Source organism: Carassius carassius, chromosome 30 (genome assembly GCF_963082965.1).
Source record: "Carassius carassius chromosome 30, fCarCar2.1, whole genome shotgun sequence".
NCBI classification, from domain to species: Eukaryota; Metazoa; Chordata; class Actinopteri; order Cypriniformes; family Cyprinidae; genus Carassius; species Carassius carassius.
In genome coordinates, this window is record NC_081784.1 from 30,931,152 (window position 1) to 31,075,330 (window position 144,179).

At 38.2% G+C, this 144,179-nt stretch overlaps 3 protein-coding genes, 2 long non-coding RNA genes and 1 pseudogene across 5 annotated transcripts; 4 read left to right on the forward strand and 2 right to left on the reverse strand.

Annotated features, from left to right (window-relative positions):
* Nucleotides 1–28,683: 28,683 nt before the first annotated feature.
* LOC132111054 (phospholipid scramblase 1-like) lies at nt 28,684–43,350 on the reverse strand (annotated as a pseudogene).
* A 2,578-nt stretch (nt 43,351–45,928) lies between these two features.
* LOC132111236 (uncharacterized) lies at nt 45,929–46,930 on the reverse strand. Its single transcript, XR_009424772.1, has 3 exons — nt 46,755–46,930; nt 46,085–46,142; nt 45,929–45,968 (listed from the first exon to the last, which is right to left on the reverse strand). It is a non-coding gene; the product is annotated as an uncharacterized LOC132111236 (long non-coding RNA).
* A 16,525-nt stretch (nt 46,931–63,455) lies between these two features.
* On the forward strand, nt 63,456–66,024 carry LOC132111237 (G2/M phase-specific E3 ubiquitin-protein ligase-like). The gene is made up of 5 exons (XM_059518389.1): nt 63,456–63,577; nt 63,790–64,100; nt 64,263–64,441; nt 64,523–64,695; nt 65,830–66,024. The coding sequence occupies exons 1-5, from the start codon at nt 63,489–63,491 to the stop codon at nt 65,993–65,995; spliced, it is 918 nt and encodes a 305-aa protein (XP_059374372.1). The 5' UTR covers nt 63,456–63,488; the 3' UTR covers nt 65,996–66,024.
* Nucleotides 66,025–68,961: 2,937 nt separating this feature from the next.
* Nucleotides 68,962–71,434, forward strand: LOC132111238 (uncharacterized). Its single transcript, XR_009424773.1, has 3 exons — nt 68,962–69,127; nt 70,701–70,831; nt 71,418–71,434. It is a non-coding gene; the product is annotated as an uncharacterized LOC132111238 (long non-coding RNA).
* A 78-nt stretch (nt 71,435–71,512) lies between these two features.
* On the forward strand, nt 71,513–73,027 carry LOC132111239 (uncharacterized). Its single transcript, XM_059518391.1, has 2 exons — nt 71,513–71,822; nt 72,255–73,027. Exons 1-2 carry the CDS (start codon nt 71,551–71,553, stop codon nt 72,979–72,981), a joined length of 999 nt encoding a protein of 332 aa, XP_059374374.1. The 5' UTR covers nt 71,513–71,550; the 3' UTR covers nt 72,982–73,027.
* A 42,773-nt stretch (nt 73,028–115,800) lies between these two features.
* On the forward strand, nt 115,801–119,208 carry LOC132111055 (serine protease 30-like). The gene is made up of 4 exons (XM_059518224.1): nt 115,801–116,030; nt 117,700–117,968; nt 118,068–118,210; nt 118,702–119,208. Exons 1-4 carry the CDS (start codon nt 115,801–115,803, stop codon nt 119,206–119,208), a joined length of 1,149 nt encoding a protein of 382 aa, XP_059374207.1.
* Nucleotides 119,209–144,179: the final 24,971 nt, after the last annotated feature.

The window sequence follows — 144,179 nt, forward strand, 5'->3', positions numbered from 1 at the left end:
CATGCCTCTTGGTCATTTTCTGAGAAATCGAACCTGTGCCCTTTGGGCTTTCTTTTCCCAGAGTTTGTTCTGGGTGGCATAGCCTTTTTTTTTTTTGAAGTAGTAATAATTTAGAAAGTTAAGAGCTGCCGTGATACCGCTAATTGCTGCACAGATTAAAGCTTGTTTTATGTGGTTTATTTTAATGGAGTGTCCTCTCCATCACAAGGCACAGCATTTCCTTTATTCTGTTTAAGGTGGAGCTGAATCTCACTCTCAGCTGATCTGGTTTTCTGTTTTATTGCATCACTCCAGTCTCATCTCTTCCTCAGTTGTTCTGGACAGCAGAAGTTTAACCGAAACTGAACCAGTGTTGAAGTATTTATACAGATTCTGGCACCCCTGGAGAGACTTTTAATTATGACTGTCCAGAATTTCTCAGGGTCACACTCTGACAGAACAGAAACATTATTAGATAATAATAATAATAATAATTGCTTACATTTTATATAGCGATTTTCTAGGCATAGTCAGGGGGTATCTCCTCATCCACCACCAGTGTGCAGGATCCACCTGGATGATGCAACGGCAGCCATAGTGCGCCAGAACGCCCACCACACACCAGCTTACTGGTGGAGAGGAGACAGAGTGATGAAGCCTATCAGCAGATATGGGGATTGTTAGGAGGCCATGATGCTCAGAGGCCAATGGGAGAATTTAGCCAGGATGCCGAGGTCAAACTTCTACTCTTTTCGAAAGACATCCTGGGATTTTTACTGACCACAGAGAGTCAGGACCTCGGTTTAACATCTCATCTGAAGGACGGTGCTTGTTGACAGTATAGTGTCCCCATCACTACACTGGGTCACTAGGACCCACACAGACCACAGGGTGAGCGCCCCCTGCTGGCCTCACTAGCACCTCTTCCAGCAGCAACCTAGTTTTCCCAGGAGTCTTCATCCAGGTACTGACCAGGCTCAGCCCTGCTTAGCTTCAGTGGGAAACTGGTCTTGGGCTCCAGGGTGATATGGCTGCCGGCCAATAGCGTGACCGAAAGTTCCTGCTTCATTTACTTAATAAAATGTGAGGTAGTGTTAGAAAAAGGTATTAAAATACTTTTCACAATACATTTTTGAATCATGAATTCTTACAATGTTTTGTTGGGGTTACGGATGTGTCTGAAGACAAAAAAATTATTTGGAAAAGCACAGATAATGGTTTAAAAATGAATGAGAACAAAACGTCAAAGTAGGCACACCACAGTTCCAGAGATTTTTAATTATTTAATATCTAATATCTATATTCAAATATTTAATTGTGTTGTCACTGCAGGTGACGTTTCGAGCTTAAACGCTCTTCAACAGACAATTAAAAATGAATGAGAAATTCTTCAGAATAATAAGGAAAACATTTGACACAGTCACTCCTTCTGTTTGCTGGACAACAGCACGATATTATACATAAACCTCTAAAACCACAATGCACCAGAGAAATATCAAGTAAAACACTGAAACATACATACTTTTCATTTGAAAGGCTAGGCCTGGGGAACTATCATTCATTATTTAGATATTATTTTTGTTTCTCTGATAGCGTGTCTGTGTTAATTTTGTGAAACAGCAAGGATAAACTACAACAGGTAAACATGGTCACTGTGTGGACGCTACTGCTGGATTAACAACATTGATTTATCGTTTTTTAATTGATACTGATATGGATTCTTAAATCTGAAAATCTTTTCATAAACTCTGTTTTCTGTTGATATTTATATTTAAATGTATTAATTTGGCAGAGGCTTTTATCCAGAGTGACTTAGAGTTGAGGAATATAACAAGTGATTGGGGCCCAAGGCGTACAGTAAGTAAACTACGCGGCTGCTTACGGCCCTGTGTCCACCAGGGCCCCCAAGAGGACATGAAACTTATTTTTGCTGATATATTAAGTCAATAAACAATGTTAATTATACAAAAGTATTAAAACATCTATATGTATCATCTTATTATTTACATAGCGATGCATCACGCTGAAAAATAATTATCACTATTATTAAGTTCTTCCTAGTTCTATTTAAAATATCCACAAACTTGTTAACTATATCAGGAACTACACCCTATTCTGATGGTCAGATACGTGTAAATTAATTTGTTTTGTTATTTAAACAATCTTGATGACCATGTTAGTTAATCTATAATACTCCCTGGATGCTGCCATGTGGATCAGTCAGATTAACTTCATGGAAATTCACCCATTTCTCCCAAAATACAGTGCCAGTGGCCAGTGAATTGGGAGAAAAGTAGAGTAGATTTTATAGTCACCTACACAATGTGTATTTGATAGGAATAAAGCACGTCATCAGATTTGAAAGGATTATTATTGCTGCTTTCCATAGAAATCTGTGTGATTTTCACAAACTATAAATGTCTTTTTTGCTAGTACTTCATTCAAAAATGTATGTTTAAATTCATTTTTATTTTTAAAAGTCATTTAGATGTCTGAATCCAAAAATAAATAACGTGGTTGAAAACACTGAACGGTTGTGTTATTTAAAATGCACTGAGTGCATCTTTCTTTGTTAGTAGCTAGTTTTCGATTAAATATACTGAAAACAGTTAAATCAACTACAACACAACATAATTTCCATCAAAATGTTTATTTTAATTCTCTCTTGCAGTGCAATTTAAAGAAAGGAGGAATGATATACAAATTATGTCTACATCATCTTTTCAAAGTCATATAAATACTGATGAAGACACTTTTTTACATAACTTGGCTATGTTTTACCAAAAAATGCAAGGCAATTTGTTGTTACCTGCCAGTACAATTCAATCAATTACAGTGTCAAGTCAAGTCAAGTCACCTTTATTTATATAGCGCTTTAAACAAAATACATTGCGTCAAAGCAACTGAACAACATTCATTAGGAAAACAGTGTCAATAATGCAAAATGATAGTTAAAGGCAGTTCATCATTGGATTCAGTTATGTCATCTCTGTTCAGTTTAAATAGTGTCTGTGCATTTATTTGCAATCAAGTCAACGATATCGCTGTAGATGAAGTGTCCCCAACTAAGCAAGCCAGAGGCGACAGCGGCAAGGAACCGAAACTCCATCTGTGACAGAATGGAGAAAAAAACCTTGGGAGAAACCAGGCTCAGTTGGGGGGCCAGTTCTCCTCTGACCAGACGAAACCAGTAGTTCAATTCCAGGCTGCAGCAAAGTCAGATTGTGCAGAAGAATCATCTGTTTCCTGTGGTCTTGTCCTGGTGCTCCTCTGAGACAAGGTCTTTACAGGGGATCTGTATCTGGGGCTCTAGTTGTCCTGGTCTCCGCTGTCTTTCAGGGATGTAGAGGTCCTTTCTAGGTGCTGATCCAGCATCTGGTCTGGATACGTACTGGATCCGGGTGACTGCAGTGACCCTCTGATCTGGACACAGACTGGATCTGGTGGCCACGGTGACCTCGGAATAAGAGAGAAACAGACTAATATTAGCGTAGATGCCATTCTTCTAATGATGTAGCAAGTACATCGGGTGTTATGGGAAGTGTTTCCGGTTCCAGTTTACCTAATTAATGCAGCCTAAAAATCCTTTAACGGATTTGGATAATAAAAGCATATTAGTATGTTATGTGTATGCCAGGTTAAAGAGATGGGTCTTTAATCTAGATTTAAACTGCAAGAGTGTGTCTGCCTCCCGAACAATGTTAGGTAGGTAATTCCAGAGTTTAGGCGCCAAATAGGAAAAGGATCTGCCCCCAGCAGTTGATTTTGATATTCTAGGTATTAACAAATTGCCTGAGTTTTGAGAACGTAGCGGACGTAGAGGATTATAATGTAAAAGGAGCTCATTCAAATACTGAGGTGCTAAACCATTCAGGGCTTTATAAGTAATAAGCAATATTTTAAAATCTATGCGATGCTTGATAGGGAGCCAGTGCAGTGTTGACAGGACCGGGCTAATATGGTCATACTTCCTGGTTCTAGTAAGAACTCTAGCTGCTGCATTTTGGACTAGCTGTAGTTTGTTTACTAAGCATGCAGAACAACCACCCAATAAAGCATTACAATAATCTAACCTTGAGGTCATAAATGCATGGATTAACATTTCTGCATTTGACATTGAGAGCATAGGCCGTAATTTAGATATATTTTTGAGATGTAAAAATGCAGTTTTACAAATGCTAGAAACGTGGCTTTCTAAGGAAAGATCACGATCAAATAGCACACCTAGGTTCCTAACTGGTGACAAAGAATGGTGTCAAAAGTATTCACATTCATTACTCAAGTAGAAGTATAGATACTAGGGTTTAAAAAGACTTTTGTAGAAGTTGAAGTATCAACTCAAGCTTTTTACTCAAGTAAAAGTGTAAAAGTACTGGTTTAAAAAACTACTTAAAGTATAAAAGTAAAAGTAATTTAAGGGAAAAAAATGCCATTAAGAACAAAAGTTTAGTCCGCGCCACAGGGGCCTATTGTGCACTACCCCACCTCAAAAAACATTTTTCTAAAGGCCATAGGCCATAATGACTATAATGTTATATTAAAATGTTCATGTTGAAAAATTTGGGCTGCACTACCTGTTTCAGCCGCATATATGCCCATTGAAAATGAACGCACTTTAGTACAATGCAGATACATTAAAGAACTAGAGATATGATGACTAGTTGCCTATAAGTATTGTTATGGTGCAAAAAGTCAAACTTCAGAGGCATGTCATCAATAAGCTTTAATGGAATGTAAATGTACATCCAAGCTTAGCTGCAGGAATCTGTGAGGGCAATGGACAAGAACTGGTGCAGGCTTAATAACAATTACCCTTGTATGGTTGTCTATTTACAATAAACATTATAGTGCTGTCAAAATGAATGATTAATCCAAGTGAATAAACAAAAACTAAAAATATAAAAAATAACTCATAATCCTGATACCTTCTTGATTGATAGCTTACTATATTCAGTACATACGTCTGCTATGTCCAGTGTTCGGGGAGTAACGAGTAACAAAGTTGGTATAGCCTACTTATCTCAACATTGTTAATCGCGTCATCAATCGCAAACGCTAATATATTAAAACGTCTCGCTACCGAACTACCTACAGTAGCTTAATTTGTGGAGGATGAAGAGAAAGCACCCATTTGGTAAATGAGCCAGTGAGAAATAATAACTTTTAAGTAGAGTCCAGTGCCCTTACGATACTTTTAAAACGGTACCGGCTCCTAAACGGTGCCTGAACCGATACTTAAAAAAAAGAACCAAAAAAAAAAATATATATGGATAACATTAAAGAACATTACAAATATTTTAAATAAATCCATAGCTTTCACCTTGGATGCTCTCATTTCCCAAGTCGTGCTTAATCTAAGGCTAATAAATGTATTTCACAATCTGGGTTATTATTTAATACAAAACCACACATAATGTTTCTACTGTATCCCTGTCAATCTCTCTGACATTTAGTTAAGATGAGTGCTGTCTGTCACTGTCTTTAATCAGTTCTGTGAATTACCGTATGCTCATTCTTTATAAAGTAGCAACAATGTCGTTTGTAAAGTACAGTACTGTGCAAAAGTCTTAGGCACATTAGTATTTTCACCCCAAAAAAAGGGTTTTAAGCCAGTTATTTATATCTTTTGCTGTAGTGTGTCAGTAGGAAATATCAGTTTGCCATTCATTTTAACAATAATCTAGTGCGATTTTGAATGCACAAGCAGTCTGACAATGGCAAAATGAATGTTTGGAAATGTAAACTGATATTTTATACTGACACACTACAGCAAAATATATAAATAACTGGCCGAACACCATTCTTTTCAGTGAAAATATTAACGTGCCTAAGACTTTTGCATAGTAGTGTATGTATAAAGTACGTATGATTAAATTAAGTATATTTAAATAAGTGTAATTAAAGTATGTGTTAAGGGCTAGATTTTCGCTGAAGGAAACAGCTGTGGTGTGACAAGCGAAAACTTTACAGTAGATGAGAAACAGACTCGTGACCTTTTGTAAACTGTGTTTATGACAAAGAACTGCACAGACACAGATATTCTAACAATCTATTGATAAACACACACCTTGTGTCCTCTGTTTGTGTACATATTGAAGAGTGCGCTGAAAGACGGACAGGAGACCGGTCTGACGCCGGTTTCATATGAAATTTAAGCGGACTGACTGTGAGGCGATTGGATACTGGTTCCATACCCAACCCTACTTTTAAGAAATATCTTTTTTGATAAACGAACCCAAAACTGGCTATGTCCTTGCTGGAGTGTGATGTGATTTGGTTCATGTGCAGGTGCGATGGATCGCGTTCAAACCAATAGGGTGTCGGAATGGTATATATGTTTATACTTCTCATCCAACCCCAATCAAATTCACTCCATCTGGAGGGTGCGATTTATGGATAGTTTTTTATTTTTTTTTAAATGATGACAAGCCGAAATGAAAACAAGCCAAAATGAAATAGCAGTAACAAAGCTATTTTTAAAATGTAAGGAGTAGAAAGTACAGATACTTGCATGAAAATGTAACGAGTAGAAGTAAAAAGATAGATGTCTATTTGACATCTAAAAGGAAACATCCTATAGACGTAAACATAAAATCCTGGCAGTGTGCATGACCCTAGGTGAGATTCTGCCACAGTACCGCTCATTAGTTGACCCAATGCAGCTTGTTTTACTGTCTAGAGATGAGGACTTCAAACAGTTTGGTCAGCAGAAGGTCTTTTCCAGCCTTGTTACTGATCTAAAATATTAAGAGGATTCTGGATTTCAGTCTGTAGATGGCACTGTTCTTAAAGCAGGGCTAATTGTCATTTGTGGGGATAATCTTGGGTGTCATTGTATAGGTGGCTTTTCTGAAAATCTCAGTACCAACAAGTATTTCTGTCGGTACTGTCTAATCGATAGAGACACTTTTCGCCAGCAACCTTTACATCTTGGCCTAAAAAGAATAAACAGAAATGATGTGCATAGTGTTGATCAGCTCACAACTACTGATCAATGTAGGGTAGATGGCATCAAATTCAATTCAGTTTTCAATTCCCTTAAATATTTTCATGTGTGTGGTGGACTACCTCCATGCGTACGACATGATTATTTGAAGGTGTTGTGGCTCATGATTTGGCAGTTTACATAAAAATTTGGTTGAAAAGCACTTCACCTACAATGAGCTGAATAGAGCCATTACACAATTCAGGCATTTATGAAGTGACTCTCACAACTGACTCTTATGTAGGAAGTAAAATCCCAATCGATAGTGATGTTTGGCAATTGTGCCTTAAACTGAAAGAAATGGTTGAGCTGATTTGTGCTCCAAAATTAGTCATAATGAGATTGGCTACCTCAAGTTTTTAACAAAAGAATATGTCTCTGTAAGAAGCTCCTCGTTTCCTTATGATAGTCTGAAAGCAAAGCATCATTACTTGTTGCACTATGCTGACCTTATACTTCATTTTGGACCATTGATTCGCCTGTGGATCCTTAGGTTAGAAAGTAAACATTTATATTTTAAGAACTGTGCAAGAAAACTGCACAATTTTTTTGCAAATTTGAAACCCTTGGCAGAAAGGCACCAGATGTTGTAGTCCTATCTAGCTTGTGGCCAGTTATTTCCTCATAAAATTCAATCTGTCAGTGAAACACATATACACAATACCCAGTTATATAATACAAAAATACAGACTGCAATAAGGGCAGCTAACTGTGTCACTCAAAGTACTTCAGAGGTATCAGGAGTTGTTTATGAAGGAACCAAATATACCAATGGCCTTGTTGTTGTTGTAGACCACAACAGCTGAGGGTATATCTTTGGAAAAATATCATTAGTCCAACCAATGTCCACTTTGTTGCTGAATTGTATGAGTCTGTGCTTTTGTCTGACCTTGGAGTTCACTCTCTGCAAAAATATGATCCGAAGTATGTGTGTGTTAATCTGTTGGATTACTATCCCCTTCCAGTGTATAAAGTGGCAGGTCTTTCTGTGGTGTCACTCATTGTGAACTTTTTAACTTCAGACACAGAGCAGATACAACAAGAAATCAAAAGAGTTCTCCCAGAATTAGATGTCAACAAACTTCAAGATGTGGTCAATCATCTTTGTTTTGCGGTGGGTGTTCAGAAGACACAGGATCTTGTGCTAGTACCATACCATACCATACCATACCAACTTTATTTGTTAAGCACTTTACAAAAACCAAAGTTGACCAAAGTGCTGTACAGAAAAATAAATAAATAAATAAAAATAAAATAGATAAAATAAACATAAGTACCATTTATAACCACACAATAAAAGCATTCAAAGTAACAAATTGAATCAAGTAAATAAAGTCGACTTCTTACTAGGTGTCAAAAGCCAAAGAGAAAAGATGGATTTTAAGAAGGGTTTTAAAAAACAGATAAAGAAGAGTCCTGCTTAACATGCAAAGGCAGATCATTCCATAGTTTAGGGGCAGACACAGCAAAGGCACGGTCCCCTCTGAGCTTACGCTTAGTTTTAGGCACAGTCAGGAGCAGCTGATCATCTGATCTGAGAGAGCGGACGGGTTTATAAGAGTGTAGAAGCTCAGAGAGGTATGGCGGAGCAAGACCATTTAGTGATTTAAAAGCAAATAACAGAATTTTAAAATGGATCCTAAATTGAATAGGCAGCCAGTGTAATGAAGCTAAAATAGGGGAAATGTGCTCATGTTTACGTGTGCCCGTTAAAAGACGTGCTGCTGCATTTTGTATCATCTGGAGACGGGTGATGGAGGACCCACTAACCCCCGCATATAGTGAATTACAGTAGTCCAGCCGTGTAGTTACAAAGGCGTGGATAACAGTTTCAAAATGTTGTCTTGACAGAATTGGCTTTATTTTGGCCAGCTGCCTTAAATGAAAGAAGCTTGATTTGACAACAGCTTTGATCTGACTGTCAAATTTAAGCTCAGGGTCCACTTTAACTCCTAGGTTTGTGATAGTAGGTTTAATATAGGGTGCTAAGGAGCCCAGATCTACAGGTGGGGTCCCAGTGGTGCCTCCAAAAACCATCACTTCTGTTTTTTTATCATTAAAATTTAAAAAGTTTAGAGCCATCCAGGCCTTTATGTCGTCGAGACAATTGAGTAGTTGTCCAACAGAGTTATAATTTTTATTTTTAAGAGGTACATAAATCTGACTGTCATCTGCATAACAGTGGAATGAAATGCCATACTTTCTAAGTATGGAACCAAGTGGAAGCAAATACAGAGAGAAAAGTAGAGGGCCGAGGACTGAGCCCTGTGGGACCCCACACAAGAGAGGAGCAGAGGAGGATACAGAGTCACCTAAGCTAACACAAAAAGTTCGATCCGCTAAGTATGACCTAAACCAATCCAGTGCTATGCCACTGATGCCAACCCACTGCCTTAAACGTGAAATCAATATTTCATGATCCACTGTGTCAAATGCAGCAGTTAGATCTAAAAGCACAATGATAACACAGTCACCAGAGTCAGTAGCTAAAAAGATATCATTAAAAACTCTTAAAAGAGCAGTTTCAGTGCTGTGCAAGGTCTTAAAACCGGACTGGAAAACCTCTAGTATATTATGTTCTTCCAAAAAGGCCAATAGTTGACTGTACACAATCTTCTCCAAGATTTTTGAAAGGAAAGGCAATTTGGAAATAGGCCTGAAATTAGCAAGAACTGACGGATCTAGAGCAGGTTTTTTAATCAGAGGTTGAACTACTGCATGTTTTAAAATTTCAGGGTCCACACCCGAGGTCAGACTACTATTTATAACTGCTACTACAGATAATTCTACAGTGGGGAAAACCTCCTTAAATAGTCGAGGGGGGACAGCATCATATGGAGAACCTGAGGGCTTCAAATGACCAACAACCTCCTCTAAAGAGGAAAAAGTCACCAGCTCAAAATGATCAAAGACAGCCGAGCAGGGGACAGAGATTGAAGGGTCTGAAGCTGAAGGGACAATTTGAGACCTAATAGAAGTGACCTTATCAATAAAAAAGCAAAGGAAGTTTTCACACATAACAGGGGATGCTTCCATACAAGCATTCTGCGGGGCATTTAAAAGTGAGTCAATGGTGTTAAACAAAACACGAGGCTTGTGACAATTTGCCAGAATAATATCTGAGAAATGTTTTCTTTTGGCATCTTTCACAGTTTTCTGGTAATGACGCCAGCAATCCCTTAACATTTGAAGAGACACCTGCAGTTTGTCCTTCTTCCACTTGCGCTCAGCTCTATGGCACTCACGTCTGGCGGCACGAGTCATGTCATTTAACCAGGGCTCAGATTTAGTTTTAGGCTGCCTGGATTTTAATGGAGCCACAGTGTCTAAAACAGTTTGGCAGGTGGAGTGAAACCATGAGCAAAGCTCATCTGTGTGCAATACAGACTCGGGAGTGATGGAGTTCTGTTTGAACGCAACCGAGAACTGAACAGCAGTGGAAGGGTTAATCATACGACAGCGCCGTGCAGCAACGCGAGGTTTAACTGTATGACAGGCAAGAGCAGTCTCAAATAAAACAGGCATATGGTCAGAAAACACTGCGTCACATATCTCTAGATTAAGAACAGGCAAGCCATATGATAAAACAAGATCAAGTGTGTGTCCATGTTCTTGTGTGGGTCCAGACACAGATTGCACAAGATTAAAAGAATCAATGAGGTTTAAAAACCCCTTTGCCATTGGCTTATCAGGACAACACACATGAACATTAAAATCCCCAACAATAAGAACACGATCATATTTAGTCATGATTTCAGCCAAAAAATCTGAAAAATCATTTAAAAAGTCCTTATTGTACTTAGGGGGCCGATAGACCACAGCACACAACACTGTGTGGGGGTGACCCATCTCAAATAAATTCAGCTCAAAGCTGCTGAAAGCGGAGGACAACAAAATCTGTTTACATTTATAATGACTCTTATATACAGTCGCTATTCCTCCTCCTCGGCTAGATGTTCGCGGGGAGTTAAAGTAGCGGCAATCTTGGTGTACAAATTCAGTGAAAGCGCTAGACTCACCATCGCTCAGCCATGTCTCAGTTACACAGAGGAAATCCAATCCTCGGGACGTGAAAAAATCCTTTAATACAAAAGTCTTATTTGCTAGAGATCTAGCATTTACCAGCCCAAACCTGACAGGAACCGGGGGGTCCGCGGCAATGGATGTTCGTGAAACCCGACACAGGGAGCGCAAGTTGCTGTGATTCACTCCGCGCCAGCGGAGACGAGGAGAGCAGGGGCTGGAACACCTCTTCCGGGGCGACGACAGGTACCAGCCAGGCGTCGACAGGGTCCAGCGAGCGTCGAGGTATAGGCACGACTCCAAACTCAGTCCAAAAAGGCGTAGAACAACATGCAAGACGGGCCTTCAACCTCACCAGCCGGCTGCTGCGTTTTCCCCGGCGGCGGGTGCGCTTTCTTCGGCGCTTCCTTCGAGAAGGTGGAGCCGGGGCACACCAAAGGTGAGCCGGGAGTCTCGCCAGGAGGGGGGGCAAAGTTTCACGTCCACCATCATCCAATTTTACTATATTTCCAGCAGAAAATCGCAGATCCAGCAGTGTTTGACGATCGTACACCAGTAGAGAGTCGACATCCCAGGCAAAAAATAAAACAAACAGCAAAAACACACACAGCAATGACAGTGACAGACGGCAAGCCACGCACAATGGCGCCATCTTGTTTTCTGATTGTTAGTAGAGGTAACAGATCTTCAGGACTCTACTAATGGACTTCAAACAAAGAGGTAAGACAAAAAATGCTGCTAAACCATGTTTTTCCTCATTATTTTCACCATTATGATCTTTTACATTTTTAAGCTGTTTTTTTGTAGAACACTCATAAGAGAGAAATAATTTAAATACAACTGTTCCATGAATAGTTAAAAGGTATTATAAAAGTCCTACAGAATTGTTTAAAAATGTAAAAATGTTTTCCCAGACAAGGCTTAAGCTAGTCCCAGACTAACAGGCATGTTTGAGCTGTTTTAACTGAAATCAACTTGCACTGACGTACAGTATCTTAAAATATGCCAATTTTTGTCTTGTTGTTTCTAAGGCATGTTTTTCCAGACAAGAACCAACAGTGACCAATTCTCCACACCGCAAACTGAGGACAACTTCACAATGACCGACGCACACTCTTTCTCCTCCTTCTCCCCACTCTCAGAGATGGACGTCTCCAAACTTCTCCTGTCCAATCATCCTACTACTTGTCCACTTGATCCGATCCCCACTCACCTCCTTCAAGCGATCTCTTCTTCAGTCATACCTTCGCTTACTCACATTATCAACTCCTCTCTTCACTCTGGAACATTTCCCTCAGCATTCAAGCAGGCTCGGGTAAGCCCACTGCTCAAGAAACCATCTCTAAATCCAGCGCTTCTTGAAAACTACAGACCAGTATCCCTTCTTCCATTCATTGCAAAGACACTTGAGCGAGCTGTGTTCAACCAGTTTTCTATGTTCCTTGTACAGAACAACCTCCTGGACAGCAACCAATCTGGCTTCAGAAGTGACCATTTAACTGAGACTGCTCTGCTCTCGGTTACTGAAGCCCTGCGACTAGCAAGAGCAGCTTCAAAATCCTCGTTACTCATCTTACTGGACCTATCTGCTGCTTTTGACACTGTTAATCACCAGATTCTCCTGTCCACCCTCAGAAAGATGGGCATCTCTGGAACAGCACTCCTGTGGGTTAAGTCCTACCTCTCTGACAGATCCTTCAGTGTGTCTTGGAGGGGTGATGTTTCTAAGTCACAACACCTTACTACTGGGTTCCTCAAGGCTCAGTACTTGGACCACTTCTCTTCTCCATCTACATGACGTCATTAGGATCTGTCATTCAGAAGCATGGCTTTTCTTATCACTGTTACGCTGATGACACCCAACTCTACCTCTCATTCCAACCAGATGACCCGACGGTAGCTACTCGCATTTCAGCCTGTCTGAGTGACATTTCTAGCTGGATGAATGACCATCACCTTCAGCTCAACCTTACTAAGACAGAACTGCTGGTGGTTCCAGCTAACCCATTGCTTCATCACAACTTCTCTATACAGCTGGGTTCGTCAACCATTACTTCTTCGAGGACAGCCAGAAACCTAGGAGTTGTGATGGATCATCAGTTAAGCTTCACAGACCACATTGCTACAACGACCCGGTCCTGCAGGTTTGCCTTATACAACATTAGGAAGATTAGACCCTTCCTGTCAGAGCAAGCCACCCAACTTCTTGTCCAAGCTCTTGTTCTCTTCAGACTGGACTATTGTAATGCTCTCCTGGCTCTTCCTGCATGTACTTTCAAGCCTCTGCAGTTGATCCAGAATGCAGCAGCGAGGGTTGTCTTCAATGAGCCAAAAAAAGCTCACGTTACTCCTCTCCTCATCAGGTTACACTGGCTACCAGTAGCTGCTCGCATCAAATTCAAGGTACAGTTGTTTGCCTACAAGACGACCACTGGCACGGCACCAACTTACCTAAACTCACTGGTTAAATCTTATGTGCCCTCCAGAAGTTTGCGCTCTGTAAGTGAACGACGCCTTGTGGTGCCATCCCAAAGAAGTTCAAAATCACTCTCACGGACCGTTTCCTGGACTGTGCCCAGCTGGTGGAATGACCTCCCAATTTCAATTCGAAAAGCTGAATCTTTACTCATTTTCAAGAAACATCTAAAGACTCATCTTTTTCGACAGCACTTAACCAACTAATACTATCACTTTTCCTTTTCTTGTCTTTTCATTTATAAAAAAAAAAAAAAAAAAAAAAAAAACCTGGCTATGCGTTCTGTACTACACTAACTGAGACTTGTCATGGCACTTGTATACTGTTGTTGTTCTCTTGTTGACCTGACTGCTTCTATTGTTCTCATTTGTAAGTCGCTTTGGATAAAAGCGTCTGCTAAATGATTAAATGTAAATGATGTAAATGTTTATAAAATCTGGCTAAGCCCTGTCTGTGAAACCAGGACGTATAGTCTATTAAGTGTATACATCTTTTCACTTTGTTTCTCTGTATTTTTCAAAGCATCTAGAGGCCAAGTGGATGAAACGCCAATTGAGATCACATTCACCCCATTAACCACCACGCAACTCACTATCTGAAAAGCCATCCACTTCTTACACTCCTTCAAATTTTGACTGGCTCAGTATGTTCCAGATTCCTTGGGAACGCATGCCTGCAGCCCTCCTACATGCAGCATCCAATAAGGAGAAGGCTCCACTTGGACCGAAGAGAGAGTTTGTAAGAAATGTTGTGACAGCCATGAGAGAACTTTGACCAAACCCAAACTTAGCTGACTGTGGGGAAGTAGCAAAAAAAAATTCTAAACATTCTTTAACATTTTAAGACTTTTCAGAGGAAGGGGAACAAATGCGAAAAGACTATAGTTCACTTCAAAGACAGTTGAAAACCGAAGTAGAACACGTAGAGACAATGTAGCACACAGGATACGTCAACCCAAAAAAAACACAGCAGAACAAGAACTGAACTGCTGCACAGTCAAAAAAAATAGATGTAAAGTTATGAATCAGAAGAATCGGTTCACTCCCACACCGAGCATGCATCTCACTCATCCCTGAACCAGAAGTTTTCAAGTTTTAAATCTGACAAAGCATCTGCATGGTTTGCTGGTTTGTTATAAATAGCACATAAAGCAAACTGGGTTCAACTAATATATGTTTCTGTTGATGGATGCGCATTCTGGATTCCCAGACATTACAACAATAGCGATGAGAAAAAAGAAAAAAAACCTGGACAAAAAATTCACTCTTGATCAATGTGAATTACTGCTGGAATATGAGCGTCATTTATTCTGTCATCACCCGGGTGCTGATAGCACGCGCTCACAGATGAGACCTGAACAGCACACGTTAATATGTGTTTAAACTAAACTCAGCTTTGTCAGTTTAAACATTTAAGAGCCAGAGAAGAGAGAGATTTGTGCATGCGCTCATCCGAAGCGTGCAAACCCGCGCCTCAGAACACACGCAAATATAAGCTCTCTCTGAAGTATTGTGTTTAAATGGACAAATTCACACAATAATTAGGTCAAAATGACCATCTTGGTAAGTATCCTACAGCAGACACAGCCGGCTGAACGTTTGCCTACTGTATCGGTGTATTATCTTAAAGTGACAGTCTTAATCTCATTAATCGAACAGCAACAACAAAGAAATCACTCACTGCTCTTGATTAAAAAGCTTTTGTAACTTTAATAAAGAATAATCTTTAATTTATACAGTCCAATATGCGATGCTGTTTTACATTTGATTACTTTATTCAATTTCTGTACCTAAAAACTTATGCTAGACCTGCCTAAACAAAAATTGAAAATCACTGTTTATTGTTTGTATCTTTACTCTGTTATATTTATGTATGCTGTTGCTTGTAGTTAGATAGAATATTATTATTCTTTTTTTATTAGAAAGTATAGTATTTCCATAAACATAGCACATACCGAACTGTACCGAAAACCGTGACTCTAAAACCGTGAAATAAACTGAACCGTGAAAAAGTTGAACCACCTAAAAAGTGCCACCCCTAATGACAACCTGATGTATTCTCATTGCTGATGGGACTTGGGGGATGCTGTCTGGCATGTCCTTCATTGCCTTGTCAGTGGATTATTTACTTACGTAGAACAGTTTAAGAGTGATGCCTGTGTGCACCAAGGCCTCAAACAGATCCATTGCATTGTGGATATCGCGGCTGTGGCTCACCAAGCGATCCGCACTCCTCTTTATCACACCTTCAACCCCATCTGGCGCCCCTTTACGCCCCTTTACCATGACTGGCCTCAAAGAAATTCCAAGTCCCAGCTTGGAATCCCTTTTTGTGGAGGAGGGAGGTGAAGAGGTAGAAGTTCCCCTTCTGGAGGTGCACTGCCTGGATCTCAGATGCATATTTGCATATATAATTTTCAGAGAAGTCCACATTTGATGATACATTCATTCATTCTCAGCCATGTTCTTTTTCAGTTCCCTGTTGTATCTGTACTGTTGTCGGATGTTGAATGCATGGCATTTGAATTTCAGAAGCATGTTGTTGAAAAGCTCGATGAGGTCATCAAGCGTCTCGACCTTCTTTTTGACTGTCTTCTTGAAGGTTGTTTCAGTGTTGTCCTTTGTTTGTCCTTTTGTGTCCTCTGTGACCCACTGTATGTATGCCACTTCATACTCCCTGAGCAAGGTGAACTCCTTCTCTTTGCATTTCCCACAGTCATTGTACATGCACTCTTTGTTGGTTTGGTCACAACAGATTTCTGCCATCAGCGTTTTCAGTTCAGGGGTATTAAGCAACTTCATTCTGAAAAGATTTTGAGCTGCAAAGCCCAAGTTCTCATGCAATTTACACAAGCATGTTTCCGTATCAGAAAGAGCTGGGTACACTACCCAGTAGGGCTGAAACAGGGAGTAGCAAACTGATTTCCTTGGACTCTCTGATCTCATCAGCAGCCGTTGGAACCTTTTTTTATATCGCTCTTTTAAACTTTTTCCAGCTGCTAAGGCCTCTTGTAGCTCTTTCACTTTTGTCCTGGAGCTTCTTCCTCTCTTTCTTTGAACGCTTTCGCCCCTCTCTCTTTAGCCTGCAACAAATATCACACATACTGTCCCACAACCATTTAACAGTCATTAAAAGGTTACACTACTGTGTTCAGTTACTGTGTATTAATATAATGTCATAATATATAAAGTACATTTTACTGTAATACAGCAAATGTATAGACATTTAACTGAAAAGCCCAAAGCAAAGTAACTGGTACCACATTGTATTGCGGCTCAGTAATAACAGGTTAATACTATGGTAATATCTTCATTATTACTTAGGAAATTACATGGTAATAACGAAAACTGCATGTCATTTCCTAGGTAATAATGTAGATATTACCATGGTATCACCCTGTTATTACCAAGATGTAATGTGAAGTGGTACTGTGATGGTAGCCCTTTCTAACCTTGAAATCCCTGGAACAGCTGCATTTCTCTTGAGCCTAGAGTTTTTCTGTTGCTCTCTCAGTAATTTCTGCCTATGTCTTTGGTCTCGCTCATTCTACTCATGAATACTTTTCCTCCTTTTCTTTTTCTGCCTCCATCTCTCCCTTTCTTTCTGAAGATGTTTCTCCTTTCTATCAGGTTCTGCATTTAGTCGTGCCCGACATTGCCTTCGTCTCTCAGCTGCACTCACAGTAATCAATTCTCAAAGCTTTTATAGATGGCAATTATATCTGTATATGTACTGAAATATCAAGATTATACAAAGTGTAGTGCTACATAGGCCTAGGTGAAAGAGGAACAAAATGTAAAAAATAAATGGTTGATGATCATAAAAAGCTTCAGATTTACAGTGTAATGTCTATTTATTCAAATAATGTGTAGCAGTGGCAGGCGCTAAGAAACTTTTCTCTCAGATTAAGGAGGTAATGTTAAATAAGAAAAAAATAATAATATGATTGGATTATGTTGGGGCGCCAGACAAGCTCAGTCTTGTCAAATATAACCATTTTACCCAGAATAGCTCATCAATTTGAATGAAGTAATGACTGGATTCAGGTGACCTGCATCTCTTGCTAATTACTGCTGCGCTCCTGCAGCTCCACCTTAAATACACATTTCCCTAATTCCAGATAATTGATTTCCCTCCTCCACTCTGCCGTAACATTTAAATTACTCATACGTTTTTTCATACAGCCACAAATGTTTTACTATGCAATGTGTTAAATACATATTATATGCAATAAAGGTAATAAAAAACAACAGTGCCATTTATGTGTAAGGCAGTGTCACAGGACTGAATGTGACAGGACCTGACGGTCAGATACCATTACTCAGCCTGCTAGCATGCTAGCATAAAAATGGTTCACATGCAAACAAGGAATTATTTTTTAGACATGTTTTGTATTTAAAACATTTTCATTATTTTCTGTTCTTTTTGTTTGTGGACACTAATTTATGAATATTTACCCCCCCAGTTAATCTTATATATATAAATGGACACGGTAATATGTATCACTGTAATGTTGTAATGTTATCTTGTATATTTAGTTTGTCATCAGAGACAGAAGTGTAGTAGTATTAATACAACATGAGCATCATTTCTTAATAATTTACATTTGTAAATTATTTATTATTAGTATTAATTATTATTATTATATGTTAAATATATATCCATTCATGCTTTTGTATTGTTGGGGGGGGGGGGTAAATATTCATAAATTAGTGTCCACAAAGAACCTCATTGTTCACTTTATAGACGTTACTGTTGTGATTAGTAATGAATTAGTTATTCTTTATTAATTGGTCAAAGATACAAGTAGATCTCAATATTTTTCTTTAGTAATGATCAAATACGTCATAAGAAACTCCCTTGTCCTGGATTAGCTCTTACTCCTGCTCAATTCATCTTGCTTCTATATTAGTTAACAGTATTAAGTGTTAATCTAGTAATATGTGTAAAGTCCCTGCAGACTTACTTGTTACCAACATTTTATACAGTTACACTTTGATTCAGTGCAGGCTCATTCTACGGAAACGTCCACTTTTGGTATGGCAAAATCTCTTAAAATGTATTTATTTTTCTAACATTTTCTAACATAAACTTAGACCACATTATTACATTACCTTTTGAGTTTATGAATACATATAAATTACAGCTTAATTATTTTTCTCTTTAGCTTTTATGTGCAATTAGAGCCACATGAACCATTTTTTGTCACTGGTGTTACCCATCAGTAACACCAGGGACCATTTAGAAAAAAGCATTTTACAAAATGTCTTCTGTAAGGTCTCAAACCATATGTTGTCAGTCATTGTATATTCACTTAATTAAGTAGTTTAATCCATTTTTATTATAGTTTTTTTTACTATTTCCTAACAATAAATAGATCATTCCAGTGACGTCAACTAAAAGCTTCATATGAAATCGTGAAATAAATGAGAAAATTTCTGATAATTGAAAAGAAACAGTGGACTTAACATGGGCTTTTCTCATAGATCTTTAGAAAACAGGAAGGAGGAAGTCAAGTGATGTCATCAGTCTGATGTTTCTTACAAAACAACCAGTGACACAAATCCTGGGGACCACTGGCTTCACTATATATATATATATATATATATATATATTATTATTATTATTATTATTATATCTATTGAGCATTTTATTATGCCATTTATATAATATATTTGATAGTTATGAATACATGTTTTTGTAATTTAAATGGTAGAAAACCTTGATTTTGACTAAGATAAAGCACTTTCCCTCTGTACATGGCTGTGGGGACAAGCAGTTGTGGTTCTTGGAATTCTTTATAATTAATTAAAAACAAATATTGCCACATGTATGGTGCAAGAATGTCTAATTGTTCAAATAACACATTGTTTTATGTTAAAATAGAAAAAAATGTTTCTGTAGAATGACCCTGCAGCTTATAAACAGGAAGATAACAGCGTGAATGACACACAGTTCTTAAAATAGGAACCGATTCAGTTTTATTTGGAGAGATAAAGCTCACCTGCAGAAGACAGTATATAGTCATTATTCAGATCTGTTTAAAGGTTCAGATGAAGCCGAAGTGAACTGTTAAATCAGATGACTTCAGGGCAGCTTTGCTGAAATCTAGTGCTGAAAACCTCAAAGACAGGATATGCTCATAAACAGCTGAAATAAAAGACTGGAAAGACTAGGAGTCATATAAACTGAGCTACTGTACCTATGTGTAGTTACACAATGTATTTAACACAGTGTTTGGAGTAGTGAACTGCTGAATGTACTACTATTATTTGTAATACTCAGTGTACTGGTTTGTTATTGAGAATAGTTGTTGAGGGTGTTGTTCTTCAGCGGGAGCTGACAGTCTGCAGACAAACACCAGAGCTGTGTTCATGAACATCAACACAGAGTATGAGATCGACTCAAACATGATACTCTGTGCTAATCAATACAATTGTGTCAACAGATTGAATATTATTAATTAAATTTAACACGTTAGAATTAATCAAATGAGATGATTACAAGCAACCATTCAAAGTGAGTAAAATAACGAAAAATTTAAGTCAAATCTACACAAAAATATTGGTTTCGTTGGACAAAAAACGAGAAGCACCCGGCTGCAGCCAGCAGAGAGGCGGGGTTACACATGTAGCCCCGCCCCATACTTCTCTGATTGGTCAACCGTCTTTCATAGACACATGATTGGACATGTGTTTGTAGTTGGTGTAGGACGGAGTATGTTGATTAAAAAGATAAAAACACTGTGCAGTTTTACAAAGCCTTCATCATAATGCACAGAAGAAGAAAGAAAACACTAGCCTGTAACTCACCATGTCCCTGAAATGATTGTTTAGCTAAATTAAGCTGACCTTTCAGATAACAGACAAAAAAAAACATTATATTTAATAAATAAATTGGGTTGATTATCCACAGGAGGATCAGGTGTCAGATAGAAGAATTAATTATGAATTAAATCATTTATGAGAAAGGAAATGAAAGTATTGTTTAATTTACTTAGCATGACGAGACAATTATTGTTACATATAATTATCTGTCATGCATTTGATAAATGATACCACAATATATATATGATGTAGGTATGTTTGTTTTCACTGTAAGAACGTACAGGACAAAAAAGTGTGCCATCTTTTCTTGTGTATTTAGAAAATCCTCTAGTAAAAATCTGTATAAATAACATGACATTAATAACATCAATTAGAATATGTGTGTGTACATACAGCCGTCATTCACGATTGATTCCCAGGATGTAAACCAGCGCTGGGTCCACACAGGTGACCCTACCAGATGTGTGGGTTTATTACACTTCAAAGCTGGTGTGTGTCACAGCCTTTAGAGAAGAGACAAAACCATGAGGATGATGAAAGTGTGTTCATCTGAGTAAAGCCTTTAACTGCTGCTCCTCACTGAATATGTCAAAGTCAAAGTCACCTTTATTTATATAGCGCTTTAAACAAAATATATTGCGTCAAAGCAACTGAACAACATTTATTAGGAAAACAGTATCAATAATGCAAAAATGATAGTTAAAGGCAGTTCATCATTGGATTCAGTTATGTCATCTCTGTTCAGTTAAATAGTGTCTGTGCATTTATTTGCAATCAAGTCAACGATATCGCTGTAGATGAAGTGACCCCAACTAAGCAAGCCAGAGGCGACAGCGGCAAGGAACCGAAACTCCATCGGTGACAGAATGGAGAAAAAAACCTTGGGAGAAACCAGGCTCAGTTGGGGGGCCAGTTCTCCTCTGACCAGACGAAACCAGTAGTTCAATTCCAGACTGCAGCAAAGTCAGATTGTGCAGAAGAATCATCTGTTTCCTGTGGTCTTGTCCTGGTGCTCCTCTGAGACAGGTCTTTACAGGGGATCTGTATCTGGGGCTCTAGTTGTCCTGGTCTCCGCTGTCTTTCAGGGATGTAGAGGTCCTTTCTAGGTGCTGATCCAGCATCTGGTCTGGATACGTACTGGATCCGGGTGAATGCAGTGACCCTCTGATCTGGACACAGACTGGATCTGGTGGCCACGGTGACCTCGGAACAAGAGAGAAACAGACAAATATTAGCGTAGATGCCATTCTTCTAATGATGTAGCAAGTACATCGGATGTTATGGGAAGTTTTCCCGGTTCCGGTTTACCTAATTAATGCAGCCTAAAAATCCTTTAACGGATTTGGATATTAAAAGCATATTAGTATGTTATGTGTAAGCCAGGTTAAAGAGATGGGTCTTTAATCTAGATTTAAACTGCAAGAGTGTGTCTGCCTCCCGAACAATGTTAGGTAGGTTATTCCAGAGTTTAGGCGCCAAATAGGAAAAGGATCTGCCGCCCGCAGTTGATTTTGATATTCTAGGTATTATCAAATTGCCTGAGTTTTGAGAACGTAGCGGACGTAGAGGATTATAATGTAAAAGGAGCTCATTCAAATACTGAGGTGCTAAACCATTCAGGGCTTTATAAGTAATAAGCAATATTTTAAAATCTATGCGATGCTTGATAGGGAGCCAGTGCAGTGTTGACAGGACCGGGCTAATATGGTCATACTTCCTGGTTCTAGTAAGAACTCTTGCTGAGGTCATAAATGCATGGATTAACATTTCTGCATTTGACATTGAGAGCATAGGCCGTAATTAGATATATTTTTGAGATGGAAAAATGCAGTTTTACAAATGCTAGAAACGTGGCTTTCTAAGGAAAGATTCGATCAAATAGCACACCTAGGTTCCTAACTGATGACGAAGAATTGACAGAGCAACCATCAAGTCTTAGACAGTGTTCTAGGTTATTACAAGCAGAGTTTTTAGGTCCTATAATTAACACCTCTGTTTTTTCAGAATTTAGCAGTAAGATATTACTCGTCATCCAGTTTTTTATATCGACTATGCAATCCATTAGTTTTTCAAATTGGTGTGTTTCACCGGGCTGCGAAGAAATATAGAGCTGAGTATCATCAGCATAACAATGAAAGCTAACACCATGTTTCCTGATGATATCTCCCAAGGGTAACATATAAAGCGTGAAGAGTAGCGGCCCTAGTACTGAGCCTTGAGGTACTCCGTACTGCACTTATGATCGATAGGATACATCTTCATTCACTGCTACGAACTGATGGCGGTCATATAAGTACGATTTAAACCATGCTAATGCACTTCCACTGATGCCAACAAAGTGTTCAAGTCTATGCAAAAGAATGTTGTGGTCAATTGTGTCAAACGCAGCACTAAGATCCAATAAAACTAATAGAGAGATACACCCACGATCAGATGATAAGAGCAGATCATTTGTAACTCTAAGAAGAGCAGTCTCAGTACTATGATATGGTCTAAATCCTGACTGGAAATCCTCACATATACCATTTTTCTCTAAGAAGGAATATAATTGTGTGGGACAGGCCAAGGGTGTCAAACTCAGTTCCTGGAGGGCCACAGTCCTGCACAGTTTAGATATAACCCTAATTAAACACACCTGATCCAGCTAATCTAATCATTTAGGTTTATTTGAAAACTACATGATATGTGTGCTGGAGCAGGGTTAGGGCTATGGCCCTCCAGGAACTGAGTTTGACACCCCTGGGATAGGTCTATTAATCTCAAACTAGTTGTTTTTAATTAAAGGAATCAGTTATTTAGAATAATAAAACATTTGGGCTGTTACCAGGCAAATCAGTATCAACAAACTCTTTAAAATCTTTTAATGCAGAAGATTCATTGGAAGTGGCATTTAGATGTATTACACTGTTTAGTACAGGACAAGAATGCATTTAACCTGCAGTTACCAATGCATGAATAATGTTTTGATATACAAGACATAAAATGTTGAATACTCATTTGAAATGATAAGAAATTAATTATTTAAAAAATCAAAAGATACTTTAAATGTGAAATTAAAATGGCCGGTATGTGTCAGCAAGTCACTGTTAATAAGTGAGTCATTGCGATTGAACCGAATCATTTAAACGGTTGATTCATTCAGGAACGAAACACTGTCACGTTGCTCAGAGACGCAAAACTGTGCTTTGGTGGCTGTGTTTGGAATTATTTTCTGTTGTAGAAATAGAGCTAAAAAAGGCAATATAATGTCTAAAACGCAAGTCTCTTAATTAACTTGTTTACTGAACTGTTATATATATGTATGCATGTATATATTCATGATGATTTTTGGAGGAAAAGATGGCATTCTTTGTGTGATTTTGATTTAATATATGAAATTATATAAATATGTGAATTTCCTGCCCCTATATCTTGAATTTTGTGATCATTCTAAATGCATTTTAGGAGACTGAATCACACAGTGAGAACGCACTATAAGCGCGCACATCATTAAAACAAAAATAGCACACTCCTCACCACTGTCTTTTTGGCTAATTTGTGCAAAACCTCTTGCTAAAATGTCAAAGCTTCATTTTAACCACCAATGCAACGATGCAATTATTTAGCTTACCTCTACATTCTTGCGAAGGGTTGATGTCTTGTCGAGATTTTATAAGCTGCTAGTTTGGTCTTCCTAAGCAAGCACAGCATACACAGCATAATAGAGCATACATATGACCAGGGGTTCACTTCATTTCCTTCGAGTTTAACTTCAGAATATGACGGGGTTTCGTTTTCAGCGGTGTCTGCACCACTAACGCCTGTTTTGACCGTCTGCATCTTTCTTGTGATTTTAGCGCCAGTTTGCCCTCCTGCCCATTATTTACTGACGTAGTTTCCAGGGAGCGATTTTTTTTTTTTTTTTTACTCAGTAATTAACAGAGGTGGAAAGTAACGAATTACATTTACTCGCGTTACTGTAATTGAGTAGCTTTTTTGTGTACTTCTACTTTTTTAAGTATTTTTTTTAATCTGTAATTTTACTTTTACTTAAGTATATTTTGTTTGAAGTATTGTACTTCGTTACATTTTAAAACACATTAATTACAGAGTAAAAAAAAAATCGCTCCCTGGAAGGTATGGCAAACTGGCGCTAAAATCACAAGAAAGATGCAGACGGACAAAACAGGCGTTAGTGGTGCAGACACCGCTGAAAAACGAAACCCAGTCATATTCTGAAGTTGAACTCAAGGAAATGAAGTGAACCCCTGGCCATATGTATGCTCTATTATGCTGTGTATGCTGTGCTTGCCTAGGAAGACCAAACTAGCAGTTTATAAAATCTCGACAAGACATCAACCCCACGTAAGCATATATAGGTGAGCTAAATAATTGCGTCATTGCATTGGTGGTTAAAATGGTGCTTTGACATTTTAGCAAGAGGTTTTGCACAAATTAGCCAAAAAGACTGGTGCGGAGTGTGCGATATATATTGTCTGCGATAATATCATAATTGTTGTTTTAATGATGTACGCGCGCATTTAGAGTGTTCTTTCACTGTGTGATTCAGTCTGTTGAAATGCATTTAGAATGAAATCAATCAAAATCATTTAGAATCAAAATCACACAAAGAATACTGTCTTTTCCTCTAAAAATCATAATCACACACACATATATATATATATATATATATATATATATATATATATATATATATATATATATATATAATATATATATATAATATATATATATATAGATCAGTGGGGATTTCTTTAAGACTGCAAGGGAAGCTCAGCTTCCCCTCTAATGTAAAAAAAACCCAACGGTCAAATATGTACTATTGTGTATTATGTATTGTGTTAATCAGCTACATGTCGGCTGACTCGATTTTCTTCTCATACATTCCCGTAGCGTCACAGTGCATTTCCCTGTTGAAGCAGAGCGTCCATTGACTTCAATGGGGCTGCTTTGAACAGTTTTTTTCAGTGCTCCGAAGCTAGACGGTCATTGGATAAATGCTGCGATTATGTCCCGCCCACGGACGCTCAGCGTCTCTGGAGGTGAATGAAGACTGGGCTTCCGCGTGATGATTGGAGGATCTGTCGATCTCCTTTTGACTGACAGCGGTCTGCACCATAAGAAGTCGGCGAAGCTGTTTCACGCTCAGTCCCATGATCGCGGATTTCTCAAGTGTATTCGAAAGACAAACTGTGGCAATATTTCTTGATATTTGTAAAATGCAGAACCACCACAAAATTAAATTGGTAACTAAGACAGATTGAAAATGTGCGCGCACACACACACACACACACACACACACACTATAGCCATCTAGTGGTTAAAGTGATTTATTACAATTTTTAAACTGAATTTCCCCAAAAATGGGCAAAAATCTTACATTAAACCTTATAAAATTATCCATGGTATCCCCATGTATGAAAGTTAGAAATCTGGGTCTTTTATGAAGTGAATTTTACCTGAAATGCTTTTCTTTTTTTGTAAAAAAAAAAAAAGCCTATTTAAATAAATATTTATTTATTTATAGAAATGTAAAAGATTTAAATCCTCCAAAAACTGTACAAAGTTTAGTAAAAACATAAATGAACAGAGTAAAATTATATTTGTAAAAAATTTAAATATTTTACTATTACAAAATGAAATGTTATTGTCTGGGGTCAAAAAGACCCCGCGTGTCACTACAAATGAAGACCATCAGAGGGTTATAAATGTAGGCCGAAAATGAGCTTCCCCTCTTTGAAAGACCAGCAGCCGCCACTGATATATATATATATATATTTTTTTTTTTTTTTTTTTTACAACAGGACAGTAAACTAAGAGACTTGCGTTTTAGACACCATATTGCCATTGTTTTTGCTCTATTTCTACAACAAAAATTTATTCCAAACACAGCCACCAAAGCAAAATTTTGCATCTCTGAGCAACATGACAGTGTTTCGTTTCTGAATGAATCAACCGTTTAAATGATTTGGTTCAATCGCAATGACTCACTTATTAACAGTGACTTGCTGACACATACTGGCCATTTTAATTTCACATTTAAATTATCTTTTGATTTTTTTTTTTTTTATAATTAAGTTTTTATAATTTCAAATGAGTATTCAACATTTTATGTCTGGCATATCAAAACATTATTCATGCATTTGTAACTGCAGGTTAAATGCATTCTTGTCCTGCACTAAACAGTGTAATACATCTAAATGCCACGTCCGATGAAGCTTTTGCATTTCCTCTGTATTGAAAAGATGAGTTTGTTGATACTGATTAGCCTGGTAACAGCCCAAATGTTTTATTATTCTAAATAACTGATTCCTTTAATTAAAAACAACTAGTTTGAGATTAATAGACCTATCCCAGGGGTGTCAAACTCAGTTCCTGGAGGGCCATAGCCCTAACCCTGCTCCAGCACACATATCATGTAGTTTTCAAATAAACCTAAATGATTAGATTAGCTGGATCAGGTGTGTTTAATTAGGGTTATATCTAAACTGTGCAGGACTGTGGCCCTCCAGGAACTGAGTTTGACACCCTTGGTCTGTCCCATTTTTGACTCCCTCCCACTGGTTAAAATGTAACTAAGTAATTTTTACTCTGAGTAAATTTTAAATGAGCTACTTTTTACTTTTACTTGAGTGGATTTTTTAGACTGGTACTTTTACTTGTACTTAAGTAAAATTTCATTAATGTAATGGTACTTTTACTTGAGTAGAATATTTTTGTACTCTTTCCACCTCTGGTAATTAATGTGTTTTAAAATGTAGCGAAGTACAATACTTCAAACAAAATATACTTAAGTAAAAGTAAAATTACAGATTTAAAAAATTACTTTAAAAAGTATTAGTACACAAAAAAGCTACCCAATTACAGTAACGCGAGTAAATGTAATTCGTTACTTTCCACCTCTGGTTAGAAGTGATGGTTCTTCCATACTTGTAACAAGAAGTAGAATTTACAATTTTGGCTATATGAAGTTTGCACAGAACTAAATAATGATCTGAGATATCATCACTTGGCTGCATAATTTCAACACCATCAACATCAATTCCATGTGACAGTATTAAATCTAGAGTATGATTTCGACAATGAGTAGGTCCTGAAACGTGTTGTCTAACCCCAATAGAGTTCAGAATGTCTATAAATGCTGATCCCAATGCATCTTTTTCATTATCAACATGGATATTAAAATCACCAACTATTAAGACTTTATCTGCAGCCAGAACTAACTCGGATGTAAAATCACCAAACTCTTTAATAAAGTCTGTATGGTGCCCTGGTGGCCTGTATACAGTAGCCAGTACAAACATAACAGGGTATTTATCATTAACATTTGTTTCTTTGGATAATTTTATATGAAGCACCATTACTTCAAACGAGTTATACTTGTAGCCTGCCCTCTGAGAAATCCTGAAAACGTTGTTATAAATTGAAGCAACACCTCCCCCTTTGCCTTTTAGACGTGGCTCATGTTTATAACAGTAATCTTGGGGGGTGGACTCATTTAAAATAATGTAATCATCAGGTTTTAGCCAGGTTTCTGTCAAACAGAGTACATCTATATTATGATCAGTGATCATATTATTTACAAAGAGTGTTTTCCTAGAAAGGGATCTGATATTCAATAAGCCAAGCTTTATCATTTGTTTATCCATATTGCTTCTGTTTTTTATTTGTTGAACCTCAATTAAATTGTTACTCTTAACTTGGTTTGGACGTTTTTTGTATTTTCTAGTTCGGGGAACAGACACAGTCTCTATAGTGTGATATCTAGATGAAAAAGTCTCTATGTGCTGAGAATTGACTGAATATGTGTACTTTCTCATGTGGTAACATCTCATTTATTGGATTGATCCAACCCTCAAATATGAACCTAATCAACCGAGATCACATGAAATGTAAGGCTTAGATCAGGTAGAAACAGCTCCCTAAGTTAACTCTTCTTAATAGAGTCCCGTAGATTCTACAATGGGTTTGTTTTTCTTATCATGCTCATTTTGTTTACTGATTGTTAACAGCAAAGGTCAATAGCTAGATCAAGAGAAGAAGGGTTACCATTAGACACGTCGAGATCCTGGTCCCTTTCATCAGTTCACAGGAGGAGTTTCATTCCGGAGTTTCATTCCGACTTTACAGTTCTCTTTAATATTTATACTAAAATCACTTAGAGTAGGTGCTGTGTTAATCCTGAGAGCATTAAACTGATTTTAAAGGGAACTGCTGTCTCCTACTGTGTGTGATATAACTCTTAGCTGAGTGGTCATCATTTGAGTCCATGTTTTGAATCCATCCAGGTCAATATTCAACCTGAAAGACTAATTAAAGACACTGATTAGAACTATGTGTTTACCCATCATGCTGTGGACACTTTAAAATCTCCTCGAGCAATATTAGTGTACTTACAGGACATCCAGCAAGTTTTGTTCAAAGAACATGAAGTCCTGCAAGAGAAGAGTAATATCAGATAATTTAGAGCTCACAGAGCCAGGTTCTTCAGTAGGAGGACCATTCACACACAGCATCAGAAAGTAACATTAACTTAGATTGTGTCTCCACACGAGTGACATGATGTGACGTGACACAACACAGAACAACAGAACTTATTATAATCAGTGATGATGTACTGCGAGAAACAAATCCCGACAGAAAACTGCTGACACCCGCTGACACACAGTTCAAATGAAGTGGAGATATACGATGTGACAGCAAAAACACGACGAGCTTGAAGAAAAGAAAAGGTGTCACTGAGAATAGATGCTTCAGATGTGAATGGACTGAACAGTTTTGAGAGTGAGACCATCTTTGTGATGGATGCTGGTTCACATGGAGTTCACAGTTTTAACGTAAGTTTGCTTTTAAATTATTGAGATATGAAGTAAAATATCTATTGTTGCTTTCACTGTGGCTATAAAGATCACACAGAATAATATTCAAACTCACATTAGGCACTTTTAACACTGAATAAAGCACATAATCATTACCTGAGATGATCATATTGTCTGTTGTTCCTGTCGCGACGTCACAGAAAATAAAAACCATTTCTAAAACAGAATTCCTCGTCACTGATTGTCACGTGTTGCTGTCGCGGGTGTTAGGACAAAAACTACACGGAAAAGATACTGTTTATCACGTCTCGTCACACCTCGTTTGGACACATGGTGTTCGGCTGATGATACACTGGACAACTTTTTTTGAGTAATGTTGCTTGTGCAGTTTCTAATTGAGAACGGGTAACAAATGTCTATCTGTATACTTTAGATTGGACGTGGGCCCTGTGTCTCACCTGGTTGCCTGCTGACGGCAACATTTACCAAAACGTTTTCCCGTGTATCATCAGCCTTACAGTTTGATCCCCCAAAATCTAAGTATAAAAATATTAATGCTGACAGATCTAATAATTGAATCTGTCAGGGAAAGTGGAGAGAAGAGATCCAGTCTGGAGATGAGCAGTTGATTTGTACGGCAGACATGGAGAAACAGATCATTTGTTCGTTTGTTTTTAATATTCAACAGGCAAAGTTCTTCTTATCTAACTGCAAACATCTTCTGAATTGTTTGAATAAACAGACTACTGGGGAAAAATCTGAATATTTATCTTGTGACCATCTTTTGATAATTGTAACAAAAGCAACAATATAATAATAATAATGATATATATATATGTGTATAGACCACCAGGGCCGTATACAGAATTCTTAAAAGAATTTGCAGATTTCCTCTCAGACCTTCTAGTTACAGTTGATAAGGCGCTAATCATGGGAGATTTTAATATTCACGTTGATAATGCAAATGATACATTAGGACTTGCGTTTACTGACCTAATAAACAAGTGAAATGTCACCGTGCCCACTCATCGTTTTAATCATACATTAGATTTAATTATATCGCATGGAATCGATCTTACTGCTATAGATATTGTACCTCAAAGTGATGATATTACAGACCATTTCCTTGTATCGTGCATGCTGCGTATAACTGATATTAACTATATGTCTCAGCGTTACCGTCTGGGCAGAACTATTGTTCCAGCCACCAAAGACAGATTCGCAAATAACCTGCCTGATCTATCTCAACTGCTATTTGTACCCAAAAATACACATGAATTAGACGAAATTACTGACAACATGGGCACTATTTTCTCTAATACATTAGAAGCTGTTGCCCCCATCAAATTGAAAAAGGTTAGAGAAAAACGTACTGTGCCATGGTATAACAGTAATACTCACTCTCTCAAGAAAGTAACTCATAGTCTTGAACGCAAATGGAGAAAAACTAACTTGGAAGTTTTTAGAATTGCATGGAAAAACAGTATGTCCAGCTATAGACAGGCTCTAAAAACTGCTAGGGCAGAGCATATCCACAAACTCATTGAAAATAACCAAAACAATCCAAGGTTTTTATTTAGCACAGTGGCTAAATTAACAAATTACCAGACGCCACCTGATTCAAATATTCCACCAAAGTTTAATAGTAATGACTTTATGAATTTCTTCACTGATAAAATAGATAACATTAGAAATACAATAGCGAATGTAGATTCTACAGCGTCTAACACTTCAGTTTCATCCATCGCACCCAAAGATAAACTGCAGTGCTTTACAAATATAGGACAGGAAGAACTAAATAAACGTATCACTGTATCTAAGTCAACAACATGTTTATTAGATCCTGTACCCACTAAATTACTAAAAGAGCTGTTACCTGTAGCCGAAGAACCGCTTCTCAATATCATTAACTCGTCATTATCTTTAGGTCACGTCCCAAAACCATTCAAGCTGGCGGTTATCAAGCCTCTTATTAAGAAACCAAAACTAGATCTTGCTGAACTGGCAAATTATAGGCCTATTTCAAATCTTCCATTCATGTCTAAAATTTTAGAAAAAGTTGTGTCTGCTCAATTGAGCACCTTCCTGCATAAAAATGATCTGTATGAAGAATTTCAGTCAGGTTTTAGGCCCCACCATAGCACAGAAACTGCACTTGTTAAAATTACAAATGACCTGCTTCTTGCGTCAGATCAAGGCTGCATCTCATTTCTAGTCTTACTTGATCTTAGTGCTGCATTCGACACCATAGATCATGACATACTCCTAGATCGATTACAAAACTATACAGGTATTCAAGGGCAGGCTCTAAGATGGTTTAGATCCTACCTGTCCGATCGCTAGGGTTGGGAATCGTTAGAAATTTTCCGGTTCCGATTCCGGTTCTGGTTCCACCTAACGGTTCCGGTTCTGATTCTGATTCCATTAAAATCATTAAACAATTATTAAGAAATAGTGGTAAGGAAAAATGCACAATACTCAACTACACAATGCTCAATACTGTTTATTACTTACTGTCAACTTTATTTAAAGGTTGGCAGTGTCAAAATGCAACATATATTACAGTGTACAGATCTTCATAAGTAGGGTGGGGTATTTTTAGAAATGTTCTGGTTCAGCTTCTGGTTTCATTTAAATGAACTATGTTTTTTACTATTTTACCTTCACTGAATGTAGCGTTGCTGGAAGGTAGTAAGTAATGCTGAGTAATGCTAGTCCATCAATCAGCGTTTGTTTTAAAGTTTATGTTTTTTACACTATCAATAATGTTTTGCTTTTCAAGCAGGAATAAGCTTGTTGGCCAAATAGTCCCTTGAGGGCTGAGACACATGTTAATATCCCTTAATTAATGAAATATAAACGGTTAAACTTAAACATGTATACACACTCTCCATAAAGTCCCTATTTTACAAATAATAATGGAGTCAGGAGATGGTGTGATGCAATGAGTGGTTTCCACATTTTTAAACATTTAAAATGCATTAAAATAAATATGTTCTATCACTTTGTTTATCACTCTTGAAATGACCTATACACTAAATAATCTATCCCTCATACTTGCAAAACAATAGCAGTCTATATTAATGACAATATGGAACAAATATAATGCAATTTAGTGGCGGCAGTTGCAGCGCGCTGCCATTAGATGTACAGTCAGACAAAACGATGTGCAGTTATCAAAGCCGCGAGTACAGTCGTGACAGCACAACGAGTTTGTGGATGCACGTCATTGGAATCAATCTGCTCAGTAATTAAAGAGGCAGGGAGGTGTGGGAGTTGTGTGTTATTCGGTTCGTGACATCCTTTACGTTTACGGGAAATGCCGAATATTCAGAACACCGGCGCAAGGCTGCTCACAGCACTTGGTCACGTGTTGCACCAGAACCGTTTTCGGAACCGAAACTTAGAAATTGCTCACGGTTCCGGTTCTTTTCCAATAACAAAACCGGTTCTGAATGAGAACCGGTTTTCGGTTCCCATCCTTACCGATCGCTATTATTTTGTTTATTTAAATGGGGAGTCATCTCATTTATCATCAGTAAAATATGGAGTGCCACAAGGATCCGTCCTAGGTCCCCTTCTATTTTCAATATACATGTTGCCCCTTGGTAATATCATTAGAAAATACGGGATTAGCTTCCACTGTTATGCTGATGATATTCAGCTATATATCTCAACGAGACCAGAGGAAATCTCTAAATTATCTAAGCTAACAGAGTGTGTTAAAAATTTAAAAGATTGGATGACAAATAATTTTCTCCAATTAAATTTGGATAAGACAGAGATATTAATTATTGGACCAAAAAACACCACACAGAATCTTGTAGATTACAATCTGCAACTAGACGGATGTACTGTTACTTCCTCTACAGTCAGAAATCTGGGTGTTATATTAGACAGCAATTTGTCTTTTGAAAATCATATTTCCAATGTTACAAAAACTGCATTCTTCCATCTTAGAAACATTGCCAAGCTACGAAACATGTTATCTGTTTCTGATGCAGAAAAGCTAGTTCATGCATTCATGACCTCTAGACTGGACTATTGTAATGCACTTCTAGGTGGTTGTCCTGCTTCTTCAATAAACAAGCTACAGGTAGTCCAAAATGCAGCAGCTAGAGTCCTTACGAGGTCAAGAAAATATGATCATATTACCCCAATTTTACAGTCTCTGCACTGGCTACCTATTAAGTTCCGTATCAGTTACAAATTATCATTACTTACCTATAAGGCCCTAAATGGTTTAGCTCCTGCTTACCTAACTAGCCTTCTACCACGCTACAATCCATCACGCTCCCTAAGGTCACAAAACGCTGGACTTTTGGTAGTTCCTAGGATAGCAAAGTCAACTAAAGGAGGTAGAGCTTTCTCACATTTGGCTCCCAAACTCTGGAATAGCCTTCCTGATAATGTTCGGGGTTCAGACACACTCTCTCTGTTTAAATCTAGATTAAAAACGCATCTCTTTCGCCAAGCATTCAAATAATGTATCTCTTAAATAGTGAGTGCAGTTGCATCTGATCAAATGCACATTCTTATTCTTTAGCTTGGGTTAAACTAATTAATTTTACTCTGTTGGATTAGCAGCTATGCTAATGATGTCTCTATTTGTTTCTCTGTTTCTGCTGGATCTTCATCCCGTGGTAACTAGGATTTACACAAGCTCCAGTCTGGATCCAGAACACCTGAGAAGAGATGATGCTGACCCTCAGAGGACCCCAGATGATGCTGACCCTGAATCAACAACAGAACTAACAATTATTGCTACAAGTGTGACTGCATCATATAATAATTATTAATTATTAATAATATTAATAGTGTTCATCATCTGGCTGACTACATCTTGTATTAATTTTTCTACAAATCCTGTCAAACGTGCACAAACTGACATTCACCACTTATAAGCTATTACTAAATATTGTAGAAACATAATTTTCTGTAAAGTTGCTTTGTAACGATTTGTATTGTAAAAAGCGCTATTCAAATAATAAACTTGAAACTTGATATATATGTAAACTAATTGAGGAACCTGTCACAGAGCAAGACCTGACAGATACAGACTGGTCTAAGCAGAAGCGTGCTGGTGTATGATAATGTCTTGTTTTAGCTTACTATGAGAAAGCAGGCTCCAAAAAGAGCAGCTTTGGTCTTCACGTCCAGATCCACAGGAAAGGAGATTTGAAAGTGGTCTGCATCAGTGAACACTTCTCTCAGCAGACCTGACCACGGTTTAGTGATTCTGCCCACCTTAGCTGATCCATCCATGGACAAAACCTGAGCAGATGCACAATAACAGTGAAACATGTTTTGTGGAGTGTATTATACAAGGATCACATGCTCTTATAGTTTAAGATCAGAGATGAACTGACTCAGATTAAAGAGCAGTTCAAACTATGTCTTGAATGTGTCGTACATCAAAGCTGACATCCGTGCAGCAGCTGCATGAGCAGAGCGGCCCCACGATCTTCAGAACGGCTTCTCTCCTCTCGTTCTGAACGGTGAACTCAGGAAGGAAGGGATGCCAGTTCTGGAGCACGTATCCAGTCGGCCTGCACGGTGGAGCCTGGACCTCCAGCTGACCGGAAGAAGATCTCCTTAATCATTCACAACTTATACATCGCACTGAAGCTGTTGATGCAGTCACAAGCATGACCGATGGTGAGTACCCATCATGCAATGCACCATTCCTAACAGTACATTGGTGAAGTCAAATCTGGACACATGACATGCATATCCTAGATGTTTAAAGTATTAGCAGAGTCAAAGACATCTAAGAGGTTTCATCTATTTATTTCCCTGAATGTTAGTGACACTTTCATTTTGTGAACACAATTATATTACTAAGCAATTAAGCTATTTTCTATAAGGAAACTATTTAATAAAGTTTTATTTCCAATAACTTCCTTATTTTAATGAGGCTTTCTTTCTTCACCTGTATGTACCTTTTATGCATGCCAAAAAGTAATGCATTTGAACTTAATTCAGAAATGAAAAGCATGCTCAATACAGAAGATATGTATTCAGGTCAATGCACACTACTGTTGAAAGGACTGGGGAAACGAATAATTGAAAGAGTTTAATGAAAAGGTAAGATCCATTTGGAGAATTAAAAATCTTTCCAAGCCCAGTCTTGTACAGTAGTGTAGGTATGGACTGTAAAAGGGTTGGACGGATGAATCTGGTTTAAGCAGCTTGTATCTATCTGTACCCAAGGCTGTGAGAAGTGAACAGAAGTGAGAGTTGTGTGTTACCTCCTGCAGGAAGCAGGGGAAGCAGCAGCTCCCACACCTCAGAGGACGTGTGAGCCTCATCACTTCCTGTCCCGTGTTGTCCTGGACGTGGAGCATGAATGAGTGCCGGGTTCCACAGAGCTGTCTGCTCCTCACACACCCAGAACACCTGCTGCCCCGTGCTGCTCTTCACTCTGTACTTGTTATTGCCCTCCCAGTCCAACACCACTGATACACACAACACTGCACTGGTCAAGCATCAGCTGACCATCCACCCCGGGTTCTGCCCGATCCGGCCTGACATCATCAGTCCAACTCCACACAAGAGTGCTTGGACAGTTTAATATTACAGACGTTACAGACATATTGTGCCTGAGGTGCTTACACAGTAATAGTGGCTCAAAGTATCCAGAGAGAATATATTTGTGACCAAAAATGATTTTACTTTTTACTTCATCTGAACCGTACGAATTGTGGTTTGGCACATGCTATGAACATCATGGACATGATCCAAATAGGTTAAAGATCCAGAGTAGTCACACTTTCACTCTTCATGGTCTAACATGACTTTATTCATATGAAATGAAAGCGAAGTGAATCTCAACTAGTGGAAATGTTTGGCTCTGCGCCCAAATTAACTCTGACTGAAGCTTAAGTTCCTTAAGGAAACTGATTTTCACACAGTTGTAGAGTAAAGCCTTATATATACATACATACATATATATGTATATTCCGGTATGTATGTATATATATATATATATATATATATATTCGTATTTTGCATGTTTTTCATAATAATAAACTTCTAGATACTTTTTCACATTTAAAACTTTTTCCAGCAAATATCTGCCAGTCGTTCTTTAAGAAGAGACCACACTTCAATATTTGGATGGATTATAACAATGGATCATAACTACAGTATTCTATATATATTAGGGGTGTAACGGTACGCAAAAATCACGGTTCAGTACGTACCTCGGTTTTAAAGTCACGGTTCGGTTCATTTTCGGTACAGTAAGGGAAAGAAATGCAAACATTAAACTGCAGGTTGTTTATTACTATAAACCTTTTTTTAACAATTTGTTTACACTTTTTTTAAATACTTTATTAAAAAGTATATATAAAATAAAAAAAGAATAAGAAATAAAATACTGCTGCAAAGTTCTCCACTAAATAAAATACTCTCAGTCTCAAACCAATATCATATAATAAAATATAATGAAAAATATAAATAAATAACTATGATTACAGTGCAGCATTACCAATCCCAGCTTGTAGGCCTGCTCATATTTAAAACATATATATAACTTTTCCAAAGTGTAAAGTGCAGCATGAACAGTTTCAGTTTTTAGACCTGCTCAGATTTCGTTATTGCGTTGGACGGATCTGAATTAAGAGCAAAGGTCTGTTTAAATGCCGATGGGAGCTGCGTTTGAATTACAATCGTTTTTTTCCTAGTCGTAGTGATGTTCACACTCGCGTGATCCTTTTGAAAACCTTAGGCCGGTGACACACTGGCGTATTGCACCTGTCAAACATAGTCTATTTTGCCATCAATACTGTTGACGGTGTCGTTTATCAGTAGGCTTTATATTTATGCTCAACATGAAGTATAGATATTGTTGCCGTGAAGACAAGATCCTGGTCTGTCGGGGGTCTCTCTCTATGTCACCTACAGTAGCAGCAGTGCCGTGTCAGGCACGATTCTGGTGTGTAAAGACACAGAAAACGCGAAGCAGCCATCACGCAAGTGACACGCAGCAGAAACACCACGCTCACGCCACACAGCCAGTGTGTCACCGGCCTCAGAATCAGCTGCAGGGCGGGATTTGTGCTGAACGCGGAGACTTCCGCCACTTAATATGTTCGTTTGGAAACACGAAAATGTACCTATGTTCCGCAAAACAAAATATTGCATTCGGTCATTCGGTACACACGTGCACCGTACCGAAACGGTCCGGTACGAATACACGTACCTTTACACCCCTAATATGTATAAATTAGTACCATAAAAAAATACAAAAATATTGAATGAAAAACATTATCAAACTAAAATCTAGTGTATTAATTTATTGAATTTTGGAATTATTGAGTTTTTCCTGCCATGCAGACACCACCAGAGGATTTTAAAAATTAAACTAAAAATATTATTTTTAATTATTATACAGCACTAAATGTCAGATTTAAAAATGACTTATTAATTATTGAAAATCACATTGTTCACAAGTTAAGCTTGAATGGGGCGGGGGGTCAGTTGATTTATATTATAATAGTCATTACATTTAAAACCTTGGAAATATTCAGATAATATCAGTGAAAGGAACACTAGAACAAGCTTCACAACATTACCTTCAGCCAGCTCAACTTTCTGCTGCACAAGAAGCCCATCGATCTGTGAAGAAGAGAATAGATGAAGAAAACCGTCTTTAGGACTTTGGATGGCATGATAATCATTTTTAAGGGTTTTCTAAAGAAGCTGGAAATTTGTTTTATCATTTATCATTTATCAAGTAGGGCTGGGCGATATGGCCTAAATACAAAATACAACATTTTTTCACAAAAGTCAGATTTACGATTTAAACCGATTTTTTTCCTCCCTACTTAAAATCAATATTCAGATGACAATTTTTTTTTTTTAAAAATTGCTCAAAACAAGTTTTAACTTTATTTTGTTTTGATCTGGATTACCCCCTTGAGGTTAAAGTTCAATCAGAAACAACAACCCAAAAAGTCAAGATGGCAGGCCCTGTCATTGTAAACACTGAAAACATTATACAGTTTGTACATGTTTGTAAGACTGTCAGAGGTCTTCCCTGTTTTTCACTTTTCTTCATGAGAGCCGCACTGATAGGGCAGAGGCAGAGAGACACTTTTACCACAAAGTATCAAAAGTTCATCTAGTCACAAATATCATGTCTTTTTATCAATCTGTCATCCCTGATATGCAATGCAAAAGGGGATATCATTTTTTCATCATTTACCAGTCAAATTAATAACTGAGACAAGATGATTTAAAAAAAAAAATCGCAGTATTACCTTAATCCTGGAAAGACCTTAAGTTTGTTAATACTAGCCCATCATCCATCTAGTGTTAAGAGCTGTTCAGATTGAAACACAGCTCCGCAGTGAGTCAGTGTCATGGACGGAGGACAGAGCAAGTGGAAATATATTTTCTAGTCTAGTGTGACTGTGCCCCACAGCGAAAAGTGTGTCTAAACTTGATGACATCACACTATAGTGTCAAAACATCTGAACGCAGTGTCAGAACATTTCATCATAAACAGAACGAGCATCAGTTCACTGATGGGGATCGTGTCCAGTGTATCCATCACTGGGTTCTGTTGTCTTTTGTTCGATCGCTCCACTTGTGTCCGGTGTAGACCTGGCGTCAGGGTTCGAAATGACTTGGGACTCTTGGGGGGGTCCCCTAAAATTTTATTAATTAGCAAACAAATGTATGATAAAAAAAAAGAGAGAGGTAATCGAAGCCCTTGCCCCGCTGCAAATATCTAGATACTTACATCCCCGGCCCACACATATAGACACAGAGTAAAATGAAATTCTGAAAAACTATCTATCATCTTGCTTTACTACTCCTTCCAATACTTCCCGAAAACAATTTCACCTGATGATTTGAGTAGCTCTTTTTGTAAAGTTCTAGGATGATTGGGGTAATTTTGTAGGGCCGGCCTAGTGCGTCTGCATAGAAAATAATAAACGAAGTACAAGCATATATAAATGCAATAGAGCAAAAATACATGTGAAATAAAGCAGTGCTTTAGGTTTTTCAGGTAAATTAAATGTATTAAGTTACAGAAATCGAATAATCAAATGTAAAATAACACTGCATTCAATGTATACATTAAATATGATTCACAAAAGTGAATTTTTCTCTTTCTCTTTTGTTGTTTGATTAAGTTTGGTGACACAAACAGCTGCAGGTATATTGGGTTGCTGTCCCTTTAAGACGAATGCATGTATCTTATACCGGTAATGACACGCATCCGTTTTCTTTCTCTGACTGCGTTTATGGGGAAACTCGTTGAGACGGGCACTTTGACTTTTTCCGAACACATCGTTATTTTTTTCCCCGTTCAAACACCGATAAGAAAGACAAGGGAATTCGGTGTTCACGAACTTCTGTCTGCGACTTTTACATTTGGATGTTTAAGATAAATATATAGCCTACAGATACAGCAAAGACAACGTCGGCAGAATTGATGGCAAAATAGGCTACAGCATATTTCGTTCTGTATTAACAGGAAATTTTTTAAAGCAGAATTTGATGCAGTTGCAGATACCATAGAGAGTAAAAGAAACACTAGGCGGGAGGCGCCGAAAAGCGCGCTGTTTTTGCATCGCTGATATCTGCAATTTCCCCCAACAGCCATGTTATCACATAAGCACAATTTACCCTTGAAAAAAGTCGGTGATCTTTCCTTTTCCTCTTTTTCTCTCCATGTGCAGGATGGTAAATTAAGAAAAATAATATTAGCTTCCTAGATTGCTTACCAAGCTCTCATGTGCAGTCATGCTCAAATCACATTCACTTTAATCAACTCACAGACTTGAATTAAGTCCTGGTTATCTTTCGTAATCACTGACTGGACAAGTAACGTTAGGTTGTTAAGCTAGCTTTGAATAACTAGTCTAGCTGCTAGGTCTGCTGTTAGCTGGCAGATCATTTGGCTTCATACACATAAGTTACAGCGAGCAAGAAACGTTGTCAAACGTACTCTTCTACATTACACTGGGTATCTCTAGTTAATGCAACTTTTGATATACGAACTCAAACTTTTATTTTATATTTTACTATAAACAATTATTGAGATATAAACACAATCGAAGCACTTACGGGATTTTCATTCAGGATTTCACTCTTTATGATGTCTCTTTTTGCCGCGTTCATCTAGTACGTGTGTGCGGGAGAACCACAGCAATCTGTGACGCTGTATAGGAACTCACTCGGCTAATAGCTGCCCTGATTGCTGCCTCGCACTAGGAAATCAAGTAATTACCGTTATAAATACAAAACGTCACTAAAACCTATAATTTTCACAATCATTCTTAATGTTAAAATATATTTGTCGGGGACCCCCCAAAATCCAAAAGTTAATTCTTATGGGGGGTCCCTAATGACTTATGGAGGGTCCGGGACCCCCCCAGACCCCCCTCATTTCGAACCCTGCCTGGCGTGCGTTTTTAATGAGTTATGTTACAGCCCTGTCTGTTTTAAATGTCTTTATTAAATATCTGTATTGACTGCATGGTCATATCATCGTATTATTTACTGCCATGCGACCTACAAAAGGTAAGCTTGGCGAGCTGCTCATCGAGTAACACTGCAGTAGGCTGATTTTGGAGGCTGTGCTTGTGCTGCTGCAGTCGTCTTCATTTCACCGGGTGAAGCATCTCTCACTCAGCAGCATGTCTCTGTCTCAGACGCACGGGGCGAGGGTTGAGCCCAATCTGAACTACAGGAGCCCTGAGTGGAGCATCAGTGGATGTTAAAAAGAAAACCGATTTTCATTCAAACAAATCGAAGTAAACTACACATTCAAGTTAATCGAGTTATCGCCCAGCACTATCTCAAAGCCCAAAAACCCAATGCAAACGGAGACACCATTTCTGGAGGAGACAGTATCAGATCTCCAAGAATAGATGAATCCACGAGAGCTCTACCTGGGTCAGGTGCTCCAGTCCTGATGGGTGGATCTGACCTCACTGAGAGAAGAACATGAACATGAGCTGTTAATCAGGAGCACAGAGTAAAGCTACAGGTCCTCAGAGCCTCACCGTGACTCTTCTGTGTCCCGAGGTCTGCTCAATCAAACAAAGCAAAACTCTCACAAACTGGCAAATATAGTACCTTTCGTTGAATAAATGCTTTGAAATGTGAATTTTAAACTTCAAACTAAACACACACACACAATGTAAATAGTGCACACAGAAATGAACACACTAATTTCTAGTTGTGGTATTTTTAATAAGTTTAGTGTCAAATGTAAATAGTTGTAAACGCACACATCCTCATCATTTATGTTATGAAGTTTTCACAATGCTTGCTCGTTTTTTTAAATCAGTGCAAACTGTTTGTTCTTCGTGTCTTCAGAAAGATATGGATATGATATTCACTAATGTTTCACATGGTTCATGTTTAACTTACATGGACCTTCATTAAAGCAGCAATTAACTTGCATTTTAACCAAATAAAAAGGTACTCATCTTTCTTATTCATTGAAATAACATTCAGCTCACAGTTGATCAGTTAAATGTCCATTTTTGCAGATGAAATGAAGTTATGTACAACGGTCAGTCCTAAAGACATCAGTTAAAGTGTTTTATTAACATTATTCCCCTAAAGTTATTCCCCAGAGAACGATCACAGAAACACGCCTGTCCGTCTCTCAGCATGTGAAGGGAACATGATTAGTCTACTGTATACCATTATATTATACATTATAACATTATACTATACATTATAACTTTATATTATACATTATAACATTATATTATACATTATATCATTATACTATACATTATAACATTATACTATACATTATAACTTTATATTATACATTATAACATTATATTATACATTATAACATTATACTATACATTATAACTTTATATTATACATTATAACATTATATTATACATTATAACTTTATATTATACATTATAACATTATATTATACATTATAACTTTATATTATACATTATAACTTTATATTATACATTATAACATTATATTATACATTATAACATTATACTATACATTATAACTTTATATTATACATTATAACATTATATTATACATTATATCATTATACTATACATTATAACTTTATATTATACATTATAACATTATACTATACATTATAACATTATATTATACATTATAACATTATATTATACATTATAACATTATATTATACATTATATCATTATACTATACATTATAACTTTATATTATACATTATAACATTATATTATACATTATAACATTATACTATACATTATAACTTTATATTATACATTATAACATTATATTATACATTATATCATTATACTATACATTATAACTTTATATTATACATTATAACTTTATATTATACATTATAACATTATATTATACATTATAACATTATACTATACATTATAACTTTATATTATACATTATAACATTATATTATACATTATATCATTATACTATACATTATAACTTTATATTATACATTATAACATTATATTATACATTATAACATTATACTATACATTATAACATTATATTATACATTATAACATTATATTATACATTATAACATTATATTATACATTATATCATTATACTATACATTATAACTTTATATTATACATTATAACATTATATTATACATTATAACATTATACTATACATTATATCATTATACTATACATTATAACTTTATATTATACATTATAACTTTATATTATACATTATAACATTATATTATACATTATAACATTATACTATACATTATAACTTTATATTATACATTATAACATTATATTATACATTATATCATTATACTATACATTATAACTTTATATTATACATTATAACTTTATATTATACATTATAACTTTATACTATACATTATAACATTATATTATACATTATATCATTATACTATACATTATAACTTTATATTATACATTATAACTTTATATTATACATTATAACATTATATTATACATTATAACATTATACTTTACATTATAACATTATATTATACATTATAACATTATACTATACATTATAACTTTATATTATACATTATATCATTATACTATACATTATAACATTATACTATACATTATAACTTTATATTATACATTATAGCATTATATTATACATTATATCATTATATTATACATTATAACTTTATATTATACATTATAACATTATATTATACATTATAACATTATATTCAGTGAGTCGGGATCACTCACCTTGATTTGTTGCCATGGTGAAAGACTGAAAACTACACTCTGCAAACTAAAACGTTAAGCAAGTTAAGGAACATTTTACCAAATAAACAATCACTCGATTAAATGACAACCTGATGAGTGAGACACAGTTAATTTTAGACTATAGTTTAACAGCCGTAAACACGCACGTGTTAACTGAAGGATGTATTTCTCGTTAAATATAGTTCTTCGGTGAAGTATAACGGACTCAGTCTCAGTTACCGGACTGACGTTACTCTGGTCACGTGTTCGCCGCAGTGACGTCTCCCGCTTAAAGTGACGTGCTGCGAGTTTGAAACCGGTAAATCACCGCGGTTTGAAAATACTATGGAAGGCCAAAAGGGTCAAATTCACGTGACTTTTAACGTGTCAACAACACGTTAAATACGTGTATTTCACGCGTAAACAACACGTATTTAAAGCGTTAAATACGTGTTGTTTACGCATGAAAAATCAGCGCGTATTTCACATGTTAAATACACGTGAAGTACACGTGAAGTACGCGTTAAAAATCAGTTTGAACGGGTCAATGTCATTGGCTGCTGAGGACTTGGGTCAAACCACTTCTGTGTGCTTAGGGGGGTGTACCATTCATAGATAGGCAACCACCATTTAACATGCTATAGATCAGCTTATTCATCCCTTTTATATTGTCCTTTTTTGTATAGCCTATAGAAATAACAGCTTTATGAAAATTAGATATTATATTATAAATAAATTTGCCTTGTTTTTCTCCACATATGCCTTTTCTTAGTAAATAAACCTATTAGTGAACATTATAGTTTTAACAGTGATCAAACTTAAGTTAGCATCAGAGATTTTACATTTATGTGGGTAAATCACTTACAGTGGAGGTAAGCAATCAATGCGGGTTTAAGACGGACCATTGTAATCAATATATGTCTTTGGAAAAAGTGAGCTTTTCTTGTGCTTACATTTACAGCTCTCACCAGCAGGTGGCGCTCATTATGCAGTATTTAAGACTTTCAGTTCAGGCAGAGTCATAGAGAGAGAGAGTTGCGACAACGGAAGTTCGAAATGTTTGGTTGTCACGTGATTCATGTAGACTTCAGATAGTTCCAGGAAGTGCGTTGGCGGCCATTCAAACTGATAGAGTAGAGTGACAAAACTGCGATTTCTGGTAATAAGGAGTCAATAAATGCATTTATTTTATATATTTATACAACACACCGACATATGTATGTAGCATGAATATGTTGTTATAGCGATGTTGTTTTTAAAATATCAAATTAGGTAATTTTTGAGGATTAGGGTTCAATTACCGTTATTTTAAAAACTTATTTCAGGCTAACGTTAAGTTGTATAAACACGGGTTGCGGTTGCCTTTTTACGTTACATATTGTTCTTTTTTTCACTGATCTCATGTTAACTAATGTCATATTGATGACTTTCAGATAGTACAGAGACAGGCTGGTGACAGTTGATTTTCAGCTTGCACTGCACTATACTGTTAGCAGCAGTAATTAGCATGTTAAGTAAATGTAAAATGAAGCTTATTGTTTACAATTCTTACAATTACATATATTAATATAATTATGTACTTATTCATATACACAATATATTCAGGCATACTCGTATACAAACATGTACACTGCCATTCAAAAGTAATGATGCTGAAAATTCAGCTTGGCATCACATGAGTAGATTACATTTTAAAATAGAAAACAGTTATTTTAAATTGTAATTATATATTACGAGAGACTTTTTCTTTGTATTTGTATTGAAATAAATGCAATTAACTATTTACAGCAATTCATGAATTCCTTTTTTATTAAATGTAATAGCATTCCAAGCATTTTGTATGTGTCCTTTCTTTCATGTTGTCCTTGCATAGTCTCCACCATGGTTTGCTGTGCTGCATGGGGATGCTCCACTCGGTCAGAGGAAGGTGTGCAGATGTATGGCTTCCCCGCTGACATGGAGAGGAGAAAATAATGGTTGGATCAAGTCAACAGGAGCAATCTAAATATAAATAAAAAATTACAACAACAACAAAAAATTGTTAGGTAATTATACTTAAATGTATTTAAACCCAGGGAGCTGAGACATTGCAGGGAGTCATCAGTGTTACCTATAACTGTGCATTTAATATGTGGGTAGACAAAAAAAAAAAAAAAAGTTGTGTGTGGAAACTAAACTCAAGTCACTCTGCAGGCACATTTTGAGGAAAACCAATTTGTCATGACCAAAAAATTAAAGAGTAGGCTGAGACCAGGTGCTATTCCGACAATCTTTGTGGTCAAAAAGAGGAGTGCCCTGCTCCACGATGCACCCCTAGACCTGTAAACATACAGCAAATCGCTGCTGATTACAGCTATATTATTTCAGGTGATACATATATAATAAGTACAAACTCGTACTAGTTGAAGTAATATTTCTAATTTTGAAGTGATGTGATATTTTCAATATTTAAAATTAGCAATTCCATGTATTCTGCTTCTATCAGTTTCAAAGGTTGTGGAAAAAATGAATGAGGACACTTAGAGAAGGGAAAGTGACAGTGAAGAAATAGAGGACATGGCTAGAGAGGAGAGACAGGGACAGCTGACACTACTCAGTCAGCATTCCAGTGAACCATCAGCCAGTTACCTGGGTCTATTAAAAAAATTAAAGAGACAAGAAAAAATATTTAAAAATGCAAAGGCAGCACTAAGAAAAATAAAGAATGAAGATGCAGCTTTAAAATAAAAGGTCCCCTCAGCACTCCTGACCTGCATCCTCACTGATGCTCCATCACAGAACAGTCCAGTGGCACCACTAATCCTCCACCTACCAGCACCCACAGAATGTTACAGCATGTTACTTTTATACACTAACAAGTTTAAGTATATAATACAGTAGTATTATAATATAGATAGGTTATATAATATAGACAGGTAATAGTCAATGAAACACAATGACTAAAAACACTCCACCCATGTTTTTGCAAACTCAATTCACTCTAAATTTACATCAATAGGGTGCATTTTATTATTAAGAAATTTAATTATGTAATATGTGTAATAAGGAACAAACTTTATAACCTCATTTTACCACTTCCACTCACCGCTGTCACACGCGGTCAAACGTTAATATTGAACTAATAGGCTATGTAACGTTAGCTAACTTTCCCCACCCAGCAAAAAAAAATGTTTAGACTCCTTTTCTCTAATTCCAAACACGATGGATGAAACTGAATTAAGAGAACAGATTTTACAATTAATAGGGTGTTCGTTACTAACTTTATTCAGCTACAATCCTAGCCTAATCTGTTAGTTATCTGATAACATCCCTTAAATCTACTCATTTAATGAGTTATAATCTACTAGAAGGTTTTAACTTACAGTTTATTGTTATTAAGATGTACTAATAATTTACAATCGTATTATTTAAACGTCTTACCTTTTAAAAGTGCGTCGCAAACGGTTTGTTCTGCTGCATCTCTCCTGCGCGGCATCGGTTTGCTGCTACTTCCGGGAACTATTGAGAGGCTCCACGAGCCGCCATTGCTGTAAAAAAAGCGTTCCATTGGAGTCAATGGAGTTGTCGCAACTCTCTCTCTATATGGCTCTGAGTTCAGGTATGAGAACTTGATTTGGCTTTCCTGACAGCAGAAATATTCTACTTTACTAAAGTCCTAGCACCATGAAAATTGATATTAAAGCAATTTATCTGTGAAATTATGTGATTTGTTAAATGACCTTTTTTTCCAACCACGAACATAGATTGTATCTGCAAGTAATATGGCTTGTGAATGAGATGCCTAATGTACACTTCATAACAGCTAGAATTAATTTTATGTCTTTGTTTTATGTTTTTGTGATAGTTTAAAATTAATGTTTTTAAAAAAGACTAGGACAGAAGACTATTTGTACTGCCAAATGCTCAAGCACCTGTAACATGAGGGTATTTTTACCTCAACTGGTGTTGAGATATTCTTGATAGGCTACCATATAGAATAAATTAAGCTGTTTACTCTTTAACTTAATCTATATGACATAGCAAATTTTTTATCTGTTTAGTTTTATATTTTATATTCATCATGTGTATATCTGTTTAGAATTTCATGTTATTATTGTGTATGTATATATTTACTGTGCATTTTTGGTTTCTATAGAAAACTACACACTAAATACACCCAAACAAAGGATTATACTCAGTCTTTGTTAATAACTAATAACTGAGTTTTTGTGACAAATAAACGGGCCTGTACTATGAAGCTGGATTAGCTGACTAGCCAGGTAAGTTTCATGTTAGTTTGCACCAATCCTGGGTTTTAGGTACCATATAAGTGGCTTGGCTTTTAGCGGCATTCATTGGCATAGTAACTTACACTCCACGGCTAACCTGCTCCGGGACAGGATCTGGGTTAGAGATCTCAAACCTTAAGTTGGACCAATCAGATGTGAGAAAAGTGACACGTGTCTGACACAAAGTCACTCCCCAGTTTATCTGGCTCCAAATTAACAGTCACTAATGCTAAAAAAAAAGGAATATGTCTGGCTTTAATGATAATTACGGAGTCATTTTATGATTTATACACTGAAAACCCTAATAAGTTGACTGAACTAAATTGATTGAGTAAACTCGTTGCCTCAATTTAATTGAGTAATGGAGTCTCCCAAAACTTGCATATTTAGGTTTATTTAACTTGACTGTTTTGTAGACTCTACCTAAATCACTCAGAGGTTTTAAATGTTGATACTTGATTCATTTGAAGTCACCATTGTGGTGGAAAGTGTTTGGTTTAGTTGGGATCTTGGTCCAGTTGCTGCTGGGTTGGGGTATTTTAGAACGCTGTTTTTGTGGTGAAAAAAGACAAATTTAAATGAGCTCAGGTGTTATCAGATGTTTTTTGTTGATGAGAAAGTCATCACATAATACGTATTTGAGATCATAAAATAAGTTTTGTTTGATATTTTTAACAGGCACCAAGAGCAAAATACTTATTTTGAAGATGGACAAAATGAATGCATTTGAAATATTTTGAGTAAAAGGATCAAGTACTCACACACACAGACTTCTAGATTTAGCATATGCATCACAACAACGGTGACAAACAAAAGAGCTTCATAGCACAAACTCATCCTTATTTTACAGCCTTTTTTGTTCTGATTGTCACCATTGATGTGATGCATATCCAAAATCTTGATGTCTGTTTGTGACGACGTGATCTGTTTTCAAAAAGTAAGTACATTATTTTATCTACTAGGTTTCTATCCATAAAAGTGAATCCACAGTTGCAGCAATACATTTTATTTTAACTTGTCACCATTACAAGCAAGATGTGCATGTCTGATCTCAACTCTCATTGCCACAATAACAGTGTTTTACAACACACAAGTTACAGCAGCAAGAGACAAGCTAACACCAACAAAGAGCTGATGACTCCTGAGCTCATTTAAGTTTGTCTTTCTTCGCCACAAAAACAGTGTTTTAAAATACACTGTTACAGCAGCAAAAGACAAGCTAACACAAGAAGTAACTGGACCAAGATCCCAACTAAACCAAACACTTTCCACCACAATGGTGACTTCAAATGTATAAAGTATCAACATTTAAACCTCTGTTAATTCTCAATAAGAGCTTCTCTAGATGTCTGACAGAAATAAAGTCACAAAACCTTGTAAGGAGGATCTGTGAACGGCTATATCGGACGTACAGAAGACATAAAAAACATTTTAAAAAAGACCTCATAAAACATTCTGCCTCCTCAGTGGACATCTTTTCAACGTCTGCAAAGACATAAAAAGATGTCCACTGGACGTAACTTTGCCCAGTGGATTAGATGATGTTAAAATACGCAAACATAGTAATTTTTTGTTAAGTTTACTCAAAAAAGCGCTAGCGATAAGTTGCCTTATTTTTTTTAAGTTGACACAACTTTTTTTTTTACAGTGCAGTATAGGGTTTACTGTATTTTCATAAATATTGTGACATTTTGTCAAAAGGTCAAAGTTTAAATATGCTGTTATTTGTTTTACTTCAGTGTGCAAAAAGTGTGCGGTCAAAAATAAGAACATAATTTTCTGTTAAATTTACATGTTGAGTTAACTTAAATATATAAGTACACTTGAAATTAATACCAAGTTAAGTAAACATAATCGTTTAAGTACATTAAATAAGCACCAAGTTTGGTGAACTGAGTGATTTAAGTACAATCTACAAAACAGTCAAGTTAAATAAACTTAAATATGTAAGTTTTGGGAAACTCCATTACTCAATTAAATTGAGGCAACGAGTTTACTCAATCAATTTAGTTCAGTCAACTTATAAGGGTTTCCAGTGTATTGGTCTAACGAGTTAAGCAGTAACGTTAGCTGCCATGTTCTTTCTCTCAAAGGAAAACGATTGGGCCACTTCATCAAATACTATAAGTTGTCGTTTCAATAATCATACCATATCAAAATCACGTACCACAAGGATAACATATTTCACTAGTAGAAATCATGCAAAACAACTTTATATATACATAACTTTACTCACCTAACATAATACACTAAAAAAAAAACGTCATCTTGAAATGTAGTTCAGCAAACCAAACAGACCAAAAGGACGAATTTTGTAATCCACCAATCAGTGCTTTTGTTCTCTTGTTGCTAGGCAGAATTCCTCCCATGGCCAATCACATTAAAGGAAGAACAGAGTGACGTTGAGTTTTTCCAAAGGATTACTCATGATTTTGAGCTCACAACACTTGAAATCTTAAGTTTATGCATTTTGAAGGTAAATTAGTTAAATGAACTCATATTTTTAAGTGGCAGGGCCAAAACGCAAAATTTTAAGTAATGTTTAGTCAACATTACTTGATTTTTTAAGTCAAGACAACATTAGGGTTTACAGTGTATAATTATTGTTATTCTTATTATTATCATTATTAATCTTTTACACTCAAGCAATTTTAGTTTAACGGTTATTATAAATCATTTATTTTAAATAAATATTAATGAATACAGATCATGTAATATAAATAAGCTGTAGTATCAAAAGATTGCACTATTTAAAAAAAAAAAAATCTGACCTTACATGTTCGAGTCTCTATCACTATATATTTTCAAATGTATAAACTAAGTTAACAAGTTTCACCTGTCACTGCACTGATAGAGCAAGATTATTTATTTTATTTGTCATATTCTTCCATCTCTTAACCTCTAACAAAACCTTTAGTTTTGAATCTCGCTGGGTCTCTCACAAGAAGTAAATCAAACTTGATTTGTGTTGCAAGGTTCGTTATTATCTGTTCGCCAGTGATGTCACACATTCATGTACACGAGCTCCACAAACTCAGGATCAAAGCCTGTAAATGTCATTTGTAAATGAAAACACAACAGCTGATTTATAATTTATCTGACAATTATGGCAATAAACCTTTGAAAGATTTTCCTCTACATTACACCATAGTATTTATAATTATGGTCTATTATTTAGCCGAAATAAAATGAAATATGTAAAAAATTAAACTGCATTCCAGCAAAGAATCCAGTCAGCATAATGAAAGCTTGATTTGCCAGTGAGCATTTAAAGTACACTATAATTTACTAAAGTATTCAGAACTTTAAGTAAAGAGATCTAAATAAAGAGAAAAGACTCACAAGACTGTAGGATGGATAAAAATGTTTACTATATGCACTATTTACATTATGCACTTTATGTAACATTTATTCATGATTCATGAACTTAATTTGAATGCTGACAATGGCATGTAATACAGTCCGGTAGCTATGTCCTGTGGTAAATATAATAATTTATTAATTAAATATTTTGTATAGGCTAATAATTAATATAATAATTTCTTAATTCAAAATAAATTATTAATTAATAAATATCTGAAAAACCTGGGTTGCTATGGTCATGCAGGTTTGTTTATACATTAAACTCTTGGCCACGAGAAACACGTCGTTCCCTCAACATAAGAAGTAATGGACACGAATAATGGATGTCGTTCCCTCAACATAAAATCGAGATAAAACTGTGTCAATGCAGCCATCAGCTACAGTATGAACTATAGATCCCCTGAGGAACAGTTCCACTTATTCTCTACTATAGGACAGGAGGCCCTATACGGCCTATGCTCTCAATGTCAAATGCAGAAATGTTAATCCATGCATTTATGACCTCAAGGTTAGATTATTGTAATGCTTTATTGGGTGGTTGTTCTGCACGCTTAGTAAACAAACTACAGCTAGTCCAAAATGCAGCAGCAAGAGTTCTTACTAGAACCAGGAAGTATGACCATATTAGCCCGGTCCTGTCAACACTGCACTGGCTCCCTATCAAGCATCGCATAGATTTTAAAATATTGCTTATTACTTATAAAGCCCTGAATGGTTTAGCACCTCAGTATTTGAATGAGCTCCTTTTACATTATAATCCTCTACGTCCGCTACGTTCTCAAAACTCAGGCAATTTGACAATACCTAGAATATCAAAATCAACTGCAGGCGGCAGATCCTTTTCCTATTTGGCGCCTAAACTCTGGAATAACCTACCTAACATTGTTCGGGAGGCAGACACACTCTTGCAGTTTAAATCTAGATTAAAGACCCATCTCTTTAACCTGGCATACACATAACATACTAATATGCTTTTATTATCCAAATCCGTTAAAGGATTTTTAGGCTGCATTAATTAGGTAAACCGGAACCGGAAACACTTCCCATAACACCCTATGTACTTGCTACATCATTAGAAGAATGGCATCTACGCTAATATTTGTCTGTTTCTCTCTTGTTCCGAGGTCACCGTGGCCACCAGATCCAGTCTGTGTCCAGATCAGAGGGTCACTGCAGTCACCCGGATCCAGTACGTATCCAGACCAGATGCTGGATCAGCACCTAGAAAGGACCTCTACATCCCTGAAAGACAGCGGAGACCAGGACAACTAGAGCCCCAGATACAGATCCCCTGTAAAGACCTTGTCTCAGAGGAGCACCAGGACAAGACCACAGGAAACAGATGATTCTTCTGCACAATCTGACTTTGCTGCAGCCTGGAATTGAACTACTGGTTTCGTCTGGTCAGAGGAGAACTGGCCCCCCAACTGAGCCTGGTTTCTCCCAAGGTTTTTTTCTCCATTCTGTCACCGATGGAGTTTCGGTTCCTTGCCGCTGTCGCCTCTGGCTTGCTTAGTTGGGGACACTTCATCTACAGCGATATCGTTGACTTGATTGCAAATAAATGCACAGACACTATTTAACTGAACAGAGATGACATAACTGAATCCAATGATGAACTGCCTTTAACTATCATTTTGCATTATTGACACTGTTTTCCTAATTAGTTGCTTTGACACAATCTTTTTTGTTTAAAGCGCTATATAAATAAAGGTGACTTGACTTGATGTAGCAGGAAATCCCTAATATGGACAAAAGCATCCAGCTTTCACTGTGTTATCTGAATAAAAGGCAGAAATATTTGGAAACGTGAAGACATTAAACACACGATTGCGACAATATATGGTTTATTTGTGTTTTTTTTTATCATCTCAACCAGGTAATAAATTAAATAAACAATTCAGTGCTACTTGACATAGCATTTATTACAGTACATAAACTACAGGCTACAGAAACTATTTCTGCCTTATTATGTGATTTAAAAAAAGTGTTTGAAGTACATCAACAAAACATTTATTGGTTATTGTCCAACAGTGTATCTGATTTCTTAGCAAATTAAAATAAAGAAATAAGAGAAAATAAAGTTTCCTCCTATAATCATATTCAGGTTGCATCTGCTTGCTGGTACTGTATATAATACCTGTCATCAAATATTTTATGTAAAAGAATTGTAGTTTACAGCAGAAATGGTGACAAAGGATCGTGACTCCTGGCACAAATTCTGGCAGCTGATACATACAAATATATAATAATAATAACAATAATAATAAACAACACCAACTTTTGGTGCTTTTGGCAGTGAGGGTAGATCCCAAATCCTGCTGGAAAATGAAATCAGCATCTTCAAAAAGCTGGTCAGAAGAAAGAAGGGAGCATGAAGTGCTCCAAAATGTATTGGTAAATGGGTGCAGTGACTTTTGTTTTTTAAATAAACAATGGACCAACACCAGCAGATGACATTGCACCCCAAATCTTGGGCTATGAGCTTCTCCACCCTTCCTCCAGACTCTAGGACCTTAGTTTCCAAATGAAATACAAAACTTGTTCTCATCTGAAAAGAGGACTTTGGACAACTGGAAGACAGTCCAGTTCTTCTTATCCTAAGCCCAGGTAAGACGCCTCAGGAGTGGCTTAACAAGAGGAATATGACAACTACAGCCAAATTCCTTGACAAAACTGTGTGTGGTGGCTCTTGATGCCTTGACCCCAGCCTCAGTCCATTCCTTGTGAAGTTCACTCAGATTCTTGAATTGATTTTGCTTGACAATCCTCATAAGACTGTGGTTCTCTCGGTTGGTTGAGCATCTTTTTCTTCCACACTTTTCACTCAACTTTCTGTTAACATGCTTGGATACAGCACTCTGTGAACAGACAGCTTCTTTGGCAATTAATGTTTGTGGCTTACCCTCCTTGTGAAGGGTGTCAATGGTTGTCTTCTGAACAACTGTCAGATCAACAGTCTTCCCCATGATTTTGAAGCATATTGAACCGAACTGAAAAACAAGTTTGAAAGCTCAGGAAACCTTTGCAGGTGTTTTGAGTTGATTAGCTGATTGGCATGTCACCATATTGTAATTTGTTGAGATAGTGAATTGGTGGGTTTTTGTTAAATGCGAGCCAAAATCATCACAATTAAAAGAACCAAATACTTAAACTACTTCAGTCTGTGTGCATTGAATTTATTTAAGAATTTGAGATGAATTACTGAAATAAATTAACTTTTCCATGACATTGTAATTTATTGAGAAACACCTGTATATTTATTTGTAAGATTTCATTGTGGTATGGAAAGGATTGTAAAGCCCTGCAAAGCGTAATGCTCTCAGCTAAGCACATCTCCAGAACATCTCTACCCTCTCTGCAAGTCATCCACACCAGGAGATGTAAGTCTAGGGCTTTAAAGAACCTCAAGGACTCCACCAACCCTGGAAACCCATTGTTTAATCTGCTACAGTCAGGCAGACGCTTCCACAATCTGCAAAAATGGAGTGGACCAGGAGGCGTTTCTAACCTCATGCTATCAGACTACTAAACATGGAAATTAAGTACACTGCACTTTAGAGACTCTGCTAGTGTAGGGTTATCCAATACCTCCCTGCACACTGCACTTTTTTGTGATAAGCTAGCTATGCAACTCATCTTCACTGCACATTGTTTTCATCTCTGCACAATTAGCTGTGTTGTAGTTTAATATATTGTGTATATTTCATTATTTGTATTTACATTACTCTTTTTTTTTTTTGCAAAGTCTAAAAAGATCATTCCAGGCCTATATTTCACTGCTTGTTGTGTCATAACTGGTACATGACAAATAAAATCTTGAATAATGAAGCACTAATATAAATAAGGTAATATATTATAGGTAATATATTATTCTAACATGGTTATTATATTTTTATATAATTTATATTACATTTTATATAACAGTTATCTGTATAAATTATAAAACACTATGCTAGGGTGATGTTTATTATATATGTATGTATGTGTGTATATATATATATATATATATATATTGCATTTTATATTATCATCTCAAACATGGATTGGCATTTTCTATAATGTCTAAATTGTACATCAAATTAAATATTAGATATTAATTAATATATAATTAGCATTAAACCAACAATATTATTCATATTCTCAAGGATTAAATATTAAGAAGGGGAAAAAATATTGCACATAGCTGACGGTAAATTAACTGTGCTTTCTTCTGCTGCTTCGCGCTCGCTATCAAATTGCTTGTTAAGCGACAGCCAATCAGGGGGCTGTACCCTCCCCCACTCGTCTGCAGCCACCTAGATTTGCTTTGGCATAAGGTTTGACTTTGTAGCGAAGGGATGTCGTCGAATAGAGATTACATTAATGATATGAGTGAAAGATTTAATACAATAATTGAAAGAATTCGAAACACCCAGCAGCTTCCTGAACAGACGTCTTCAAATAGTCTTGTTGAAAGGTATTTATTTCAAATAATCTGGAAAATATCTGCAAAGTACAAAATGCAAAGCGTAGTTGTTCAAATTCACTAACCTTTCGTTATGTTCAGGGTGAAATCATCCACTAAATTAAACTGCTGTAAGAGTGTATCAGATAAATATTTTTTTTTTTCAAAACGTTTTGTATAAATCTATTAATCAACCTCAGTCCTCATCAAAACTATCAAATGTTTAAGAAAAAAATCCAAGATTTTAACTCTTTAATTGCTAAGTTTAAAAATTATGTCACTGATTTGGGGGAAAACACACAAAATGACTTATTTACGATATGAAACTGTATCGGCTGGATTATTATTATTATTTTATTTTTTTTACCTTTTATCACAGTCTTGGGCATGTCAAAGATTAGTAACAACATTGGCTTTGATGCATTGTTAGTTTTGTGCAGCATTAGATTTAAAAATTTTCTCCCTCATTTACTGTTTTAGGCTGTTTTTCCCCGCATTGACTTCCATTATAACGACAGTTTTTGATTGCAAAGCCATGACACCATTAAATCATGCATTCTTGGTGGTTGGTGGTTTTCCCTTTTGGGAAGAGGTAAAATTTTTTACGTGGGACCATTAACCCTTTAGATTGTTCTGTGCAAAAACAAAAGCTTAGTTTCTTACTTGTATATGAAGCTATATAGAGTATAACAGCATATTATAGAGAGTGTGTGTGAGAGAGACCTTTGTGCACTTACCCTGATGTATTTGAGAAAATCTAAATGTACACCTCAGCTCTTAGAACTACATGGAGTAAACAAAAACAAAGTAAGTGTATTCATACACCTGCTGCCTTTTAATGGTGGTGAGCAGCACAGACGTGGATGTGCATTTAAACACTTGCATGCCCTCCTGCTGGTCATTTGATGGCGAGAAGAGCAGCAAGCAACACGAGAATGGGCTTGACTTGTACGGACGTTTTAGAAATGATTATGCAGCCGGACCCCTCGAGTGAGCTGCAGTTTATTTGAAGTTGTTGTTGCATTTTGGTTCATAATAAATTATGTTCATAAATCTGATGCAAAGTAGTTTTCTTTTTTTTTTTTACAGAAAAATCAAAGTGTATCACTGAAGTATTTTAAGGTTTTAAACTGAAGAAAAGTCAAGCATTTCACACACAGGCTGTCCGTACTTCTCACCATCAAAAGGCAGCAGGTGCACAAATACACTTACTTTGTTTTTTGTTTACTCCATGTAGTTCTGAAAGCTGAGGTGCATATTTAGATTTTCAGATGCATCAAGTTAAGTGCACAAAGGTCTCTCTTTCACTCTCTCACACACACTTCTGGACCCTTACGATGGAATAACACATCGTCCCTGGAGTCACTCCTCTGGCAGGCTGAAGGAAGTGAGTTGTCTCCACGCTGGTGGAAAACCACACTTTACCGTTTCTCCCAATCCACCCTGATACAGGATCCTCTGAATCCTCCTCGCCTTCAGTTGAAGCTGGAGAGGATGATGAGGGTGCCACAACAAAATCAGGATCTGACTCTCCTGAGTCTGTGGGGTCAGAGGGAGCAGACAATACATCCTGCAACTCTCTGGAGGGGTCAGGCTCACTGATCTAAATATGACTGGATCGTACTTATTACTACCGGCAGAGAGCACCATTGAAACGCATGCAAACTGCTGACCTAAAATCACCTGATTTTAAGCAAATCAGTCAAACGGGACTCATTTTTATGTTTATGTGTGTGTAAATTAATGTTTACGGTCTTTTGGGGCAGTATAAGCAATATATTTTAACTGTTTAGGTGGGTGTGTCTGCTGAGCACTGACGACACCGGTAACGATCCAACACAAGCCTATTTCTTTAAGAATATAATTATTCTGGAATTAATAAACATGAACGTATAAGTATCAGAAATGGATTTGAATATATGACAATGAAAAATACAATTATGTTGTTAATATTGCTCTATAATGAAATGGAAAATTTACTTACTATCTGGGAAATAAAGCTTTATGTCTTTAAATCAGTACTGTATATAGTCAGTTATTTCTGAATTAATTCAGATTTCAGAATGAGCAGTTTGTCGTTTGTTTTATATGTTGAGATCGTGTCCGTCTGATGTTTATCATGTTCATGGTGTTCGGTACTCTAATAGACATAGGTTTTTAATAAGTAGGGGAAATTCCAGACATTAAAAAAAAAAACATTTACATGACTAGGGTATTTGCATTGTAACAATGTACAGAGATACTTCAGATTTATAACTGCTGACTTGTTAGGTGACTTGTTTTCTCATTAAAATCATAAAATGTTCTATTAATTCAATAGAACGTTAACAAACACTAGGGATTACCAATATGGCGGTGCGGCGGCTTCACTGTCATGACGTCATGAGCAATCCAGTTATATATTATAGATCAGTGGTCAGGCTGCATAATCATTTCTAAAACGTCGGTACAAGTCAAGCCCATTCTCGTGTTGCTTGCTGCTCTTCTTACCATCAAATGACCAGCAGGATGGCATGCAAGTGTTTAAATCTACTTGTTTTGAGAGCTGAGATGCATTTTGATCTTTTCAGATACATAAAGGTAAGTGCGCAAATGTTTTTCTCTCTCTCTCTCTCTCTCTCACACACACACAAACACTATAATTTGCAGTTATAATCCATATAACTCCATATTCAAGCCAGAAACGAAGCTTTTTTGCACAGGCCTATTTAAAGGGTTAATGGTCCCACCTAGTGAATGGCTTTGCAATCAAAAATGCCATCATAATGGAAGTCAATAGGGCAAAAACAGCCACGAACAGTAAATGAGGGAGAAAAAATTTAAATCTAATGCTGCACAAAAACTAACAATGCATCAAAGCCAATGTTGTTCAAATCTTTGACATGCCCAAGACTGTGATAAAAGGTAAAAAAAAAAAGCCACAATCACTTTTTATATTGAAACCAAGTCCCCCCCCCCCCCCCCAATCAGTGACATCATTTATGAATTTGGTAGTTAAAGAGTTAAAATATTGGATTTTTTTAAAAAAACATTTGGTTTTCGTCAGGACAGAGGGGATTAATAGATTCATGCAAAAAACAAAAACATTCTAAAATGCTTAATGTGGCTTAACCTACGTAAACAAGATTCAGGGAAACCCAATTTTTTTGTCAAACCTTACCTGTAATTAGGGATGTCCAGATCTTATCACGTTCTGGAAATTGGGCCCGATCACGTGGTTTCAGACTCTATCGGAATCTGACGTTACCTCCCGATCAGGACTCGGATGGATATATATATATTTCTTTCTTTTTTTTAACACATCTACAGTTAAGGTGATAACTATTAGTTAATTTTTTAACCCTATTCACCTGCAGTGTCTCGCTCGGTATGTTAAACCACGTTAAGCTGTTTCATTATAATGTACTTTAATGGGGGAGAAAATTCTTCAGGTCATATTTTTCACTTTATCTGTGAAGGGCTCCTTCATTTGATAGTAGTTAGTGTTTATAACAAGTAAGGTTTGAAAAAAAATTGGGTTTTCCTGGTTCTTGTTTACATACGTTAAGCCACTTTAAGCATTTTTCACGCTAAGCATTTTAGAATGTCCACCATTACAGCACCATTTGACAAAATACATCTAGAACAGGGCTGGGCAGACAAAGGCACTGTTTGGTCCAAAATCACTAATTTAATGCAATACAAGCAAAATCTTACAGATTTCGCAAGCGGCTTTTATCCATTATTTTCAATGTTTATATTGGGGCTTAGAGGTTGTAATTATCTAGCAATGCACTTGAAGTGATTTGATTAATATGTCTCACTATAGAAATGAGCATTCTTATTATACAAAATGTTTTAATTTCCAGAAACATTTTATTATAGGCTATCCGTTTTCATATTTGTATTTATATCCATTTATATGCACAATGGTTGAGATAAACTGTGGAGGTGTTTGCTGGATTTGTCTGCTGCTTTTGACACTGATAATCACCAGATCCTCCTGTCAACCCTATTAACAAAGGTTATCTCAGAAACCGCAATCCAGTGGTTTGAGTCTTACCTATCAGATAGGTCCGTCAAAGTATCTTGGAGAGGTGAGGTGTCCCAGTTGCAACATCTAACTACTGGGGTGCCTCAGGGCTCAGTTCTTGGACCACTTCTCTTCTCTGTCTACATGTCATCATCATCATTGCTCTTTTGTTGATTTTGATTGCTTCCATCGTCCACATTTGTAATTTGATTTGGAAAAAAGTGGAAAGAAATTACTAAATGTAATAAACCTGACGTTAACTAGCATTATTGACCACTTGCCATTGTATATCTACTCCATTTTGATAAAAATAAATAAATTAGATTTGGGAGCATGGGCTAATGCACTTGGCTTTGCAGTTTCAGTCTGCACTTTTTCTCTAATTTCTTTCAGGCTGAGGATGTTTAGACAGAATTCTGACCCTGTTAGAGGGCCGAGGCGAAGGAGAGTGCAAACACGGCATGTCACATTTAGAGTTGGTCTCATTCTCCTTCCTGATTTGGAAACATTCCATGCCCAAAAAGGTATGATACTAGATTATGCATAAATCCTCATTGTAGAAGAACACTGCAAAATAATAAGATAGTTGTGATTTTATTTATGCACATTTTATTGTAGTGGCAGCTATAAAAAAAATACAGGTGCCGTTGTCTCTATCAGCCGAGGAGTTCCTTGATGTTCTGAAAACTGCATTTCCAAGACTGGGCAGCACTGATTTTGACTTGGCCAGGGTTGATTGTAACAAAAAAATTAGAAGACTTAATGTTTCTCCACTTTCACCATCTGTGCTGAAAGCCAGCAAAGAGCTAAATCGGTCTGCTCTATATCTACTCCCAAAGGTACATCAACCATACCTTGAGCTTAATGTTGTTTAATCAAAGGCGTTTTTATGCACAACCTACACATTCTGATTTTAACATTTCCTTATTTTAATATTATTGTTAATTTCTCTGTTCTTGACCATTTTTTTTGTTACAATGTTGGCTATAACTTTTGATTCTGGTTATGAGTGATCTTGATGTTTTGATATTGAACTTGACTTATGATTTTTATAAAACAATCTTATTTAGTTTAAAAGTCTATCAAAATGTTGTTTTCCAATAAAATAGTTTACTTAAAAAAAAAAAACATTCTAGTAATTGAATTACCCCTTAACAATTTCTAACTCATACAATTGAACTTCTGTTTATTCTCTACTACTTTAAGGAGCGTTTGGAAGGGCAAGCTGAAGAACAGCAAGAAGAGTGTCATGTAAGTTTTTTTTTTTTTTTTACCAACTTACAGATTTGCAATAAACATTTAGCAGTTTACTGAGGGTTTAAATATCCAGATGCCGAAATGTTAAATGTTGTTTTGGTTTGTCAGGATGAAGGCAGCGACTCGGGCCAACGCCTGGACCAAGATGTATTCAAAACCTGTTTCTAGATTTGTGTGCTTCATACTAGTGGTGTAACGGATCACAAAGCCCACAGTTCAGATCATATTGTGGTTTTTGAGTCACGGATCAGATAATTTTTCAGATCAGAAGAATAAATAAAATACAAATAAAACAAAACATTAAGTACGCCTACTTTGATAACACTGCAAAAACTCCTCAGATAAAGTAAAAACATCATTAAAGACAAGTGAACAGACAGTAAAAATAAGAATACACAAATTAAAATAGATAAATAGAATAGAACAGTTACAAATAAAGTTAGGTCTTACAGTACTCGTGTACATAAATGTAGTGATATACTGCATGCATGGTGTACACTATATATTAAATATAGAATAATCAGTAAAATTTTTGTTTTACAGCAGTGAAAGTTATTTTTAGGCTGCTAAAAATAAAAAGGCATGCAATCAATGTACGAATACATGACATTATAATAGACTGTACAAGAATACTTTTCGAGACCGGGATTTTACGATCATTTTGTTTATTTGTCTATTCAAGCTCAAGGAGTCGCAAAACAGAGCTCGGTTATGTGGTTACACGCCATCTGAAAGGTGGCTCTGTGAGTGTCGATCTTTGACTGTGTGTGGCTGAGCGCAGAGAGAAAACTGATTTGTGAAATTTGCTGCTTGCATTTGATTTATAAAAAAAAAAGCGAGTTTTTTTTAATTTTTATTACAAACACGTGCAAATAATAATCTTTTACTATTTAATGGCTAAATGCAGTTAATCCACAAGTCACATGTGTTCCGAACCATGGGTGCTGGTTTATATGGATCACGGATCAACCACCATCTGTTACACCCCTAATTCTTACATCATACCATATTCTGTCATTTAACAATAACTTGTGTATTGTAATGGTATTTTGAAGGATGTACAGGTGGTCGACACCTCAGATTCTCTGAGGCCGCATACAATGGAGAGGGATGTAAGTTTATCCACATGGGATATAGATTAATAAGTTATTATCTATGGAAATTACTCAACATCAAAAGCAGTTTTACTTTGAAAGATAATGAGGTGTTGCAATGCAGCTACACAGGATAATTTTACAGGTTGCACATGAATCTCATGCTACAAAAACGGAAATAGAAAATTATGCTTATGATGTAATCTCCAATAGTTTAATACTAGGGGCTTTTAAAATGTAAAAAATATTAAAGATTAATGTTAATCATAAGTAGACTGAATGGTCTTGCATTCTTAATGTTGCTTATAGGAACTGCGTGAGTGGCGTGCACTTCGTGAAAGTCAAGACGAGGAATACCTTTCGAGTCTGCGAGCTGACCAAGACCGAGTAAGCAATTACAGTTTATATTTATAACTTTTTTTCTGTTTTATACATGTCTTCATGTGTTTGCATGTGAATTTGTCATTTTTTTTTATTTACCCACAGGACCATCACAACGCAGAGAAGCTGATTTAGAGAAAAGACGCAAAGAGGTACGTGACTCATTTGTTGTTTAATTTAAAGGGTTAGATCTTCCAATTATGAAAATTCGGTCATTACTCACCCTCATGTCGTAAGAACCCGTAAGAACTTTGTTCGTCTTCAAACATAAATCAAGATATTTTTGATTAAATCTGGGAGGTTTATGACTAGTCCATAGACAGAAATGTAATTGCTACTGTCAAAGCCAAGAAAGACATTGTTGAAATAGTCTATGTGACTGCAGTGGTTCAACCTTAATTTTATGTAGTGAAAAACAAACTCAGTATTGGGCAACGCTGTGCATGTGAGCACCACATGTGATGCTGACGCTGGAGCCGCCCAATAGCGAGTCGGCATTCTGAACATAGTTATATAAAAGTTGTTTTGTTTTTGTGCACAAAAAGTATTCTCGTCTATGGACCAGTCATAAATCACTCAGATTTCATCAAAAATATCTTTATTTTGTGTTCTGAAAATGAAGGTCTTACTGGTTTGGAGCAACATGAGGGTGAGTTATTTATGACAGAATTTTCATTTTTGGGTGAACTTACCCTTTAACCAATCATAAACTGATTCAATTCAAGATTATTTGTATAGCGCTTTTTACGGTACAAATCATTGCAAAGCAACTTTACAGAAAATGAAGTTTCTACAATATTTAGTATTGATGTGTTTAACTGTGCTTTCTTGACAGGCTTTGGAAAGAAGGCGCCTCAGTTTGAGCAGACTGGCTGAGCCACAGGATGGCATCCCACTTCAATTAAAGTATCCTGATGGCCATATCATTAGGAGAAGATTTTACCTCACACACCCAATTCAGGTATTCAAGCTACTAACATCAATACATAATTTGATTTCCTTTAAAATTTATAATTTTACAAGGCAATGTTGTATTTTAATATCTCAGTATATTTCTTTTTTTTTTTAAGCACCTGTTTGACTTTGTTGGCTCGGATGAGATGGCAACAGAGGAGTTCTTCATCCAGAGGGCCATGGCGCCACGAATCAGGAGTACTACTACATCAATGAGTCCTGCACCGTTTTTGTAACCTGGGATGATGTAATGGACAACACAGACATTGATGTGAGACTCATAACTATGAAATTCAAAACCTTATTAAATTCTATTTAGGAGTTTACTTTGGCTTTTTAATTTTGTTCTGTCAGCACACCCTGGTTCCTATAGAGAACATGCATGAGAACGACTCATCTGGGTACTTGGATAGAACTGTCGGCTCACCAGATTTTACTCATGTTAATGACACTAATGGCACTAATGAGTAAGTGGAAGTTTCCTACTTTATTATTAATGTATTGTTCATTGATTTGCTGGCAGGCCGGGTGCTGCATATAGATTCAAGATAATATGCTAGCCCATCTGTTTTGGATATTGCAAAGCCTCACCTGCAATATGTTTTATTAACTGCTACTGCTTAAGAATATAACTGTCCATGTATTGGTTTTAATTTACTGTTATGCTTTATTTTTCTAGACCAGATCTGAAAACATTACTGGCCACCCTAGTATCGAATGTATGTATTGAAGAGACGCCTAGCAGTAACATGATAAATATATGCAGACAAAACGTAACGGATGGTGCTGTGCGAGCCTTTGCAAGGAGAACCTTTACCCCAGAGGCCAAATTAAGTGTTGTCTTTATGGATGACTTCAATCAAGCGGAGGGTGCAGTGGATGAGGGTGGGCCTAAACGGGAGTTTTTCAGACTCCTTATGGTAGCTCTCAAGGAACGCTCTCTTTTTACAGGGCCACAGAATAATAAGAATCTGTCTCTGGATAGCCGTGGTTAGTATTCACATATGATCTGCTCTTTTTACAAACTTAAATTATATTTATGCCTTTTCAAATGTAGATTTCAATTTATAATTGTTTTATGCAATTATTTCCCACACTCTTACTGATAGAAAAATAATAATTTTCCGTTTTTCAACACTTTTATTTTTGCAGCATTACAGAGAGGTCTGTACCGAATATATGGAATAATGATTGCGGTGGCACTCGTGCATGGAGGGTTGTTTCCTTCCTTCTTTTCTGAGAGGCTTTACCAAAACCTGTGCTCTATTCCATCATCATTACCCACTCTTGAAGAAATCACTGATCTGGATTTGCAGTGGAAATTAAAAAAGGTATGACAATCTTAATTATTCAAGACAATAATGTAGGTATCACAAACTCCAACTTCTACTAATAAACTGTACATGACAAAGATCAGTGAGGCAGAAGATATTACAGCAGCTAGGGATGCCATTATGGAAGCTGCAGATAGCCTATCCTTGTCGGGGTCCCTGGGGCATATCACCACCATGGAGGAACGGGACCAGTTAGTTCAGGCAGCCATTACTTTCTATGTGGAAGGAAGGACTGAAGAAGCCTTACTACAGTAAGTGTGTATATTTTATGTAGTTGTGTGTGTGTGTGTGTGTGTGTATAATGTAATATAATATTTTTTTATATGTAATTTGTGTACTTCCGCAGTTCATCTTTAATGACCAACACAAATTGTAACCTTGTTTTAAAGCCTTCGTTTTGTTTCACGACAGTACCAGAGTGGTTGGAGCAGATATTCCCCCCCCCCCCCCACTTATTGTAAGGAAAAGTACTTGGTGAGCCAGTTTTTATTTGATTTATTTACAAACCTCTGGCTAGTGCTAAACACTGTTACCTTCATTGGTGAACTTGCTCCTATTTGAAAAAATGTGGGGCCAGGGGTTGACCGACACTGTTCGGCCAGAATTGCTTCACTGTATTATGATGGCGAATTGAGGATTTTACTTCTGATTCACTTAACCCAGTGGTTCTCAAAATGTGAGGCGGGACCAAGGGTACGTAAACTGTGGGGGCCGGGTGGGGGGAAGTATTGGAAAAAAAGTGAAAATCAAGGAAAGGCCATCATGGGCATGAATAGCAGTTGGCACGCTGCCTTTATAAAGCTGCACTGAATGGCAATTACACTGAATCGTTCTTCAGATCTTGCCTTGTCACTGTGTGAACAAACCCAACATGTTGCTTGCCAGTTGCCATAGAAAAGCAAGCTTCAGCAGATGAAATGGAATCACAAGCTGCTATTTTGAATGACGCTCACTCCATTGCTGTACGGGTTCTGGTGGGAAGACATAACTTGCAAGAAGCTGAACTTGTGAGGCTCTGTAACAACTACTCATTGGTTGATTGCTGATTGCAGACCACTGTTATCGGAACTTTTATATATTGTTCATACAAAGCATCTCTGAAATATACTTTAAAAAAAACAATGAAAATAATGCAGTTGTGTTACATTGCATGTTGTTTTTTTAGATTTGTAGTGAAATTATTTGGTAGTCAGAGGTGTTTGTGGGTTTTCTGGGGGGAGGGGCTCCAGATTTTATTATAGGTTTACAGGGGGGCAAGACGAAAAAAGTTTGAGAACCACTGACTTATATGATCACTGGGTGTACTGGGGTAACATGATTTTCTGTGAACATGTTTTTAAATGTACAGATAGTCTCTGTATAACGGCATACCTTCTTTTTTACAGATTTGCTGAAGGGCTAAGCACACTTGGCCTTCTGGACATGATGAAAATTCATCACAGCGCCTTCAAGACAGCATTCTGTTCATCTGATAAGCCTCTAAAAGCTACAGACTTGATGATCTTGTTCCCCTCCTGGAAGCAATCGGTGGCGACTGGAAACAAAAGTTGAAGGATTCTGGAGAGACTTCCTTTTAGATATTGAAGCTAAATCTATGATTTGCTGAGTAATTGTCACGGGTGACAGAATGCTTGGGAAAGCGGAACCTTTCTTTTTCCATGTTCCCCGAGGGGATTATTTTGGTGTAACGCCTCACTCCGGTTCCTGGTGTAGCAGAGGCATTGTCCTACCTAATTACAGTGTTGGGGAGTAACTAGTTACATGTAACGGCGTTACGTAATTTAATTACAAAATAAATGTAACAGTAATCAGTTACAGTTACTGAGAAAAAATGAGTAATTAAATTACAGTTACTTATGAAAATTGTAACGATTACAAAGAGGATTACATTTGAATATTTACACACATCCACATACAGCTTATTTCTTTCCCAAATTGCACTAAGACATATGGCCCATAATCTCAGAGACGCGGAAAACACATTCATAGAATCCAGTCATAAAAATGGAATTCAGCCTATAACGCGGACGCAATATGCCACATTTTGGACGAATAAATCAAAAGTAGGTCAGTACACTTGAATCAAAACCCCATATGGACTGATGTCTGTGAATATTAAGCCGCAAAAAGACTGAATATGAATCCTGCACGTTCTGCGTGTCTGTGGAAATCAGGCGCTGACTGGACATCGGGAGAACCGGGACTATTCCCTACCTAATTACCGCTGATACACGGCAGGTGTGAGAGAGAGAGGAGCGGCGTTTGCACAGGCTTTCCGTTTCACAAGAGGAGGATAAAAGAGTCGTTCAGAAGAGAAGAGGAGGGTTGGAGTTGGTAAAAGGCAGTCGGTGTCCAGTTGATCAGTGGTTCGGCTGGGTCTCTGTCGTCGTGTTTTGGGGTAGAAGATCTCCTGTTTGAGCCCTCACATTGGACGTTGTAATCCTGGAAATTCGTGTTAATGAAGAACTGCCATTGGAGTCTGTCGTTTAGAGCCGCTTGTGGAATATTACTGGATTGAACTGCTGCTTGGATCTGTGCTGGAAGAGGAAGAGAGAAAGATAAGTGAATTAATTACATCGTTGAATCAAATGTAGAGCTTGAAGAAAAGACTGTGAATGTGAAATGTACTGTTGAGGAGGACATCTGTTTCAGATACACTGGAGAGGAATTGAGAGTTGAATATTCCCATTGAAATGCATGGATGAAGCGAGGCTTCTGATCAGCCCTACTGTGTGAGTGATTTGCAGTTGTTTGCCTTACCTGATGCACGCTGAATTAATGCTGTGGATTTGTAGTGAACACGAGTGCTGTGTGCTATGCTGAGAAGAGTCTCCCAACACCTGCTTTCATTCTTGTGAAATGATCTACTGGTCCCCATCTAAATTCCAGAACGATACAACTGAACTTGTGAAGTAATGCTTTGTATTATCCTCTCTTCCACGGAGTATTGTCGTGAAGTAATTCCTCATTGAAGGCTCCTGTTAACTCTCTCTCTTTCTCTGAAAATTACAAGTCTCGAAGAAACATTACCTGTTCCTTACTGTCTGAGTCCTACAGATGTGCAGCAACGCTGTGAAGTGAGTTTTAAAGTCACAATTTCCCCCTCACGTCCTGATAAGAGAATCTGCTGTTGAGAGAAGCATTACCTGTTCCTTACCGTCTGAGTCCTACAGATGTGCAACAACGCCGTGGAGTAAGCCTTCCTAGCCACTATCACACCATTGTGTCCCGAAGACAGTGAAGAATCGTCCCAGCGGCGTCTCCGGTCAAATAGCCCGAGAAGACGAGTTGCTCACTCTTTCCTTAAGTTGATTATTATTCAATAAAGATTGTTACTTTTGAACTCCATTACTTGCCTCCTCCTTTGTCCGTCTGTTGCGTTCCTGTGGTATCGGCTCCTCACGGTGGCGTCTGGAGTCAGGGGCGGCTGGTCATCCGAGTCCGCCCCGGCCTGCACCGGTGACACAATCGTATTTTGATTTCATATAAACCACTCTTAATTTTGCACAATCCTGCATCTCACAAATGTTATTGATTTTATTCCATTACTATTTAATAGATGGTGTGTTTGAGATAACACTAGATCAACTGCTGGTGTTCGCCTCTGGAGCTGACAGAATTCCAGCTCTGGGGTTTTCTCCGCAACCAACGCTGAATTTCATTCATGAGACAGGGCGAAAGTACCCTGAGGCCAATACTTGTCTTGTAAAACTAAAACTTCCCATCCATAACCCCTATGAAGTGTTCACCAAGTACATGTGTGAGGGCATTATTCAAGCTCCCACTTTTGGACTGGCTTAAAGTAACTGTAATCAATAATGGATAGTTGAATGTTCTCACAAAACAAAATCAGAAAGTTCAGAACCAGTTCTGTGTTTTTCTTCTTTGATGTCTGTTATTACAAATAACCCAAGAGTCTTAAGGGGAATTTATCAAATGACATAGTGCTTTTCAAAGTTTAGCTGATAGGCCAAGCCTAAAAATTGAGGATTCATATAATGTAATATAACGTTTTGAGGTCTTGTCAAAGCTGTGTTGCACACAATACTTTATGTATTATGAGTTAACAATTGAAATTTGAATGGGTGTTTGGAAATACATCTACCCTAATAAACAGCTAAGTTTGTGCTACTTCAGTTGGATAGGCTGCATTTAAGAACACTTTAAGTCTATAAAAAAGTTTTCTTTGAGCTGGTTTATTATAAACGTTGTAGTTGTGTTCTATGCAAATTAACCCTGTGGGAATCACGCAACAGTGAACAAATAGTTACAAGTATTTATATAACTCCTCTAAATTGCTTAACTGACCTAAATAACTGACAGCTTTAAAATACTTCTACATGCAAATTACACATGCTAAAATCGAGGGGAGATTCTGTCCAAATAAACTTCCTCCGCCCATTTTAGAGTTAATTTTATTCTCCTTCTTGCAATCTGCTGCTCCACACTACCGTCTGGAAGGTTGCAGTAATGCACCTTTTAACTAGGTTGCCAATCAAATCATAAGGAGGTGGCAGTGTGATTGCTTGGTGATTGTTTTTTGGTTGAAGGAAGTGGGATAGAAAAAAAGACGATGGCTTTCGCAAGATTTCTGGATCATTGTAAAGTTACGTACACACAAAGTGCTAGAATTTTCCTCACGGATAATGTATCCAGTGATGTCCTGAGACCAGTGCTTGTAAGGTAAGTACTATAGAGTAGCAATTACTTTACGTTCGATTACGAAATAAGTAATGGACAACACGAGCATGTTTGGCCTGGTATGCTGTTCATGAGGTCCAGGGGGTTTATAGAATTGTGTTATAATAACCCCTATAAATAAAACTAATTATATACTCTAACACTTGAAAAGATGCATCTGCTAGTGGTGCAGAAGGTAAAACGTGTGATATGCATGTATTGACGTGGTCAATCCGCCTTTTGGCGATTTCTTTTTTCCCTTTTCAAATTTTTTAAATCACATCAGAAAAGCATTTATTTTCAGTGAAAAGTAAATAATCAAAGAGTTAAGGGTAGGGAGGGCTTTATTGTCCCAATAAGGTGGCATCCATTAAATTGGACTCAATAAGTTATAATTTTTGCATACTGTTTTATAATATACTACAATACTGAGGTGCAGGTAATTTCCACTATTTGCAGTAAGTGGTATACACAGGAGAAAATCCTGCTATTTTTATCATAGTATAAATCGAATCTATAGATATTTCCGTCTAGTGTAAATAGCATAGACATATCACTAAAAAATGCTGCTATTTGCACTTAGTCTAAATAGCTGCTGCCTTTGACAAGATGTCACTTAAAATAAACAAAAACCTATAAATAAATAAAATAAACCGAAATTATTTAAAATATTTTGGAAATTAGATAAGACTGTCGCTGACCCTAAACAGCAACTTCCTAATTTATTAACTTTCTAAAGTGTTAAATTTAGTGCAAAAACAAGTAAAAAAACAAACAAAAAAAAAAACGGCTTATAGTAGCTGGATCTGGCAACTAGATATGAAAAGACGGTTCACTCGCTATGAACTGGAGAAACTACAAAGCGCAATATGATGGAATACATCTAACGTTAGCCTCAATAAAAGAGCCAATTACTGATTGATAATCGTTATGTCTTGCAGCTTCCTTTAGGGATCCGGTTCCCATAAAAACTGAACATGCACCTTCTTCGAAATAAAAAATATATATATATTTTATGTTTGAGCAAAAGAAACAACATTTGTGTTGTATTTTATGTCAGATTTGGTTACTGATTTGAAATGCGTTATTTAATTATGAGTTCGAGTCCAGCAGTTTCCGATTTCAGGACTTATTTTATGGATGCCTTGCAAATATGACCTCCGAGAAAATCCTCAAATTGGGACTTTGAGCATACCCTAATTTTTTCTTTCATACCGGTGTCGTGATGAATTTCGACTCCCTGCCAAATTATTACCAAAGTCCTTTTAAGGGTATTCTATAGTCTTTGTTATTACACTCCTCATTTATCCTAACACCACCTCTAATCCTAACCCCTCGTCCACACCTAATCCTAAATAATTTGGTGTAATAATTTGGCGGGGTCAGAATTTTGAACTTGTTCAACCTAATTGCTTGTAATAAAAATTCAATTTAGAGTTATAAACGGTCTTCTTGTTCTCAGATGTGCTTGAATGGGTATAGAGATTGTAATCGTTACATTCCCATTAAAAATGTTGATATTAGATGTTGTAATTTAGATTTGTTTGTGTCCCATTTTGTTGTGCCAATTCCCTAGACTGGAAACCCTTGAAAGGAGCATAAGATGGGCAAGAGGGAGGATTCTCCATCTTAATGATGCTGATGAACTTCTCCCATTAGTTAGCGAATTTATTCAACTTGTGAAAACCGCTTTGTCAACTGAAGAAGGTAATGACTTTTATTAATACTGTGGGCCATTTCTCACCAGTGAGTAAAACTTTAAGGGTATAGTTCAGCCAAAAAATGTAAATAGTTTTCTTTTATTTTCATCATTTATTCACCAAGTCATTCAACATGACTTTGCCTCAAAATAAGATTTAAAACGGCTTTTTCCCCACAGGTAATACTTTTACTACACATGCGCAAGGGTTCCTCAACTGAACCAGGAGATAGGCTTAAAATGTTATTTTAAATTAAAAATAACGGAAACATGTTGGGACTTTTCAAGTGTAAATTATAGAGGATCAAGTTATTAAATTGTTGTATTAAATAAGTACCTTATTTTGTCAGTTGTTAATTAGTCATTGGTCAAGGAGCATACAGTTCACATGACAAAAGAAAACATGGCGAATGTAATGCGTCTGAAATGTATTCATACTGCACAAACACATACTATATAGATTACTACTATATTTTAACAGTTAATTAGTCTAAATTAGTTCATTCTGTAACAGTATGCGGGAATCTCAGATACAGGGATAGAGCTTAATTCAGATCTTTGGATAATGGCTGAAATGTGTTTTGCTGACATTAGGTACCTTTGGATATCAACTGTTTTATTATTATTATTTTATAATGTCAAACTTTTTCTTTTTCCAGGTGTAGTTATCATGGTCATGTTCAGTGAAATGAAGTTATCTTCTAGGCGGTCCCACTTATCTGATAGCATGAGGTATGCACACCTTTCGGAGGCCGAACTTGACAAAGTCGTTCGTCAGTTGGTTGGAGAAAATGAACAAATTGGATCTAATGCTGTTCGGGCCAGAATGGCTACTATGGGAGTACGAGTTCAGCGGAGGAGAGTGAGGGAGAGTTTGATCCGAGTGAACCCAGCCGGAGCTGCACACAGAGCACTATCTCATCGACTGCACTGGAGAACCTACAATGTTGCAGGTCCTAACTCTCTGTGGCACATAGATGGGAACCACAAGCTGATCAGGTAGATGTGGATGATACATCAGTTACATAACTTACATGCATCATTTCCAGGGCTCTACAGTGCACATATATCACTCACATTTGTCCTCCTGTTATGGCACTTGTAATTGAGATGTTTCTGTTGTTTTAGTATTAATAATAATATTGATTCAGTGACATTACATTATATAGAAAATACTATTTTACTGTGACCCTAGACACTCAGAAATAAAGGTACAAAAGCTGTCACTGGGGCAGTACCTTTTTAAAAGGTACATGTTAGAACCTAATAGGAACCAAAGCATATCTTTTGAACGGGTACCAACACAGTGACAGTTTTTGTATCTTTATTTCTGAGAGTTTACCTTCCTGCCATGTGTAAACATAGAAGCCTGAATTAATTTATTTAATCATAACACAGAAGACAAATAACAGCTTTTTATTTCATCTTTAGGTGGAGAATAGTGATCCATGGGGGGATCTGTGGCTTCAGCAGACTGGTTGTATTTTTGCAAGTTTCTGACAACAACAGGGCTGGCACAGTGTTTGACCAGTTTGTTCAAGCCACAGCTAGGTATGGTGTTCCATCTCGAGTTAGATGTGACCACGGAGGAGAAAACAATACAGTTGGTTTGTTTATGAATATCTATCATGGATCTGAGAGAGGAAGTGCCATCCGTGGTAGAAGTGTGCACAACCAGAGGATCGAGAGACTTTGGGGAGATCTTTGGCGGGGTATGACTAATGTGTACCACCAGCTTTTCTCCTTTCTCGAGAGTGATGGAGTCATTGACTGTACCAACGAGCGACACATGTGGGCACTGCATCATGTGTACATTCCCCGGATTAACCGGGACTTGGAGGTTTTCAGGGAACAGTGGAACAATCATGGATTGCGCACTGCTGGCTACCACACACCATATCAGATGTTTGTCAGAGGATGTCTTCAGAGGCAAACATCATCGCTCACTGCCATGGCAGAGATTTTTGGACACAGACCTGCTCAAGAAGTTGCAATTCCTGCTGTGGATTGGCAGGAAGTTGTTACAGTTCCTGCTAACCAATTCAGTCCAACCCAGGCACAGATGCAACAATTGCAGGATGTAGACAATCTTGCAGGACCTGTTGGTAGTCTAGCTATTGATGCACTGCAAACCGTAATTAATATTCTGCATCAGTAGCTTCTTGTCGATTGTTTCTATTGTAATAAGGATGTTCAACTATTAATTGTTGTTATATATATATATATATATATATATATATATATATATATATATATATATATATATATATCTGCACACACAACACAAGCATATTATGTCAACACAGACTTTTTAATTTGGACACGATTAATCATTGAACAGCCCTGTGTAATTTGAAAAGTTTTTTTGTTTCGTTTTGTTTATGGTGTCACTGTAATGTTCAGTTTAGTTCAGTGTGCATTAAGGTCACTGAGGTTTACCGTTTTTAAGATCCTTGTGTAGCATCTTGGTGGAATGCTTGCTGTACCGATAAATAAAAAAATAAAAAACAAGGTAATATTGTTTATCAAATAAAGATATTCATTACAATTGCATTAATCAAGAACCACATCTGTACACTTTTCCACCCCCTCAAATGTTACTGTTTAATGTAAGAAAACTTGAGGTGTGGTTAATGCCAACTAATGTGCATAAAAAGGGGTAATCTTATCTTGATTCTTGATAAAAGTATTTTTTCATATAACAGCAACCTAGATATTGTCTTTGGACTACACAAGGAAAGGGGGAAAAATACAAAAGGAGGATATAATAGGAGGATCTTAAATGGTGGAAGTGGTAGAATATTTCTGCTGTCAGGAAAGCCAAATCAAGTTCTCATTCCTGAACTGAAAGTCTTAAATACTGCATAATGAGCGCCACCTGCTGGTGAGAGCTGTAAATGTAAGCACAAGAAAAGCTCACTTTTTCCAAAGACATATATTGATTACAATGGTCCGTCTTAAACCCGCATTGATTGCTTACCTCCACTGTAAGTGATTTACCCACATAAATGTAAAATCTCTGATGCTAACTTAAGTTTGATCACTGTTAAAACTATAATGTTCACTAATAGGTTTATTTACTAGGCATATGTGGAGAAAAACAAGGCAAATTTATTTATAATATAATATCTAATTTTCATAAAACTGTTATTTCTATAGGCTATACAAAAAAGGACAATATAAAAGGGATGAATAAGCTGATCTATAGCATGTTAAATGGTGGTTGCCTATCTATGAATGGTACACCCCCCTAAGCACACAGAAGTGGTTTGACCCAAGTCCTCAGCAGCCAATGACATTGACCCGTTCAAACTGATTTTTAACGCGTACTTCACATGTATTTAACACGTGAAATACACGTTAAATACGCGCTGATTTTTCACTTTTTCACGCGTAAACAACACGTATTTAACGCGTTAAATACATGTTGTTTACGCGTGAAATACACGTATTTAACGTGTTGTTGATGCGTTAAAATTCACGTGTATTTGGCCCTTTTGGCCTTCCATAAAATACACACCGCGTCACGCTCCTGCCGCGCATCTAATTGCGCGCTTTCGGTAAAGGCGGGCGTACACGGTGCGATTTTTGCTGTCGTATGAGTTCGCATGCGATTTTTTTCAATCGTGTGGAAATGCAAGCGTATGCTCGTATGTTCGCGGCTCGTATCATTTGCGATGAATTACGAGCCGAGCAGAGTGGCTTACGAGCACTTCCCGACCTCCCGATCATTTTTAAACAGGTCTAAAAAGTTCGTGAGCTATCGGTTTGAATTCGTGACATGTGTGCGGTTGAACGAGCCGATTTGTTGATTTATCTGAAGTTGACCAATCACGAACTAGGAAAACCACAGAAGAAGAAACACGAACAGGTCAGCGCCACGGCGAATGTGGACTATTGACCAGGAGGATAAACTCGCTGAAGTCTGACAGGAACAGCGAGCGCTGTATGATGTTTCTAGCAACGTGTACCATGCTTTTTAGTTCTCTCTCTCTCTCTCTCTCTCTCTCTCTCACACACACGCATTATGTAGTTTACATGGACTCTCCATAGACGTAACGGTATTCTATACTGTATATCCCCATACACTACCTCTATCCATTACGGAAAATGCATGTTTAAAATTTCTATTAAACACCGTATAGTATTTTTTTAAAGCCATTTGGTTTACGAGGGCACAGGAATTGTCCTCACAAACCATGATTACATTGTAATACCTATTTTTATAAACCTACAAGAACACACACACACAGGGTGACCAAACGTCCCTGTTTCCTATTGCTGAAAAATAACATGTACGTGTAGGAAACAGTCACGGCTTGTATCAATATTGTATATGCAGTTATGGGAGAGGGAGAGCAGTTATATTAGGCGCGTTCGACTTGAAGCAGCGCTGCACAGAATGACATCACCTGTATGACATTGAAGTACCGCGAGAGCGATTCGAATGCATTGGATATGTGTGCTTTCTTAGCGCTCTCGCGGTACTTTAATGTCATACCTTCTGTGCGTGCAGCGGTGCTTCAAGTCGAACGCGTCTATCAACTTCGTGCGATTGCTTCTGGAATTCGCAGGTTGTAAAATCGTGTCGTATATCATCTCGTCCGTACGATTTTCAGATAAACTCACTCGTGCCGTGTGCGTGGACATACGATCTTCCGACCATCCGAATTCGCACCGTGTACGCCCGCCTTAAGGGTGCAGCGAGCGGTCAAAACGGATGCTGTCATTAACGCGTTTCCTGTCCTTTATACTTCTGTTAATATTTCACGCAGACCCAGACTATTACTGAATAATATTTCATTTAACCCATAGACACCAGAAAATTAATTTATTGATATTTTTCATCAGGACACAAATAATAACATTTAATGACTTAAATGTTAAATGTTTAATGACTTTTTTCATGAGTTTTATTTTTTCTTAAATTTATCTGAATTTTTTTGTAAATAGTTTTTTGTACATTAACATTTACATTAATCATGATTCATCATTAATTAATGTTAATTAATACTAACATTGTTTTTTATTATTTTAATGTGTGTGTGTGTGTGTGTGTGTGTGTGTATGCACATTAATTATTATAAAACAATTATTATTATACAACTACATTTACATTTACACTTAGTTATTTAGTAGACATTTTTTTTTATCCAGAGCGACTTACAACTGAGGACTAAAGAAGCAATCAAAAACAACAAAAGAGCAATGATATACAAGTGCTATAACAAGTGAACTAATTTTTATTATATTTATTAACTAACGTTAACAAATGAAATCTCATTGCCATCTTGCTGAGTCGATGGTATTTGCACCTTGTGTTTGCAGCATGTGAGGTGCACAGCTAAATAAAAGAAATGCAGTGAATCCTGAGCAGATGTGATGTGCTAAATGAGCTGACTGAATCTACATTACTCTGCAAACATTTGTTGCATACATAAATGGTTTGAATAATAAGTATTCACCCTCACACTCATGTTTAAGCACATTGCTGTAGGCATGAACAATGATGCGTTATACAGCTGGCTCAGAAGATTAAACTGCAGAGCTGAAGTTACAGTATCTGAATGATGTACAGTGTGCTGACACACTTGCTGCAGTGTAGTCTGACACATAGACACTGTACTGTTTCTCATCTTACTTCTGCTGCTCTTCCAGACTCATTGCTTTCTCTCTGTTTAATAGACAAAACAATAACATCTTTTAATCAGTCAGGACCCACATCTAACTACTGTTCCTTGTTTGTACACATTTCATTAAAATACTTTTAGATAACAGTTAGATGATGGCAATCGCAGTACATGGAGAAGTTCTCCACTAAAGCTGTTCATCTCACCTCTGATCACATCACTCTCACATCTGACCTCAGATCAGTTTCCTCTCTCAGATCAGATCAGTCAGAGTCACTGTGTTTCGACCCATCAGCACAAATGTAGACGTACTGACTCTGTTCTGCGGGGCTTTATACAGTAATCTGAGCTCCACTGCAGCAGGACATGATGGAGGAAGCTACACAAGCACACTCTGACCTTTGACCCTTTGAAGACTGGACAGGCTGGTGTGGCCAGAGGACTAAAGCTTCATCACATTCCCTTTCATACTGTCGTAGAATCTAATGATTCGTTTGCTATGAAGTTCCTCATTCACAATCGATTCTCATGCGCTAACTGTGATAATGATCCAGGTCAATTAAAAACTGACTTTGATGATCTTCTTGTAGAAGGGATTCAGAGGAACTGGAACAAAGAAGTCAAAAGACAAAAGAAGAAGGAGATACGTCGAGGAAAACAGGAGACAATGTCAACTGATGGAACAACAGGAGACTGTTTTTAGGATAAGAAGAACAATTCAACTTATGTGAAAACAAAAGGATTTGATTAAGAAAATGATGAGAATGCTGAAAGAAATGATTGAGTTGGTTAACTTTAATTATGAGTTGCAATCTCTCACAAATGATATCAGAGCTTTAAGATTGCAAACATCTGCCACAAAACCTGAAAAGCCTTTAAAGGCAGTAATGAGATATACATTCTGCTAGAATTTACTCAGCAGTTAAGACTGCCACGTATGTATGCTTTTTGCTAACTGTGATGATTGCAACATCGTTGCAGAATGGACCTTCTTTCTTAAAGTGTTGTATTATGATATGTTTTATCTTATCATAAAAGAAATGATGCTATGCAGTTTAGAAATAGTTATTCGCTTAGCCTACGCCTTTAAGATGTTGTAATTGTTAAGATTAAAACTGGGGATAGATTAATTTGCTTTAATGAAAAAGATGCAGCAATTACTTTGCTGCAGGTTGCTAGGTGAAGGGTCAAGCTCCCTGTATCCATAGCAACCTGTGTATGTGTGTGTGTGTGTGGGTGAGTGTGTCCACCGAAAAAAGGCATCTGGACAGAAAAGACGCATCGCTTTTGTGACTATAAAATATTGTGGTTGGAAAACATTTACTGAGTAATTTATAAAGAGTAAAGTTATTAATTTATTTTATTCCTGAACTTACATTACAAAGTTCCACAGCGGCATGGACTCCACTGAGCTGAACTGGACTCTGGTGTGAAGAAGTACTGAAGTCTCTACTGCATCAGAGAAATAACAGAGGTAAGAGCGATATTTATAGATTGCCTTTGCTTGTGGGAAACATCGATGTGAATAGAGCTTTTATGTATATTCTTTAGTCAGAATACTTTTACAACATGGCTCCCAAACATGTGGGGCTCGAATATAGGAGAAGGATAATTTAAAATTAACAGTAAGCATAAAGAACTTAACCTAAGAAACTAGGACTATACCTAGGACTTTAGTCTTTGAAACCCGTGCGCAGGCTTAAGAAAGACCTGAAATAGAAAGACAAAGTGCTCGGTGAGCTAGAAGCAAGAGAAGAGATCTTGCTAAGAAATAAATAGATATCCAGGGAAAATTCAGAGTGGGTCAGATGAGAATGGTCAGGCTCGTTTGATCCCACACAGTGCAGGTGTGGATCAGATCAGATTCCATGGCATGAGATAACAATGCTAGCTTCAGTGGTGAATCTTAGGATCTGTGAAGGAGCAGAAATCCCAACCTTTATTTATTCAAACAGAGGGGAAAGAGATGGTTCTCCCAAAGTTAGAGTGTTTGATGAATATGGGGAAGGAGTTGGGATGATCTGGATGATATAGATACTAGGGAAGGGTCTGAACGCGGATCGGTAGCCCCAGTTTTATGCCCCGCAGAGAGGGGATTAGAAATACTCTAGATTCAAGTGCTCCACAGCTGGAAAATCCTCTAAGCCCAGATGATGAGTCAGAGTCAGAGAGCAAAGAACCGCTTAAGACTTAGTTTGGGAAAGGTATTTAATTATTCTTAAGAAAGGATATTTGGAATTAGACGAGGAGGTTTTGTTTTGATTAACGCGGCCAATAAAGATCTCCAGCATGGAGATGTTGTAGCAGGTGCCTTCAGAAGAAGGGCAGGCCAGTGACGTCAGGCTTAATCAGACAAATACTAGAGAATCACAATTAGAATGAAAAATTGAAATCATAATTAGAGCTGTACTTGGGCCTTAAAAGTTAGGCTCGACAGGACCCGAGTCAGACAGGTACATTTTGATTGACAGCTTTTTAAAATCCCGAACCCGTTTACAACCCGACATTATCCAAATCTGCGCACACAGCTCTTTTTCCTTGTGTCAAGAATGAGTCATTTATACATGTTTTAACAATGTATTCATAACTAACGTAGACTACACCACTTGGATGTTGGAGCAAAGAAATAAAATAAGTCCTCTGTAACATCTTAACATCTCAGCACTTTAAACAGAAACAGACTCATTTAACCTATAAATAGACCAAAACACATTTTTTTTAACCAATTAAATTAAAATAGATTTTAAATTAAGATGGGTATTTGGCAATAACGAAATTAAGATAAAGGCTCCGCCGGATTTGCTTCGCCACTAGCAGCTGACATTTAATAAAAGAATAATGCCAACATTAGCATAAATACTCTGTCTACATTATGCATTTAAGACTCAATTAATATTTAGTTATCATTTGAAAAACCTTTACTCACAGAGATTAGGCTAGGTCTACATGTTTTTGTGGAGGAACATGATTGAATCCACTGTAGATGGCTTCAGCGCGTTCCTGCGCTCACTGATAGTGCGTCATTATTCACTCATTCTCATTATAAACATGGTTAAAACCTTTCCAAACCTCAGACTTTGCTTTAGTTGCTGGTGACACCAAAACATGTTCGCCAGAGGCAAGCCTCCGTTACACCTTCCCAGCATACATTTTCGCATCTTTCTCGTGTTAATCGAAACACATCACATGACCGCTCATTTACCTCGCAAACCGGAGCGCAAGCCCGAGCCCGGCCGAGCCCGCGGGAGATGATATAAATTAATCCCAAACCCGCCGGGTCCCATCGGGTTCGGGCAAAGATCTTCAGCTCTAATCACAATGGGGGCAGCCATTGTGAGTGCATTTAATAAGAAAAACAGATAGAACTAATTTGCCCAAATTATGGAAGATCTGTCACCCGGACCCTACAGTTATAGAAAGAGTAACTCAGAGAGTGAATGAGGATCAGGCTGCAGGAGAGGGGAGATCAGGTCTGGGATCTAATAATACACCGAGACCAGTAAACACCACGGCCAAGTTTTCAGAGGAAAGATTCAGACCTGGAATGGTCAGTGGTAAAACAGACAAGAGCCGCCAGAGGAAGGAAAGATAGGGCAGAAAACCCATTTCCTAAATTGAAGCTTGGAAAAACTTTTGAAACATTCTGATTAGGAGAGAGATATTATAGACCCACACATGCTCGAGGTAGAAAAAGAGAAGCTACTTTAGACAGATTACATAAGTGGGATGAAGAATGTGTTCCAGGTATAACATGTGGGCCGTTGTGGGGTTTGCTGAATGGAAGAAATGCCAATAACTCCCATAAATCAGTTGCATACTCCCGAGACGAACTGAAATGAATTTGATGGAATCCAGAGTAACTCTGGAAGAATTAATGAGAAAAGATCAGGAGATGAAACTAATTTAAAACAAAGGCCAAATTTAAAAATACCATAGTTAAAGGAAAGTGAGGGAATAAGTCCGATATGGTGAACAGTTGAAGATGTCTGGTGAGTCAGTAGATTTGCATTTGGGCTGAATTTGGGCTGCATAGAGGCAGAAAATTATCTCGGACTCTTGAAGGGTTAATTCCTACTAATAAAGAAGAAACTGAACAGGGACACTTTGAAGAAAAGTAGTGTATGGTAGGAGCATTGACAGCCTGTCAAGAGATCACAGAAAAAGGTGTAGAAGGGATTTTGAAACACATTTTTCAAGGTGTAAAAAGAAACACTCTAATTGGAGCAAAATAATTCCTTGTTTATGGCCCAGATACATCTCCTGAAAAATGTGAAAAATTTCTAATTCAATATCACAGAAAACAAATAATTCAGACTGACAGAGAAAAATCGGATTATAAAACACAGAGGTCTAAAGACCAAATGAGACGGTCAAGCCGTGAAAAGAAGCCCTATAACCACTATGAGATGGAGAGTAGATGCTTATATCGCCCTGAGCCAAAAGCAGATAAAAATTGTAGAAAAGGGGAGAAAGATTTAGCCCTAAAGATAAATCCCATAGAGGGAAAAAATATAGGGAGCAATCAAAACCTAAGGAAAACCGAAATGAGAACAGTAGAGAGAAATACAGTTACATAAGTCCAGAAATTTTATAAATTGAGCTTAAAACAAAAAAAAAAAACAGACAAAGACAGAGAGACGAAACAATTAGGAATAGTGGATCAGATTCGAGAGATTGAACGAACAGTAAGAGAGTCAGAATTACGTGATAAAGGGGAGCTGGAGAGTTCAGATGAAGTATGATCATGTGATTCAGGGAGTAATTCCTCCACCACAGAGACAATACAAAATTAATAGTGCAGCTGAGAAGGAAATAGGTGAAACTATTAAAGAACTGACAGAACAGGGTGTTATCAGGAAACTGCCAAACGAGGAACTGGAATGTACTAATGTACCCCTGAAGGCATTCTTGAAACCTGATGGATGTTGAAGTTAAATGAATGATGTTAAATGAAGTAACAATCCCAGATACTAGATACCTGATTAACTGCCGTGAAGTGAGTGGAAATATAGGCAGAGCGAAAAACTGGCTGTCAAAAATTGACTTCGCAAATGGTTTTTGGAGTATTCCTTTGGCAAAAGAAAGTCAATTAAAAACTGCTTTTACTTTCGGAAGTGACCATAACGTATGGAAACCGCAAGGTTATCAGAATGCACCTAATTACTTTCACAGCACAATTTTGGAAATGTTATAAGGAATACTGGTTGCATTTATATTGATGATATTTTGCTATTCACAAAGGAGAAGCGAGAGCACTTGAAACTGCTAGAACAGACACTGGACAGGTTAAAAAAGGCTGTCTTAAAACCTTGTTTAAAGAGAATGGAAATTGGAAAACATGAAGTAGATTTTCTAAGATTTAAATTTGGCAAATATACAAAAGCTCTGTCAACAAATACAAGAACTAAGTTAGAGGAAATGGAATGGTCTGTGCCTCCTAGAAACAGGAAACGGCTGCAGTCACTGCTAGGGACCCTGAACTATATTAGAGAGTTGATCCCTAAATATTCTAGGGAGGCATAAAATATTATATCAGGGAACCAAGGAGGGAAAATGACAATGGACCGAGCAAATGGACCAGGCTAGATTAAAATTAATCCGAATGGCTCTATATAGTGGTGCATTAGAAAGACGAGATGTGACACTTCTTCTAAACATTCAAGTCTCTAAAGAAGAAGAGGAATTACTCTAACACTGTGGAATGCAGAGGGGGAATGACCCATTGCCTTTCTGACATCAGCAGGAAGCAGGAAATGTTTTGATGAAAACAGTGCTGGAATAAATACTAGCTGCTGTGAGTAAAATATAATTACAGTTAAAAGCTGTAGCTAAAGAGCAACCAATAGTTATTTTTTCTATGGCTGGAGAACTGGCTAGGTTAAATAGAAACCTAGTGATGAACCAGGCTCATATCAGTAGTATTAGATGGGATCAATGGAGTTTAATTCTGGGGGACAATCAATTAGATTGGAGAAGAATTAAACAAAAAAGGAAAGAGAAAATTACTGCTATTGAGAGGGCACGTCAGCGAGCTGTTGAAATAGGGCTCAAAGAAATCGTTCTATCCAGTGATTCTGAATATGTGACTGATGGAATTAATTTAGAACTGGATAGGTGGAAATCTAATGACTTCCATACAGCTAGAGGTAAACCAATGGCACACAGAGAACAGTGGGAAAAGATCATATTTATCATTAAGTTAGTCATACGCAGCAGAATAATGACTCTGCTGAGGGGAATCGACAAATAGATAAACAGATAGGTAAAGAAAAATCCAAGAAATAAGAGTTATTTAAAAAACTGCATAATGAGCTAATCCTTCCCAGTGTAAAAATGATTCAAGTGGAACTTAGATTAAGAAATCTAAACATCCCTAACTGGAGAAATAATTATAGGGAGGTGAGAAAGGAATGCCAGATATGCAGGAAGTTTATGACAGCTAAAGGTTGTAAGGAAAGCAAACTGCTGAAAGACTATCAAGGACAACAGGTTAGCATAGATTTTGCAGGACTGTTATGACCAAAAACTCAAAAATGAAACTGTTATTTTTCTACTTGTTATTGTTAATTATACACAATCATGAGGAAGACTGTTGATCTGACAGTTGTCCAGAAGACAATCATTGACACCCTTCATAAGGAGGGTAAGCCACAAACATTCATTGCCAAAGAAGCTGGCTGTTCACAGAGTGCTGTATCTAAGCATGTTAACAGAAAGTTGAGTGAAAAGAAAAAGTGTGGAACAAAAAGATGCACAACCAACCGAGAGAACCACAGTCTTATGAGGATTGTCAAGCAAAATCAATTCAAGAATCTGAGTGAACTTCACAAGGAATGGACTGAGGCTGGGGTCAAGGCATCAAGAGTAACCACACACACAAGTGTCAAGAGATTTCCTGAACCACAGACAACATCAGAGGCGTCTTACCTGGTCTAAGGATAAGAAGAACTGGACTGTTGTCCATGATCCAAAATCCTCTTTTCAGATTAGAGCAAGTTTTGTATTTTATTTGGAAACCAAGGTCCTAGAGTCTGGAGGAAGGGTGCAGAAGCTCATAGCCCAAGTTGGTTTAAGACCAGTATTAAGTTTCCACAGTCTGTGATGATTTGGGGTGCAATGTCAACTGCTGGTGTAGGTCCATTGTGTTTTTTGGAAACCAAAGTCACTGCACCCGTTTACCAAGAACTCTTGGAGCACTTCATGCTTCCTTCTGCTGACCAGCTTTTTGAAGATGCTGATTTCATTTTCCAGCAGGATTTGGCTCCTGCCCACACTGCCAAAAGCACCAAAAGTTGGTTAAATGACCATGGTGTTGGTGTGCTTGACTGGCCAGCAAACTCACCAGACCTGAACCCCAGAGAGAATCTATTGGGTATGGGCTCAGAGCACAAGATGGTGCCCGGTGAGCTTTGGCGACACGAGTGTGTGCATATTTACTTCCAGTCTTGCAATGCTCACATTTACTGTAAAGGAAAATTACATACGAAACTTGGCTAGATGGATATAATACGTTTTTAAATTAAACAGCAAATAGTGGTATATCAAATACATGATAAAACATCCTCCCTACTTTGTTGCGTACCTCTGTGTGGAAATTCATCAAGATACAATGCAGAGACTGCTTTATTTTTTCTTCTGTTGATTACGCAGTTCAGCGTCAGCAGTTAATCAGTCCACAGGGATTTTTTCTTTCAAACACAAACCACTCAAATGCGCAATACTAGATTAAACAAACTGATGTATGTGCACAATTGAGAAGTGGACATTTATGAAGATAAATTGCAGCCCACGTTAGCTTCCACTGTTATGCTGATGATACTCAGCTATATATCTCAACGAGACCAGATGAAACTTCCCAATTATCTAAGCTAACAGAGTGTGTTAAAAATGTAAAAGATTGGATGACCAATAATTTTCTCCTATTAAATTCAGATAAGACAGAGATATTACTTATTGGACCAAAAAACGGTACACAGAATCTTGTAGATTACAATCTGCAGCTAGACGGATGTACTGTTACTTCCTCTACAGTCAGAAATCTGGGTGTTATATTAGACAGCAAATTGTGTTTTGAAAATCATATTTCCCATGTTACAAAAACTGCATTCTTCCATCTTAGAAACATTGCCAACAAACATTATTTTAACTTGGATTTACACAAGCTCCAGTCTGGATCCAGAACACCTGAGAAGAGATGATGCTGACCCTCAGAGGACCCCAGATGATGCTAACCTTGAATCAACAAACAGAACTAACAAATATTGCTACATGTGTGACTACATCATATAATAATTGCTGTAAATAATGTTCATCATATGGCTGTCACCACTGATAAGCTACTACTAAATATTGTAGAAACTTAATTTTCTGTAAAATTGCTTTGCAATGATTTGTATCGTAAAAAGCGCTATACAAATAAACTTGAATTGAAACGAGACCAAACAATGCAGATGAGCTGAAGGCCAGTGTCAAAGAAACCTGGGCTTCCAGACCACCTAAGTAGTGCCACAAACTGATCACCTCCACGCCACGCCAAATTGAGGCAGTAATTAAAGCAAAAGGAGCCCCTACCAAGTATTGAGTACATTTATTTTATTTATTTGACCTTTATTTAACCAGGAAAATCTCACTGAGATTAAAAACTCTTTCACAGGAGAGTCCTGGCCAAGACTGGACAGCAGTTACAGTCACAACTTACAAATTGAAACAACAAATGTACATTTTAAAACACTTAAAAACAATTACAAATCAATGAGTCTTCTTCGAGTGACCAAATAATAGATTTAAAATGTTCCATAGGCAACAGAGTTTGTCATTTCAATTTTGTTTGGAGTAAATTCCATTCAAATGGAGCTGCGTACATAAAAGCCCTTTTTCCCAGTTCAGTTCTCACAAATGTGACAAATGTGAGTAAAACAATTATCAGACCGGACGGAATATTTCCCAACATTTTTCTTTTGAATTAGACAATCATTTATAAAACTATTCTGGGGTTGTTGCCTTCATATCTAGGTTAAGTAAAAATGAATTATCCTTCTAATAGACAAAGATTGCCAGGATACTCTATTATACAATATACAATGATGAGTTAAAGGTTTACTATCTGATATAAATCTTAAAGCGCTGTGATAAACAGCATCCAAAGAAGAAAGAAGTTGAGAAGAAGCAAATTGATAAACCACATCACCATAATCGAGTACAGGCAAGAAAGTAGCAGAAACTAACCTCTTTCTTACATTAAATGAAAAACAGAACTTATTTCTAAAATAAAACCCAAGCTTTATTTTTAATTGTTTCATTAAATTAGTTATATGTGACCCAAAAGATAATTTATCATCGATAGTGATACCAAGATATTTATATTCTTTCACTAACTCAATCACATTACCTTGCAAAGTCTGAAGAGGAATAAGATTGTCTACCGCCTTTTTCGAGCTTGAGAATAACATGATTTTAGTTTTATCAGCATTCAGAACAAGTTTTAGTGTATGAAGCCGAGACTGAAAAACATCAAATGCCGCTTGAAGTTTAATCAAGGCATGCTGTTTTGAAGGTGCACCACAATACATAACAGTGTCATCTGCGTAAAAATGAAAATTAACGTCTTGATTACCATGGTCAATACTGTTTATGTAGATAGTAAATAAAAGAGGCCCTAACACGGATCCTTGAGGAACTCCTTTAACAATCTCCAATAGTCCTGAATTTTTGCCCTCAGCCTTAACACAATGGGTTCTATTAATTAAATAATTTTTAAACCAAAAAATAACATGTTTTGATAAGCCAAGACTCCTTAATCTAGGCAGCAATATCTCATGATCCACTGTGTCAAAAGCCTTTGATAAATTGATAAAAAGAGAAGCACAGTAATCACCTTTATCAACTAATCCAATGATGACATTTAAAACTTTCATAACGGCTGTAGTGGTACTGTGTTTTTTGCGAAACCCAGATTGATTACTAGATAGAACTTTGTGAGCATTCAAAAAACAAGTCACTTGATCACTAATAAAACTTTCTAAAATTTTTGATAGAACACAAAGCTTAGAGATTGGCCTATAATTATCTAGTATAGTAGAGTCTCCCCCTTTTAATAAGGGGATAACAAAAGCTGATTTCCAGATTTCAGGAATAACACCAGTATCTAATGAAAGATTAAAAAGATAAGTTAAAGGGGTCGAAATGATATCAGCTGCCAGTTTCAAATAGATAGTTTCCACACAGTCAGGGCCTGGAGATTTATTTATATCAAGCGATTTAAGTGCTAGTTTAAAAACTAGTTTCTGCACTAACAAAGTCATTATTTGAGGGCCAAAGATTGTATGACTCAAAGACCCAGAATCAATAAAATGCTTATTAAAATGGTTAAGTATTTGCTCTTTATCAGAAATGATAGTGGAATCCATATTTATACGTGAAGGAAAATCGGATGATTTTTTTGTTCCCTGCTATATATTTTATATTCTGCCAAAATGTTTAGGATTATTTAAATTAGTCGTAGTTTTAGCAATAAAGTAGTCGGCTTTAGCATTCCTGATGGCGACTGTACATTTATTTCGAAGCTGTCTGAATCAAATCCAATCAGAATCTACATCAGATTGCAGAATCTACATCAGATTGCCTAGCTTTTGACCAAGCAATATCCCGCTCACGTATAAGAGTAGACAATGCTGTAGAAAACCAGGGGTTATTCCTGCCTTTAACTCTAAATTTCTTAATTAATGGATGCCTATTAAGAACCGAAGTAAGTCCATCATAAAAATATTTCCAAGCAGACTCGACATCGGGGATGAGGGAAATCCTTTCCCAGTCATAAGTAGCAAGGTCATGGAGAAAACATTGCTCATTAAAATATTTCAAACACCTTTTTGTAATGATACGTGATTTCGGTTTAGGTAGTTTTGTATCTCTAACTATGGCGACAACACATTGATCACTAACATCATTTGCAAATACAGAAGCCAATGAATATTTGTGTGGAACATTTGTAAAAATAAGATCAATTAATTTTGACTTTTTATAGTCCTTCAAATTTGGTCTAGTGGGCGTCTCAACTAGCTGAGAGAAGTTAACAGTATCACAAATTAATTTAAGACCATCAGAAGCTGCAACCAATTGCATTAAAATCACCCAGTATAAGAAGCTTCTTATAATCCAATGATGTCACTGTGTGCATCAGAGATGAAATGGCGTCATTATTAGCTGAAGGAGGTCTATAGCATCCAACTACTGTAAGATGTACAGTTTTAGAAACGATAAGTGTTAAAGCTAATAATTCATATTGTTTAGCCACTGATTCAGAAAGTAATACAGTGGCTTCAAATCTATCTTTGATATAAATTGCTACCCCACCTCCTCTTTTTGGCCTATCGGTCCTATGGACAATATAGCCATCGAAACCAATAGCTTTATCCGGAACGGATTTATTAAGCCATGTTTCAGATAATACTATAACGTCAGCATTGGTATTTTTTACCCAGATACGCACCATGTCCAACTTAGGAAGCAAGCTTCTCACATTAATATGAATAAAACCCAAACCTGATCTAGATTTGAGATCAGTAGGAACATTAAAAACTGAGGTACTGTCATTATAAGGTCCGGGATTTGGTAAAACATTGCCAGATATCAACAAAAGAATTATAAAACTCCGTCGTCTAACTGTTTAACTTTCATTTCTAACAGATGGTGTCAAACATGTAGAGTGGTTGACGATACTGATTTCTTTCTTTTCCTGCATGTCTAGTAAATTTACATAACATTTTTAATGAATTGTTGGCCTAGTGGAAGTTTTTTTTTTATTGGTCTTATGAAGTATTCTAATTTGTTGAGATTTTTTTTTAAATGTGAGACAAAATCATCACAATTAAAAGAACCAAAGACTTAAACTACTTCAATCTGTGTGCACTGAATTTATTTAATAAAGTTTCACAGTTTGAGTTGAATTACTGAAACAAATGAACTTTTCCAAGACATTCTAATTTATTGAGATGCACCTGTAGATTGTTTGAAAGAATGTATAAAGTGGCATGGACCGATGTAAAGTTTGAGAGCAGATAGTGCGCATAATATAAGCAGTTAACTAGTAGAGAAATTCTGTAAAGAAAATAGAATAATACTAATGAAATCTATTTTGACAAATTGAATTTTGGAATGCACAATTAGATCTGTTAAGGAATGGTTTGCTAATAATTAAAACTGGATAGGTGGGACACGCTTATTGATAAGTGTTTATTGGATCTCAACAAGTGTAATATGGTGAACCGGAAATAAAGGAAGGATAAGATAAATTTGTGGTTTGAAGTTGGTGACAAAGTCATTATAAGAAGAATGCATAAAGTAGGTAAGTTCTCTGAAGGTTTGGGCACGATTGATAAAGTGAAAGCTATAACAGGGTCCAAAACAGTAGAACTAACACTGTAAAAACATTGTAACTGTAATGCTCAATAAGATCTTCTGTAGACATCTGACAGAAATAAATCACTAAGAGAAATAAGAGGGAAGTGTCACGGTGAAATTAGCTACTGGAAAGCATGTTAATACCAAGACGAAAAAGGCCTAATATATAATCTCATTCTACTTTTTTTTTTTCTCTCTCTTCTCAGACAGATTTCAAACATCTCTCTGTGTCACACTTTCAAGCAGTTTCTAAAGATATTTACTTTGAGTGCTTTCGTATTACAGTCCTGAAAAGACAACAGAAATTTTACTCACCCTTGCTGTCCTGTGGCAAAACACGAGGGTAGTTGTGTTTTAGATCAATTCTGAGTGATCACGCAAGTAAATGGTGAATTATGTCCCTTAATAAATAGCAGATATGTTCACTGAATATGAACCTAACAGACAACTCAGATCACTAGGATCGAGTCAGTATGAAATACCAAAGGTTCACGCAAACAAGGGGAGTCGGCTTTTAACATTTAAGTTACTATGCCGCCCGCAGTTGGAATCAGCTTCCAGAAGAGATCAGATGTGCTAATACACTAGTCACATTTAAATCTAGACTTAAAACTCATCTGTTTAGCTGTGCATTTATTGAATGAGCACTTGTGCAATGTCCGAACTGGTTGCACTTTTTTTTTTTTTGGCAAAATCATTTTCTGATTTAAACGGTTTTTAAATTCATTTTAAATAAGTACATTTTTTTAATATAATTTTTGAAAAAGTAAAAAAATTGCTTGTTTTACTTATTATTTCCCTTCATAATTTGACTTTGTTTTATGTAAAGCACTTTGAATTACCATTTTGTACGAAATGTGCTATATAAATAAACTTGCCTTACCTAAATAATTAAGTTGCATGCAATCATTCTGGCAGGACCTATGTCTGTATCATCTCAGTGAGGTTTAAACATGCACGGTAGGGCAAATGTAATGTCTTCAGACATTTCGGTGTGGATGGCTTGCCTTGAAAAAATGCCTTGGCTTCGTGGTTAAAGGGCATCATCCAACAGAATTACTTCATGACGTCGTTTAACAACTATAGCCGCAAAACCTGCATTAGCGTCTTCACCTGAAGAATGTATTGATTTACGACCGGCGGTCTGCGCTGCTAGAGGAGGCAGCCTCAAACTGCGCTGCGGCCGGACAAGCTGCGGTGAAAAGGTTGAGCCGCGACGGGAAGCGAGAGAGACTTGCTGCGGTGAGAACTGGGGTGCGGCCCAGGCTGGTTGAATGTCTGCTGCGATTCAGTGCTCGAGGAGAGCCCAGTCTTGAGCGGGAGCGAGACGAGCTCGGGCTCGGGGCTTTGCACGGTCTATTGGCCACAACGTGTGGCTTTGCGAGAAGAGCAGCTGTCGCGACTACGCTTAATGGTGCTCGGCAGCCGAGTTTGGCAAGTATCTGACGCGCTCCTCCCGAACCTTGTTAACGAGAACATCATTTAAACACATTTTCAATCCATGCGCTCAGAGAGTTGAATCCGTACCTACGAATTTATTATCCGTGCGCACGCTTTCGCAATCCCTCAAATCTGTAAACTCACGGCTTTGTGGCTCTGCCCCCACTATTTTTTCATAGTATGTATATGAGGCCATGATCAGCTTTTTAGTGTTTAATTTACATTAAATCACCAATAGGATAAGACATCGCCACCTGTGTTTTATAACCTAATATAAACGCTAAAAAGAAGAAGAAAAATAGGCAAAAAGCAATACATAATGTGCCGGTTATGTTGTCATTTCTTTTCTAACTGAATGTAATGTTATAATAGGCCTAATTATTTAATAATAACATTAACAGTGAAGCATGCATCTAACTCTGTTTGGAGCTTAGTATAATACAATCAACAAAATAAGTCTTAATGTTAAGAAAAAATAGTACACAAACATTTCCAAAACTGTAAAAGGTTATTTAAAAATAAGGCATTCATGAATTATTTAATGACAAACATTTTTACTTTCTTAAGTGCACTCATTGATTAAGCCTATAAATTAAAATACTAATAAAAGTAACTTATTTTTATCATTATTATATATTATTATACAGTTTATGCATAAGAAACTTTTATCCAAAACAACTTACAAAAGAGGAACAAATTACTTCAGAGTCAGTCACAATGCCAGGTCTATTTGATAATAATAATCAAGATGATCACAAATTAAACAAGATTTTGATGCACATCTTTCTTATTAAATCATTGTATTCCACCTCGTACTGCACTTGAAAGAGAATCACTTAAAACACTTTGCTGTAGACCTATTCCACATAATAATATTCATTAAAACTGTATGTTAACACGTAGGAGCTTGCAGCATGAATCCATGAGTACAGTTTACAAATCCGAGGGAACGGATTGCGAAAGCGTGCGCACGGATAATGAATTCGTAGGTACAGATTCTAAAACCGAGGGTACGGTTTGTTAATCCGTGGGCACGATTTGTTAAACCGAGGGAACAGTTTATGAATTCGTGAGTATGGTTTATGAACTGACAGGACAGATTGCAAAACCGTCGCCACGGAATTATTTTTTTTCTCCAACAGGTGACGTGCGGGGCTCCGTACATTCGAACCAGAAAGACACAGCTCACATTTGACTAAAATGTTTTTGTCTTTATGCTCAACTAAAGTAAAATAATGAGCATATTTCCACTCATCTTGCGCTCGCCTTGACTAGTCGCCATGACTGCCGCACATACTTGAATAAATGGAAACACGCCCACAGTGCGTCTTCGTGTTTACAGTGGTTGGCATCCACCAATCCTATAATGCGTCGCTGCTTCAAACAGGTTAGGCTGTAGGCAATACTTCAGCCAAAATTAATTAATTAAAAAAAGTAACGGACAATGCACCATGTGGTAACGGTAACGGAGTTAATTTATTTAAAAAGTAATGCGTTACAGTATTAGTTACTGTCAAAAGTAACTGCACTGAAAAAAATTATACTTTGGATTAACTTAAAAAAAAATTATGTAATTTGTTACATCTAATTTTTTTAGATTTTCTCAAGTTGTATTTATGATTTAGTTAAAACCGTAAATTTTGATTTAACGTTAAACCAAAATTTTAATTTTTTCCAACACAACATTTTACTTTAAACCCAAAGTAATAATATTGTTTGTTACAAAGAACATGTCATTTTTTTGCTTTGATACAACCTAGTGTTTTTATTTTAGAAAAACGTAACATTTACAATTACATCCAAGTTTTTACTTTGAAATAAACTAATTAAATAGATTAGTTTCTCTCAAATAATTTTTTTGATTTTGTTGAAACTATAAATTTTTACTTGATGTAAATCAAAGTTTTGCTTTGAAAATATTAGTTTTTCCAAAATTAAAAAAATAATTTGAACCAGTTTCAATAAAATAAATTGAATTTTTACTTTGGAAAAAACTAATAAGATTGATGTAAATTTGTTACAAGTTATTAGATTAGGTTTTCTCCAGTTGAATTTTTTACTCAGAACAAACTATCAATTTTAATTATAACAAAGTCAATAAATGTTGGTCAATATTATAATGCCTCAATAAAAAAGCCAAAGTTGCTCCCTTATTCAAGTTTTGTTGTACAAAATACCTTGTTTCGGTCTGTAGCTCATTTTCCTTAAATAAAGACACAAAAATTTACTTCAAAAGGACAGGAAATTTTATTCTGCAAGCATTACATCTCTTTTAAAACATGTTCGCAGACCATGTAACATCCACAGCTGTGACAGTAAATATGGTATGCAATTAAATGCAATACAGTTTCTACACTGTACAAACTTGGCTAGATTAACAAAAAAATAAAATTAAAAACAAGTGCTTAAGTCCCACATCAATATTGAGCACATTACCAATCAATGAAACAGTAAAATATGTAAAACCTGAGTAATGTAATGCAATAGCCTTTAATAACTGTAAAACCGTTTAAAAGTTAAAGGGATCGTTCACCCAAATAGAAAAATTATGTAACTAATAACTCACCCTCATGTCGTTCCAAACCCGTGAGACCTCCGTTCATCTTCTGAGCACAGTTTAAGATATTTTAGATTTAGTCCGAGAGCTCTCAGTCCCTCCATTGAAGCTGTGTGTACGGTCTACTGTCCATGTCCAGAAAGGTAAGGATGTTGATAAAACATCATCAAAGTAGTCCATGTGACATCAGAGGGTCAGGTAGAATATTTTGAAGCATCGAAAATACATTTTGGTCCAAAAATAGCAAAAACTACGACTTTATAGCATTGTCTTCTCTTCCGTGTCTGTTGTGAGAGAGAGTTCAAAACAAAGCAGTTTGTGATATCCGGTTCACGAACGAATCATTCGATGTAACCGGATCTTCTTGAACCAGTTCAGTTCGATTTGGTGAACAGGTTCAAGAAGATCCAGTTACATCAAGTGATTCGTTCTTCATTCTTTGATGATTTTTTTCTTCCCTTTCTGGACATGGACAGTAGACCGTACACACAGCTTCAATGGAGGGACTGAGAGCTCTCGGACTAAATCTAAAATATCTTAAACTGTGTTCAGAAGATGAACGGAGGTCTCACGGGTTTGGAACAACATGAGGGTGAGTTATCAATGACATAATTTTGCTATTTGGGTGAACGATCCCTTTAATGTTAACTATGTGCCCAAATATCTATACCACAAAACAACTTGACAATAAATTGAGTTTAACATCAGTTTAAAGTTTTTTCATTGAACAGTAATTCATTAACCTGCAATGTATTTTGAGTACCAGCTCTAAAACAGTACCAAATACAACGTATTCAAATGTATTTCTCTTTGCTACTTCACTTTCACAGCTTAACACTGAGGCTGAGTGTCATTTTCTTTGGTTCAATCTCCATTAATAACTTTTGTAGTGCATCAAAGGTGTGTTCCAGCTCACCTGGCTAGCTCAAGTTCAGCACATAAATTAGGCCAAATAACATGGCACATGCATGTGCGAATGATGGCAACCTGTTCAGGACTTTCACACCTTCAATGACTATACTAATCTCATGTGGTGGTTGGAGAGAATCACCCTCTTCCCTGAGGACGAACTGGAACTTGCAAGCTCTGTTTCAGCTTCATCCCTCTGGACAACCTGACAAGAGACGAGCTACAAGTTATTCTGATGAAACCAGTTTCCAATTGTACAGACATAAAGGACACAGACAGTTCCCAAAATCAAATAAAAAAATGTTGATGATGAGATTAAGCTGGTTTATATTATATACACAAGACTCAGGATTCACAGTCATCTGGTTCCCAGAGACAAGCAAGTTTTCAAGTAGGATGATTATAAATTGTAAGTAAAATGCCTTGCTGACGACTTGGTTTTGGTCTCTAGCAAATTCAAAATGTAATGAAATAATGCAAAAAAAAAACAAAAATCAGCATTTTCTCATCAAAATATGACCAAATTAGCACTTTCCCAGCAACTCTTTCTTTTGCTTCCACATGGGCAAGGGTGGCAATGTGCCAGATGCATCCTTTATCATTATAAAAGCTTATGGATTCATGCAAAACTACTCACCAGATACTCCTTAATGAGTTGGTCCAGGTCTTCCCCGAAGTAGAGAATTAGACACTCTCTTTTCATATTGACTTCAAGGCTCTAGATGAGTACACACACACACAAATATATATTTTTACATTTTAAATCGGAAACATGGACAAGACTAAGATGCGGACAGAGTTACAGTAATTGTGATCATATTTAGGTCTTTACCTACAAGAATTCAGCTTGCTGACAAGGTAACGATCTAACAATACTAATAGGAAAATATCTTTAAAAAATATTTTGAAGTTTGACATAGAAAGATACTGTTTAATGCAGAGCCCAGTGCAGTGTTTTTGGATGTTAATATTCCTGTTTAGTGTAATAATGTAGAATTATGTTCAGTAGAATGATGTCCTGATAAAGACAGATGCCCTTCCCTGTGTTGTTAGGACTCCAGCATTACCACTGGATCTCTTCTTTGACATTTCTGTCCCTCTTCTTAAATTACTTAAAATAAGAATCCAGCTAATCAGCCACTCACAAAATGTCCGCCACATTTGCCACGTTAACGGTTATCATGTCCCATCTAGTTTTCTTAAGTATATTTGGAGGGGCTGCTGCTCAGCAAGCAGGATCCACGAAGATTACTCAAACACACATGAATCAAGTTAAAAAAAGAGTTTGCGTGATATAGCTCCTTTAAGTGACCAAATTGCACACAAACATTTGATAACTTTTACGAGGGAAATAAAACCATGAGAGTGTCACTCGATTAGAGTGCATTTACCATATCCAGTAAAATGGCACTTCATTTTAATTTTTAAAACTAATTTCAACCCACAATTGTAACTTTCTAATTCAGAATACAAGTTACAAGGCAAATCTATTTATACACAATACCCGAGTAAATACCAGATCAAGAACTTTAAATATCTTCTGGGTCTTCTCTCTGATAACTCCTCCCTTCCTTCTGAAGAGCTCGATCAGCTTGCTGTGGGGGTTGTCCAAAGAAGCCAGGAATCTTGTCTGAAGTGGAACAGTTGTAATCCTGAGAAATTCAGCGTTGATCTTAATATGAAATGAAACAAAACACAGAAGAACGATTACATGACATCTACATGTGAGATACATTCTGAAACACAAAATTACAAAAAAAATGTTTTAAATGCATGTCATTTTGAACAAAATGTTAATATTTCATAGCAGATTTCTTATACTAGGCCATTAGTATCCTCTACTTTACAGGCCATTACTTATAGTTCAAAATATTACATGCCTCATCCTCTGTGAACAACGCCAGGCCATCTTTCGATCAACTCCCAATTCCTTTTCCACAATTTCTTGTCTTCGCAGTGAAAAGGTTTTGGCCATTTTGTCCTTTACCACTGCACGATTGTCTCGTTTCTTTACTTCTGTTAAAAGTGAGTGTCTCTCATTTTCCAGTTTTTCTCGAGTCTCTCCAGTTGGAATGTCGGGTATATGGTTAGCTTCTCTCTTTGGTCTCTTTACTAAAGAGGGCACCTGTAAATACAAAGGAAATGGCATGAATTTATAGGGGACAGTGATTATTATTTTCATTAACGTTAGTCACTTTAAATTATAACTTATGTAGTGTTTCTCTTTAATCAGTCATTGCTCTCACCATTGCTACAAATACAATGTGATAAATACATACAAGTAGTAAATAGTAAGTTAACATTAGGAAGGTTTTTAAGAGAAAATATAGCCATTGTGGCAAAACGGACATTGAATTTATAAATGTGTATGGCAACACTGTCGTTATGGGGTTAGAATTGTTGCTTTATTCCAAATAAATAGATTATGATCCACAAATAAATGTAACAAGATTCACAAAAATATATCAAATTCACAAATAAATGTAAAGAGTTTCACAAAAAAACATAAAACTCACAAATAAATAAAATCAGATTTGCAAATAAAAATATATATATTTACAAATGTGTTTAATGTCACAAACACAACTCTACCTGGTATTTATTTGTGAACCGCTGTCTGTGCATTTGTAAATCACTGCACGCATTTGTGGATCGGTTCCTGTGCATTTGTGGATTTGAAACACTTCTAGCGTCGACATGCAGATAAATCCACAAATAAGTGGACTCCACCCACCGTTTACTCAAGCCAATCAAATAACGGCCACATTGAGCTGACCAATCGTAGCACGTTATCGCTTCAACCAATCACGTTTTGGCTTAAATCCAGGGGGGGGGGCGTCTTGCCTGATCGGCCATGTTATGCGTACTTGTCTGTAACGTTACTTGTGGACTTGTGAAATGTCATCAGTCGCTGCCCAAGTACTGTTTCCCTTTTCAAAGTTCACATCTAGCCAAGTCCAGTTCAAATCCCCTCCATGCACCCCTTTTACCGAGGATGCATGGAGAGGTGACTTGTGCGGACTTGATACGGGCCATAACCCAGAATTCAGCTCGAACCAGGTTAGCATCAATGGCGGAGGAGAAAACTCACAACTGTAAGTTATACATTTCGAAATACTATTGTTGTTTTATCACAAAATGTAACGTAGTTCTAAGAGTTTTGATGCCAGAATGTTGTTTAAACTTCAAAGCTACCGTCGAATTTTAAGGAACTATTTGAAAATTTGCTCAGACGATTTCGTTACGAGTTGAAAAGTAGCCTAACCCTCGGCAAGTCCTCCAAAAAAGTAGCTAGGCCCTGTAACATTTTGTAAAATATGGGGCTGCCTGTGTTGATTCTGTAGTGGATAAACATTTGATATATTTTGCTTTGGGTATATCTAATGGGCAATTGTTTTGCCTGAGGGAAAAGTTTCCTAACTAACGTTTGCCTAACGATACTTATATCAAATGCAAACCTTATTTTAGAGTGCTCTTGTCATTTTAACCAAATAGTTTGCTTGTCTTTATTTAAATTTTTTTTACAAATTCTTTTATAATTGTATTATTTTTCATCAACTTAAATTAAGCATTATTTTTTATCAAGGGACTGCTGAGGAAACTCGGGCCTTGATAGAGTGGCGGGCGGCCAACGAAAGGCTTTTCACCGGGAGGCGCAATTCCTCCAAAAGTTGATGGGAGTGAGTATTCATTTTGAGTGCTTGTATAATTCCCTGTATGTCTGAAGGTTTGGAGCTAGATTTGGACAGTCTTCATCCATAAAAATGAATACGTTATTGAAGTGGAATCATGTAAATCTTTATGGTTTTGTTTTGCCTATAGGCATTTTGTTCCACTTCTGGTTTGGCCATAACTGCCAAACAGGCAAAGAAAAAATTGAATAACCTAAAAGATAAATACAAGGTAATCTGCCTGTTTCTCTACTTTCTGTTACTGAAAGAGACTTACCAAGATGTGTGTAAAGACTTTCCGGTCATATTTGAAACCTAACATAGATGCATTGGCCCTTACATTTTATTTTGTAAAATGTAGTTTACTCCGTTTACATTGTTTACTCTGAGACTGTAAAAAGAATAGTTCACCCCAAAATGAACATTCTGCCATTCACCTACAATTTTAAGTTGTTTCACACCTGTATACACTATTTATTTATTCTTTTTTTTTTTTTTTTTTGCTTTACACAAAGGAAGAATATTTGTAACCTAAGAGTTCTGGGGCACCACTGACATGTGTAATTTTTTGGTGCCTCAAACTGTTAGGTTACAAAAATACTTAAGAATATCTTCCTCTGTGTAGAGCAAAAATAAAAAATGTCTAAAAGTGTGGAACAACGTGAGGTGAGAACATGACAGCATTTTGCTTTATTTCAGGAGCTTAGGGACCCACCCACAGGAAAAGGGGTAGAGGCCGGTAGTGTGACTGCTGCCACCTGGCAGTGGTACACTGCAATGGATGCTGCACTCCAAGGGCAGCACTCAGTTACTATGCCCGTAGTTGTTGCATCAAACCCACTGCCACTACAGGTGGCTCAGTCAGCACACCAGGTTCTACCCCTTCTGTGGAAGCCAGGAGTAGCCAGCAGTCAAGAAAGAGGCGACGGGACAGCCAGGCTCTTCTTGAGTTTCTAAAAGAACAGGCAGAGAGGGAAGAGGAGAGGGAGAGAGAAGCATTGGCGAGAGAAGAGGAGAGAGAGAGGGCAGCAACAGCCAGAGCAGAGACATATCTGTCTCTGTTTGAAAAACTTAATAAATTCTAAATTAATGTTGTATTTAATGATAAATGATTTTATATAGATTATTTGAATAAAAAAAATAAAAAAATGAATGTTTCAATTTCAACCCTGGCAAATCATTGTTATAGCAACAGTGTATTCTTTATATTTACAACAAAAACACAAATAATATAAAATAATGTAATATCCAATGTCTATAGTGGTATACAATTATTTACAATCATGCAGTTGAATCTCAAGAAGAACATACCAAAATTAAGAAAACGTATAAATGTATCTATACCCATCTACTTGCACATTTATTCATACCTATCTTTCTAATTAATGTCATAGCTATTTCAACTGTTTATGTTGCTCTTTTAATGAACATGACAACATCTGGAAAGGTTTACTGTCTAGATGTAGTACTGTTCAGTTAGACACCCAGGCAGTTCCACGGGAGAAGAAAGCTGCGCAGCCAGACGTCCTCGGAGATGGTTCCCTGATAGGTCCCTCTCACCCACTGCTGCATTCTCACCATCCTCGCTGTCTTTTTGTCCTTGGCTTTCCTCCTCCTCCTCCAAGAGATCACCTCCCATCACACAGATGTTGTGGAGGATACAACAGGCACCAATCACCTTTGGGGCGAACAGTGGCCTGATCTCCAGGGCCCGCAAGAAAATTGCACGCCAGTGAGTTTTTAACATCCCAATCATCGAGTATATATATCCCATCATCGAGTGCGCTCGATGATGTTCCGTGCTTGTGCATAATGCCTGTTGTATCGGGCTTCAACTTGGCCTGTTAATCAAAAATCGTGTAGAAAATGTGTAGTGTATTGCAAATTCATAACAGTAAAAATTTGGTTTATCGTGTGTGTGTGTCTGTCTGTCTGACATAAAAAAGTGTTCTTACTTGCGACAGGCTGGCGGTATGGGGTCATGATTGCAATAGGATGCTGCAAGCAAGGGTATCCCCCATCTCCCAAAAGATAGTATCCAGCTGGTGAATACAAAGCCTGCTGGTACATTGGTGATCTGCGCAGCACAAGGGCATCCTGTACAGAGCCTGGATTGCCAATATACACATCTATAAATATGCCTTTAGCATCACAGGTGCCCTGTAGAATGATGGAAGGGAAGATCTTTCTATTTATGTAGCATCTTTTTTGTGGCATTGCAGGAGGAACAATCCTGATGTGGCACCAGCAGCACAGCGGAATGCCTCATGGCCAGCAAGGTGAGCAAGCCACCCCCCACCTCATCCATTTCCTCTGCTTTTGGAAAATGAATAATTTTGTGGAGGATGGTCATCATCTCCTCCACAACATTGTGAACAGTCCTACAAACTGTTGAAAGTGGCATGCTGAAGTCATCTGATGTGACCCTGTAGGATGCTCCACAGGCAAGCCAATAAACCGTAACAAGTACTTCAATTTCACGGCTCCATCCATGGGCTTTTTGACGGGGAAGCATCTGTACCAGCATGTTGATGCTGTTCCTGGAGAGCCTGAAAGCTGGCTTTAAATCCTCTCCAGAAAAAAACATGACCAGGATTGGTACCTGGTCATTGATCTGTGAATACCTGCGAGTGGGACTTTGTTCCTGTTAAAATATATAGATAATATATTAAGAATGTTTTTACTTTTGTTGTATTATGTATTTGTTATATGTATTGCTTTTAAAAAGTTGTTACTATATGTACTGTCGTTGCATTGTATTTATTATATTTTTGGATTTAATATAAGCTATATACTCAGTTGTTTTAAGGATTTTGTCTAAAATTTACTAAAATCTGCCATAATTAAATCTCCCTCTAACATTTGCTCTTTTCGTGAAGTATTTCTTTATACTCTATTTCGGTTTCATTCATTTATTGATAAGCAACATTCATCCCAGAGTCTAAAAGTTGTAGCCTATATGATTATTATAGATATTAAATTGTCCTGTTTGTGTTAATGCAGTAATATGATGTGCACCTAGCTATATAAAGATGATAAACTATAAACTTATTTGAGCACCACAAAGACAAATAAAAGGTGTGTGAAGTGTAAGCTAGTTAATTTAAATGTTATCAACTGTCAAACCTATTGTACTTGTCAGTTTATTTGGTATACTGAAAAATCTAATGTAGTCTCATTACATCCCTGCAATAGTTTACATAACTTTTTGTGAGATAGTACTTTGTAGTCTGTTGATAGGGTGCCTATATGATACATTATAATACATTTTTATTATGACTTTTCATTTGGATATACCTAACTAAGTCCACATAAGTATATGGGCAGTTTATGAAGAAAGAATAATTAGAAAAACGTACAATGCTAGAGAGACATGCTAATATGGCACGTCTCTTCGCCATCCTCTGCTGCATCCTGGCTTTTCTTTGAAGGATTCGTCTCCTCCGTTCGGCAGCCTCCTCTTCAGCATCTTGATAAATAGCAATTGCAATGGCAATCCTAAGCTGTTCCATTTTGATTTACACTTATTTACAATTGATTTACACCTTTCAACCGTTTTTCCCGCTTTTTTATTTAAATTGTAGCTGAGTGGGTTTATTGCTAGATTGTTCTTAATGAAAAGAGGCAGTTGTTTCCACATATTTTATTTATTTTGAACGACGTAAATATAATCACAGTATTAATGTTACCTGAACCACATATTAATGTTTAATAGTTTTTAAAATAAAAAAGAGACAGTCGTTTAATATTATATTCAATTTCATTATAAATATAAAGTGAAAATAATCAGAGTAGGTACATATTAGTTTTTTAATACTAATATATTTAATATATTGAAAATAAAAAAGAAGTTAATTCAAGTAAAACATGCATGCTGAGTGATGCTATCAAGTACGCTTCCGTTCCATTTGTAGAATGACTGGACTCGCGTCCTCCCGTCCTCGAGAGTTCGTTCTTCTGAGTCCAACTTGGCATGTCCAAACTCGGAAGGACGGAAGTCCAGACTCTGCGAACTTGGTATTGAGAAATGCCCTGACTGTCTGTTGTTGGTCTCAAGTTCGGTGTCTATTCCCGCAGTTCCCCTGGCTGTAAGCCAAAATGTGATTGGTTGAAGCGATAACGTGCTACGATTGGTCAGCTCAATGTGGCCGTTATTTGATTGGCTTGAGTAAACGGTGGGTGGAGTCCACTTATTTGTGGATTTATCTGCATGTCGACGCTAGAAGTGTTTCAAATCCACAAATGCACAGGAACCGATCCACAAATGCGTGCAGTGATTTACAAATGCACAGACAGCGGTTCACAAATAAATACCAGGTAGAGTTGTGTTTGTGACATTAAACACATTTGTAAATATATATATTTTTATTTGCAAATCTGATTTTATTTATTTGTGAGTTTTAAAATTTTTTGTGAAACTCTTTATATTAATTTGTGAATTTGATATATTTTTGTGAATCTCGTTACATTTATTTGTGGATCATAATCTATTTATTTGGAATAATGCAACAATTCTAACCCCATATGTCGTCCTCTTCTATCTCTAATCTGAGCAGGTTCACAGGGTGGACGAGTTTACAATGGGCCCAAAAAAAATCCAACATGACCTTACCCGAGGTCGTTCAAGGTCTGTCCGATCCCGACCCAGACTATAAACTGCACGGAGCTGGAGAAGGGTCTGACTGCAGAGCCACGGTTTCACCCCGCGCATGCGCAGTTTCACTACAGCAGTTTTACCCATGCATTTTGGTTTATTTTATTCTAACATTTAAATATATTTAAAAAGACCTATATTTTTGTGCATTGGTGAATATTCAGGCGAATATTGTTTCGTGGCACGAATTAATAAAACCTCAGCAGATTAGGTCAATATTGTTTCGTGGCACGAATTAATAAAACCTCAGCAGATTATACTGTTCCCTCGTTTTACTATATTGTGGCCACGTTGTAATTTGTTAAATCAAAATGAGGGAGGGAAATAGTTCAACGTGTCCTCGATTTATTAAAATGAGGGAACAAATAAGTTGTCGTAACAACTAATTATTTAGATCAGTGGACAGGGCGCATAAAAAACCAGCAGAGAGAGAGAGAGCGCCCTGGCCGCGCGCGCACTAACCACCTTCAAACAGCACGAGCGCTCTATTGCTTTCTCTCCCTTGCGCATATCAATATCAATTAACAATAGTAAAGGGTCGGAAGACCGATTGTGTTTTAAAGATTAGTAGTTTGTTCATATAAAGTGTTTGATTAGCAAGTACATGTTAAACGTAAATGTATATAATATACATTACACACCCCCATAAACGTACATGTATATAAAAATGTCAATCGTTTGAGCTACAATTGTGCTGTTTTCGTTTGAGATATTTTTTTTGCACGCAGTGTGTGTTGCCGTGCGCCACACAGACACGTGCGCGCGCCTCAGAGGACTGTAGACGCCTCAAGGCTCTAAAGTTTTTAATAATTTAAAAACCAAACCAGCACAGACGGAAATCTTTACAGCACAAAACAGCACAGATGTAGATAAAAAGCATGTGCTCCTTCCCCCGTCTCAACAAGCTCACGAGTACGGAGTCAACACAGTTAATGTTAGGCTATTGGTGAAAAGCACGCGTAGAGTCTGTCCCTGGAGCACCCTACCCTCATCCCGCCGAAACTTTGGCTCGGCTGCAGCTCTAAGTCTGAGGGGCTAGCAGTGACCCCGCTACCGATTAAACATGTCCAGACACTGGCGGGGCTCTTCAGTTGAATTAAGCGCGATCTAGACACGATTATTATAAGTTTAGTAATTTAACTACGCGACCACATAATGCGATTAGCAAAAATTCGAGATGACAAATTTAACCAATTCATATTTCGGTAACACTTTAGAATACTGTTTCTTGCTTACTATATAACTAATAAGGAATTATTAAAGAACTAACAGGTGATTATTCATTAACACTTAACTCACTACTGTTAACTACTAAGAAAGATGTGTTAATTAATCAGTATGTAATATAATTTTATGATTGTGTTAAGTAACAGTTAGCTAATCAATAACTAATGTATTCTGTGATACCTCCTGAAGAACTACTATTAATTATCTTCTAGTTAAGGTTCAAGAAAAATAACTATGAAATAACTACTAACGAACAGTTATACACAAAAAATCACTATAATAATCAGGCTGTGTCCCACAAGTACTTGAGTAAAAGTACAGATACCCCAATAAAATATTACTCCAGTAAAATTATAAGTAGACCTGTTCATTTTCACCAAACCAACTGCACTGCGACCGGAAAAGCCGCGGTGAAAAGGCTGAGCCGCTTAATGGTGTTCGGCGGCCGTGTTTGGCGAGGTAGGAGTGATCATGGGTCCGGCAAAAAGTGGCAGATCTGAAAAAATTCCCCAGTACAGATCTCTTCATTGTAAGGAAAATCGGGTCTGTGATAAGATGACAGACAGGGCGAACCAAATGCTGATAAACCGTCAATGGATAGAGGTAAGTCAGCGATATTTATACTGTGGGATTGATTACTAGATTGTGGTCCACCTGTGTTGATTAGGCTAAGTATCTGACGCGCTCCTCCCGAATCTTGTTACGACAACATCATTACATTCTAAAGACAATGCACATTAGAGAAGAAACAGATCAGTGAGTTTATCCTACGTTTAGCTGCACATACTAAAAGCTGTTGATGTGTGCGGGAATATAATATGGATAGTGGTAATGTCTCTGTAATTTCAATACCCTTTAAATGGATCATATATGTCATATGTAGAGATTATGGTTTATTTTATTTGGCTGTGTTCTGTGTGCGTGTGTATTTTGCACTGTTGTTTTTCCTTTGATTTTCTTTGATTATTTTCTATGCACATATTATTGTTTGATTGTGATTTAGAATGTTGGGCAACACCCCCTGTACTCTCTTAGCTGTTCATATGACGGCTGATTAGCAGATGAACAGCTGTTGGTAATCGACGTTAAATCAAAGACTGGGATTGCTGTCGTCCTCTGCTGTGCTAATCTTGCTGTCATCCTCTGATTTGCTGGAATTTCTGCCGTCTTCTGTTGCGCTGGGATTGCTGCTGCCCTCCGCTGTGCTGTCCGAGCCCCGCCTCGTTCGTTCTGGTCCTGTGGTTGAGGAGCGCTGTTCAACGAGACTGGGAGTTAGATTCGTCTGCTCCCAGTTTATGGGTGAGTGACGTTCTATTCCAAGTTATGCTGTCTTGCCTCGTCCGAAGTTAAGATCCACGCCACGGTCTCATCTAAATTAGAGAGCGTCAGTCTGATCCACTGTAGTCATACCATTATAACTTATATTCACGGATTGTAGTGTTGTAATTGGTTAGTGCACGATTGATAGCTTTCTAGTGGGGTGCTGTGCCTATGCTGTGTTTGTTTTCTGTGGAGATACTGGCGGTTTTCTTCCTGTTGTGTGAGTGTTGTGCTGGTGCGTGCGGTGATTGACAGGTGGACTGCTGCGTATACGTCACTGCCTGGCGTGAGACGGACTTGTGTGAGAGCCGAGGGACTGCTTATGGACTGTGCTCTTATGGACTTCCAGTGGACTTGAACGTGTTTGTCTGATGTCCAGCTTTTACCTTGATGATTAGTTTTAAAGCCCGAGTGTGTGTGTGCGCATGGGCACTTTTTCTATTGAATTAGAGATTATAATAAATATATCTTTTTTACTAAATTTGTTGTCTTGGTGAATCTGTTGTGTTGCTCCCACCAAACTAAAAGAACTTGCAGTTATTTAATTAATCGAGTCCCAGCTCTTCAATTGGGTGGCGTTGTCGAGCTACATTGCCTGCATGACATTTTTGGCGTAGTCGGCAGGGTTTGGTTTGGAGCTTCACATACAGGTTAGCCAAACTACATAACTTGTTATAACTTTTATATATATATATATATAGTTGTTGTTTATTATTTATTATTATTATTCTTATTATATATATATTTTTTTTATCTGTTTTGAACATGATGATGATGCCAATTTATGCGGGTGCACCCTGGATTCCTAAGTTTAAAGGGGTGGGGGGTGATTTAAAATTCAGTGAGTGGAAAGAACAAATTCAGAGTTTATTGCAGACACGAGAGTTTAATGAGCAGCAAAAAGTCAGTATAGTGTTGGGGGCATTAACAGATGAAGCTAAGCGGGAGGTTTGTGTTTTAGGGGATACAGACCGTGATACTGTGGTAAAAATTTTGAAACATCTAGACACCCTGTATGGAGATCAGGTTCCTGTGGCAAATTTGAGATTACAATTTTTTAGCTGCACACAAAATGCCAGTGAGAGTTTAAGAGCTTATGTTCTCAGGTTGCGGGAACTGTTCTGTAGGTTAAAGAAGCGAGACCCAGATGGCCCCCTTGATGAAAGTCACTTGCTGGACCAGCTCTTGATGGGACTCCGTAATGCAGAACTGAGGAGCACAATTAGGACCTATGCACGTCGTAATCCGGACGCCACTTTTAACACCGTATTGGAAGAAACCTTTTTGCTGGAATGTGAACAGGGGCCTGGGGCTGGACATGAAATTGTGGCGCAAGCTGTAGGTGAGTCCTCTGCTTCTAAATCCGTAACAAGGAAGGAGGACTGGGCTGAGACCTTTCGACGGGAGCTCCTTCAAGAAGTGAGGGGGCAGATGAATGCATTAAGGCAAGAAATTACCCAGCAGTTACAACCCGCTGCAGACGAGCCGCCGCGGTACCCACCGCAACCTAATCAGCCGCCACGTAGGGGGAGGTTCCAGTCCTACACGCCTAACACCTGGGCTGCAGACGGTAAGCCTATATGCCGCCGGTGTGGCCGTACCGGACCCATTGCCAGGTTCTGTAGACCCCCATCCGAGTCCAATGCAGATTTAAACTAATTTGTCCTGCTACTGAGGTCCAAGTAGCAGGGAATTTGGGGGAAGCAGGTCAAAGGACCATATTTGTAGGTGACTATCCCAAGGTTGAGGTTAAAGTAAACGGTGTGTCCCTTATTGGACTAATTGACACTGGCTCGCAAGTTACGCTAATGCAACAGAGTGTATTTGACCAGCATTATCCAGCAGATGCCCTATCACATGGTGTGGCCCCCAACAAATTGACACTTCGAGCGGCCAATGGGTTATCCATCCCTTATCAAGGCTATGCGGTGATAGATTTTGAAGTAGGAGGTGCTAATATTTCAGGGAGGGGGGTTGTTATTGTAGCCGATCATTGTCTAACTGCTCCTTTACTGATTGGTATGAATGTTATTACAACCTGCTGGCATGACTTACTTAATCGACCAGATGGCCTAAAGACTGTGTTTCAGGATCAAGGGACAAGGAAAGCCTGGACTGGTGCATTTGCTGTGTGCCAACGGACAGCTGTCGTCGGGGGGGAAGATGGATAGATGGGGTTTGTACGTCCAGCAAGCCGCAGGGGCCTAACCGTTCCAGCCAGAAGCGAGGTGGTGGTCTGGGGGCGTGCGCGGATGGGTACGAGGGGGCAGGACTACTGTGGCCTGATTGAAGCGCTGCCTGAGCTAGGGGCTTTTTCGGTGGCAAAGTTTGTTGCATTCGTCAAACATGGCCGACTTCCTATTCGTATCCAGAATGTGACTTCTTATCCTGTCGTTATAGGCCGCTATCAGAAGCTGGCGAAAGTGTTCCATGTTGACCGCGCTGATGTTCATGGCCAGACAGATCTATGCCTGATTGTGCAAGATGATGGAACTGTCGCAGTGGATATTGTGGAGGCTGGAGATGGAGGATCAGTGGAATCACCTGTCGAGGTATTAGGAGATTTACAAGGCAGGGATGACTTGACTGAACAACAGAAGCAAGACTTTAAAGTGCTCCTACAAAGGTGGGTCAGGGTGTTTGCCCTCCATGAGGAGGACTTTGGGCATACCGATGTGGTGCAGCACCAAATCCACACTAGCGATGCGCCCCCAGTAAGAGAAAAATATCGCCCTCTACCACCTATGATGTACCAAGAAATGCGTGCCCTGTTAGCCGATATGTTGGAGAAGAACGTTATTCAGCCAAGCTCCAGCCCTTGGGCTGCACCCATCGTGATGGTCCGCAAGAAAGACGGCAGTTGGCGCTTTTGCGTTGACTATCGTAAATTGAACGCCCTGACTCATAAAGATGCCTTCCCGCTCCCCCGTATAGAGGAGACCCTAACCTTCCTGACTCAAGCCTCCTGGTTCACCACACTTGACTTAGCCAGTGGTTATTGGCAGGTCGGAGTCGACCCCCAAGACAGACCCAAGACTGCCTTCACCACCCCACTAGGTCTATACGAGTTTCAGAGGATGCCATTTGGCCTTTGCAATGCCCCAGCGACGTTCCAGCGGCTTATGCAGCAATGCTTGAGTGGCCAAATCACTGACTCTGTACTCGTTTATTTGGATGATATCATTGTCTATTCTCCAGATTTTTCCTCCCATTTACGTCACCTGGAGGCTGTCTTTGAGCGACTGCAACACCATGGGCTCAAGCTGAAGGTAGAGAAGTGCCAGCTGCTACGGAGGGAAGTAAGGTTCCTGGGCCACGTGGTCACTGGAGAGGGAGTGAAACCAGACCCTACCAAGGTTACTGCTGTGACTGAATGGCTGTTTCCAACGACAATCAAAGAGGTACGTGCTTTCTTGGGCCTAGCAGGCTATTATCGCCGCTTTATTGCCAACTTCGCAAAGATAGCACTCCCCTTGAATGCCCTCTTAATTGGAGCCCCTGCAGATAAGAGAACAGGATCTCGTCAGATCTCTTGGTCCGGTGAGTGTCAACAAGCTTTTGACAGTCTAAAAACTGCTTTAACCGAGGCCCCTATCTTAGCCTATGCGAACTATGCAGAACCCTTTGTGTTATACACTGATGCGAGCCATGCTGGTTTGGGGGCTGTTTTAGCCCAGCTACAGGATGGGCGTGAGCGAGTTGTGGCCTATGCCAGTAGGAGCCTGCATCCTAGTGAGAAGAATGATGCTAACTACAGCTCCTTCAAATTGGAATTGCTAGCTTTAAAGTGGGCCATAGTAGAAAAATTTAAAGATTACCTGATGGGGGCCAAAGTGATTGTTTACACCGATAATAATCCTGTAGCCCACTTGCAGACTGCCCGCCTGGGGGCCACGGAACAAAGGTGGGTAGCCCAACTCGCTGCCTTTGATTACCATGTGAAGTATCGTTCGGGTAGAGAAAATGCTAATGCAGATGCCCTTTCCAGAGTACCTGTAGAAGCCCCCCTAGGTGCTGATGTGACTAACGTGGCAGCAATGGCAGATGTACAATCAACAGAAGGGCTGTCGATGGATGACTTGCGAGCCAAACAGTCTGAGGACAAGGACTTGAACCAAGTGCGGAGGTATGTGGAAAGTGGGAAGTTTCCAATGGGGCAAGAGTGCGAGCTGCTCCGCTTGGGGTGAAGCAGCTGCTGCAACAGAGGGTAAGGCTGGTGATGCGGGATGGAGTTTTGTGTCGTCGAGTTACTGACTATAACACTCATGAAGTTCGTCTCCAGATTGTCTGCCCTACTCAACAACGCAAAGAGGTGTGGGAGAAACATCATAATGCTATTGGACACTTGGGCGTGGAGAGAACCATAAGTTGCCTACGTCGACATTTCTTTTGGCCAGGTATGCAGACTCAGGTCCAACAATACCACTCCCTGTGTCCTCGTTGCCAGGTGAAAATAATGGATGCTGTGTCTAAAGCACCCCTAAAGCCCATTACTGTGTCCTTCCCCCTTGAGGGCATTGGGCTAGACTTCCTTTCTTTAGGGAGGCCCCATGACCAATATCAAAACATTTTAGTAATGACAGATATGTTCAGCCGCTATGCCTGGGCTATCCCCACAAGAGATCAGACGGCGAGGACTACCGCTAGGGTCCTGTGGCAAGCGGTTATACAGACCTTTGGGTGTCCGATGAGATTCCATTCGGACCAAGGCCCAAATTTCGAATCCCAGCTGGTGGCCGAACTATGTAGCCTTTATGGCATCTCTAAGAGCAGGACCACCCCGTACCACCCCCAGGGAAACGGCATGTGTGAGCGACTTAACCAGACCCTCTTGAGCATGCTGCGGACCTTGGAGGATCAAAAGCAAGGGCGCTGGCCTGAACCTCTCCCTGCCCTTGTCCAAGCTTACAATGCCACCTTACACAGCTCAACAGGGTACGCCCCTTCATACCTGATGTTTGGACGGCATGTCCGATTGCCTGTGGATGTAGCCCTGGGCGTAGAGAACCAGCATGCCCGATATAGCTGGGACAGTTGTGTGGGGGAACATCACCAACACCTGTTGTATGCATACTCTTCAGCAGCTAAGTCTATGGGCCAGGCTGCAGAGCAGTATAAAAGACAATATGACCGTAAGGCCAAGTCACTCCCTTTAGCTCTTGGGGAATGGGTATGGCGAAGGAATAGGCGAGATGGGGGAAGGGAGAAGCTTTGTGGCAAGTGGGAACCAGAGCCTTATGTAGTGGTAGAACAGTTGAATAAAGAGGGTTTAACCTATCGTGTTAAATCTGAGCACACAGGGAAAGAGAGGGTCCTGCATAGAAATTCTCTTAAACCTTGTATTAATCCACCCCAAGGTGCCCTTGCATTGCATCCTGAGCTGCCAGTATCTCCTGTTTGTGAACCCCAACCTCTATATGTACCATGGGTAGACCTGCCTGTTTTAGATGACCCAGGTACTTGTGTGGCCCCTAGGAGGTCTGTCCGTTCAAATATGGGACAGCCCCCAGTGAGATTTAGAGACACGTAGATACTTGATCTCTGTGGTTGTCAGGGACTGCCAACATTAAAGAGTGGTGGGATGTCATATGTAGAGATTATGGTTTATTTTATTTGGCTGTGTTCTGTGTGCATGTGTATTTTGCACTGTTGTTTTTCCTTTGATTTTCTTTGATTATTTTCTATGCACATATTATTGTTTGATTGTGATTTAGAATGTTGGGCAACACCCCCTGTACTCTCTTAGCTGTTCATATGACGGCTGATTAGCAGATGAACAGCTGTTGGTAATCGACGTTAAATCAAAGACTGCTCAAAAGAGCGAAGGAACTGAAACGGTGCGTCTGCTGCCCCGCGAACTCTGTTGTTGCAACTCTGTCCCCACGTTATTGCTGGATTGTTATATTTGTTGCCGCGATCATCGCGCAGATAATTGTCTGCTTGTATGGAAGCCTGAAGTTCTGTTGATGTGCCGGTTCTGCTGTCGACCTGGTGGCTGCCGTGTGTTTCGTCTCCTCTGTTGCGCTGGGATTGCTGTCGTCCTCTGCTGTGCTAATCTTGCTGTCATCCTCTGATTTGCTGGAATTTCTGCCGTCTTCTGTTGCGCTGGGATTGCTGCTGCCCTCCGCTGTGCTGTCCGAGCCCCGCCTCGTTCGTTCTGGTCCTGTGGTTGAGGAGCGCTGTTCAACGAGACTGGGAGTTAGATTCGTCTGCTCCCAGTTTATGGGTGAGTGACGTTCTATTCCAAGTTATGCTGTCTTGCCTCGTCCGAAGTTAAGATCCACGCCACGGTCTCATCTAAATTAGAGAGCGTCATTCTGATCCACTGTAGTCATACCATTATAACTTATATTCACGGATTGTAGTGTTGTAATTGGTTAGTGCACGATTGATAGCTTTCTAGTGGGGTGCTGTGCCTATGCTGTGTTTGTTTTCTGTGGAGATACTGGCGGTTTTCTTCCTGTTGTGTGAGTGTTGTGCTGGTGCGTGCGGTGATTGACAGGTGGACTGCTGCGTATACGTCACTGCCTGGCGTGAGACGGACTTGCGTGAGAGCCGAGGGACTGCTTATGGACTGTGCTCTTATGGACTTCCAGTGGACTTGAACGTGTTTGTCTGATGTCCAGCTTTTACCTTGATGAATAGTTTTAAAGCCCGAGTGCGAGTGTGTGTGTGCGCATCGGCACTTTTTCTATTGAATTGGAGATTATAATAAATATATCTTTTTTACTAAATTTGTTGTCTTGGTGAATCTGTTGTGTTGCTCCCACCAAACTAAAAGAACTTGCAGTTATTTAATTAATCGAGTCCCAGCTCTTCAATTGGGCGGCGTAGTCGAGCTACATTGCCTGCATGACATATACACCCCTTTGGAGATATGGTTCCTTGCTGCTGCTATTTGAACTGAACTGAGGCTGAACTGGATGATAAAATCAGTGAATCAATGATGAACTGACTTTAACTGAATAATTTACTCTGTGTCCTCTTGCATTATCGACACTATTTGAGACTGTGAGGGCCTTTTCACAGAGAGTGCAAAAATTTAGCACGATTGTGTTGGGCATGATGATGCTTTTGAATCGAAACAATAAATCCCTATGGGGCTACTCACACCTGGCGAGATCATTCACGGCACGAAAAAATATTAATTGTTTTTCTGTCGTATGTGTCTATTGTGACACGTGTCCCGAGCTCTCGTCAGTGTCGCCCTGGAAACTGAGCAGGCACACCTGCACCTGCTCATCACGGGCTGAGCGGCCACACCTGCGCCCCATCACGCTCTGGTTATTTTAACCCAGCAAACGAACGAAGAGGTGAGAGATGTCTCCACAAGACTGGGCTAACACCTTACACTATTTGTTTCTACAGAGAGCAGTGTATGACCGCAAGCCCCACCGCACACGGGAGAGCACGGACCCACACCGCACCTGTGCACCAATTGAAGAGGAAGCCGAGTGCCTCACACCAATGCCTTTTCACCACCCTTTCCTAAATAAAATCCACCCTTCGGGGAACTGACCTGCATCTTCGAGTAGTGTCCTTCACCTCGCCACACTATCTTTTCCCCCCATCGCTCCACAATGAAACGGTTGTCCAATAAAGACAGAGCAAAAAGTGACAACAAACACCCACTCACCTCCATTGAAATAATTGAAAGAGCAAGGATAATTTTTAATATAACTTCAATTGGATTTGTCTGAAAGAAGGAAGTCACATACTCCTAGGATGCTTCGAGGATGAGTAGAAGAAAGACAAATTTTCATTTTTGGGTGAACTAACCCTTTATGCAATATTAGTGGACTTAAATGTAATGTGTTCACAGTATTACTAAAATAACGTACTGTTAAACAGTATTTTGCTGTACAGTGTAAGCATATTAATGTAGTTTATGGTCAGCTTCTCTTTCCTGTTGCAGTCTAATGTTATCACAGTTGATGGTCTCTGACTGTTTCCTCAAAACTGTCAGGTTTATCATAAGATGGTAAACAAGTACCTCCGCATTTATCAAGAGTTCTCTGCTTCCATACCACCACAACATTCATCTCTAACACATGGTTGTTTTTGAGCTTTTCATAGGTGTCTTTTGTGGATGGCACCCAGCACTTCATATTCAACACTTTTTGAAAGCCTTTGAAAAATAGCATGCAGAAAGCAAAAAAATCCCATCCCATCCATCATTCTTCATAATTTAATTCAGACATGTATCATGAACACATTCTTTTACTGCTGTGATTGAACTTCCTACCAAATCTACACTAACACACGTGTGCATTTAATCAACTAAACAATTGTTATAAAGTCATATTTCCATTATATAAAGCTCTTCATACTTATAATAATAGAGCAGATGGTCATTTGAAAAAAATTAAAAGTATGAAAGTGGAATTTTTACAAGATGTGGAAGATCTCTGATTTCTCCACAGTTACACGACAGGTAAGACCAGACGACGTTCTGCTGAAACAGCCGTTTCCTGTAAGTCACATTATATCTGGGGATTTAAACCCTCAGGGTGACATCAATGAGGATCTTTTTAGAAAAGTCTGTGGCGTGTGATGAGCACAATTTGTTTACCCTTACCATCATTCCTGATAGTAGGAACATTTTACTGCTCTTTACTTGCCCTCATCCATCGCCTTTTATTCATTTATTAAAGTGCACAAATAAAGTGTGCTGAATCTACATGATTTCCATTGGTGTACTGAATCACTTAAATTGCATATTACATTTAGCAGACACTTTTATCCAAAGCAACTTACAGTGCATTCAGAATATACATTTTTTATACCAGTATGTGTGTTCCCTGGGTATCGAACCCACAACATTTTGCACTGCAAACGCAATTCTTACAGGAACACAGTCACATTATTTGTTCACCTGACTTCAACATCTCAAAGTGACTTGGTATGGTTCCCTGAGAGGTTTAATTCACTCAGTTTCATATACATTCATGTCACATCACTGAGCTAACAAGCAATAACACCTTCTAGCATTGAATGCGTTGCTAACTAACCAGTGTACCTGAAGTAGATGGAAATCCCAGTTGAGCATTAATCACAGTCTGGTCTTCCATGTTTTGTTGGGATTTACAGTAATATAATAAACTGATGTAGGGAATAGTGAATGAGTGTAAAGGGTTTAACAGTTAGTTTGTTTATTTAAACTGTTCCTGAAACAGAATCTTCTTGTTAGTCACAGTTACTGTTTTGTCGTGTTATTTTACATTAGACATGATAATTGTCTGTTTATGTGGCTTTATTAATCTTTTCTGTATTTCAAAGATATAGAGAAAACATGGCAAATAGATCTGTAAAAGAGTAAAACTACTGTAAAACTACATATATATTTTTTCAGTGCTGTTTAAGTGTTATGTGCAAGTATTGCCCTACAAATATATATATTTTTAATTTGTCCTCACATCCCATGACTTGGGACATATTAACATGTTGAAACTTTCACTTTCTTCGCACAATGTTCTAAAATAAATAAAACATCATACAATTGTGTTATAAACACAGAGACCAGATGCTACCTGGATAGAGAAAAGATCTGCGTGTACTTGCATAATTCTCACCTGCTTACTGTACATATGTAGCAATGCATGGATGAAATGTGAGAACACCAGAATGTACAGTAACAGTATGCATACTTCTAGAACGATTAATCATTTTTAAAATTCTTGTGTTATGAGGTTTCTGGGTCTGACAGGTAAAAACAGACCACTTTATACAGTAACAGCAGTTATCAGTAAGTGATTATGATTCATGAACTAATGAAGAAGCTTCACCTGAAACCCATGAATTGTCTTAAAGTGACCGCACCTGCAGCTGCTGTAAGTGACCTTAACGAGAATCCAAGAAAACACTAATTAATCACTCACTGCTCAGGACTGAATTACTTTTGTAGTTTTAACAAGAGTTAATTTAGTTTTCACATGACTGATTTGTTAAAAAAATATTGAACATGATGTTTAAAGATAGATATTATATTAGTCCGTGTTCTTTTATCAGAAAATCCCAATTAAGTGAACACGGGTGAATTATAAACATTTCAAGCATTAAGCAGTTGCTACTATTTATGAAAAATGTATTATTGACCGAATCTAACATTCACAGACATTTAATAACACAATAAATACATGGACTCAGAGACAGAAGGACAAACACTGATCACTGGATATGATTCATTCCAGCTCTCTGAGAGATGATTCATTCCCACTATACAGAGAGCTTGAGTGTGGATTGATTCCTAATGATGACTGTGATGGGGTGGAGACAGAGCTCCTGATAAATGCTGTGCTATTCCTTTCCTCTCATGATAAAGTGAGCAGAGCAGGAGGATGAAGCTCAACAGCGCTCTGATTGTTGCTGCAATCACACTTCTCTACGCAGCAGGTAACCTCTCTAACATCACCTTACATGATCATTTAACTATGTTTCTTCCAGTTGTTTAATAACTGACAAGTCTTTTCATTCCTAAGAACTCTTTGTAAAAAGACAATTTATGTCCTCATTTCTGTAAAACATTGATTTCTTTACAAATGCATAACTTAAGAGGTTTCTGGTCACTACATAAATCCCACACTTTTATTTATGAGTGTTTCTTTTCAAAAGAGACCAAATCCATGCATATACTGTCCTCCAAATGGTTGAAGAACAGCATGCAGTCTCCTTTGGGTGTGCCTTTTTTTAAGTGTTTTAGGCTAATTTTTCTAGAATGCTGACGGGTTAATATTACTTTAAAATGTAGAAAATATTTATGATAATAGTATAGTATCCAAACTTTTATGATGCAATTAAAAATACATGAGTAAACTACTCACACATTGTTTGAGAAATCAGGCACACATTTATTTTATATTCTGTAATTCTCACTAAATTCAAATCAAGTTGTTTAGATATATTCCTGTTCCATCCATTCTCCAAATCACTTAGTTATCAGTAATGTGTAGCAGAAACAGTGTCAGTGTGGACGCCCAATGTAAGACTGCTGCTAAATCACACCAGATTTAGGTTAGTTTCTTTATTCACATCATGACTGTGCTGATGTAAGAAGAGAGCGAGTGATTGTGAGCCACACCAAGCATTGATCAGCTCTGTCCGGATGATAGTGTGCTCACTGTGTCTGTGTTTGTCTGTCACACAGGTTTCCTCTGCCAGTTAGAAGGTAAGGATGTGCACAGAAGTGAACTTGGTGTGTGTGAGGAAGTCTCTCATCTTGTCTCTCTCCTCAGTGTGTGGTCGAGCCCCCCTCAGTCACAGGATTGTTGGAGGGGAGAATGCGACAGAAGGTGATTGGCCGTGGCAGGTCAGCATTCATTTGATCGGCGTGGGTCATATCTGTGGCGGGACTCTCATCACCAAAGACTGGGTGTTATCTGCAGCGCACTGCTTCTTCCAGAGGTATCCAGTTTAAGGACTTTATTACTGTATTTAAGCACATTTTCAAGTATCTGTACTTTTACTCAGTGTTGGAGAGCAGCTAGTTACAATTAAATCAATTACAGTCACTGAGAAAAATGTGTAATTAAATTACAGTTACTTATGAAAATGTTGAAGGGGTCATATGTATTTTTTCTTTCTCATTGGAGTGTTACAAGCTCTTGGTGCATGAAGAAGCTCAGTGAAGTTACAAAGACTGAAGTCTCAAACCCAAAGAGATATTCTTTATCAAAGTCAAGACTCGTCCACGCCCTCCTAAAACACCTCGTTTAGACACACCCCCACATCTCTACATCACTGTGTGGAAATATCTGCGTATCGTCGCCCAAATGTTGACGCAAAGAAAGGCAGCGTGGTTTCAGTAACACAGTGTTGAAGCAGTCGTTTCAGGGAGATGTGAGTGTATCTAGGAGAAAGAACAAGCACTTTATTTGTTCTTCTGAAAGTAGATGCATTTAGGAATCTTTAAGATTACTTACAACAGAACAGCAACACATTTTATGGACGACTGTTTCGTGAACCCAGGAGAGGAGGACATTCTGACTTCACTACGACAATCTGGTGCTTCTGAATCAGATACTGGAAGTGTGTTATTAGTTTAAGTGTTTGCTATTGAATTAGCAAACATGTGTGGAGTTTAGCGCATCATGTATGTGTGTGTATGTGTGTGTGTGTGTGTGTGTGTGTGTGTGTGAGAGAGAGAGTTTTGTGATGAAGGTGAAGTGATGAAGGATTGTGAAAGTCTGACAGTAATCAGTGTTGAGTATTACTGTAAGGTTAACCCTGCCTGCTTTACATGTTTCAAAATGATTAACAGAAATGAGAAATTTAGAAAAGTAATCCAAAGTAATCAGCTAGATTAATAAAGCAATTGAAATAGTTACACTACTTGTTTCATTTTAAATAGAGTAACTTCTAATCTGTAACCTATAACATTTACCTTCCCAGCACTGCTGTTACTTCACTACATTCTGAAGCACCATACTTTTTACTCTTCTACACTTCCTAAAACATGTCGTTCCACATTATTTTGAACTGAAGAAATCATTGATTTGTGAACAAGCTGATCTTAAGCAACACACTGATTCAAATGATCCCGTCAGAGCGAATTTTAGGATTGATTACTGTAAAGGAAAATCATATTTAAGCCACAAACCCATTTGGCTTTTTCTTCATTTAAATACTGTTATAGTTTGTGTTTTCACTTGTTTGCACACATGAAGTATCAGTAACGTAAACTGATATTTAAATACATTGAATGTTTTAATAGTCTTTGACAATCCCCCTCCCCCAGAGAGCAGTGATTATATGAATTATATAATATAAACATGTTCAATAAAAAATGTGTATGTAATTGTTAAAATTATAAACATTCATTAATCAGTAATTTTAATACTTAAGTACATTAAAAATCCAATACTTTTGTACTTTTCCATAAGTAAAATTGGAGTACTTTTACTGGAGTACTATTTTATCAGGGTATTAGTACATTTACTCTTTTACTTTGTGTGCTTCGCCCACCACTCAGTTTAAGATACATTGGGAATTTGTACTAGTGTACCGTATTAATAATCTAAAGTGTGTAATAATGTTTAATAATAGTGAGATTTCTCTATTACAGTTATAACAGTTATAATGAGTCTGACATTGAGATGTACTTCGGTCGTCTGAGCCAATTCGACTCAAACCCTCATGAGACGAACAGGACAGCGAGTCGAATCATCAGCCATCCTGACTATAACGATTCCACTTATGACAACGACATAGCACTGATTGAGCTGTCCTTCTCTGTGGATTTCTCTGACTACATCAGGCCAGTGTGTCTGGCGGCAGCTGCTAGTGTGTTTACTGCAGGGACAGAGAGCTGGGTCACTGGATGGGGACAACTACAATCTGAAGGTGAGTGAACAGCCCTATACAATCAATGCTGTAAACCTCAACAGTTTGCCTAGAAATGGTTTTAAAGCCATAAAATCTGTCCTCTGGTCTGTGTCACAGACACCCAGGGTTCTGATATTCTGCAGGAGTTGATGATACCAGTCGTGAGCAACAGTGACTGTGATAATGCTTATGGAGGGAGCATCACAAGCAATATGATTTGTGCTGGATTCTTAAATCAGGGAGGGAAAAGTATATGTCTGGTAAGTAACCAGTCATTCATTTGAACCATTTTTAATTCAAAGCAATTTGCAGAACACTACTAACCAGTTTTTGGTCACTTGCAAACATTACACTGACATACTCCACTCATACACCACTTCCTTCCACTGTGGAAAAAAACCAAAATGTCCCAGAAATGGCCGCTGTCATTTTGTGCTGATGATGTCAATTGGAGCCTTGGACATTTTAATGGTACAAAGACCTCTTATAGACCAAACGATAAAGGCTACTTTGATTTAAAAAATCCATGATAAATAATAAAAAAGCAAGATGCTCTGTTGAAATGAGGAAGCACCCATTTGAGAGAAGCATAAAAATGCTCAGTGCTCCCACTGCAAACAGTTGAGAAGAGTACACTTGCCCACTTTGGTGGACACACAGGCTTCGAACTTTATCACTGGGCTACACTATTGCATACTTGAGTCTGTAATGGTTATTGAGAAATATAAATGCTGAATGTCTGTCAATATAGGAAGACTCTGGAGGTCCAATGGTCAGCAGGAACAGTCCTCTGTGGATTCAGTCTGGCATTTCAAGTTTTACTGGAGAAAAATGTGATGATCCCAAATTTCCCAGTGTATTTGCCAGAGTTTCTCAGTATGAGGACTGGATTAAGTCTTACATGGGCAGCAACCCACCTGGATTTGTTTTAACTCCAACTCCACCTACAACTCCAAATATAACTTCAACTCCACCTACAACTCCAAATATAACTTCAACTCCACCTACAACTCCAAATATAACTTCAACTCCACCTACAACTCCAAATATAACTTCAACTCCACCTACAACTCCAAATATAACTTCAACTCCACCTACAACTCCAAATATAACTTCAACTCCACCTACAACTCCAAATATAACTACAAATGCAACATCCAACTCACACTTCGGAAGTGCACCCAACCTCCTCTTATTCCCCCTTTCTCTCACAGTCTCGTTCATTCCATTCACCTTCTCCCTCTTTCTCTCTTCCTAAAGACTGTTTGAACAGTTATTCAGAGGGTGAAGAGTTCTGCTGTACATGCTCTAATAAAAAGATGAAAAGAGACGTTCAATTTTTGTAATTTATTCTTTATCTTTATCTATAAATGAACTATTCCTGAACGGCTCTCTTGTTGACATTACAAGAGCAAACAGTAATGACATTTAGTTCATCATGCTTCTGTCCTCTGTGATTTAGTACATTTGCATAAATAGTGAAGATGGACTGAAATTGATTTTGTTTAAGTGATATTGATTATTTATATGATTATACGTCTGATATCCAATATGCATAACCCATATAGGCTCTGGAGCTCTGTGATGTAATCAGGGAAAATAAATTGTAATTAAATCTTTAATAATTGTTAATTATTTGTTGTAGTCACACGGTCTAAACAGAATAAACACAAAAGAACTGAGTTGAAGAATGTTTCGTCTCTGTCTTTCCTGCTCTCTTCATACAGTCTTAATATTTTTGTAGAAAGCCTAAAACATTTTCTCAAGATTCTTTGAATACAAGGTTCAAAATGGTTTTAAAAGTGGCTTGAAACTTCAAAAATCTTTGGAAACATTATAAAAGTCTTTACTGTAACTGTTGGTTAATTTAATGCATCATTGCTTAAACATATTAATGTCTAAAAAAAACTAAATTAAAATATTCCTGACATCTTTTGAACTATAGTGTACACAAATACATGTAAAAAAAAATATGTATATATAATATATATAACTGTTTTGTTACACTCATGTGCATTCAAAACACTCACAAAGATGGGTAAAATCTTTAATAATTCCCACAGAAGGTAAATCCACAAGAGGAAGGCTTAGCACATGTGAAAACGAACGTGTCCATGATGGCTGCTATTGCCTGAGTGCCTACATGTCTATGCTAGGTTTCTCATATTCATTCTGCTTAAACGGGCCTTAATATTCACTACTTCATTCGATTATCTTAAAATTAGAGTTTATAAGTTTGGACTTTTCATCATTGCTGTTTCCATACTTTATCAGAGCACATTTTTAACGTTATATGTGCCATCTCCATCTCAAAATGGACAAACCCGAAGTCTTTCTTCAATCAATATGATACGCCATTCAACAGATAAAATCTGATAGGATTGTTCATTTCAATACAAAAATTTAAAATTTACAAAATGGTCTGTGCACAATTCAAGGCTCCCACACTTCTCTTTCTGAGCAAGTTTCTGACAATCTAACAAAGCTTGTCCAAAATCTTGAAAAAGTCCAGTCTTAGTCACCTTTATTTAAAGAAAATTTATAGACCGTAACAAAGCAACTGAACAGCATTAAATAGGGAAATAGTGTCAATAATACAAAAAGGCCGTTCATCATTTAATTCAGTGATGTCATCTTCCAGCTCATTTCAGTTTAAATAGCATCTGTGCAATCGAGGCAACAAAATGTTGGTAATTAATTGTCCCCAACTAGGCAACAGCAGCAAGGAACCGAAACTCCATCGGTGACAGAATGGAGAAAAAAACCTTGGGAGAAACCAGGCTCAGTTGGGGGGCCAGTTCTCCTCTGACCAGACGAAACCAGTAGTTCAATTCCAGGCTGCTGCAAAGTCAGATTGTGCAGAAGAATCAACTGTTTCCTGTGGTCTTGTCCTGGTGCTCCTCTGAGACAAGGTCTTTACAGGGGATCTGTATCTGGGGCTCTAGTTGTCCTGGTCTCCGCTGTCTTTCAGGGATGTAGAGGTCCTTTCTAGGTGCTGATCCAGCATCTGGTCTGGATACGTACTGGATCCGGGTGACTGCAGTGACCCTCTGATCTGGACACAGACTGGATCTGGTGGCCACGGTGACCTCGGAACAAGAGAGAAACAGACAAATATTAGCGTAGATGCCATTCTTCTAATGATGTAGCAAGTACATCGGGTGTTATGGGAAGTGTTCCCGGTTCCGGTTTACCTAATTAATGCAGCCTAAAAATCCTTTTAACGGATTTGGATATTAAAAGCATATTAGTATGTTATGTGTATGCCAGGTTAAAGAGATGGGTCTTTAATCTAGATTTAAACTGCAAGAGTGTGTCTGCCTCCCGAACAATGTTAGGTAGGTTATTCCAGAGTTTAGGCGGCAAATAGGAAAAGGATCTGCCGCCTGCAGTTGATTTTGATATTCTAGGTATTATCAAATTGCCTGAGTTTTGAGAACGTAGCGGATTATAATGTAAAAGGAGCTCATTCAAATACTGAGGTGCTAAACCATTCCGGGCTTTATAAGTAATAAGCAATATTTTAAAATCTATACAATGCTTGATAGGGAGCCAGTGCAGTGTTGACAGGACCGGGCTAATATGGTCATACTTCCTGGTTCTAGTAAGAACTCTTGCTGCTGCATTTTGGACTAGCTGTAGTTTGTTTACTAAGCGTGCAGAACAACCACCCAATAAAGCATTACAATAATCTAACCTTGAGGTCATAAATGCATGGATTAACATTTCTGCATTTGACATTGAGAGCATAGGCCGTAATTTAGATATATTTTTGAGATGGAAAAATGCAGTTTTACAAATGCTAGAAACGTGGCTTTCTAAGGAAAGATTGCAATCAAATAGCACACCTAGGTTCCTAACTGATGATGAAGAATTGACAGAGCAACCATCAAATCTTAGACAGTGTTCTTGTAATGATGAGCCAGAAACGTTCGGATCCATGTGCAAAATTTTATTAAGAGAATGGTCATACAGGCATCAGGTATGTTAGGGATATCAGAGAATCAGAGTCGGTTTAAACAATCCAAGATAATACACGGGAAGAACAAACACTAGGAAAACCGCTCAGAAATGTCAGACAGACTAAAGGCGGGCGTACACGATGCGATTTTTGCTGTCGTATGAGTTCGCATGCGATTTTTTTCAATCGTGTGGAAATCGCGTATGCTCGTATGTTCGCGGCTCGTATCATTTGCGATGAATTACGAGCCGAGCAGAGTGGCTTACGAGCACTTCCCGACCTCCCGATCATTTTTAAACAGGTCTAAAAAGTTCGTGAGCTATCGGTTTGAATTCGTGACATGTGTGCGGTTGAACGAGCCGATTTGTTGATTTATCTGAAGTTGACCAATCACGAACTAGGAAAACCACAGAAGAAGAAACACGAACAGGTCAGCGCCACAGCGAATGTGGACTATTGACCAGGAGGATAAACTCGCTGAAGTCTGACAGGAACAGCGAGCGCTGTATGATGTTTCTAGCAACGTGTACCATGCTTTTTAGTTCTCGCTCTCTCTCTCTCTCTCTCTCTCTCACACACGCATTATGTAGTTTACATGGACTCTCCATAGACGTAACGGTATTCTATACTGTATATCCCCATACACTACCTCTATCCATTACGGAAAATGCATGTTTAAAATTTCTATTAAACACCGTATAGTATTTTTTTTTAAAGCCATTTGGTTTACGAGGGCACATGAATTGTCCTCACAAACCATGTTTACATTGTAATACCTATTTCAGATATTTATAAACCTACAAGAACACACACACACACACAGGGTGACCAAACGTCCCTGTTTCCTATTGCTGAAAAATAACATGTACGTGTAGGAAACTGTCACGGCTTGTATCAATATTTTATAAGCAGTTATGGGAGAGGGAGAGCAGTTATATTAGGCGCGTTCGACTTGAAGCAGCGCTGCACAGAATGATCACCTGTATGACATTGAAGTACCGCGAGAGCGATTCGAATGCATTGGATATGTGTGCTTTCTTAGCGCTCTCGCGGTACTTTAATGTCATACATTCTGTGCGTGCAGCGGTGCTTCAAGTCGAACGCGTCTATCAACTTCGTGCGATTGCTTCTGGAATTCGCAGGTTGTAAAATCGTGTCGTATATCATCTCGTCCGTACGATTTTCAGATAAACTCACTCGTGCCGTGTGCGTGGACATACGATCTTCCGCCCATCCGAATTCGCACTGTGTATGCCCGCCTTAAACAAGACTTCGCAATGATTGAGAGTCCAAACACAGTTTATGTATAGGAGTGTTAATGGGGAACACCTGGTTGTGATTAGTCCTAAGAACGGGATTATGGGAAATGGAGTTATGAATGAGTCCTGATGGAGGGCCCTGCTGAAGTTCATGGGCACTCCAGATGACGATCGTGACAGTTCCAGGTTATTACATGCAGAGTTTTTAGGTCCTATAATTAACACCTGTTTTTCAGAATTTAGCAGTAAGAAATTACTCCTCATCCAGTTTTTTATATAGACTATTCATACTGTTAATTTTTCTAATTGGTATGTTTTGTAATTTTATAAGTAAATTGATTTTTATTTATATTTTACTCATGGAATTGATATTATTTTCATGAGATCTTTCGGTTCTGAGAAATTGTTGAACCCATGTGTATAAATTCTCATGTAATGAAGCAGTCAGGGAGTCTTTGACTGGGGTGCAGTAGCTATTGAGAAGTACTCTGATTGAAACATTGTTATACCTGAACCAAGGTTGGATGTTTTGTTATTTTATTTTTTTGGTATTTTGAAGTTGGATTTTTCCCTATGGAACGTTTTCTATGTTTTGCACCTGTGAGCACTCTGCACTACATTGGCTTGGGAAAAAATTTATAAAAAGAAAAACTAGCATTCAGTGTCCTCCATGTACGTATTGTTTGAAGAACTTTAGACGGACCTTTCACTATCTTCCTAAAGTGTAAAGGAGCAACTGTATTTAAAATGCTAGAAAAGAGAGAGTCCATAGTTTCTGTTACATCATCAAGTTGTTCTGAGGTTTTTGGATATGCTAAGGAATTCGGATACATCAGGAAGATAACTTAAAAAGCAGTCTTTTGTTCAAGTTCAAGTCTGCTTTGTTGTCAAGTTCCACATGTACAGTACATACATACAGAGAATCGAAATTGCGTTACTCTCAGACCCCGGTGCATACAGATAACATTAACATTAAAGCCTAAAAAAATCTAGATCAAATATAAAATGTAGATACAACTATACAATAAGGGAATGTAAAAAAAGGCATTTAATAAAATAAAAAATAAAGTTAAATAAAGCAGCGCAAGGCAAATGACAGATATAGGGCAAATCAATGAAGTGAACAACAGTGCAGATAAAAGATTTTAGTGCAAAAAAAATCCCTGTCTGATTAAAGTGACAAGTGACTTCTTTTGTGTTAGAAGTGATGGTTCTACCATACTTGTAACAAGAAGTAGAATTTACAATTTTGGCTATATGGACTTAATAATGATCTGAGATATCATCGCTTGGCTGCATAATTTCAACACCATCAACATCAATTCCATGTGACAGTATTAAATCTAGAGTATGATTTCGACAATGAGTAGGTCCTGAAACGTGTTGTCTAACACCAATAGAGTTCAGAATGTCTATAAATGCTGATCCCAATGCATCTTTTTCATTATCAACATGGATATTAAAATCACCAACTATTAAAACTTTATCTCCAGCCAGAACTAACTCGGAAGTAAAATCAGCAAACTCTTTAATAAAGTCTGTATGGTGCCCTGGTGGCCTGTATACAGTAGCCAGTACAAACATAACAGGGGATTTATCATTAACATTTGTTTCTCTGGATAATGTTATATGAAGCACCATTACTTCAAACGAGTTATATTTGAAGCCTGCCCTCTGAGAAATCCTGAAAACGTTGTTATAAATTGAAGCAACACCTCCCCCTTTGCCTTTTGGACGCGGTTCATGTTTATAACAGTAATCTTGGGGGGTGGACTCATTTAAAATAATGTAATCATCAGGTTTTAGCCAGGTTTCTGTCAAACAGAGTACATCTATATTATGATCAGTGATCATATTATTTATAAAAAGTGTTTTTCGTAGAAAGGGATCTGATATTCAATAAGCCAAGCTTTATCATTTGTTTATACGTATTGCATCTGTTTTTTATTTGTTGAACCTCAATTAAATTGTTAATCTTAACTTGGTTTGGACGTTTTTTGTTTTTTCTAGTTCGGGGAACAGACACAGTCTCTATAGTGTGATATCTAGGTGAAAGAGTCTCTATGTGCTGAGAATTAACTGACCTCTGTGACGGGAGGCAGCTAGCAGACGGTCGGTTTAGCCAGTCTGTCTGCTTCCTGACCTGGGCCCCAGTTAGTCAAGTATAAACTCTAAGACTATTTGCCATATTTCTAGAGAGAAGAGTGGCAAAGTCAGACATTAGTAGAGCCGGCGTGAATAGCAATCTTACCGAATTTACATTTAGCATTAGCCACACTGTAAAAAAACGTTTTCTTTAATTACCCCTTTTATTTCAATTTACTCATTGGAGCATTAAACTCTATGTCTGGACGTTTTAATGTTTTTATCTGATCCACTATCCATTACATTCTATTCCTACATGTGCAGGTGTCCATACAAAATACATATTTTTTTTGTCTGTATTCTGGACAAACTCTGTAAAATGTCTGACAAAATGAGTTGTCTAGTTGAAGATTTGCCACTCTTTAAACTTAATGGTGCTGAAAATGAGTCTGAATTAGATTAGATTAGATTAGATTCAACTTTATTGTCACTGCACATGTAAGGTACAAGGCAACAAAATGCAGTTAGCATCTAACCAGAAGTGCAAAAAGCAGTAAGTACAGAATATACAAGGTCTACAATATGTACAATAAATATACAGATAAGTATTATGGACATAATTTACAGATTTTAAATAATATCAGCATGATATACAGATAGGTTTACTATGAACATACTATACAGATGGATTATGTAAAAGTGTATGTACACTATAGGCAGGACTATGAACATATGAACATAATTACACTATTGCAATGGACAGTAAAGTGCACAGAAAATATTTTAGTGTTCAAATGGATTATTCAGTGTTCCTGAATGAACAGACAGTAGTGCAAGTAATAACAAGTTACTGTTTTTTTTTTTGCTTGTTGTAAATAAATAAATCAGTCAGATGTAGTGATGAAGAGGGGGAGGAGTCTGTGTGTGTGGTGTGGGGGGTGTTGGGGGTGTCAGAGGGCAGAGTTCAGCAAGGAGACAGCTGTAGGGAAAAACCTGTTCCTGAATCTTGTGGTCCTTGTCCGAAGGCTCCTGAAGCGCCCCTCGAAGGCAGGAGGTTAAACAGTCCATGGACAGGGTGAGAAGAGTCCTTGAGAATGCTGCGAGTTCGTCGTAGACAACGTTTCCTCTGGATGTCCTCAAGAGTAAGAAATGGTGTCCCTGTGATGCGTTGGGCAGTTTTCACCACCCTCTGCAGTGCCTTGCGGTCAGCCACTGAGCAGTTCCCATACCAGACTGTGATGCAACTGGTCAGGATGCTCTCAATCGCACACTGGTAGAAGTTCACCAGGATGGATGAAGACAGCTGGTTCTTCTTCAGTGTCCCGAGGAAGAAGAGGCACTGGTGAGCCTTCTTGACCAGGCTGGAGGGGTTTGTGACCCAGGACAGTTCCTCCGAGATGGTGGTTCCCAGGAACTTGAAGCTGGAGACACATTCAACAACCATCCCGTTAATGTGGATCGGGTCATGCGTGCTCCCTTTCTTCTTCCTGAAGTCCACAATGAGCTCACTCTTACTGGTGTTAAGGAGCAGGTTATTGTCAGCGCACCATGTGGCCAGGTGCTGTACCTTTTCCCTGTAGGCAGTCTCATCGATGTTTGTGATGAGGCAAATCACTGTGGTGTCGTCTGCAAACTTAATGATGGAGTTGGATCCATGCACAGGCTTGCAGTCGTGGGTGTAAAGGGAGTAGAGGAATGGGCTCAGCACACAGCCCTGTGGTACGCCAGTGTTAAGTGTGATGGTGGTGGAGTGGGTGTGGCCTGACCGAACATGCTGAGGCCTGTTGGTCAGAAAGTCCATAATCCAGTTGCAGAGAGAGGTGTTAATGCCAAGGTCTCCAAGTTTTGTGGTCAGCTCGGAGGGAATGACGGTGTTAAATGCTGAACTGAAGTCAACAAACAACATCCTAACATACGTGCTGTTATGGTCCAGGTGTGTGAGTGCAGAGTGCAGCACTGTGCATACTGCATCCTCTGTGCTCCTATTTCTGCGGTAGGCAAATTGGTGTGGGTCCAGTGTGGGTGGGAGGCAGTCTTTGAGGTGTGCTAGGACCAGTCGCTCGAAGCACTTCATAATGATGTGTGTGAGTGCTACGGGGCGATAGTCATTCAGGCAAATTGGGGAGGAGTGTTTCGGTACTGGCACAATGGATGTGGACTTAAAACATGTTGGCACAGTTGCTTGGGTGAGGGACAAGTTGAAAATGTCTGTGAAGACCCCTGCAAGCTGCTCAGCACATGCCCTAAGCAAACGTCCAGGAATGCCATCCGGGCCAGCAACCTTGCGTGCGTTGATCCGGCTCAATGCAGTGTGGACATCTGTGGAGGTGAGTTTGAGAGGTTGGTGGTCTGCTGAGTGTGTAATTTTGGTGGCCATCTCCTTGCTGTCGCTGTTGAAGTGAGCATAGAAGTCATTTAGCTCGTTAAGGAAGGAGACGTGCGTGACCGTTGGAGTGGACTTGTACTCACTGATGATCTGGATGCCCTGCCACATGCGTCGGGGGTCAGAGTTGGAAAAGTGTTCCTCTACCTTCAGCTTGTAGCAGTACTTGGCCTTTTTGATGCCCCTTTTCAGGTTAGCCCTGGATTTACTGTAGGCCTGAGTGTCATCTGACCGGAAGGCAGTGTTGTGGGCTTTCAGCAGAAGTCGCACCTCCTTGTTCATCCATGGCTTCTGATTAGGGTATGTTGTGATCTGTTTCTCTGTCATAACACTGTCAATGGTGGTGTTGATGTGATCCAGTACAGAGGAGGTATAGATATCAATGTCCGTGTGAGAGCCACAGGCAGCCTGAGAAGCAAACATACTTCAGTCAGCGTGTTGAAACCTGTCCTGAAGTAAAGAGTCTGCTCCAGTTGGCCACACTTTGATGGTCCTCACTGATGGCTTCACACGGTTGAGGGGTGAATACTTAGGGGTGAGATACAAAGAAAGGTGATCAGACTGTCCGAGGTGGGGGAGGGGGGTCGCGATGTAAGCTCCATTAATGTTTGTGTATACATGATCCAAAGTTTTGTCTCCTTTGGTGTGGCAGGAAACATGCTGGTGAAATTTGGGGAGCACTGTCTTTAATTTGCAGTGATTAAAATCACCAGCGACAATAAAAGCAGCCTCCGGGTGAGCAGTCTGTTGTTTACTAATGGCTGCATGAAGTTCGTTCAAAGCAAGCTTGGCATTAGCATCCGGTGGAATATAGACTGCAGTTATTATGGTGGAAGTGAACTCCCGCGGCAGATAAAAAGGTCTACACTTAACCATGAGAAACTCTAGGTTAGCTGAGCAGTGACTCCCAACAATGACAGTGTTCGTACACCAAGCTTTGTTGACACAAATGCACAATCCACCACCTCTTGTCTTGCCGGAGTCATCTGCCATTCTATCTGCCCGGAACGTGTAGCGTCCGGCTAGCTCAATAGCATTATTGGGTACGTCGCTGTGTAGCCATGTTTCTGTGAAAACCATGACATTGCAGTCCAAAGGTATCTTACTGTGGGTGATGCGAATTTGAAACTCATCCTTTTTGTTCACCAGTGACCGCACATTACCGAGGAAAATGCTGGGTAAAGAGAGCCGGAGCGGTGTTAGCTTTAGCTTGACTCTTAGACCTCCCCGCCTCCCCTGCTTTTGTTTATGATCTCGACGCCGCCTGCGAGCAGTTCCGCCCGGCCGGGTAGAGTGCGTAGCCTCGGGTGTTCTAGCGATCTCAGAGATGAGTCGAAGATTGGTGATAAAAATGTTGGAAAAGTAATCACCGATATCCAAAAGCTCCTGTCGGGTGTATGATGTTAAAGCAAAGCTGTTCAGTATGAACAGACCCGAGATGAGCAGGAATAATACTGCAAAATTGCAAAAACTGGAGAGACGCTGAACATATGACTACTTCAGGTATATTAATGTCTTCAGCCCATTGAAGAGCCAAAAATATGGCAATCATTTCTGTAGTATAAACTGACAGATGATTAGATGCTCTTGCTATTCTATACCTGAACCTTGAGCCTGAACATATGTGTCCTGTTTCAGGATCGTTAGATCCATCTGTGTATATGAGTTACTTTAAAACTAGATTAGCCTATGCGATTTTTATTTTTTTTCGTCTAAACAAAACTCCTTGTTGTTTTATTTTATTTTAATAAGCCACTCAAACTTACTTTAGTAGCTTAAATCATTTAATATGTCTTTTATTTTGTCAATATTAACTTCTGGCATTAAATTTTAGTCATAAATGTATGTTTTTCAATACTCCCCCACGTTTAGTGGCGTTTAAAGAGGAATTTGTGATGTATTTGGAGACGTTAAAAGGAAGGAAAGTCCCAAAGCAAGATTTTTGTATTCTTCATTAGAGGACTTTGGTTTCTTAATGTGAAAATCTGTTACTCCCCTACTTTTTCTTTATCTTTATCTTTATTTTATTTTTTCTTCAGTGTTGTTTATTTATTTATTTTACATGTATTTTGTTTTATGGTGTACAGAGTGTGAATGAAAATTGAGTGTAATCTCAGTCAGTATTTGTAAATCTACCAGTAATGTATGCCTTTCTGTGCTAATGTTCAAAGCATTGAATAAAAAAGAAAAAAAAACACACCCATTAAGAGCCCCCCCCCCCAACACCTATCTAAAATCGGAGGCCGCAAAGATAGATTTAAATGTATGTTAAAATAATTAAACAAAGTAACGTTTTTAATTGTTCAGTTCTTAATTGATGAAAACATTCTACCTGTTTTTAATATTAGGCCAGTGGTAGGCTACTACAATGTAGGCTACTAAAGAAATATAAGCTATAGCCTAATTGTTTTAAGTGAAATTATTTTGTTTTTCTGGTGTCTGTGTGATTACTGGTACAACCATATCAGCAAAGATTGTAAAACATCTAAAGGTTCTGGCGTTGTAAATGGTGTGCTGCGGGTCAGCTAAAGCTCAACATTTTGTGTTCAGTGATCAAAGCGTGACAATTTCAACTTTATGACGTAGACCTGTATATGGTCCATGGTATATAGGAAAATGTTGTTTAATTTGAGTTAATTTAGTTTATTTCAGTTACATTTATAAGTTACATTTATAATTTTTACTTAAATTGTATTAACTAGATCTTTCATCCTCAACATAAACGTACTGAGAATGCAAACAAGTACACAATCACAAGCATACAATCACAAACACACACACACACACACACACAAACATAAACATACAGAAAACATGAACATGCAAGCAAACAAACACAAATATACCCCAAACTCAAACAAGTACACAGATATACAAACAAATAAACTAGGTCACAAACACAAAAAGACCTATATTAGATTGAAAATGAGTTGTTATAAGGTTTCTTTGAAACCAAAAGTGCTTCTTATACAATTGCTACAAATGTCTCACAGAACTTTTACAACAGATTAGACTTACTTTAACTTTACAATTGGCGTTGTTAACCATGCTGTTTAAAATAGTTTAAAAACTATTCTTTTTTAGCGTTCATGTAGGATTCATGTCCGCACTCAAGTCTTTTTAGTAAGAGTCCAGAGACAAATGAAAATAGATGCGTGAAAAGACTTTTCTCTTTAAGATGTTTTTAATGACAGACTAAAAGCTTAAGATTGTTTCTCTTGAATATGTGTACAGTAACCGATGCGTACATGAAGCAGAAGAAACGCATAACCTTATAAATGCATTGTGGTTCTAGCATGTTAAACAATGAATAAAAAAACTTACTTTCATAACTTACTTTCTTTTTTTTAAAACACAATAAACACAATAAACGTAGCTGGTGCAGTGGATAAGACACATGCCTTTGGTGTGAGAGAACCTGGGTTCGAATCCACTGTAGGACACCAATGTGTCCCTGAGCAAGACACTTAACCCCTAGTTGCTCTGGCGTGCGACCTCTGATGTATATATAGCAATTGTAAGTCGCTTTGGATAAAAGCGTCAGCTAAATGTCAATGTAATCGTGATGTCACTGACTGGATCTTCAACCCGTGTCTTCGGGCGCATCATTCCAAACCTCATTTTGATGCAGGCTATATAGACCACAAACAAATTAAATCTTTGTCAAAAACATGTTTATTGCATGAATTTCAGGTGAGAAGAAAAAAATGAGGTACTGTTATACTCTTTTACTTGCATCCAACGCTACGTATCAATGCAATCTACAAATGAGACAAAAAATGAAAGTTTACTTTGCTTTCTTGGGTTGTCATTTTTGTGAAAAAAATCCTGTTTGATTTGAGTGACAATTGTTCATTGAATTGATTGTAAAAATCGATTTTGCATGTCTAAAGTTTTATACGGCAAATAACACCAAATATAGGTAAATCCATGGACAACAGGCAGGAGGAATGTAAAGACCAATATTTCTGATGATTTATTGGCGTGAAGTTACGTGCACAATGACAAACAGGAGTGCAACATTTTCGAAAAACAATAAGCAGAGTGGACTGCCATAACGCAAAACATTTACTGCAGGCTTCAACATGGCTGTGTTTACGATTAGAAATGTCAACAACAACAAAAATCGCATAGGCGATACTAGGGCTGTCAAAAAAAAATCGAATTTCTAATATTCGTCAAATTGAAAATAAAAATTCACATTCGAATGCAAGGTGTGCATTAAGGAAGCTGCCTTATGAGCCCCGGTACTTCACAGTCCGTGTTCCAGTCCATCTCGCCGCGCGCACAGCCGTGTCTACACAACTCTCAGAGGCGGACGAGCTCCACACGCAGTATCTGCAGTATCATCTTTCACCTCGTGTACGCTCACCGTCCGTACGGTCACAAAAAATGCCCGCACGTGGATGACGAAAAGGACATAATGCAGACAGTGTGTGGACGTCCGAAGTATACTTGATCTTTATTGGTGGCGCACGAGATGCGATGACGATGTATGGGGCATTGCATTATAAGGTTATGTTAGCCGATCCAGTTGAAGCCACTTCAAAAAAAAAAAAAAAAGCGAGAACATCAATGTGGAGAAGATCTTGTTTACATCAAAACTGAAACCAAGCCGTTCACACATAACGCATATTTCGCGCATTTTCTAGAGGGACACAACAAGAGAGCCGCATGTTTAGAAAGATGTAAAATTAATGTATTTAATTTAATTTTCTAAAAATATCTCGAGACTTTATGTTGGGTTTTTGTTCCCCATCCCACTGCATCTGTGTGACTGGTTTTCCGCCCTTTTTATTTATTTAACAATGCTTGTATACATGACGCTGTTTTGTTTATAGTTCTTTAAGCAACTTAATTAATAATAACTGGTTCATAAACATTATTTTAAATATTATGTTGTTTTTTCACAGTCATGTATTCTAATGCTTTGAATAAACATGCAGTAATATTTAGCTCGATGGCTATCTTGAGCCTCAGAAGAGAAGCAGAAGCTTTTCTTCACCCTAAAGCCTGGTTCACATGTGTGATGTGTTGATTTTGCCGTGAGACCCGTGATTTTTTATCGCCGTGTGTGGGGTCTCTCAGGTTTGGAAAATCGGCAGACAATTTTAAAATCGTCCCGTGTGAACCAGGCTTAACTGAAATTATGCATTTTAAATTCGAATACAATTCTAATTTAGTTTTTCAGCTATTTTGACAGCCCTAGGCGATTCTAGCCCGAATCTGTATCTGTATGCATGAGACTGTCTGAATACCGGCAGAATTCACATTTCTGTTGTAAAAAGAGAAACATTGTGCAGAAGTATTATTTGCTGTTATGTGTGTGTGTCTGAAGCTGCAGCTGCTGTGTGACGCGTGTTCAAAAAAAAAAAAAAAAAACTGGACGCGCTCCGAGAAAAGGTCGTTAAAATCAATTTCCTATTTTCGTTTTCGAAACTTGTGTTTGATTGTGGTTGATTCGTGCAATAGATTTTCGAACATAAAGTGACAGTCGACACGATCACGGTTTTAGACTAGACGGGAGAAGGGATGGGAAAAGATCTGGGCACAGTTTTTCCAGAACTTCGTGCCAAGTTAAAGCGGTGTCGAGCTTATTTAATGAATGTTTTTGATGTATTATGGTGCCCGAACCCGTATGACTTTGAACAGTGATCGCGAACATTTAGTTTACTGCAGCCGCAGCCATCATTACCAAGCGTCAGGCACGTGCACACATAGACATGAAAGGGGGCTTGAGCACCTGCCCTTTTTATTCCTGGAGAAAAAAGTGCCCTTTTTTCTGGGATGCTTTTTTTTATTTTTGAAAAATAATATATATTTCTGTTTTTGCACACAGCTTCCCTGTCAAACAAATGTATTTATTGAAATATAGTATCTAAATATCAGGTCAGGACTTCTGAAGCGCTCCCTCTCACCCGATTGTATTGCTTCCGCTAAAGAAAATAGTCCGCTCCGTCTCTACGTTAGAATCCTGTGAGTCCATAGCAACGCTCTGTTTTTCATGGCAACGGTCTGTTCTCTTACGAGAGTTCTCTCGTACTGCGTCTTAGCTAAGACGCTACGGGAAAAGTCTCTTTTCACGAAATACTGAAGCAAAAAATTATCCTTAATTTTGAATTATTGTAAAGCGCATTTGCAGCAGCACACAGCCATAGGCGAGAAGGCTTGTTCGCTCATTGGCTGCTCTGCGGCAACTGCACAAGCCTATCGAGCGCAGGCTGATGCAACATCAGACCAATGCTTCGCGCCCTCCATGCCACTTCCCGCCGAAACGGGTGTGGCCAAGCCCTATAAAGGCAGCTCGAAAAGGCTGACTCACCTGATTTTTCATCTCTTCAGCGAAGCTCACGCATCGTTGGATCACGAGAAGAAGCAAGCGCCGTCAGATAGCATCTCAGCGGGACGAGCTATTCCTGAAGCCGCTGGCCAACGCCGCCTTCCACTGCCGTTCCTGCTGCGCGTTCCGGCGCCCATATCCTTTTCAATTCTATTATATCCAACTGTTCTTTATGCATGTGTGTGTGTTCGACCTGCGACACACACTCGTAAAAGAGCTTGCGTCTTTTTTAAGATGCCTTCTTGCGGCTCGTCAGAGCCCCACTCAGCGAGGGAGACCGCTACAACATCTGTGTCTCCTGCCTGGGTGAAGATCATGCAGCGCTCGCGCTTGCTGACGGCGGATGCCCTCACTGCGAGCTGTTGCCAGGGTGACTCTGAGGACTCGCCTGGCCTTTTTCTCTGAGCCTGCATTCTCCGCTGCGCTGAGGCGCCGTAAAAAGCGCCGCTTCCAGCGGATTCCGGAACCGTCTTCAGCTCAACCGAGCTCGCCGGTTCGCCCTGCTTCACCGGCCTCCCCTGTATCGCTTCCCGATGGTCAGCGCCCGCTGTATGCCGCCGCGTCTTCCGAGGAAGTCGATCTCAGGGCCGCGTCGGGGGAAGAGGACACGTGCTCTCTGCTAGCTTCGGGCAGTGAGGGCTGGGCGAGCTCCGGGGATCTCGCGCCTTCTGCTCAGAAGCCCAGCAGACGAGCTGACATCGAGAAGGAGCCGATGCGAGTGCTCATGCTGGCCGCGACGAGCCTCGGCCTCGAGTGTTTTGCACCAGCGCCCCCCTCTCGTTCCCGGCTGGATGGTAGTTTCCTTTCGGATGAGCGTACTTCTCCGAACTCAAAGCCCGCCTCATTTCTTCCTGAGCTTCACCAAGAGGTGGCAAAGGCTTGGAATGCTCCATATTCAGCACGAACTCGTTCGTCTGTCTCACTAGCATTCTCCACACTGGATGATGCTAAAAACAGGAACTACCAGTCACTTCCGCCGGTGGAACAGGCGATAGCGACGCACCTTTGCCCGCCCTCTGCTGGACGGCGGACGAAAGCAGTGTTGCCATCTAAAGCCTGCCGCATGAAGTCATCTCTGCTCGCGCGGATCTTTTCTGCTGCTGGGCAGGCTGCGTCTGCACTACACACCATGGCTGCAGATATTCCAGGGTGATCTCCTCCGTAAGCTGGATGAGATGGGACCTGAGATCTGTCTCGCGGATTTGAGGAGTGCTTCGGTACTAAATCCGCTGCACAGGCCATGGGATGAGTTATGGCTTCCGCTACGGTGGCTGAGAGGCATCTATGGCTGACGCTCTCAGACATGGCAAGCGCTCCGGTTTTGCAGAGAGTCATGCTAGACCGGCCCCGCAAAGCTCTCAGCCACACCCCCCGCCTCCTGCTGCTTCATCGCAACAGCGTCAGCAACGCAGCTCGAGACTCCGTTCTCGCTCTACCGGCCGTCGCCCCGCACCGCGGAAGGCTTGTGCAGTTGCCGCAGAGCAGCCAATGAGCGAGCGAGCCGTCTCGCCTATGGCTGTGTGCTGCTGCAAATGCGCTTTACAACAATTCAAAATTAAGGATAATTTTTTTGCTTCAGTATTTCGTGAAAAGAGACTTTTCCCGTAGCGTCTTAGCTAAGACGCAGTACTCGTTCGCTCTTCTAGAGAGAACCGAGGTTACGTTAGTAACCGAGTACGTTATACTCCGCACAGCGGTCTGTTGGTTATAACAGACCGCATTCTACATTGGAATTCAACCAAGCCATGTAATAAAATAAGTTAATAAAATAAGCATATATCACCACCAGGTGATATGCTTTAGTTATTTTGTTTATCCTATTTACCTGCATTTCCCTGTCAATTAGATGCAAATGTGCGCATTTTAACTAGTTGACGCCTAATTTGCATACAGAACGTCCCCAGTTATTGACTTACATCAAGAGTCTTTCCCCCTGAAATGTAGAAATCTAAACTGGTGAATTTAGAAGAAATCTACAGATGCAAACAGATGGAGGATATACCCTCTAAAAAAATGTAGTAAATCTGAGTAACTGCATCTGGTACATTAATAAATAAAACTGAGTAGAAATAAGTTAACATTAAAAATTTAAAAATAACAATATTTATAAATTAACTATTTAAGTAATTTAACCTTTTTTATTTCCTCGAAACCTTTATAAAATAGTATTCCATACCACCACAAATACATGACATTGGCTTTTATTGAATTTTTACTCAATTATTTTGGTAAGTTTAATTTTAAAGTGTTATGTATTCTGATAACACCAAAATAATTAAAACGATGTAGTGCCTTGTGCAAAAATAAACAAATTATTAGTAAAACACGCCCCTCTGTTTGATGCAGTTATTTAGGTTATTCTAAATATGAAGAGTTCAGATGAAAAATCCTCTAAGTGCCATCTGAAATGTCCTTCAATAATGATCATTTTTATCAAGCTTGTACGTTTATGTTCACTTATTTCACATTACTGGCAATGAAAATTACCTATTAATTGTCATTTAAGTTAAATTACTGAACTTACATACGAGCTTGAAGAAAAAGCTCATAAGAAAATTTCAGATGGCACTTAGAGGCTTTTGCATCTGTTTGAGGAAGATAAAATTAATTAACTTTTTAAATTATTTTTTTAAAAGGAAGTCAGAGTTGCGTTAATATATAAATATATATATATATATACTTTTTTGTTTAAAAAAAAAACCTAATTATGAGAAGTGCCCTTTATTTCACTTGAGCCCCTGCCCCTCAAAATGTCTGTGCACGTCCCTGCCAAGCGCGAACCGTTGACTCTGACAGTGAGTGAGAGTATGAGACGAAGTGAACGCACAGGCCACAGTGTGACATCCATTAACCAATAGCGTAAACATACATAGGGAAGTCGTGGCCTAATGGTTAGAGAGTCAGACTCCCAATCGAAGGGTTGTGAGTTCGAGTCCCGGGCCGGCAGGAATTGTGGGTGGGGGGAGTGCATGTACAGTTCTCTCTCCACCTTCAATACCACGACTTAGGTGCCCTTGAGCAAGGCATCGAACCCCCAACTGCTCCCCGGGCGCCGCAGCATAAATGGCTGCCCACTGCTCCGGGTGTGTGCTCACAGTGTGTGTGTGTTCACTGCTCTGTGTGTGTGCATTTCGGATGGGTTAAATGCAGAGCACAAATTCTGAGTATGGGTCACCGTACTTGGCTGAATGTCACGTCACTTTCACTTTCAGATGATGTCACGGGGTTTTTTTAATTAAGGAAGATAGCCTTCGTTTGTATGTAGGCCTAGGAAATGTATATATTTACAATACTTAAATATAATTAATATTATTTTATTGCTTTTGTATTAGTTGTTTGAAGAGTAAAAAAAATTGGTCGGTCTTAACGCAAATTTACAATGGGCAAGTCGGTCGGACTTAAAGCAAAAAAAAATACAAAAATTGAGTCGGTCCTAAATTGACAGGGTCGGTCGGGTTACGGCAAACAAGAATATTTTTAAGGATTGGCCTTACGGACAAGTGTGGGTACAAACATGCACTTACAGTATCCATATATGGTAAGTAATAAGACACATCACTGTACATCCTAATGGTATGTACATGGTAAATATGTAGCACTTGAGTAAATGGATAATAACAGCCACAAACAAACAGGGTACATTCATGATAACTAATGTGAAACTATATGTGCTTACCAAAACTTTGACAAATTATATCTGTAAGTTCAAGTGCTCATGCTACATGTTTTGGACGTTGGTTAGGAACACTGCAGTAACTGTGCAGCACTCCATAATGTTAATACTCAGCAGGCACAGTCCTTTTAAATAGGGATTTCAACACATGATAAGTTGTAAGTGTTAATATGAGTCTAGTAGCTACTGTAAAGGTCCAAAGTAAAATCTGTCTACACGTATAATTATTAGCAATGCACACCATCAAAAATCTCTGTTGAACCAATTAGTTAAGAGAATCAGTGACATTAAAGATGGAGGTAAGTTAACTGCAATGGCATTTACCATCAATTAGTCAACAAGTACCTTGGTCCATGTTTATACCCCCCAACTTGAGTACTGCATAACTTATACATGAACTAATAGGTACAGTCACCAGTACGTTCATAGTAAGTAAATGGAAATAGGACTGTAAACTAAAGTGCACTATTTTACATAAACATTACACAGTAATTACCAGTTCTTCCGACTTTGTTATAAGCTTAGTACATATACACCACTATATGGCATATCAACTAGTAAGGACTGTAAAAGATGACATGAAAGCAATGTAGAATTAACAGTTCATAATACACTACAGTACATACATAGTGCATCAAAACAATGACTTTATTTGATTACCATTTTGTTTTTACAATGGCATCAAGAAGGACAATAACATGTTAGACGAAGAAACTTAAGAGAGCCATTTAGTACCAAGTTATACATTGTCTATATTCATTTACTTTTTATTTAATTTGTAACAACTTTAACCCCCTTTTTTACTCTTTTCCAAGTACAAAAACGATCATTACCATGTTTCTAATTCGTCTGTTTATAACCTTTCTCTTGAAATGCATTATGTATGTAAAACCTTAATAGAAACTTCCCTTATACCGTTTTCACCTTTTCACATTTTAAAAGTTTAAAGCACCTAGTTTTGAACTGTTCCCACACACAGTGTTGGGAAGGTTAATTTGGAAATGTAATAGGTTACAGATTACAAGTTACCCTATTTAAAATGTAATAGTAATGTACATTTTTTAATTACTTTTATAAAGTAATGTAACTAATTACTTTTGAGTATTTTTTGATAACTTTTATAAATTTCTAATGATTATTTGCAACAGTTAATCATTTTCAAACATTTACTCCATGCAGGTTTAACCTTACAGTAGTGCTCAATACTGTCAGACTTTCACCATCCTTCATCACCTGAATTAAGATGATCACATTTTACACATCCACCACACAATCAGACTTTAGTAAAATTATTTATTAAAAAATAATTTATTAAAAGACTTTATACAAAAGTAATAGTTTATAGATACTGTTTTTGAAACCAAATATTTGCATAATAGAGGAAACACTGCATCTAACAATGGTTTGGGGAAAATTAGTTAATAAAAAAATAATAGCATATACATCAACTCAAATGCGGTTATCTAATAAGCCTGTATACTATTCTGTGTACTAAACTCCTGAAACATTGGCGTCTTTTTGAAACACTGCTGTCTCTTTGTATATGATATGATGATAGTTTCTCAAGATACTGTAAAATGCTCATGAAGTGACTCACAGCAGTTCTAGAGATTAATGTCCATGTGGGGCAGACTGGGAAAAAAATTAGGCTGGGAAATCTCACACTCATACACACACAACACATTCTGAAACATGGACAACCCTATTTTTTGTATGGACCTGACAAGAAAAAGATTTGAATCCTTAGGTTGGGGACATGCAACATAATCAAGAGTTCTCCTGAACTGCACCTTCACTTCCATTATCCATCTCTCTCATGACTTTAATACTGAAGATTTTTATTTGACTTTTACCATGTTTTGTAAGTGCAGTTTTTTTTTTTTTTGCCAAATTAACTACTACTTTTTACTACAAATTCCATGGTTAAGCTATGGTTATGTCTGCACTTGCTCCCCCTAAACCTATGTTAAAATATGATTATTTGTCTGCTAAATTACTACTGTAACATTACAATAGATAATAATGATGTGGTTTATACTGTATTTTGAGTGAGTGTGAGCAATGTTGCTGCTGCTGCTGCTTGACTAAGTAAACAAAGACAAAACTGCAATAGCATATTTACAGATGAAACTGACCTGCACTTGAACCCTGCTTGCTTCTCTGCTCCAGCTGTGTGCTTCCACAGTCCACTCTCTCTCTGGCATTGATTACTCTGATCCAGACCGTTCGGCGGAGAGCGCGCGATCCCAAGGATTGCCAGTCACGACTAACCGATTCATGATTTATTACAGATTTAATTATCGAATGGTGGATTCGGAAATAATCGTTTTAGTACATTTGGCGTGCTCTTATACAATAACAATATTAAGATAGCGGGCCGAATCATCAGTTTTATGACTGGATTCTACGAACCAGTTTTCCGTGTCGCGGAGATGATTCACTGTGCAATTTGGGAAATAAATAAATTAAAGCTGTATGTGGATGTGTGTAAATATCGAAATGTAATCCCCTTTGTAATCGTTAAAAAATTTCACAAGTAACTGTAATTTAATTACACATTTTGTCTTAGTAACTGTAACTGATTACAGTATTTTGTAATTAAATTACGTAATGCCTTTGTAACTTGTTACTCCCCAACACTGCCAATACACAAAAACATTTTTCCCACTGATCATAAAAAGGTCATACAGGGGTTAGGGGGGACTGTACAGGGAGGGTTGGGGGGTCCAAACAGGTGTGCAAAACAGATGTCTTTTATGACCCTCATCAATCAAATTTTTCAAGGCAAGGCATCCTTTACTCTTTCTGATACCAAAGGCCCAACTGAGATTAAAAATTACAGTATCTTGTTGACGTTCAACTGAAGCCTGACAGTCTGTGATGCGATAAACACAGAATAGAATATTCTCTATACCTGTAAGAATAGTTCATATTCTATTCGAAAGCTGAAGTGCAAATGTTACTCTTGTAACGCAAAAGTAGCACTTGACGGCAGAGCAGTGTTAAATTTAATGAATATTTATTTCACTCCGGGAAATTCATTTAGGCATGTCAGCTCTTTGTTTGTGCCATCAAGGTATTTTTGTACCTCTTCTACTGCTTCCTGTCGTCCATCTCTGCCAGACCTTTGAAGTCCATATGAAAAGAATTCTTCCTCATTGGCAGTCTCTCCAGTGTTGTCAGATGGAGAAGGAACTTCAGTATGATGATATAACTGTGAAACCTCATCTATTAGCTTTGCTCGTAGATGTTCCCGTTCACTTCCTGGCAACCACCATAGTCTGAATTGTGGAACTGTCATTGTGGCTAATTTTGCTTCAACACTATCAAACAGCTGCTTGAAGTGTGAGTCAACTGCCTTGACAGTTGTGTCAATGATCTCAGAGAAAAAACTGTATTTGAAATCTTCTCCTGGAGATTTCTTTTCAGTGTTAACAATGCCAAGGTAACACTTTTGTTCTCCCTGCAGAATGTCAAGTGCAGTAGCCACTGGTTTCAACACATCAACATATTCTTTGAGATGGGACATCAGATGTGGGACATTCAACAAGTCTCAACAATTCTGTACGCTGGGAATCAGTGAGTGACACTACCTTTTAATCAGCTGAATATCCAGAGTTCCATCGAGTCACACAAGGAACAAGAAGTTTCATGTTTCCAATGGACTCGACTGCATTAGCAGCGATAGTAGAGTTTTGTTCCATAACGCTGCACATTTTGCAACTGCACTATTGTGTAATCTGCGTTGTTACGAACCCTGTTATTAAAGTGCTCGTTATAAGGGGTAAGCAACATAAAGACACGCAATGTCAAGATAGCAATTTGAAATTGTTTATTATTGGATCAAAAACTCACGTATCAGCAGGCAACTGATCAAGGACAGAGATAGACAGACAGACCAATGCAACATAGAACCAAATAACATTCAAACACAGCTGAGCAGCGGCTGGCAGAAACAGCATGACGCACACAGGACTCTGGCCGTAACAGCGTACAGATGGCATCCACTAGATCTTTTGAAGCAATCCAGTTCAATGTGTGCGCAGCACACCTTTGGTGGGGTGGTAGAAAATAACTTAATTCTCCTCCTATTTCTTCCTCACAAAGAATACTGCCTAAATCCTCAAAATGACTTTCCACTACTTCACAGTCTTTGCCAGATGAGAACTGTTTGAATGCTTGCTCAAAATTGCTGTCTGTTACTGTCGTTATCAGTGACAGTGGCCGAACTTTTTATTCAATGTTGTAGGAAGCATGAATTTCTTAATGTTGTTCTTGTTGAACAGTTTTTGTGATCCAGGGAAAACACTAATATTTTGATACTTGTATTAGAATATTATTATCATTTGTGGTTTAAGAACTCGGGAGTTTAACTGTTAGCTCAGGTAAATCGAGCATTGTGTTAGTTCAGTCAGGCCACGTTAGTCATGCTTGCATCAGCTGACAGTCAGCTGTTCCTGATGTGTACCAATCCAGTCTCGACACCTATCACCTGTGGTCTATTTAAATTCCCATTCTTCAGCGTCTCTTCCATCGCATCGCTGCTTGCAGTTAACTCCCTCCTCCAACCCCAACTCCTCCAACTGAACCTGTAATCCGATCTAACTTGTTCTTTCTTTACAGTCTCTTCATTGGAAGCAGTCTCTATCACATTTGTTTACAACTCATGTAATTGTGAATTGTAATTATGTATGCTTATAATGGTTCTGTTCTGTACCCCGGAGGGGTTTGACTTGCTGCTCTCCCCGCTCTGTCCAATCATGGCTGCATGAACAGAACATAAGCATAGTGTTGGCGGTAAAGTCATGGAAGTCGTGGAAGGGGGAAGTCGTGGCCTAATGGTTAGAGAGTCAGACTCGCAATCGAAGGGTTGTGAGTTCGAGTCTCAGGCCTGCAGGAATTGTGGGTGGGGGGAGTGCATGTACAGTTCTCTCTCCACCCTCAATACCACGACTTAGGTGCCCTTGAGCAAGGCACTGAACCCCCAACTGCTCCCCGGGCGCCGCAGCATAAATGATGCCCACTGCTCCGGGTGTGTGTTCACTGCTCTGTGTGTGTGTGTGTGTGTGTGTGTGTGTGCACTTCGGATGGGTTAAATGCAGAGCACGAATTCTGAGTGTTGGTCACCATACTTGGCTGAATGTCACGTCACTTTCACTGTATGCAATTATAATTGTCATAAATATACCTGATGGAAGTGGTCCTGATTGAACATTAAGTTCATATCTGTAGATATGTTGCCAACTTTACCAAACTTCGACGCATAGTGCAGTGTTTTTAATCAGTTTTTATATACATAATCATAGGCGTCATCTAAAACATCAAATAATGCTATGGAAATTCAGAATTTATGTTCGTCTGCACTCTTCCCTCTACAAGCGCTGGTTATTACGCCTGTATAATGAAATTTACTTAACTAATATTTAATTGACTGCATGTTTTACCAGCAGGGGTTCAGATGAAAAATCAGCGGCTGGCAGCAGGAAGTGGCTGCCACTGACAGCCGGAAGGTAGGCTTAGATTTGTGACAGCGCCACCCACCGAGTCAGAGAGCCGCAGTCCCAGGGACGCATTTCCAGGACCCTAGATTAGTGACAGCGCCACCCACCGAGTCAGAGAGCCGCAGTCCCAGGGATGCATTTCCAGGACCCTAGATTTGTGACAGCGCCACCCACCGAGTCAGAGAGCCGCAGTCCCAGGGACGCATTTCCAGGACCCTAGATTTGTGACAGCGCCACCCACCGAGTCAGAGAGCCGCAGTCCCAGGGACGCATTTCCAGGACCCTAGATTTGTGACAGCGCCACCCACCGAGTCAGAGAGCCGCAGTCCCAGGGACGCATTTCCAGGACCCTAGATTTGTGACAGCGCCACCCACCGAGTCAGAGAGCCGCAGTCCCAGGGACGCATTTCCAGGACCCTAGATTTGTGACAGCGCCACCCACCGAGTCAGAGAGCCGCAGTCCCAGGGACGCATTTCCAGGACCCTAGATTTGTGACAGCGCCACCCACCGAGTCAGAGAGCCGCAGTCCCAGGGACACATTTCCAGGACCCTAGATTTGTGACAGCGCCACCCACCGAGTCAGAGAGCCGCAGTCCCAGGGACGCATTTCCAGGACCCTAGATTTGTGACAGCGCCACCCACCGAGTCAGAGAGCCGCAGTCCCAGGGACGCATTTCCAGGACCCTAGATTAGTGACAGCGCCACCCACCGAGTCAGAGAGCCGCAGTCCCAGGGATGCATTTCCAGGACCCTAGATTAGTGACAGCGCCACCTACCGAGTCAGAGAGCCGCAGTCCCAGGGACGCATCTCCAGGACCCTAGATTTGTGACAGCGCCACCTACCGAGTCAGAGAGCCGCAGTCCCAAGGACGCATCTCCAGGACCCTAGATTTGTGACAGCGCCACCTACCGAGTCAGAGAGCCGCAGTCCTTGGGACGCATTTCCAGGACCCTAGTTTTGTGACAGCGCCACCTACCGAGTCAGAGAGCCGCAGTCCAAGGGACGCATTTCCAGGACCCTAGTTT

Excerpts from the sequence above, each read along its gene's own strand:
- LOC132111237 (XM_059518389.1), top strand. The coding sequence starts at position 63,489 with ATGCATGAGAACGACTCATCTGGGTACTTGGATAGAACTGTCGGCTCA. Across the intron at positions 64,442-64,522 it reads TGCAGTGGAAATTAAAAAAG|ATCAGTGAGGCAGAAGATAT; the intron begins GTATGACAATCT and ends TACATGACAAAG. Across the intron at positions 64,696-65,829 it reads ACTGAAGAAGCCTTACTACA|ATTTGCTGAAGGGCTAAGCA; the intron begins GTAAGTGTGTAT and ends TCTTTTTTACAG.
- LOC132111239 (XM_059518391.1), top strand. The coding sequence starts at position 71,551 with ATGAGGTATGCACACCTTTCGGAGGCCGAACTTGACAAAGTCGTTCGT. Across the intron at positions 71,823-72,254 it reads GGGAACCACAAGCTGATCAG|GTGGAGAATAGTGATCCATG; the intron begins GTAGATGTGGAT and ends TTTCATCTTTAG.
- LOC132111055 (XM_059518224.1), top strand. The coding sequence starts at position 115,801 with ATGTGCACAGAAGTGAACTTGGTGTGTGTGAGGAAGTCTCTCATCTTG. Across the intron at positions 116,031-117,699 it reads GCGCACTGCTTCTTCCAGAG|TTATAATGAGTCTGACATTG; the intron begins GTATCCAGTTTA and ends CAGTTATAACAG. Across the intron at positions 117,969-118,067 it reads GGGACAACTACAATCTGAAG|ACACCCAGGGTTCTGATATT; the intron begins GTGAGTGAACAG and ends TCTGTGTCACAG.